The following is a 119,975-nucleotide window of genomic DNA, read 5'->3' on the forward strand; positions in this document are numbered from 1 at the left end:
CCTCTATCATGCTATGTTTCTAATGGTTAAGTATAACTTTGCAAAAAAAGTGGGGGGGGGGGGGGGGGGGGGGGCTAAGCCCCCCCTAGCCCCCCGGTTCCGACGCCTATGCATTATACAAGAACATTCATAAGCTTCATTTATTGGATGGTGTTCAGAATCAAAGCCACACCATTGACACCAAGCACAATTTATAAAAATTTCCTGATATTAAAAAAGGAACATTTTCAATTTTTTTTTCCTTCATATTATGGCAACATCAATGTTAATTTGGAAACCAGCAATTGTTGTAACAAAATTTATTAAAACCTTGAAGTTACAAGCTTAGGATCACAAGTTAAGAGTGATATATTTCAAATATAAGGCCTATAAAAAAATTTGTGTGTTTAGGGTAACACTGATGAAAAAATTAGGTTAGGTAGGTAGGGATATTTTTTTATTTTATCATATTTTTTTATGCATGAATCCTAAGAGTGTTTGTTTGTGTCATATTTAAAAATGGGTTTTTAATAGAAATAATATAAAAATCACAATCTGATAAAACAGACATCTAAAAATGGTAGGATCAGGGCATTTTTGTAGGTAGGGTTACCCTAAACACACAACTTTTTTTTTAGGCCTAATGATTTGAACATGCTGGTCTACTTTACACTCATAAACAAACTTTGTTATCTGTCGATTAGGTTCAACTCCTATATGGAAGAGAAAGTTGTTCTTTTTTCATTGTAAAAAAAGTACACTGACAGGATAACAATTACTATGCACGGTATGGAACAACACTTGTTTTGAAATTGCATAGCATAAAGCAAACAAATGTGATGTGTGAAGCTAGTTTGGTTTCGGAACTATTCATACGTTCAGTTAAAATCCTAAAAGTCTTTGCCTGTCTAATGATTGGCTCAATATGAACTCTTCCACTGGATACCTTTTTATGACGTCCTACAGCTGCACAAGACATTTTATTTGTCTTCCAAAGACAACTGGAGATATTGATTGGATCCGGTTGATCTACCTTAATGTTCTTATGTACAAACACATCCTGAACATCTGAACCTTTTCCTGCGACTATCATGATAGAATCTCCGGGATCACACAAATTCAACAAACTGTCAGTTCTTTCCTCCACGATTTCGCTATCACTGGTTGATCCATTGTAGGCTTGGGATACATAAGAAACAACCCCACTAGGAGTTATCCCAACCAATGTCTTGACAGTGTATTTGTTTTCAGAGGCAGAATATGTGGCTTTTTGAGACTCCTTGAGTTTAGGTTTTCTGATGGGACATTCTACGATATCGACTATCACTCTGGTGTTTGGAAATTTCAACTTGAAATCAGAGGGTGAAAAACATTTCACAATGTCTTTGGATGGCCATATATCAATCTCCCTCCACTGGTAAGACATGAAAAGAATCCACGTGTGGAATACGTTTTCTACTGTTTTTTCCGAGATTTTAAAAAACAATGATAATTCAAAGTTTATGGTGTGTCTTCGTAGCTTCATAAGAACAAGAAATAACTGGTCAGGTACACCGATATCTGTAACATCATCGTATACGTAGTTCAAACAATACGCAGCTGGACCCAGAGTTTGCAACACAAGGAAAACCTGAGAAAATGTTTCAAGTCCAGTGTAAAAGTTAACTCCGGCATCATCATTTTCAAAGTTGTCAATACTCATTATCGGCAATGGAGGAGTCTGAGTAGCAACATCAAAACATATTTTCTGCTCTTTCTCATCAGCCATGACATTTTTAGTTGCTTTGCTATCAAAGTCAATTTGTCCTGTAAATGTTTCTGTCTCGAAATTGGTAACACTTGTTGGATGCAACAAAGGAGTGCAGGGTTCACCATTTGATTCAATAGTCCTTTCTTTTTCATCACATGTTACAGTACCAGATTTACTGTCATCAACAACGATTTCTTCTCCGATGTCGATGTTGTCTTGGAAAATAACTGACTCAAGACTTTGATGATTTTCCGAAGGTGCATCCTCAATATATTTTCTCTTCATCTTTTCCTAATTATGTCAGCCTTTTCAGCAAGATCTTCTGGACTAGCAGGGTCACTCAATGGTACACTTCCTAAAAAAGAAAAGATTTCATTTCTTTGGTTTTGTATCTCTGTATATCTAATGTACATGTGACATCAATAAATAATTAATGATATGAAATGTGCCAAGGCAATTCCCAAAACTTAACAGGGGGTCCTGCCAGATGTAGACAATGCCTAGCTCTGACAAGGATCAATTAAAAACAGGGTGCGTGTTTTAAATGTTATAAGGTAAACGAAATTATGCTGTGTATAAATAACAGCTGTATAAGAGCTGCAAACCCCGAGATGTTCTTTCGTAAGCCTACTGTCGCACACTGTAAGCAATGACAGAGTTACCGCCCTTGATTTGTTTACATTGACCAGAAACACATATCAACTGTGTACATGATGTAAGATGAGTCAATCTGCCCAAACATTACCATGAACACCGAACAGTCTCCTCAAAAATACCTTTTGTTTGAAATATAATCTGCTTGTGTTGAGCATGCTGAGGACTTCCACATTTCCCATGATTTCCTCGCGTCTGATTGCACGGATCTACGAAATTCTTCTGTATGTAACTTCAATGAGAAGGAAAAAACTACAACTTCATTCAATATGCAACAGCAAACAACAAACAAGGCACAAGACAAACAAGGCACAAGACACGGGAGGTTCAAATTCCTCAAATGCGGGAAAAGACGTAACATATAGAATTACCGAAACGCTTGGGATTTTCCAAAATAGGCTACCCGGTGAAAACACCGAAATACCCTTCAAAAACACAAAAATGCCCATTATACGCAAAAAAGAGTGTATGTCTAGTATTGTATCTAGATAGTTATTGTATATAAAGTTAATTTTTTGAATAAATCAGCCGATTTCGTGGTTATTGATTAAAATGCAATTCTTCCAAGAAAGATAACTCTTTCATTAAATTTAGTTTTTAACGTGTTGATAAAAACTCAATGTAATTAAATCTATATAAATCCAGTCATTGACCTTTCTTTTCCTTAATTCAATGCATCCTGTTCTGTCACCATGCTTACTCATGAAAAGATGGGTAACTACCCGATCGGAAGAACGCTCGACCTTTTCCGTTAAATCGAGGATTTTTCTCTCTACTTGACGGAAAAGACCGAGCAATGTATCCCAATGTGGAAAAGACCTAAAAAGCGTTATCCACGGAAGCCGATTTGTGCCATACGAATAAATAAAATCATATTCGTGTGGATAAAAAACCCAATTAGAATCAAACTACTTTCAATGGCTTAGAATTTTCAAATTTTACAATAGTTGACCCAAAAATATGTTCAACTAGACACGATCTCGTTGCGAGCAACGAGGAGGTCTTCCGTCCGATTTTTTAGAAGGAAATATGACATCATCGACTTTGAATTTCGACAACAAAACATGATATGGTAAAAAAGAGTGAAGTACTAATGCTTTTTTGTACCGCTTTTTATAAGTTCTCTTACATTGCTTTATTAAATACTAGCATTTCTTCCAATCAAGATAAAAAAAGATTAAACTTCTTTACCTCTGGTCCCTAAAAACCCTAATTGGGTAACACAAGAGAAAATCGTTATATTGTTAGTATATAATAACGTATTATACCTAATCTATCTTTAATAACCTTTCACAAAATGGCTCTCTTGAAAGGGCTACAGATAAACGATTTTAGAGCCCTTTGATCCGCTAATTTAAGGGACCAGCCCCTTTTTCTTGATATTAAATGAAAGGACATTTAAATCTAAACACATTTTGTCAACAAATGTTCAAAAATTCGTTACCGTTTTGGAGATATATGAGAAAGGAGGTTTTAGGGGCCGATCCCATTTCTCCTTAAAGGAACTCTTTAACGAAATTTTAAAGGTTACATATTGTTAAGAACATCATTCTGAACAACTATTCTTCTGTACTGCATTTCAAAATATTTTTCCTTTCTGAGATATGGGTGTCCAAAATTTTGGAATTTTGGTCCCTAAAAACCCTTAATTACGTAACACATGAAAAAATCATTACATTGCTTGGATATATTATAACTGTGGGATAAACATATTTGCTTCTATAACGTTTCACAAAATATCTCTCAGTAAAAAGTTATCATTAAAAGACTTTAGGCCCCCTCAGCCCCTTATTTAAAGGGCCAGCCTCTTTTTCAAGATTTCAAATAAAAACTCTAATCAATTAAAACATTTTTTGTTCAATAAGTAATTACAAATTTTATACCATTCTTGAGATATCTTGAGAGGGTCGTTTTAGAAGCCGACCCTTAACTCCCTTAAAGGACCACATAACAAAGAAATAATATTTGATTATTGTTAAGCTTAATATTTTGAGCATCTTTTGTTCCACATTGCTTTTCAAAATTTTCCTCCATTTTGAGATATTGAGCATCAAAGTTTTGGACTTCTGGCCCCTTAAAATCCCTAATTACGTAACATAGGAGGGAATGATTACCATGTATATGTGGATAACGTTAGAATGAACATAATTGCCTCTATAACGTATCACAAAATATTTCACAGTAAAATGTTATCATTAAAAGACTTTAGAGCCCCCTCAGCCCCTTATTTGAAGGGCCAGCCCCTTTTTCATGATTTTAAATGAAAGCTCTAATCAATTCAAACACATTTTGTTCAACATGTGTTTACAAATTTTGTACCGTTCTCGAGATATTTTGAGAGGGTCGTTTAAGGGGCCGACCCTGTAACTCCTTTTAGGGACCGCATAACAAAGAAATAATGGTTAATTATTGTTAAGCTTAATATTTTGAGCATCTTTTGTTCAATATTGCTTTTCAAAATTTTCATCCATTTTGAGATATTTAGTATGAAAGTTTTGGACCTTTGGCCCCTTAAAATCCCTAATTACGTAACATAGGAGTAAATAATTGCCATGTGTAGGTGGATAACGTTAGAATGAACATTATTGCTTCTATAACGTATCACAAAATATTTCACGGTAACAAGTTATCATTTAAAGACTTTAGAGCCCCCTCAGCCCCTTATTTGAAGAGTCAGCCCCTTTTTCTTGATGTCACATTAAAGCTCTTGACTTTATAAAGATTTTTTGTTCTACATGTTATAACAAAATACTATCGAGGAAAAAGATATTGAAAGAAAACCACAAAAAATCACGACGCTTTTTTAACTGTAATTTTCGAGCTCGGGCGAGCTTCGGCGCTTTTGGTCACAGGAAAATATATATACCACATGTCAGATCTACAACCTTTTGTCTACAATCCCTGAAATTTTGAACTCAATATCTTAAATCGTTTCGGAGTTTACCCCTGGACAAGCCGACCCTCTGAAAATCGTTAAATTGTTAATAACTCAAAACCGGAAGTGACGTCATCATTAAAAAAAATTTCCAATAAGGTTCAGATCATTATCTATCAGACCTGAAAGTTTCATGTAAATCGGTCGGGTAGATTCAGAGATATCACGTACACAAAATTGGTTGGAAAAAAAAAGAAAAAAAATAATAACTAGACACGATCTCGTTGCGAGCAACGAGGAGGTCTTCCGTCTGATTTTAGAATTTGTTCTATCTTGATTTTGCTATTTAACAGTTAAACATGATTTAGAATAAAAAAAAAACAGGGTCTACATTCTAGGGGGCCAGATACTATTTTGTTACAGGTGTAAGAGCTTTGTTCAACAAGTGTTTAGAATTCGTCACTGTTCTTGAGATATCTTAGAAGAAAAAGTTTTAGGGGCCGGTCCCTTATCTCCTTATTGGAGCCGCTGAACCAAATTTTGAAGATTGCATGTTGTTAAGTACATCATTTTTAGCATCTTTTCTTCTAAACTGCATTTCAAAATATTTTTTCTTTTTGAGATATAGATGGTCATAGTTTTGGACTCTTGACCTCTAAAAAACCCTCATTACATTACACATGACATTACATTGCTTGGATACATAATTGTAAGATAAACATATTTGCTTCTATAGCCTTTCACAAAATATCCCTCAGTAAAGAGCTACAGATGAAAGACTTCAGAGCCCTTTGGTCCCCTAATTTGAGGGGCCAGCCCCTTTTCCTTGATATCAAATAAAAGGTCATTTAAATTTCAACACATTTTGTTTAACAATTGTTAAGAGATTTGTTACCGTTCTTGAGATATATAGGAAATAACGTTTCAGGGGGCGATCCCTTAACTGCATTTAACGAAATTTTGAAAATTGCATAATATTTAGTACATCATTTTGACTATCTTTACTTCTATACTTTATTTCAAAATATATTTCCTTTTTGAGATATGGGTGATCAAAATTCTGGACTTTTGGCCCCTTAAAACCCCTAATCACGTAACACACGATAAAATCATTACATTGCTTGGATAAATAGCTGTAAGATAAACATATTTGCTTCTATAACTGTTCACAAAATATCCCTCAGTAAAGGGCTACAGATAAAAGACTTTGGAGCCCTTTGGTCCCCTAATTTGAGGGGCCAGCCCCTTTTTCTTGATATCAAATAAAAGATCATTTAAATCTCAACACATTTTGTTCAACAAGTGTTTAGAAATTTGTTACCGTTCTTGAGATATATAGGAAAGAACGTTTTAGGGGCCGATCCCATAACTCCTTATAGGGGCCATTTAACGAAATTTTGAAAATTGCATATTATTTAGTACATCATTTTGAGCATCTTTACTTCTATACTTTATTTCAAAATATTTTTCCTTTCTGAGATATGGGTGATCAAAATTCTGGACTTTTGGCCCTTAAAAACCCCTAATTACGTAACACATGATAAAATCATTACATTCATTGGATACATAACTGTAAGATAAACATATTTGCTTCTATAACTGTTCACAAAATATCACTCAGTAAAGGGCTACAGATGAAAGACTTTAGAGCCCTTTGGTCCCTTAATTTGAGGGGCCAGCCCCTTTTTCTTGATATCAAATGAAAGGTCTTGTAAAAATTAATCTTTTTTGCATTACAAGTGTTAACAAAATATTTTTCAGAAAAGAGACAAACTAAGAAAACCAGTAAAAATTACGACGTTTTTTTAGTATCAATTTTCGGGACCAGGCGAGCTTAAACGCCTTTTGAGCATGACAAATATGAACGCCAAATAGCACATCTACAATCTCTTGTCTACAATCCCTGAAAGTTTGAACTCAATATCTTTTACCGTTTAGGAGGAGATCCCTGGACAAGCCGAGCCTCTGAAAATCGTTAAAACGTCATTTTCTCAAGAACGGAAATGACGTCATCAAAATAAAAAAATGTATATTAAGTTCGGATTAATATCTATTAGATCTGAAAGTTTCACGAAAATCGGCTGAGCCATTTTCGAGAAATCGCCTGCACAAATTTTGTAAGAAAAAAAATAATAATAATAGGGAAAAAGAAACCGAACGAAAACAATAAGGTCTTCCGTTGGAAAACGGAAGACCTTAATAATAGGGAAAAAGAAACCGAACGAAAACAATAAGGTCTTCCGTTGGAAACGGAAGACCTTAATTATTATTGGAAAAGGCTCAGTCCAGCAGAGTTCACACTCATGACAGATCTTACCCATTGCGCTACATGATTAGGTAACAATTTTGGAGAAAAATTATTAAATGATAGTGTATGATAACAAACAAGGTTATATGTAGTAGTTACCTACCCAATGGGCGTGGTCATAATGACACGAGGGAGCGTAGCTCCCGAGTGTCGTTATGACCACGTCCATCGGGTATCTGCACATAATCAACAATATTATATGGGGTAAGTTACTTGTACCATAGTTTACGATTATTCATTATATCTTATTATCATAGTAATATCGGGAGATCACTTGCCTCTAAACTATACGGTGCCAATGCGTTGGTCTTTATATATGTACATTGTATTTCATGAGTTTCCAAAATGACTTTCTATCCCCGACAAAGATTAATTATTCTTCATTTTTTTTTAAATTCATAGCCCTTATGAATAGATCGACTTCTCCTTGTTTTATTTTTATTTCATGTTCGTTCATTTTCCGACTTATAGTATCAAGATTTGCTTCAAAGAATTAAACGTATTAACAACATTTTATATTTTATATTGTCGATTTTTCCCTTTTCATTTTTTTTGGTTAAATTTTTCCAGCAATTCCATCTTTTTTCTCATTTGTTGTTCCTAATATACTTGCCATTCAGCAAGGGCAACTATCGTTTTTAATAGTTGAAAGTCAATTTAAGGAAACGGATTAATATAAGTTGTAACAACTTGTTTCCGAATCCTGTTTGCATTATTTATTGTTTATATTGATGTACAATTCAAAATGAAATAACGTTTAAACTAACATTTTATATGTACAAACCCTAAATTGTGCAGTGCTTCAGTTTAAACAATTGAAATTAAATTTAAATTGATGGAGGTAATTAGTTTTTTAAAAATCTTATTTGATACTCTGTATCAATGTATGTTTTTTAAAAGTGGCTGAAAAAAACATGTACATATATATTTTGAACAAAATCAAACAATAAGCAATAAAAAAAATATTATATGAGAAATGCATGTCGCGAAATCGTGAATGGAAAATGTCAAATTCGATTGATTTGAACATATTTTTATTGTACAAAAATACAATTGGGATTGGGCACAAGTTCCATAACTTAGACCGCCCTCTCCCAATACAAAGATATAATACAATATATGTGTACACAACATAAATAAAGGTCAGTGGATAGAATGGCAGTATACATATATGCAATTGACATGTATATAATTAACAACGGTGTACTAGTAGTTATAAGATCAGTTAAATCTTTCAGTATTTTTGATAAAATTATAATCTAATGTAAATAAATGCTTGTTTTCATTGTCACTTATTGCACTGTCACCCTAAAGTAAAACATGAGTATTGACAATGTTAAGATTAACAATTTGAAAAACGTCATTAAATAGAACATTTCTAGCATCTTTATATTTATTACATGTGAAAAAATAATGGTAAGTGTCTTCGAGCTTACCACACGAACAGAGTGGACTGTAGATAATATTACATCGAAATAAATCATTATTTAGTGCACAATTGAGACGAAGTCTAGTATGAATAATATTCAAAAATCTATCCCCATATGTAAAAAAAATTAGGTCTAGTTCAACATGTAAGTACATTTTCATTTTTGACAGAAACATGTATTTTTTCCTTAAAAATGCGAACAGAGTCGCTTCCACGGGCATCCGTTGAAATCGCATTCCATTCATCAACAACAGTAGGAACAAACGAAGATTTATACAATTCCAAACGGCATTTTGGTATAGAGTAATTATGTGCATTTCTGGTAGAATAGTTAGATACATTAGCACGCTTATTTGGAAAAAAATCCATTACATAACTAAGTAAAAGGTTTCGGTCAATTTTATACATTGTTTTTAGCCTGGATATTTTCCTTCTACTATAAAGCGTTTCCCACCTTGTTTCAAAGTAAAGAGATCCCCGAGATGCAAAAATAGGTTAACCTGTAACAATTCTTGCTGCAATCAATTGTATTTTTTCTAATTTGTCAGAATCGTTAATAGAACATCCGCCCCATACATCAGATGCATATTCTAATAGTGACAGTGATTTTCTGTTGAGTTTAAATTTAAGTTTTTTCATTAATCCCAATTTCTTTTGAGCATTTGCTATTATAGAATTTATATAAGATGACCAGGAAAGGTCCTCAGAAAATATAACACCTAAGTGTTTATGGGTGGGTACGAATTCCAAATCGCATCCTTGAAATTTTAACGTAGGGGTTACTGTGTTAGGTTTATTACTAAAATAAACAAATTCGATTGGCTACCGCTATTCACTCTGTTCACAAAACAAGTCTTCTATTCAAACGCTTTCCTATCACGGGACTGACTTTCTATAAAACCTTTAAAGGGGCATGATCACGATTTTGGTCAAAAATCATTTTTTCGATTTGAATGTTTACAATGCTTTAGTAAGGCATTTTTAATAGGCAACAAACATTTGAGTGTCATTTGATGAGTTATAAGCGAGTACAGAGCTTACAATTCTTCGCTATGTAAACAAAGCGTTTGTTTACATTTCGAATGTTGAAGTGAAAATTCCAGTTTTAGACCTAAAATAAATGTGTTAATCGTTAGAAACTATTTATTTATGCTTTAAATGAATAATAAGATAGACAAACCAGCTTTAAAAATATTTTTTACTGGTATATTGAACCTATGTAAACAAAAACAGGGCACGAGCCTTGTTTACATGAGGAAGAATTGTGAGCCCTGTATCTTGCTTAAAACTCAACAACTGGCACCCAAATTTCATTTGATCATTAGAAATGCATTACTAAAGCATGGTAAATAATGAAAACAGAAAAATAAGATTTGACCAAAATCGTGACCATGCCCCTTTAAACAGGATACCCCTACTTTGTTGATGTTGTTTTAACTCCAGATAGTGGGCGGAGTTAAAAAAAAAGTGTGGGGTATGTACAAATAACCCACACTTTTAACAATAGAAAACCCGTCAAGCTATGGTAGAAATATATATATATATATATATATATATATATATATATATATATATATATATATATATATATATATATATATATATATATATATATATATATATATATATATATATATATATATATATATATCATTCGTTCAATTGCTTTCAGTAATGAATACATGTACTTAATATCTTTGTTCGAATTTTAATAAACTTAAAGGGGCATTAATTTTATATTTTGAAATTGAACAAATTGCAAATTAATATTATGATGGTAATGTAAATGCGGCAAATCTAGACCAGTTGCATATTAAGCCTCATTTATGTTACCCATTGTTCATCTTCCCAAGTCGAGGGTGTTTGATCCGCTCCGCTCTACATAAAATTAATGTAGAGCGGATAAGGAACTCTTGAATTGGGAAGATACCCATTGTTACATTATCAATGAATGGTTATTGTTGACTGCTTCTTTAATATGAAACAAGCTCTTTGAACTGTTACTTTAAACCTGCCCTATAGCAAATAATCATGGAGACCAATCTCCGCATCTGATGCTAGCTTTATACTCCGAGGCTGTGGCCAAAGTTTCATCTTCAAATTAATTCGATAAACTGAATATTGTTACTTGTCCACGCAATTTTGGGATAACCCTCGTATTTAGAAGAAGCCACTCCGTTATGAATGCTCTATATAAATTGTAACCTTCACGAAAAATTCGAACATTTCCTGCGGCAATTGCATCTTATTGGGTGTATGGCTCCTATTCAGTATCTAAGCCTGTCAGTTCCATCCGTTCGACAAAATGCATCATCTGGCAAGTCTAGTAAAGTATGAATGAATAAGTTATTTTATTTATTAGAAGTTAATATATGTGGTCATCAAATGGCACAAGTTTGGTGAAAATAAGACCAGTAATAACCCAGATATGACCATCAAAAGAAACGTGCCCAAACATACTTGATGTATCCCACTCGTCAATGTTGTTGTATCAAGAATTTCTTAAGAATTATATCAATTAAATTTGCAGACAACATACTTAAATAATACAAAAATAATGGAGGGTTAGTATTCATCCCCAAGAGTTCTGGCCCATTGAATTTGACCTAAAATGCTATTTCAGCCTGATTAGGATTTGTTGTTGGGTTTTTTCTTTGATTGAGCGAACTTATTTCTTCAAATATTGTTTTTCATTATGCACAATGGTCACACTGAATACGACTGCCTTCTCATATCATATACTGATTATGAAAAAAAAATTGTACGAAGCTGCATAATATTTGTGTGACCTTTTTGCACTTAAAATTTTTTATCTCTATAATATTTATAATTTAATTTTAAATAAACACGTTTTGAATATCAAAAGATTAATCTAGTTTGCATAGATATATACTCATTTCGACATAATAAAACATGGGTGTCAAATTATATCGGGCTTCAAAGGTAATATTCTCGCAAAATTTGGCTTAAAAAATTCAGACAATTTTTATATATTTGCCTGATTTTATGCTAAACGTCTATCACTCACTGGAGATTTAATTTTGTGCCTGTCACAAAGAACCTATAGAATATGTTGCAAAACTATCAAATGTTAAAAATGTGAATAATAAATAAAGTATAATGAAGTATATTAAAATTCATAAAATTGTTTCTGTCATTTTCGTCTAAATAACCTTCGGCCAAAAAAAAAAAATTGTTTCCCAAAACGTTTTTTGTTTCTTAAATTCAAAGAAACATGGATTCAAATGAATTTTCTCTATGAATGTTGTGTAATTAGGAAATAATTATCTTTCTGTGATGATTAAATACATAAAATCAGATTCATTCAAAATATAATGATCATCTGCGGAATGAAATCAAAACGTGAGGAGTGAGTTACCTTAAGACACTTCCTCCAGCATGTGAAAACATGGATCAGGTTCAGCTTTAATTTTTTTTCAAAGTTAAAGGGACTTGGAAACGATTTGAAACGAGTCAAATATCAAGTTATAAGCAAGACACAGAGTTCATAATTCTTTATTTTGTAAACAAAGCTCGAATACTGTTTTTTTTTTTTTACATTTGTTGTATTGGTGTACGTTTCAATCAAATGTATCTTTCTTTTGTTGATAATAGTATTTATGAAGATATTGAATTACAGTGTAGTTTAAATTGCGTTTTACATGTCATTTTGTCTAAGAAATGGAAATTCTCTACATTACATTTTTTGTAAACAACTATAAGACTCGAGCTTTGTTTGCATAACAGTCAATTCTTACCTCTGTATCTCGCTTTTAACTCGACTTTAACATTCAATATTTGGGTCAATCATTTAAAATGCACCAGTAAACCATTTTATACATAAAAAATAGAAATAAAATTTTTTGATCTCAAATCGTGTCCAAGTGCCTTTAAAAGTTTACCCTGATGTACCACCCAAACAGAATTAGTGAAGTAAAGAAACAATAACAAATTATATATACAAGTCATTTATAGTGCCAAACGATTTTTGAAGGTCTAAAATATTTATAGTTTATACGCAAGTTTCTAAGGATGTTGTCAGAAGAAGAAAAAAATGATAGATAATTGTCTAACTTTTTTTGGGGAAAATTATGAAATTCATCTATAGTTGATTTAATTTATTTCTTAGCTAAAATATCCCCGCAATTTTGTAGAAAAAATATAGGGATAGTAACCCACTTTGACAAAGATGCATATATATATATATATATATATATATATATATATATATATATATATATATATATATATATATATATATATATATATATATATATATATATACTTGTAAACAAAATGTATTGCTATTATTAAAAACTAGAGGACAAGGGTTATATTTTTTTTCGCTGACATTTTGAAAATATTTTTATAGTTGTAGTCAAAGGATTAGATATTTCAATTTTAGCAATCTTTTTTTGAAAGTCACAATGTAAGCTAGTTGCTAGCCATAAAGCTTAAAGACCAGAGAAAAACGAAATTTTAAAACTCTTTACGGAGGTTTATTTATCCTTAAGGACGTTTTTCGTTATAACAATGAAAAAGCTTGTAGTCAAAATCAAAGTCGTCCTTAGTCAGCACGACTGCAGATCAACACTCCAAGTTCCCCTCTCAGATCCCATCATTTTAAAAAGGGAAACACACACCCCAATGTCCAATGAAAATCCACAGAAGGCCGTCAATGTATACAACTAGTAATCTATGTTGGAAGGTGAATTGCAAGGTAGATTTGTTACTGTAAATCTAGGAATAACTAATAATTGGTAATAATGATCATTATCATTTAACCATTACAGTTGAAATTGCATGTGAAAATGGTTTTATTTCAATTCTTAATGTAAGCATGTTTTGGAGCTGGTGGTGTGATGGTAGAGTGTTCGAAGACAAATTTAACTGATATTACATATTTTTTCCTACAATGTAAGACAAACGTAAGATGCAGATGGACGACCTGGGTGCTACAATTCCTTACGTGTTTTTTTAAAGTTGCAATTCACGGCGCACAATTAAGAAATTGCGCTAGTTTTTGATTGATTAAGTAAACCTCATTTTCACACAATTTATTTTTTCAAATTATTAGAACATCTATCATTTTTTTGCTGATAATAAAAATACTAGGGCTGTCCTTTACTTGCCCCATACTTTTTCTTAAACACGCTGATCGACATCGGAAAATGAGGTATGAATTTACTTGCAGACCGAGAGTCACCAATCTTACATGTGAACAAACTACACTTCCTCACTTCACAGGACTGGTGATAGTGTTTAAAAATTATCAGTAGTAAGAAAAGTGACCATATGTATCGATAGTAAAATACTTAGTTTCTAAGGACTTTTGGGGAATCGAATATTTGTATAGAATGTATCAATCATTCCTAGTTTTTTTTTTCAGACCGGGAGCTACAGGCCTGCAGCTTATGCAGACCATGAAAACAAAGACTTTAATTTTCAAGGGTAAAAAAACAGAACGTTGATTCTTTTTATGTTTGATTGCAAATTCTCTGAATTTCAAGAAAAAGATTTATCTTTTATGCTTGTTTCTTTTAAATTTGACAAGAAGGTTGATTGTACTCAATGTAAAATTTATGCATGTAAGTAAATCAACTGTTCATTTTATATAAATCACTTTAAATAAAATTGTTTTTAATTTGTAATTTCACAGCTGTTTAATTAGAATATTATAGATAGAAAAAAATCTTTTATTTGCATATGAACAAATGGAAGAATAAAACTGAACCCATTAGAGACATGGACAGAAAAGCAAAAAAAAAATTAAAAGGGGGAAAAATTACGAGTTAGGGGAAAGCATCGCATGAAAATACGGAAGGATCCAAGTGAAATCGGACCATTCAGGTATTCAGATTTTATTTAAAACAGGAATAAAATAATGAACTGATAAAAACACAAATAAACAAAATATATATACCCAGTATCTTCACTAATAATAGTACCAATCTTTCAAATTATGAAAAACTAGTTCAAACACTGAACAAAATATCTTATATTATGCGTTATTAATCGTTTGAGTTAAAATTATTATCATATCCTTCCTCGATTAAGATAAAACAACACAAAACATAGAAACAATATTTATTCAACAGGAAACTCAACAGATAATATATAAAAGGCAAGAGAATTATTAACAGTAATATATGCATAATGTTTTGTAAATCACATTCATGAAACAGGATGCCATACTTGTAATAATTATAATACACAAAGATTATAATTATAATACACAGTTATACACAAATTCTATATAAATATACAATCTCTAACCCGTTTCCATACCAGCCACCAATAATTTACACAACAACGTGCACAATTATTGATGTTATATACAGAAAGACGCTTTGATAAAATATATATGTATTTACGTAACGACACCATTACATATTTACATTTTGATATCAAAATAATCTAATCAAAGATTAATAAATTACGAACCTCAGATCGACCAGTATCCTTTCCCACCACCTAAAACTCGATAATTCAGAATTACATGGAATAAAATTCAAAGAGTTAACATATCAGGCGTTGGTGACACCTGTTACAGCCTATACCAACTTCATGATACATCTATATACATATCACGGTAGTTTATATAATCTTTGTGCATTGAACTGCCAGTACCACTAAGAATACGAATATTTAAAATCTATTTACAAAATGTCAACAAGATATGGATCAAGGAAATTACAAAATTTATCTTTAGTTGACATATCTGAAATTAAGGAACAAAAATATGATTGGTTCATTCCAACGTTAAAGGGAAACAACTGATATCTGTCTGAATTTAGTTTGAAGTACTTGCAAGAGTTATTATTCTTGGGGGTTACAGCTATAGTCACCATGCAACAATGAGCGCGCTGGATTTATCTGGACCACACCAAAATAGGAGGCCTCGGTGTTTGTGTACACCAATTTCGGGTCCCCAATAGGCCTGATTACTATGTAGTCGTCACACAAAAGCTTGAATGTCCCCATCAGATTTATTGTATCAAAAGGATGCTCTCCGTGACCTGCACCATGATACACCTGTCCCCTGGAAAAAGCCAAAATGAATGTGTTTGTGGAATCCCGCCAAAAATCATGCACTTCTATTGATATGAGTTTTGAAATCGTCATAGTCAGCCTGCTGGATTGATATATTATAACATACTAGTAGTTACAGTGTCACATCATTGTACAAACCTATCATCCTGTGTAATGTAACTCTTTGTCAAGGTCTTATTTACAGTACCACGGACCAGAACTGCCTCAAAGCCGACTGATGGTTCGTATCTGGTTCATAATTTAAATAACATTGAGAATCTAGGTTGGTCATAATGAATTAAAACATGACAATGATATTTCTATATTTACTTTCAACCCATGGATACTTGTAAATTTCATGTTTCGATCCACATCCCTTATTTTTGATTTTAGTCTCCGAAGGCCTCTTAACAAAAATATCATTTTTAAATGTATACGGTATTTATATGTACCCTTGCTGTGGTCCATTGACGGCGACTTGTGCATAAACAAAATAGATCCCAGGACTGCGAACTTTGATAGCAACAGGCATGTCATACGCATTGTCTCTTGGGTAATCAAACGTACGTGAATAAGTGGATTCGGGATTACTCCATCGAAGACAGTGTTTGCCACCACGACAGACGTCTTTGAAGAAAAAAAACCTTTCACACATTGGTTACCAAATGACACCATGCAAAAGTTAGATCAGATATGTATTATTGACAAAATAAAGAGAATCATTAGCTCAAACCAATCGAATAAACACTTATTTCAGGTACATCTCAATTTCGTTACATTTTATAAGCAACCAACAACAAATATGATTTATCTGTAAATTAAAATGATATCGTTATTAAATTATGTGCATTTAAGGCATGTGTATCTCGTACCTATATTATTAACCGGAGCATGCAGGATATCCTGTGTCATATCCCGAGACATTCCCAAATGAACCACTTTCTTCATTATTCCAGCTTAAATACAAATATAGATATCATATATTCTTGCAAATTTGGTTCTTAATCGTAAACATGTTGCAGAGAGAAAAAAAAACCAATGCTAGCAAAAAAAGCAAATAAACAAGTACCTTCCAAATTTGGGATAGTGGTGTTAACTATGTTACCTATAATGTAAAAAAAAATTGTATTAGAAATTAGAAAGTGCACGATTAAATTTTTGACGTATATATGCACCTCCAACAAAAACAATAGACTTCTTACTAATATGTTCTTTCATTATCCTGATTTCTTCCCTGACTTCGTTTCTCCATCGACCTTAAAAAAAGAATGCAAATGTTTCAGAAAAAGAAATGTCGGCATGCAGAGAGAATAAAAATGCTGAATTACTGACAAAAATATTACCGTTTCTTTTTTCTCTTTTCTGTTCAAAGTTCATCTGCAAACACAATAACATTTTTAAAGTTACTATTGATGTTAAATAACGTAATTAATACAAATACAAAGTAAAAGTTTGTAACTTTATATTTTACTTACGTAGATGTCGGGTGTGCTTTGCTCCAAAGTTTTAATGAGTTCCTGAATTTGAACATTATGATGTTGACCATTTTGCATCGATGCATCTTGCATTTGCAGCTTGTGCAGCGCATCATTTAGTTGATGAGTTTGAATGAACAAATAGGTGACAGCTAGTGATAAAATTATGACAACAAATAACAGTATTTTGATAAGAGGTCCATGGCTAGAATTATCACCGCAGCATGACCTTTCTTTAATCGGCAGACACATGCACGTGGTTTCCGATTTCGGTAAATAATTGCACTCCATTTAGAACTGGGATTTTCCCGACGATTTCCCCAAATCAAAGTACAAATTTTGCTGCATATAAGATGCTTTGCAAAATTAACTCTATTTGGAATAGTGCGGGTAAATTTTCTTAAGCCCGCCTTTCGGGTCCGCCCTCTTTTAAAATAAGATTGCTATTATGTCGAGTATATCAAGTGGTTTACACATACAATCTATAAAAAGAACAAGATACCTATGAACGGGACATGTTGTTTTATAAATGTGTAGATAAACCTTGTATTCCTTTTATGTAAGTTAAAACGTGTTGAATTTCTTCCATCAATATGTTCATTTGGTATTTCATATCAAATTTAATATCTAATGATATGTTATAATGTAAAACTATATTTCTTTATTGTCAACCATGGACGACGAGCTTATAGTCGCATGTGTGTCTTTTGGCGTCTAGCTCTAACTCTATCCTAGTCTTTCAAAACAGTAATTCACCTCGAGTACACTTGTTATCGATTTAAAGTTTTAGAGAGGTGTACCTGATTAGAAAAGTAATATGGGAAAAAGATACATTTAATGCATTTTGATTAAACTCTTCTTTTAAACTGTTGGTTAATTCAATGACTGGAAATATCTGTGTACAGTATTTACATAACATTTATTAACAAAGACAGATAAAAAAAACAAATTGACATCTCAATTATCAAAAAATTATACAATTACCTCAAATAATCTCTAAAAAGTAATTTCTACAAACAAACAAAAAAACAAAATACAAAATTTGAAATGAGTTATGAAAATGAAAGATCATTGATGGTTTTTTTTTAAAAATATAAACACAATAACTTGAAATCATAACGATTTCCCATGTTTTGCGATGTTGTTTTCTCTATTCAAGCTCGTTAAACAGACGTGTTTTTTTCATTTTATGTGCTAACATTGACGCAAACCACTGTCGATATGTACAATCTTCTCTCACACAGGAGACAGATATGCGAACTCCGGACCGTTGCTGAAGACGATGGATTTACAAGAGATTTTAAACTCATTCAGAAATCTGATTTCTCTTTTTGCATCATGCAGAGTAAAACAAAATAAATAAAATGTAACATTCTAGTAAATTATTCTCATATCCGATGATTTTGCATAGACGTTACATAGTAAACTGAATATACTGGTAATCCTGAAATTATTAAAAACTTTCTTGTTAAGTCATGTAATCAATATACATAGCATTATAATGATGGAAATAAGATATGTTTCAAAAGTAATATATGAATAAATTTTTCAAATATTGCTCGATAAAAAATTATATATCTAAAAACAAATAATCAAACACATGAATAAAAAAATGATAAAACGTTGAATATACAAACAAAACGATAAGAAGGATTTAGAGTTTTAGTTACATGCATGGTATTAAGATGTCACATAATTCATTTTCAACTTAGTTTTTATATATATATATATATATATATATATATATATATATATATATATATATATATATATACAAACAATCAAAGACATACATATAAAAATGGTATAACCTGAATGTTGCATATACAAACAAACAGATAAGAAGGATTCAGAATTTTTGTTGCATGCATTGGCATTTAGTTGTCTCATAATTCATTTTAAAAAATATCTGTACTTAACAAATCCTATATAAACAAAATCATGAACACTATACCAATGTAAAATCCCACACAAAAGTGGTAAACAAATAAAAATGTAATGTTTTGCCATTTTCAGTCTAAAGCTAATATGATAAAAAGAGTTTGATTTTCGCAATCAAACGATGCAACGCTAAAAATAAAAAAAATATAAAGTCAAAATCTAAACAAAAATTGATATATTTAACTGGCCTTTGATATATACATAAAAAGGAAAACACCAACCGTAAAACTACAAATTAACTGAACCAATTTTAATGATGCGTAGGTTATTGGTTCTTTTCAAATACGCATGTAATGAATTTACTCTATATAACATTCTAATGCACCATTCTAAACGCTCTTTTTTTATCTATACATGAACCAAAGATAAATAACCAAATTTATCTTAAGAAAATGTGACTTGAAATCCTATCGACTCTGCCATCTTAAAAAATAAACCAAATGGGCAAGAATCACAAAAAAGTTTCTATAAGCTTCCCAATTATGTCCCAATTATGGGTCACATGCGTGGTTTCCTTCAATAAGAGCACTTGCTGGGTTGCCTTGAATCATTCCAAAATAGGAAGCGTCGCTTCTGTACGATAAATTTGTAGAATCGAGCAGACTAACATATACCATGTCATCGCAGAAGAACTTGAATGTTCCCATAACGAAAACGGTGTCCACTTGTCTGTGTTCTGTGTTATGATATCTCCGACCTCTATCAAAATCAATGTTTGATTAAATGTTATTTATTAACAACATCGAAGCATATAATGTATAGACATCAAAGTAACGTAAATTTACCTCTGATCTTGGGTAGTAAGTCCTTTCGTCAAAGTGAATTTGCCTGGTCCTCTGATGAGAAATATTTCAAAGCCGACGATAGGATCGAACCTTGTGCTAAAAAAGGCATAGAATGGGATGGAATTTTTTTTAATTTTTTTTTTCTAAACCCAATATAATTTCCACTTTGATGCATTTTTCCAATTTAATCACGCAAAGACGACTGCATTTATAAGTCGAATACACTGCATAAACTATATAAATATTTAACGTTGATTTTTTGTAAAAACTAATTTGTGATACTATAATTTAAGAATCCTACATGAATTGATAAAAGCCAACCTTCAATATACCTTGTGTCGGGTCCACTGATTGCAAGCTGTGCATACACGGTGTAGATTCCAGGAGACAGAACTTTAATGGCTACTGGTTTATTGTAACCATCTTTGACGTAATCGAACATATGCGGGAACTCATTAGGAGTGTCCCATCTCAAGCATGGCTTTGGTGAGTTTCCTGGGCAATGCCCTTGAATAAATAAAATACGGGCGTATTCTCTTTTACTATTATAGATATGGCGGATATCTCCACTATATCCTGTCTTTCTCTAACTGTTGTATTAACAATGCATGAATAGATAGGGTAAGGTTTCGGGTCTCCTTTGCATTTTATGGAATTGTCAGAATAAACGAAGAGAAAAACCATTGTACACCCTTTCCAGAATAACCCGGTTCTTATGGAAGGCTCATACGACTACAATAAGTGAATAAGTACGTATGAGATATATTGAGAAGACAAATCCCTCATTCCTGTCGTTGCGGCCTTTATCCCTCCTCCCCATATAAGGATCAAGATTTTCGATCTGGGAAAATTTTTCGCAGAGATGTTTGCTTGTCAAAAGATTAATGGTGTGGGAAACTCTAAATTTTTATAAAGGTGGTGGAGTTAAGGGTGAAAGTGGAGCAGTCCACACCCTAAGAAAACCCCCATGCATTCGCGCCTTTTCTTACCAATGTTATCCACTCTACTGTACAAAACCGTGTCGTTCATTTCTTCGTTCATTCTTAAATGTACAATTTTCTTCATCACAGCAGCTATGTACAAAAATAAATAGTTTTCACATGGCTTATCTTCATAATGTATTATGGTTTATTAAAATTAATAGAAAAAAATCGCAGAATTATGTGAAAATTACCTTCCAGGGACCTTACTTTTACCTCAAGATCCGTCACTCGATTCCGTAATTCTGTGGGTTTTTTTTCAAACAAAAGAAAAGGAAAAATTAATTTTCTTTGTTGTGAAATGGTTTGTATTTAATATAGAAATTACTGAAATTTGGGTTTTTCCTCTATATTGTTTTAGACAAAGTTGTTTTGATAAGAAAATGACTAAATAGCCCATTTAAATGTATGATTGTAGTATCCCTTAATGCACAAATATCTGAAAATAAAAATAAAACTTAAAAAAAAAAATAAACAATTCCGGTTACTGGTGCGGCTGAAAATAAACCAGGCAACAACAAATACTTAAGATGTGAATTATTCAGATTCAGATTCTCAAGTCTTTCAATTAAACAAGTATGCGCACAGTTGTTTAATAAATATCCTGCACTTTGAGGAAATGATTTTAATTTAAGAGATTTACAAGGAAATGGAGACAGAGTAGAGTATAGGATACATTGGGGAAATTATGCTGTTTTGCAAGCGTGTATCATGTATGATTACCAAGGTTATATGATATTTATGTACTACTTACGTCTTCTACTGCGGCGCTTTCTGGATAGATTTTGCATGAACTTATCCTGAAAAAAAAGTTAAACATAACAGGAATATTATCCGGAAATATCAGGAACATCAACCTAATTTAAAATAGATTTCTTGAGTACCAACAACACACAATTTACTAAGAGTTCTTAATTTGAATTATAAAAATATATACCTCTAAATTCTTGGGTTCAGAATTTTTAAATGCATTTTTCTTTGCCTCATTTATACTGATGCATCCATTTACTGAGACGGAATTGGAAGAGATCTTAAGCTGCAAACAAATATTCCAAATGAAAAGTATGCATACTGCAAAGGACAGGAGTACCAGACCATTTCTCAAACCCACATGGCTACATGCTTGATCACAAGAGCTTGTCTTTTTTTGTGAGAACATGCACTCCATATCTGGGTCTAATGGAAAACGCCTGAATTTATTCACATTTCAAGTGTCAAAAATGACTGTTTATTTTGGAGAAAGTTTGCCAATATCGAGATAATGAAGACCGCCCTTTTCTCCGCCCTCTTCTTAAGTATCATTGGTGTCAAATGATTTTCATAAAAATAGCCATCAACATGACATTGCAAAAAAGTCAGATTTATAAACCCATGTGACTATTAAATAACAAACTGCTCTGAATTACAAAAGGCTATTTTGGACCGCTTAGCTTTAGCAAATGTAATATTTATCTATCAAACTTAAATGTTTTCATGGTTTGAAAAAAAGGGTCCTTTACTGATTACAAATTTGATAATTAAAACTCATTAGTTTTCTCATCGAAAACTTTGTTTTAATGGCAAACGAAGCAGATAGAGATACCTGAAATTAGTTGTTTATCCCAAGATGACACATATAAACCACACACACACACACACACACACACACACACACACACACACACACACACACACATATATATATATATATATATATATATATATATATATATATATATATATATATATATATATATATATATATATATATATATATATCATAATTTAAATTATTTTACAAAACGTGACATTTTAACTTTAAAAAACAAATCCATAATAAAAAGATAAAATGTGAATGATTAATGTAAAGAACGCATAATCAAAACAACTTTTGATCATTGTATCCAAGAACACAGAAAGAAAACAAAATAAACATTGAAAGGTGTTATCAAATTGAAAGCGAATGAAATTCTATAGCACTTACACGGTCATTGCTCTGTAAACAAAATGCAAGTGCAAGTATAACTTTTCTCTCCTTAATATATATCATCAGTTTTGAGCATATGCATTTATACAGCATTTAACATTTTTAATGTCTTGAGTACACTAATGATTTTAGTACACACTGGCCTTGAAGTTAGACGGGCAGAGGCACTTAAAAAATAAGTTCAAGGAGAATGGCCTACATTCATGTTTATCATATATTTATTAAAATCCTTTTTATCTCATTTTCATTAACAGGCACTTTTTCATCTTTTTTTAGTTTGGTTTGATAAGCGATTGCACAAAACAAGGGCGTTTTTTCGTTGGTAGGTTAGTAACCATTTTTGAGATAAAGAAACTTCCGTATATATACACATTTTTAATCTAATCCCTAGTTATGCCTATAAGCGGGTTTATCCATCAACTTCTTCGAAAATTTAGATATGACTAGACGACATTGAGATGGTGACCATCTCAAAGGGCCCTGCTTAAATTGTAGACAATAGGATAAAAAGAATTTCAGAGAATTTTGCTTTGACCTTGACCTATAACTTCGAAATTTTCCAGCTGCATAGAACTTTAAATTCAATCTCATTACCCTTTACATTAAAGCATTTTTGCTTAATCTGAACTTATTTACCAAATGGTAAATATTCCATTGTCTAAAAGTGATTATAAAGAGATCTGCTTTGACATTCACATTGACTTTGTTCAAGGTCACTGCACGCAATAAACCAAAAGGCTCTGTTTAAGTAAAGAATTAGCCATAAACGACCAAATGGAGAGTTTATATATGTTCTTAAAACAGGATTCTTGTTTGATCTAATATGATCTTGACACTTGATCTACAAAATAATTAAGGTCACTGCATACGCTTTGATCAAAGGTATCATTTAGGTGATGTATGAGCCAGATTCGAGCAAAGGACGAGAAGATATGCTACGAACAAGAATTTTCTATATAAATCTGCTATTAATTTCACATTTGATCTTGAAAAATTGCTTCAAGTTCACTTTACATCCGTTATTTCTTAAAGCTCTGCTTATGTTAAGTATGAGCCAAATAGGACGAAGTGGAAATGGTCCGATATTACTTTGACCCTTGACTTACAACATCAGTCAAGATCACTGCACACTATCTGACCATTAGATAGAATGTTCTATCGTTAAAATGACAGATGTCCTACGGACCCGGTTTAACGATAGAATTCGTCCCATATACTCGCTTTGTAGCAAATAAAAAAATTATATCGCGCTGTATCTCGCCTAAATTTTCATATGATTGGTCTTAAATACCTACAATGTTGCTCTTTTATAATCCCATATTACCACATTGACTGTTTTTGCAACGAAATCACTGCCACTTTTAACATCACGTTTGAAAATTCGCTGTTTATGGTCGCCATGTTAATAATAATATCCGAGATATTCCGAGTGCGATTTCCGACGAAATGGCAGGCAAATTCAAACGTGTATCTTTATAAAATGTCTTGGTACGTCTCATTAAATAGATATTTTGTGAACTTAACTACATATGCATGTTCAAAAGGGTTTGTAATGTATAAAAATTTGTTTTTCCCCTGCAGATTATTTTTAACAGACTTAAAATCGTCGCGAAGCTGATCCGCTTCGCGGCTGCTACACTGCAGGTATATGGGACGAATTCTTACTGTGACCTAAGCGTAGCCTGGTCACGGTAAGATTATTCTTTCTATCTGACCATAGTGAAATCTGAGCTAGATTGAATCAAGGGGAGAGAATATATGGTACGGACAAGGTTTTTATTTATTATTCTGCTATGACCTTAACCTTGGACTAAGAAACATGGTTCAAGATCGCTGCACACCTCTTACCCAAAGGCTTTCTGTGAATGAAGTATGAGTCAGATTGGGCCAAAGGAACAGAAGATATGCTCCGGACAAGCATTCTCGGACGGACAGATGGACGGCCCGACAGCCAGTCTGATCACTATAGGGCGCCCGCAGAGCGGGGCCCTTATAGACAATGATAATTTTACACTATGTTTAATTGAAACTACTCAAATCAATTTATGACCACGCAATTAAAATCCTTTTGTTTATAATTTTATTCAATTTCGATATCAGCAAACAGAATCTCTTCCTCACGCTCTTTCAAGACCACATCTTTATACTAGTAATAATTAAAGGAAGGAAAAGAGTTCAAATCTCAATCTTTTGTTAGATTTCATCAATAGATTATTTACTTCATAAAACTTGTAACACTTGTGGAGGGTTTCTCGTGATGACCAGCTTTCCAATCAGTTTTTTCTGCTAAAGTCATTGCAACACCCTTTTTAATCCGTTATTTATTTCATATAAAGCAAAAACAATAACAAACATTTGATATATAACACTATTTACAATCTTGATGTGAAATAAAAGATTATGTAATTTATTTACAATTGAATGACTGAGGTAGATTTAAAGTATGAAGCTTTTTCAACATTTTCACAAATGAAAAATGAAATGTTTTAAAATGCAACTTAGTTTATGCCAATATTTGCAGTTGCATTTTATTCGTAAAAAGTATATCTTGCAATCAAAATATAAATGTTCCTTATTTTTCACGTTAAACAGCCAAGACAACACCTCTCTTATTGAACCTTCCTAGCCTCACAAGACCAAAAAAAGAAGCATTGGAAGTAAAAACGGCTCGAACCCCCGATGTAGAAATGTGTTTGACAGAGATGGTGTCCTTTTTGTCGAGTTTAAACATGCCCATTGTAAAACAAGAAGTCTTGTCCTCCTCATGCAGCATCATGTTGTTCGAATAGCATGCTAAGATTGGATCCTTGTCATTCCTCATAACGTGGTATCCCTGTGTCCCATTTCCTTTTAAAGTTATCTAAAATGTAAAGGTTAAAGTGCATTTGTCACAGCACGTTTATGCTTTTCATTGTTTTAGAAAGATACTTTACTAAAATTAAAAGTGAAGAAAAAAGTTCTTCGATATTGATAAAAACAATACAAAAGCAAAACAACGAAGGGTAACACCCCTACCCCCCACAAAACTTAGTGTTTATTTTGCAAATTTTCTTGTTGAAAGATAGTTTGGATTGAAGAGTTCTTTCATATATTTTGACTATTTATTTTGCTGAAATTTCAGTGTCTGTGTCTGGGCAGTGATACTAACCTGAGAATACAAAAGGTACAACCCTGGTTGCATCACCTCTAGTGTACCGTTCCCGAAGTGCAGTTTAAAATGTTTACCATCCGCATTGATTTTAAAAAACCAATCTGCGTACTGCCATTTGTGAAATGTTCCTGAAAGAGTTTCTGTAAATGAAGATTGTTGTTTAAATACAATAATATATCTATCAATGTATATTAACAAACGATTAACAAATAGCATGGTACTTTGAGAAATCATGAAATTGCTTTAAATGGGAAATTTGAATCTATAATTTATATCAAGAGAAACAAAATATACTTAAGGTGGCACCTTGTGAATCGTTTATTGATTTGGTTTTAATAAAAAATGATAAATATGTGACGACTCATCACACAATCAAGTATGATTTCGTGTCACGTGTCATTCTTCCAGACATGACCGTTTGTAAAGCTTAGGAAGTTACATAACTTTCTAATTATCTGATCCAGAAGCATTAACCACAAACTAAAACATTGAATATACAATGCTTGAAATACATTTATGTTTATACTTTGACAAGTTATGACATTGGTTTCCCCACAACCAGGCAAAGCAACAGGGTAGAAAAGTACTAATAAATTTAGTTTTAAAAATGCACAAAATGTCATGCAAAAAAATTTAGGGGACTTAAAGCTAAGAAGGGTTATAGACTGTCAAATATGCTAGAGGCTAATATATAAAACAATATATATATAAAAAGAAACTTGTTACATAAAATGCTGAATTTACCGTTTCCATGGTAACCACCTCTCCCAGACATATGCAAAACGGACAACACAGCAGTCTAGAAAAATAATGGTGACTAACAGTCACTTTATCTCTACTAAATCATTCCTAAATAAAGTTAACACACAAGGCTGCTGCATTCCCAACCAATAGCCATGCATTGCTACAAACGAAAAACTTGTGCAACCACAGGTAACCAAAGATAAGGGTTGAATTACCATTTGGTCTATGTTCCTCTTGAAACCCCACCACCTGCAGCCCAGTTAACTACAAAAGGAAATAGGACTACATTTACCGTAAGCCCAGTGGTTATTTGCTATCGCATCATTGTCTATTTCTCCTTCAATCTGGGTAGCTTCTAGAGTCTACAATAAGAAGGATTTCACTTAAGTTTGCAGCCCTCCTAATAAAGCCCAATCAAGTGGATACCTGTTTAGATACATTTCGTCTTGGTGGCAAGAATTTGGCAGGTTTTATTTCTGTCATACCTTATTTTCATTTATGAAACAACTGCTAGCACATCATTTTTTGTTCGCCCTTTTGATGCAAACATCATGAATTATAACAGTGAATGGGACATTTGGACGTTTTCAATGAACTGCAGCATTTATATGAAATCATGACATAATACCAAATGAATGCTTGAATTATTTTAGCTGAATTTTCAAAATTTAAAACTTTGGAGCGTTAAGTGTGTAAAATCAATTTTACTGTAATAAATTCAAACATTAATTTGTTATCTGTTTAAACATCTGTTTAACATATTTGTTTATTGGCGATACTCGTTTTTGACCTTATTAGAGAAAAGTTTTCTAAAAATAATTATTTGTTTTCATTTCTGTTTTTAACATTGTAATCATTATTGTTGGCTTAAAAATATAGAAAGTTCATATATCATTAATACGTTTTATGTTTACCGGAAATTAATAAAATTATCATCTGCGATATCGCAAAAGGAAGTTTTTCCCGAATTGATATGTATACAACAACACTAATTTTAAGGATTAGAGATTCTAATAAAATTCATTATGTAATATTAATCACTTTTTAATCTTTATTGCCAGTTCCACTGAGTAAAATTAGTTTTTAATCTGAAGATTTAAAAATACTCAAATTGTCTCTTGAAGTCTTGGATTATCAGCCCCTTTTCCCTTTGGAATATATTGTAAATAATACAATGTCAAAAATCAGAAAATGTCCCCACCCGAGCTATCTCCTATGTAGAAATGAAATGGAAATGTAGGCTGTGTATACAAAAAAAAGTGTAAATCACACCATTTTGATATAAATTGTTATCATTTTACACCCGAATCGTTGACCTTATCAAATAAAATCATATGTTTGAGACACTAACTTACTATAAAATGCAAAACAATAAATATCATTCAGCTTATTTCACAAAAAATCAATGGGCATAAGGCATGTATCAAAAGAGCATGGCTTGACAGTCCAAAAATACGTAAACATTTACAGAGATCATGATTGCTCAAAGTATCAGCGTCGTTCTAAACAATAAATTAACATGACAAAGAACACCTCTCATCTCATAACTAATGATATATATTTACCCCTGGGAAATGCGGGATAACTTTCGCCCCCTGTACCTTCAATATGCACCGCATCGATCTTAAAAATAATGAGAATATATAAAACAGATTAAAAAATCCTTGCCTCATATCAATATTTTAAGTTTTATTTTGACAACAAAGTTACAGTGAAAAGGATCACGTGTTCTCTGTATATAGTTCTTAGATTTGTGACGGGTAAGGTCACAACATAAATTTTCTTTAAATTATAAAGACTTTAAAAACCTTTTTGTTGCTGTTGATATTATTTCCAATAAATGGAACTTATAATTGATAGAAAATAAGAAATTGGACGAGTACTTTGCTCTCTGTTAATCCATTTGTTCTAGTTTTATTGCTATCAAGAATCGTCTTATAAAACATATATGCATTTGTAATTAAAATACATTTTTCATAAATCAGTTAAATTTTATTTTGAAGATCTCTATAAAAATAAAATATACATCATTTCATTGCCAAAGGAAGTCAATTTGATTATGTTGTAATTTGAGATCTGGAAACGACATCGGAGCAGAGGACGGTGTTTGCAAAAACAGGAGGGTTAGGCATAATAGAGAAGATGAATTAGGACGAGAATTCCGGCAAATGCTGGCACGCGAAGAAACCGTTTCCTTATGGCAAATTATCCAACAACACAGGGCATCGAATTTCGAAGAGCAATAAAAAAATTGTTCCAAACATCTTATTTTTAAAAAAAATCTTTTTTTATTGAATTACAATGCTTCCTTGCAGACATGGGCGTTTGAATTTAGTAATCGTGTAAATATTATTAAAGAATATTGGAATAATAAACTATTTGAACATTTCTGAGCGAGTTCTTAAAAAAATTATAAATATGCATCTTTTCATTTAGAATTGTATTTTTTAACGTCATTTCATCTTATTTCACATTCATTTATATATATTGTTTCGTCCATAAACTATAAAATTAGAAAAGGAAAAATTCAAATTATCTTGGGCTTAAAATTTAAACGTTTTCCAATATCTTCACACTGGGCTCTTCATGTAAAGGAGTTATACATTGCCTAAGAGATGGCCACGACTACCCATCCCTCTAAAAGGTTCTATCTATTCAATACAATAACCAACAGTTTACTCGTCGCTCGGAGGAATAACATTGCTTATCTTTTATATGAACCAAACTTTGTACACGTATTTTTTAAATCATTTAATGGTACGTTTTACATCAATATATGTTCTGATCAGTTGCACATGTATGCTTTTTCTACTTGTATTGTAGCCAAAATGACAAAGAAGTATAAGCCTGAACTACTTAAATCAATTATCAACCTATTTCAAGATAGATAAAAGTTACTGTCATGAATAACTTTGGACGAGCATCCAGCAACTATTTGGTCTTGATGACAAAGCGTCAAAGCAAACAACAATAAACCCGACCCAAAATGATGACCTAAATTTTTTAACGGTTAATAGGGTAGCTGACCTTGATAGAGTCAGTACGACACGGTGATAGATAAATGAGCATGACCCCAGTGTCCCATACAGCAGTCAGGGGTTAAATTTAAATATTTGCCCCAGCTTATATGGTAGGCTAAACTAAACCAGGAAGTTTATTTCAATTGGTTGAAATTTCCAACCAATTGAATTAAATGTAAATATCAACATAAAAATGTGGAATACATTAGGTTTGATAAAATCCTTTAGATTGATATGTATTGTATGTATTGCAAAAACTAATTTTAAAAGAATATAACATCAACAGATAAAATACAAATAGTGGCCATTCAGTTTTATATGGTTTTACAATTCCTTAATTATTTCAGCTAACAAAATTAATCAATTCTTGTCATTGTTATTTCGATAGTTCCTAGATTATTTCTATTGGTCAAAAATTGAACAGATCACATTTTGTTGTTCAACAGATGAAATGTCGTAAAGCAGTATTTTATTTCTTGTGCACATTTGTGATAAAGTTAAATCGAGAATTGAAATGACATGTATTGCAAAAATGATGCCATGAAGGTAACTTTTAATTAATATTTGTCAAGTTTATTCATTTTGTTATCAATTTAATTTCGAAATGCCTCTCTATTTTTTACAGAATTCATTGTTTAATATGATATACCATTTCGTCGGGATACTGATTTTCTTACATTTAGAAGACGTGATAATTGAGCAATCTTGATCATCTGTAGATCAGTAAGTAATTTTTGTTCATTTTGAAAAAAATATACATGTGTCTTCCCCAAGAAAAGATAATACCTTTGGTTTGTGTCTTCTTTTTCCTTTAGGTCCTTTCTTAAAAACCCTTCGTTTTACTCTTCTCTCTTTCAAAAATTCAGATAAGGGAAAATCATTGCCTTCCTTTGCTGGCAAATCCACTGACTGAAAAGAATAAATGTACTTTATGGTTAAGTGACATGGTGGTGCTCCGTTTGACACAATGCAATTCTAGACATTGATTAAGTAATAAGAATGGTCATTTCTTAAATAATAAAATAAATGACAAAGTACAAAATACAACATAAAGATGCCACAATGTAAACTACAAAAAATCCACAATACTGTTAATCAAAGAAACAATCCTGCATACATAAAACATAGATAAATAACACAGTATTGTGACTAGAATAAACAGAGAACATAAGACAATGAAACATGCTTTTATAAAGAGGAAAATTACTATAGATAAAGAGGGAGATAGAGGCCGAGAATGTTCATTTTTTATTTAAAAAAACTAAAGATGTTTTAGTTTCAAAAGTTTTGTACTTTTAGAAATATCATTGTTAAAAAACCCAGTTAACCAGAAACTTTATTGTGATACATAACACATGTACGTTTGGTATATCAAATTAACGTGATAAGTATCATATTCATTGACATAGAATTGCCATTCCATAATCATGATAAATTTTCTATAGTCTTCAACTAAACACAACTTATCTATTAATAAAGATAACGATAACAAAGTCATCAGAGATGTATCCAGTAAAACCTAGTATATCTTTCTAATATAAATTGCATGTCAATATTTTTATGGGAACCATTTTATTAATAAATAAAAATAAACAATAAGTTGTAGAAAAATAAAATTATCTTCATGCTTCACATATTTTTTGACAATTCATAAGTAGATATTGAGACGGAAGGTAAAAGACGCGCTTTAAATAGTAACTTACATCATCATGCAATTCGGTCGCCACCGACAACCCTCGATTGTTGATAGCTTCAAGGTTCTCGATACGTGCCTGCAAAACATGCAATTGGTTCAAAATGTCCGACTCAGCGTTTGCGTTCTGTTGTCCTAGGATATAAATCAGGGCGACCATATTAATAAATGCAAATACTGCACACATTGCACATAAATAAACACAGTATCTTCTCTGCAGGTGAACACAATTGGGACAGTTTTCCCGAATGCAGTGGTCAGTCACAAATGCTGGTTTTAAACTCTGGGACTCGTGATCCATTTTGCAGAAGAAAAACGAGTGAAACTAAAAAACTACAAATGAACTCCGAACTTGCACTTGCACTGAATAATGAAAATTAGAACTGACAGTCATAAAATTCAGTCGCTATACAGACACGCAAGATTTAGCGCCATTTTGTTAGACAGAGAGCTATATATAAATTTTTCGCCGGCATGTCACTGGAAAATTTCTTTAAATGTGTGCAAGGACGACCGATTTCGATATCGGCCTTGAGGTTATGTTTCAAAATATCTAAATTTGTGATTGCATCGACGCAAATAGATTAAATATAGTGTAATTATAGGTCATGCATTTTCAGAAAAATGCATTTATGCACATGAAGTAGACCTCATGTCTGTCAATACACATGTGAGGTATGTTAAAGGAAAACTAACCATGCCATATAATATTGTGAAAAATTGCGAATACTATTGAACTCTAAGGTAAGGTCAACATTCATTTTTCATCCGGAAAGATTTTTGCACTTTATTTGAAAACATGGACAGTATTGGTAAAACATGCGACCATAAACAATGCCCTTAAATGTTGCCTCCGAAGGGTGGGGGCTGAGAAAATCAATCAAAGCAGATTGACAGATGTCGTTGGACAATTTCCACGAACTAGACGGATTCCGGGAACTCTGTGTTGGTCCTAGTTTTTGATAGTGTCATTAGCAATGGCCTGGGGACCCCGTTGTCTACCTGGGTACTTGAGACACATAAACATATCTACAATACCTTTATTATTAGTTTAGAAATGTTTGCAAAACGGGGTCAAGTATATCACGTAGGTGTAAGGTGATCAGTCTCAACGCACTGGAAATTTGAAAATTAACAGATCTCAGAGAGCTTAGACACATTTGCCAACACAGCTAGAGTTATCCTTCCTTAAAATTGAAACATTTTATCATGGTTATGAATATCTTTAATTTATAAATGTATAAAATGGTCAGGTATAGTGTACAATGATCAACAGCAACAAAATATTTAAAAAAAAAAAGCTGAAACATTTTCCATAATTGAAATGCACAGGAATATTTTTAATAAATATTAATGAAAAATCTTTTAAAACACATGTCTTTTGATTTTACACGTTTCAGATACATACTATTTGGTGGTTACTGAAGAAGGAAGAGCCAGGAATTGTTCTTCATCTACAAAGAAAAGAATATTTTATAGTACAAATTCTTTAAATTTATTCTAACATTGTTAGTAAAATAATCATCATTAATTAATTTCTTTAAATCAATCAATCCAATCATTATTGTAAGTAATAGTTTTAAGATATGATTTCTAATTCTATATAAATAAACCTATTTTATTACTATTTTTTAAAAACTGTCTTTCGTTTTTTTTTTCCAGCATTCTTTATTCAAAATGGCCACTATGCATAGGAAAGGAAAAAATATACATATCATTTTATCTTACAACTCATATTTATTTTTTTGAAATATATAATATCAATACATGTATGAATGTATGAACCTTAACTGAACTTCAAATAATAATAATTTATAGACTAATATACTTCTTAATCATTGTATCAAAACAGAATTTGACAGGTAATTACAAATTGTAATGCACAATTTTATTCTTATATTTTGTTAGTAAAATGCATTTATCAATCTAGTACATTAATTGAGTCTAGTTAAAATCTTATTGAATTGAATAAATCAAAACCAAAAGAGTGCCTGGTACACTTGTGGATAATTCGAAAGTTACAATTCACTTTACCGACTTATATAATTTGGTGTATTTTTTCTTACCAGTTTTGATCCATTTCATTTGGACATTAAATATTATATGGTCTTTGCTTTGCAAAAAACTGAATCCAACAAACTGGAAAGGCAGAGAGATGTTCTGTTGAAGAAAATATTTTCACATGAAAAACACCCTAACCTGTAGCAACCATTTGAAAAATTTCATTGACAGGGTCGAGCTCCGCATACAACCTCGTGTACTACTAACCTAATTACCCAGACACATTGGACTTCACTAATATGTGCATTACTGTACTTTTAAAACTGATTCTTTTCAAAGCAATTGGTGGAAGAAAAAACCAAGGTTTGTAAATGAAACTTTTGACGGATTGTAAACTTGGTATTAAATATTACTTAATACTAATTCCATTCGTTGTTATGTTTTGAAATTATTCTACCATGGATTTTTCTTTAAAAATAATAAGTAATAAAAAACCCACTTAATCAATGCATAAACAACACTTACTGGATGCATGGTTAAAATCCACACAGTCAGAAATCTTCAGATCAAATGAGGAAAACTATCCCTGTCTATGGAATTTATTTGTAGAAAAACTGGACAGCAAAAGGGTAAACCCCAGCTATTTATAGGCATTTGGAAAAATCCAAAGTACTATTTTTATAAACACATCTACCCACATTATTTGGAAATTTTGAATTTTATAAATAACCCAAGTAAACTTCAGCTATATAGGGTCAGTTTTAAACATATATTGCCACATTCTAAGTCATAAGCATTTCGACGAAAACTGGGATTGTGGTTTTCTTCGAAATCCTTTAATGGGCAAAAAAAAATACTTAAAAATGAACAACAAAATTCTTCCTGTGTTAAAAGGAAATAAGGTAAGGAGAATTTACAAGTGTTTTATTTTATTTATGAATTGAAAAAAATGAACTGTAAAACAGTGTCATTGAACTGTGTTTAATTTGTCACAGTGCATAATCAAATCTTTAAATCGGATAACACATTGTTGTGAAGTTATAACAACCATATGAATAAGAAAAATATAGTAAATTTTTTTTTTCGTCATTTTGATTTGAGCTTTAAATCATTTTATATTAATGAAAAAGAATAGCAATTCAATTGTAGTTAACAAGAACTTTTCCGTAACAAGCTGGAATGCTAGGTATTATGTATTTCCAATTTTAATAACTGGGATATTTTCCTGCTTCACGTCGATTTTTTAACGTCATAATTTAATCTACATTACATTTCTTTTTAAAATCTATATAAAATCTACAGTTACAAAACATACGAATAACGAATAGGACATGTTACAATGAATCGATACCACGCCATGGCAGTCTTTAATTATAAAAGTATTGATATTGCAATCAGCTTGGATAATCTAATTTCCATGTCATTACGTAACTGTTTTCTCTCAGGGTAAATATTTCCTCTATCATGACAATTAAAATTTATTTCGCAATATAACTATTTGGAACTTTGTTAGAAGCGCAGAGGAAGCAACTGGTCCTTTTGAGTCAAGATAAAGGCATTCTATGGATCAGTTGTTATGACCAACAGGATTACTCCTTCACACAACATAGATAATGTGCAGCTTTAGAACAATTGAAATGCAACATAAGGTGAAATGCGCAAATGTTTGATGAATCGTTCCAACTACGTACTAAGTTATCGTGTATGATATTTGGAATGTTGTCAAGTTGGCATTAATCCAACATGCACTACTATCAATTATGGGAAATTCCTATTAGTTTATGTATAACTGCGATTTTTTTTAAAAACTTAATAAATTGCGTGTTGAAGGAATATCGCCATTAAACTTTAAGTTTAATCACTTATTTCTTTTATCTGCATTTTTCAGTGCCTTAAGTGTCTTAAAAAAGCACTTATTTTACCATAAAGATATACAAGTGTCATATGAAACTATCCGTCGTAAGGGTAGTTGGTGAAAATGTGTGTGCCTAATTGCGCAATTTCACTTCGTTTGTTTTTGATTCACTCGCTGACCATGCAATTGAGTAACACTTTCTTTTTAATGAAGATTTTTGTATCAATTATTCAATAATCCCCTAAACATCAATTTACGCTGACAAAACAAACAAATCTATTATTTTTCTTTTAATTGAAATACATGTATAACAGTCGTGTATTCATAAGATTTCCATAATAGAAGATTATCAATAAGAAAACAAAAACATGAATATTTCTTTGCAAAGTAAAATATTTCATTCACCAGAACCCGTATCAAACACTTCTAAATTCACTTTTTCTTTTTATCACAGAATACACTCACATGAGATCAAGTAAAGTTAATATTTACACGACTTTGACCCCCAATCGAAAAAGTTTTGAAATAAAAACAGAAAAATACATCCAACGATACGTTATTGATAATGGGTAGTCATCACTGGAAAAACCCTTTCCTTCTCTGTTCCTTCCTACCTGGGATTTAAAACAAATCAAGTCAAGAAAACAAAACTGCGCCAAAGAAAGTTTTATCCTGGCTAATGGTAACAGCCGTGTTCGATGTAATTACTTTCAGTCTAAGTATGTCACCTTTTTCCAAATATTGCAAACCCATCATATTGCACGTCTTTTCCTTCGAATTGAAGAAAACAGAAATGTCACTGTGTTCGTAACTGTCAATGCTATCAGCACAGTGAAACACTCGTTTTTCGTTCGAATCAGTTTTGTCCGTGACAAATAGTCCGAAGAACTCGCGGGGATCCTTTGTGAATTTCTCTATCTGTAATCATCATTTCAAAAAATATGGTTCAATGCACACATAAAATGAACTCAATACACTTATAACAAACTTTGACTTTATTCTCATAATTAGAACGTTAACACGTTTTCATTGGTGTCTCTTTTGAGATGTATATATACAAGATTGTATTACCTGGGCATACATTAGATAAAGTCCCGACTGAAGAATTTCGAAAGAGTTGCCTTTGTCAGATCTTATTTTCAGTATTGAATTGTTTATCTTATTTTTCATCCATCCAGCTTCTTGAAAGTATGGTATAGGTTCGGACTTGTCTACAATTAAACGTTTCGCTTTATAATAATAACAAATTGACAATGATCATCCAAAACAAAAAATTTGGAACTGTTGAATTAAGATTGTCTCCTTAATAATTACTTGTCATATTGCATTTTTTGTAAGATAAATGTATTTAACAAATCGATATAAACATATTTATCTTCAAACTATTATAGGATGTATATTTCATACATTATTACTTTAGTTCATTTGTTTATGAGTGTAATTAAATCTATTTGCATTACCATATTTGAAATACACTGGCATTGAATTATTGTACTCACTTGAACTCCAGAAAGTTCTGTTCCCGGGACAATAAACTTTGAATTCCTCTAAGATACAATCTGCAATAAGTGTTCAAAGTAGGAAACAAACTGACAGTCGCAGCCCAACACACGATAACGGAACAAATGTCTCAATCCTCTGATCGAAATTTTATTATGAAAAAGGAGTACTTACCATTTGCTTTGGGAGGAGTAGTCACAAAATGGGCAGCTCTGGCGGAGCACTAAAATTTGAGGAAACATTGCATTAATAGATTTTAGTAATAATTGAATACTTGTAGTATTAGATATGGAATTCGTTGGTGAATTTAAAAAGCAATATATGTAATAGTACCAAAAAATCAAGAAGACCTGACTTCAGTCAATGACTAAAAAAATGAAGGATACTTATTGTACTTTACTTACAGCTGAACCAGGCAAACCTACAATATAAGAAAACAAAAAAATTTACTAATGCTAATTCATTTATTTACCAGATCATTTCAATACAAGACAACATATTTAATCAAGCAGGATCACTAGGCAGTTGCATGTAAAGTTTAGACTAAAAAATACAAAAATTAAATTGGTGTATATACGAAGCACATATGTTAAAAAGAAAGGTCCAGCACGTATAAAATGAGCTAAATCCTAACATTTACATATATTAAGGCCAGGAAATTGGTTCAACTATGTATGTTCATCCTTTTAAATTTACAACTTCATGCATATTTAAAACATTTTTATTCAGTTATTTGATTTCCTTTCTGGCTACTTTTCATAGCTTAATAAATTGAAAGTTAAACATTTATTCAAACTTCTATTGGCACAATAGACAGACAGACAAACAGAGGAAGACTAACCAGTATCCCCTTTTTCTCCACGAGGACCCTGGGGACCAGCAGGCCCTGGAGGACATTTACATCTTCTTCGCTTTTTTCCTTTCTGTCTCCTTCTCTTTTTCTTTTCTTTGAAGAAAAATTAAGGTCACTTTAATCAGTCACATCTATACAAGAGGTCCCCTTTCATCAGTCAGATTTATACAAAAGGTTCCCGATCCTCGGGTCCTCTTTATCAATTATGCTCGCAGTAATTTTCACTTGCATTTTAGTTATATCCTCCAATTTTGCTTATCGATATTTAAACTGTGTTACACCAATGAAAATGATGATGAATTAGGATTTCAAATATATTTTAAGATGTGCATATTTTTTTTTAATAAGATTTGCATAAGCTTTGATGACCTGCTCCTACTTAAAAAAAAACCTCACGTTTTTCGATGCCTCGTTTCAGTCGAATCCTTCTTAACTCCTCAGTGACCTGAACAGTACGACTCAATGATACAAAGGAACTGGGAGAACGCTGAAGCTGAAATGAATACCTTCATAGTACAAAAGAATAAAAGTAAAAAAATTAGTTTAAAGAAAAAAATTTTTTTTTGGGTACTTTTCATTGTTTGTTTACTTACAGACTTTGAAACTTCCTTGCCTCCAGGAGAAATGGACGCTACAACTTTCGAAAGATCCTTTAATTCGCTTTTTAACGTTGATATTTCGTAAGCAGACCAGACAAAGTACACAAAACAAAAGATAAAAAGCGCGCATTTTGCGATGTTTGATACATAGAAACCAGCGTAAAAAAGTTCAACTTTCTTTTTCGTGTCAGACATTTTCAAAAAATGCACGAACTGCACACTTTAAAACGGCCGAGTAAAAAGCAAGTGTGTCCAGAATTAAGATCCATTGAAATTTATTCTTTTCCACATATTTTATCCTTACAGAAGCTGCATATTTTTCCCGGGAAGCGCTAGAGATAGGGAATACTTCCTGTGCTGTAACGGGAACCAAGTCCTCGATTCGCAGAATTCCGGTCAACCATATGACCCTGCTCAGTGTCGTATAGTCAATTATTAAATAATAAACTTATATCTTTATAAACTAGGTCACAAGTGTATAGTTCTTTCTTTGCAGCTAGTTCAAACTTATTCCTAATTAAACAAATGGCCTTGGGGTAATTGGAGTGTATTTATGATAACAATATTTACATATTTTGATAAACATGCACTACAAACGTACGCATCGTTGTGATCCCGTGAATTTAAATATACCTACGTCAATACACATAAATAGGCAGGAGTTATATACCTGTACAGGTGAAACATTAAGAGAAATGAAATAACAAACGATGTGCATATTTAAGCGCTTAGATACACATGCTTTACACAGTACCGTTTTAAATTTTGTATTATTCGAATAAACCTGTATATTAAGTACACCGTGCTAAAAGTTTATTTAGTATATTTCAGAAAAAAATGTTTTTCAAGTTTTATTTCATAAGCAATTTTATAAGCAACTGACACAACAATAAACAAATTATGTTTTATTTTACAAGCAAAGGTTTTTGTTTCATGTCTTGAGTAATATTGCACCAAAGTTGGTATTTTCAGGTTTCAGAATGACCGCAGTCCGAGATGTAAGGATTCGGATGGAGAGATCACTGCTCCGTTGTAGAAAGAACACCCCTGACACACTGCAAGTTTTGCCTTTGGAGAACATGTACGGGTTGGAAGGGTCCGACCTAACATAATCCAAGCTCTCGCGGCAGTCCAGCTTCCTGGTGCCGTCAATGTAGATGGCAATGTCGTGTGAGGACTTAGTGGCTTGCACCAGAATCTACACGGATACGAGTTGGCGTTAAAATAAGTGAAATATGTGCATTTTTGTTATAGGGAGAGTATGACACGGGTACTTTCGTGCACGAATATAGGGTAGGCACTGAACTGTGTTGAAATGCAATGCTGTAAACAAAACGTGCATAACTGAAATTTGATACCTATTGTTGAATGACAATTAGATATCTTGAGAGCGAAACGTCCCAGAATATTAGAGGACGAATTGGCGTTACATCGTGTTTTAAAGAGTAATAGCTGAATGGCCAGCAATTCAATAGACATGCCTACGTCAGACTGCTGTAGGACACAACTACCAAAAGTCAAAGCTCTTGTAGAAATGGTTCTAAGTGATTTGAAAATCATATACAGGCCCTTCGTTGATTTGACAGAACATCAGTAACGTGTATGACTCTCATGGGGTATGGGGAGGATAACATTATCTTTTTAAATACTGGGAAACAGTGCAAATGTGTATGACTGGTACAGAGAATAGGGTACAGTATAAAAGAAGATGACAGTACCAGTATGCTGTGAAGAAATACAGATACATGACTCTTTTCCCAAACTCTTTGCCAGAAATTCACAAGACAAACGAAATTATATGATGAAGTATGAACCGTGGAGATTTGACGGAACAAGGTTAACGATTTGCCATGATGCAACAAAACACTGACCTTTCAAAAAGATGCATGTTTATTGACCTTGGACAACCAGAGACATATCAATCGCGTTATCGTGACACGTGCAACTTTCTACGAATTTGACAGATAAAAGCGTCAAAATAAACAAAGTGAAATATTTATCACAATACATGTATACAACAATCAAATATTGACTCAATCGTATATAAACATCATGATGTTGATTAAGTTATCATTTACTTTTTGGGGGCAGACATGAACTTTTTGATGCCCTTTCTTAATACATATACTTTTGAAATACTAGTAATTCTAAAAACAAAACAAGTATTGATATATATATATATATATATATATATATATATATATATATATATATATATATATATATATATATATATATATATATATATATATATATATATATTTGTGAAATGACTATGTGTATCGATCTGTTATATATATATATATATATATATAATTTTAAGCAGCTGAATATTTTAGATTCAAGAAATTATCGCGTACTAAGATATTTTTCAAAGTACCTTCCTAATTTGTATCCTATAGAAAATCAAAATAAAGGAAATCGTGGTTTATAAGAATTCACAAAAAAATATCTGATTGCATGCATGCAAGCTAAGCTGCATCAAACATTGGGAGGGTGCATATGAAGACCAGTAGGTAAATCGTTATCTTACGTTCAGATACAGGAGATGGAGACCTGACTTAGTGACAGAGAATGAGCTTGTATCTGTCTGATTCTGCACCAAAGGCTCCACTTCCTCGATGTGCTGTGACGTCATCCATGGCGACGAAGTGAAGAACTGGACCCCGTGTAAAGGATCTACAATGTTCAGAAGCTAGTGACTTAACATGGACAGGCAAAGAGATGGTAGGGAGAGAATCACGAATGGTACTTCCAGAATAGAATCGGATAACTAGATTGACTTACCATTCAGCAAAAACGTTTGGTTTGCACAGAAGGTTCCAGACCAGACATGACAACAGGAACCTTTACAAACAACAAAATAGAACCGTTACAAATACTATAGCGCAATTTCATTCATGGCATCATTTCATAAGAATTTCTGACAGAAACATGGAATCCCTTGTTCGCATATACAGTTCTTTTTAAAATTCCACTTGCATGTAACTGATGCTGCGCTAGATTACCATAAAACTTTAATTCCTCGCTTTCAATCTCAGTCTTTCTTATGTGACAAAGAGAACATACAGTATAGAAAAAGAGAGATCGAGTTCAAAAGGGACATGTCCTAGTTCTAATGTACTGGAGCTTAATACTTAATTATACCATCTACAGAAGTACTATACACAAATTAAATATTAGACATATGATTTTTTTTTTATCACCTGAGCATTTGATGCTGTTATATTGGGATATGTCTTTGTACTCATGTGGAATGTAGTGAACAGCGGTCACCCCAGAATCAAGCTACAAATAGGACAGACGTTCAAACTGACAGTAATATCTTTGGTTCTAATATATATGCTGTGACATTGACCAAACATTTTTGATTTTATTTTTAGAAAAAAATTCACTTTAAGAACGCGATGTTTTATCAACAGATATGAAAGTGATATAATCAATACATATAAAACATATCATTTAGCTTATTTCAATGGTATATTTTTTAAAATTTGATAAATAAAAGAATACTTACGTTTTTACTTAAAAGTTCCATATCTAAAGATGTTAAATAGAGCATGCTTAATCAAATGGTCACCATTGATGACAGTTATTAGTATGCAGTTTTTGTTTCATATATCTAGTCTACAAAACGAAATCGATTTATACATGTAAATTTCTTACTTGAAAATCCTGACAAAAACCTTTTTAAACCTTGTCCCTCTGAATTGAAAATATAAACATAAATTATTAAGCATACACTTTGTAAAAATAATCATAATTTATTGGTTTCATCATTCATTTCTTAAATCATTGGTCTCCATATAGGAAATTAAAAATATTTCTTGAAAAAATGGCGCTTTACACAGGTTATACCTCTGTTTATTTGTGCATGTCTGGAATATTCAATGACCCCATCACCCTTTGTTTCACCCTTTGTTTCATTCAGCATTTTTTCAAAAGAAAGCAAAGCGTCCTGCAACATATACATACAATGAAATACAGTTAGTTAACCACTGGCAAACGACATCAGTCTAAAAATTTCACCACACAAAGCAAAGAATTTGTCATACCGTGTTGTTCCATTGGTACTTTTCAGCATTCTGTAACCGTGTGCTGAGATTGCTGACTTGCTCCATCAAGTTCTGTAGCTGGTATGTCGTTTTAACATATAAAACAAGAATAAAAGCACAGATCCCTAAGAAAATCACACAGAACGCTGTGCTCGCTTTTGGAAGCCTTGACGATTTCGGAGTTTGCTTCTCTTCGTTGCAAGCATCAGTAATTTTGATACTAGAAAAAGACTTACAAATGGCCATTTTTTCCTACTTTTCTAGTATCTTTTTCAGTAAATAAATTTCACTTTTCCATTTATGTAGAGTGTCAATATTATGAGCTGATAATGAGTAGTGTCGATGTAGATAAATATTAGTATATATACGGAGACCAAGGGATGTGCAAATTGAAGCGTTGGCGAGATTAAGGCGAAATCAGGGAACAGTCGCGCGCGGATACGAGGCGAGGTGGGAGAACAGTCAGGTTAGGTAGTAGCGGTCAATCCGTGCAGAGATTGTGAAATGTCCCTTTGTGTCAAAAGGTTTGCCGGAAAGTCCACTTTCTTGGGCATTACATCAGACAGATGCAATATATCAACAGATGCTATAGTATGTTCAGTTTTTATTTAATCTTCGTAAGTTTGTTATTATCGGAGAGGTTGTTTCAACTACAATCTCCATTGATTGTACATGTACTAATGCACGATTCCTCCGTAATCAACTGTCTCTTTATGGTAAAGGTTAGACTTTATACATTTGTTTGGATTCAAAGCAACACGCAAAACAGACAGTGATTGAATATCTTAGGGATCCCTCGTCGCTGATTATGGACCTAAATCCAAGTCCTGTTCCATCAACGCTATCATATATATCAAATAAATCAAAAAGATAAGAAAAACATCTTTAATAATCTGTCTTTATTTCTAGATTGCACTCCATGGTGAACTTGGTCCATTTAATACAGTGTACAAAACAAAATTGCAGAACAAATTACAGACTCCACGAGAGCAATACAATTATATTATAGGAAGCCCATTGTTCATTCATTGTTCAACATTGCATCATATGCATCATAACAAAAAATATCCTACCATAATACTTTTCTTTGGTGAACTGAGGTGATCATTTTAAATGCACATATAACTTTCTTTAAAATCTCACTGCCAATCTGAACTTTACACATCAATATATATTCTTGACATTTACACTGTATTTTCATCATTCTGCAAAACATATACCAAAATATAAAATCTTGTACTTTTGACTCAGCTTGAATTCAATTTTTTTTTTACATTGCATTGAACTTGAAGCTTTCTCCAATCACTTTTTTGAAACCTCAAACTTTAACTACCTTTAGGATAAGTACACATGTTTGAAACAGTATATTATAATGTTCACAGCATCTACATCATGAAAAATACAGTCAGTGGCAGTATTTGAAGATAATAATCCACAGACAAAAACAAAATTGATCCCAAAAACATAAAATGAGATCTTGCAGAGCTACATGTAGCAACTCCATGATCTTTTGTGCCTAGAAAACCCTAAGCGTCAAAAATCATAAACATGTGGTTTTAATAAGCCAGATAAATACTGTATATTTTTTCAAAGAAAAATGAAGCAAAAATTGATGTGTTAAGTTTAAAAAATGAGAGAGAGAGAGAGAGAGAGAGAGAGAGAGAGAGCATGCTTATAAATTAAAATAAAAGAACATAACCTATCCTTCACAGAACAATAAAGGAGCTTTTTTCTAAATTTTGTTTCTGTCAATCTTAAATAATAATATAACCTGAAGCCAAACAAATCAGCATCAACTACAGGTATTATAAACACATTATTATATTAAAAAAAAAAATAAAACACTGTAAACCAACTTTTCTTTGAATACCAGAAAAATTCAAAAGGTTCATGGAAATTCAGAAATATTTCTGAAAAACCTTGCAACTCTTATGTTTACGTGACATTATCTACATAGTGTCCTGAAGAAAATTAGAAGCAAGGAACCAGTTTATCATTGCTTAGTCTTGAAATAAACTTGGCCAAAACAAAAGTTGGTTTAAATAAAGACAATAGCAAAAACAAACTGAATAAATATGTGTAATTTATATAAAATTTTGCCCTTTTAGGAATTAAATTGATTGGCTATTTTGCATTGGTACGGAGTAATAAATTGAGTATAAAAGTCAGATCAACCCTGCATTAAACAGGACCCCCCCCCTACCCCCCCCCCAAAAAAAATCAATATCCTGCTATTTGTAAATGTCATGCTGAATATTGGCCACAACACAGCCAAAAGTGCTCATCACTGTGGGCAGTTCCTGTCCCTCCACCCACGTCTGTCTACCGTTCTCCTCCTTCAGCCAGCAGAGGCCAGCCATCCAACTCTTGTCATCTTCACCTCCCACAATCAAAATCGTATTGCTGTATTTTACTATCCCTGGAAGAAATAATTAATACAATCAAATTTCAATCTTTTCAAAGAACTTCATAATAATCATCAATAATTTGCTTTTTTTTTTCACTCTCAAAATTCATAAAATAAGTCTGAATTCAAAGTGGCTGAATATTTTAAAATTTGTTTGGGACAAGGGAGATAATGCATTAGCAATACATGTACTAAATGAAATTAATTCTTATAACAGATGGAACTCTCGGTTTTTTTCTGACCTGCTCCACAGAGGGCATTGGGGAGCTCTGGACCCTCACTCCAAGTATCGGTGGCTGGATCAAACACCTCCACAGAACTCACACAATGCTCCGGCAGAAACTCCTTCTTCCACTTGTCACTCAATTCCGAATTACCTCCTACATAAAATAATTGCATATACATATGTCATTCAAATCTGCAACAAAATACATATTTTTTTTTGTGTACATTTTTCTGCTAACATTTTTTCTTTCTTGTATACTTCTTATGTCTATCATGATACTTTTTTTGTAGTCTTCCAGACTATTATGAATTTATTTGTTTTTCTCGGACCACAGGTCCCCCTATTGTCATCCGTTTATGAACATAAAACAAGTGCACATGTTTTGAAGGATTTGAGGACTTACCAATGACATAAATTTTGTCCTTGTGAATCACACACCCTGCCAGTACCCTAGATGTAGACATGGGAGGTAACTCCACCCAAGTATCATCAGCTGGATCATACCTAGGAAATGTTCATGAAACATATTACCAGGTTTATCACAATGGGAAAACTGTGAAAATCACATCATTACTGTGTTAGATGTAATAAAACTTGTTTAAATGTTTATTTTTTTCTTCATTGGCATTTATAATGAGCTTTGAGTTTGGGTTTCATTATTTACATAGGAACCCCCATTAATTGAAATATTCTTTTGTATCCAACTTTTCAAAATCCTTCGTTTAAATCATCTATTCATCTTCACTAAAATACAACTAGCACTGTGTACCTGTAAGCTGTTTTGCTGATCTTTTCACATGTTTCACCTCCAAAGACATACAGCTTTCCCCTGTGACTAATGCTGGTCATGAATCGCAGTGGTATTGCTAGGGGAGCCACTAATATCCAAGCATTGGTGTGTGGATCATAACGTTCTACTGTACTGAGGATTTCTGAGCCATCTTGACCTCCGATGGCAAAAGCATAACTGTGGAAATGAATTCAATTGAATTACTTTTTCACAGATCAATACTGGCAAATGAACTGTTTGTTACTTAAAATATCTACCGTAATGTACTTCAGAATACCTAAACATTTGATACCAAGCTTTAAATATTGTACTTAAATAGGCATCAACATTTCAGTGCTGGTATTTTTTTAATGGTACTAATTGAGATGCAAATATTCAATATCAAATTTTTTAACCTAAAATTATAAATTGTAGAATTGTGAAAAGGCAAAAAAAGACAAAATTGACGTAATCAAAATGTTATCAATTTATGAAACACTTTTACATAAAACATAAGCAGTCATTAGAAGATCTATACCAAAATGGTAGAAAATTTACTTTACAGTTCAATCATAATAAAATTGGCTGAAAAACCCCCCACATATTTTATCTCAATGCCTGTAATTCATAACATTCAATAAAATATCATGGACGTACCCATCAACAATGACCAAAGAAAACTGGGACCGGGACATATTCATCTTTGCTTTGGAGGTCCAACTCTTCTCTATCTGGTCAAAGACGTAGAAGCTGTTGGACACACCCTCTGTCGTCACGGACCCGCGGTAATTCAGCTTACGTATGGATCCACCCGCCAAATAAATCTGGTTATCTCCAGTTATAGCACATCCTTGAACATAAATGATGTAAAAACTGTAAAATTTTATAAATATACCTGTAATGTAACTTCTGATAGAGATTCAACATAAAACTGTATATCTTTTTATTTTCATAATGATGTACCATAATTTTTCCTTTTATTGCAATCGCTATCAAATAGCACAGACTACAAAATGCAGAAATTATATCCGTCATTGATTACTTTTTAGACTTTTTAGATCGCAAAAATGACTGATGCGAAATAAAAGAGTCACATATTTCCCCCTTTTTCACAAATTTTGTGACACCTGCAAAATCCCAAATTGATATACAGTAAGATTTACAAGATTTTTCTGAAATTTAATACCAACCAGGGGTGTATAAACTTTGTGGGAGTTTACATATGGTAATGACTTCTCCAGTCTTTGGTAACAGCATCTCCATGCTATTGAACTTTTTCATCTGTTCCTCTGTATAAGGATTTGCAATGATCATCACTCCAGTTTCGTGGGCCATTCCTTTGCGGGGCATGAGATTCAGGTCCATTTCATGTTGTCTGTTGCGTAGCATATGAAAATACCTAACTGTGTCCAGAACTTTTCTCAAGGATTCACAGTCTTTTAGTATTTTATTCCTGTCAATTCTATCACAGAAATAGTAAGAGCTGATATTGGCAAATCGAACACAATTCATTATTTCCATTAAGTGTGCCATTCTGTTTTCTTTGTCTGACATAAGCCAATGCATGCATGCTTCATAAACAGTTTCTTCATTGGTCACATTGATGTCATCATCACTAATGATTTCAACCAACTTATCGGAGGGTAGGGATAAAAACTCCTGATGTTTGCACAAATCAGTAAATCTACTGTTCACAATTTCTTTGGCTTTTGTGGCTAAATCTGTGCATTCGTGAGCTTTAGCAAAAAAGAACACTCCAATACAGTTTGACACAGTGATGTGGTTCATCATGAATTCAGCACATCCACTTCTGAGCGAAAGCAACTGAAATCTGTTGGCAGCGGAAAGTAAATGTTGAACAGTCTCCTCCGAAAGCACAACTTGTCCTGTGTAGATATAGTCCAGCACCAGACCCATAGTTTGTGGATCTAACTCCTTCAAAGTAATCTTATCTTGATGACTCTCTGCCATATTTGTAGAAAACATGGCCATGAAAAAAGGACTTGATATTGCAAGAACATTTTTGTGACATGGAAATTCTGTCTCATCTACACAAAGGGTGACATCCACAAACTCTTTTTCTCTGTAGAGTTTAGAAAATCCCTGCAGGAGATTGACTGCTCTCTGTTTGTCTATAAATTTGTCGTCATTTGGAGACTCTTCATACTGAGTCTGCGAGTCAAGCATTCCCTCAGGATCCTGAGTGCTTTGAGCATCATCCGGACTACTCATCTTTTCCTGAAATATTTGTTGAAAGAGATCAAGTCTAAGCTACACATCACAATGTCTTTACACTTTATAAGATGGATAAATCAGAGAAATTATTTTAAAATATATATGAGAACAAAATCATACCTTAATTTTCAAAATATATCTTCAGTTACAACCTGATGATAAATTAATTAATTTTGAATTTCAATTTAATTAAAATCTAGAGTTTAATTTGGATACACTCACATTACACATCTACTTTTATAAAGACTTAATAGCTCACAAGTAGAAAATATGTGCTCATTAACTGATTCAAAAGAAGGATCTTTTCCAAAATTTATCTACAAGGTTAAGCAACAATTAACTTGCACCTGTACCTCTTCATACAATATTATGTGTACAGTACACAGGAGACATGCAGAATCATAAGCAGCAAAAAATTTCGGGTTCTCCTTCACCTTAAAGTTTAACATGGTTCAAAGTGTGGGAACATTTATTTTTGCAATGTGTCCAATTATGTTGATATGGCAGACAGGAATTCTTTTTAGTTTAATAAAGTATGTGTATTAAACAAAATTTGAATTCATTTAACAGCTTTTTAATACATCTTATTCATTTTCAATGTATAATTACTACTGATGTTTGAACAAACCTTTGTTCCCAGGGCAAATGTGAATAAGGTGCAGAGAATTTAACTGCGGTGTAAAGAATATTTGTGTTGTGCTAAACATTTCACTACTTGGTGCTTAAATGATAGAGTTTTTAGTCGCACTTGTACACAGAAAAAGATGAACCCTTACAATGGTTTAAGGTATTTTTTTTATAACATTGGTAAGTCTTTTAAATGAAAAAACAATCCATGTAAAATTTTCTTGGCATTTCAATTCATTGATAGATTTTTAAAGAAGAAACTGATGTTTTTAATATCATACGATTGAACATGTTAAATGTCAAAAAGTGAATGAAACACATCAATTATTTACATAATAATATACAACGATAAAAACACATGTATTTGAAATAGCATTATTGGCATCTGCAAGAGTTAATCATAATGTGTACAACTTTTGCATACGCATTGAAAAATGTAAACATCTTCATTTCGAATTTCCTCTATGATGTTCCAAACATCATACTTACCATAAGCTTTCTTGGGAAATGAATGTATGTGCCTTATGAAGATTTTAGATGCATTATGCTATTTTACCACAAGTAAAACTCAAAAGACAAAAGATCAATGGAATTCTGAACACCTCATAGTTAGAGTTATTATAGTAGCACAGTCCACTATCTTCGCACCAGCCTAAGCACCATCCCCATAGAGCATGCGCGAAGGAAAGATGGGTCATGCGACATGCGTACTTCCTTCTTTCTGTTTTGAAACATTCAATTTCAAACGAAGAGGTATTTTTTTCTTAATTTGTTTTAATGACAATACCATATTATGGTAACAAAATTTGTTTGAGAATATAACCAAATGCAAAACTCATTTACTTTTCTTTGAAAATAAACCCAATCGGATTTTTCTCAAATATTAAAGGGGAAAAAATTGGCGTCAACCTCGTACGTATTATATTACCCTTTCTATGATCGATTTAGTCCTACCATATAATGGTAAGCACACCACAGAATTTGCCAAAATAAAATTTTAATCACTCTGGACCTGATATGTGTCTGCAGAGGGATAGGTAATGTCAGGGACGTATATACTAACTATTGTGTTATATATGTCTCTGGTAATGTTCACTATTCAATTTCAAGAACTGTCTATTGCAGATTATAATCGGTGTGTCGTAGTATTAGGAAAAGTATGGCCAATGCAAGTAAGTTTGTTGGTTTTATCAATTAACCTATATACAAGCATCATTGTAGCATACAAACAATTTTTTGCATTACCAAAAGCGGCATACATTGCTACATATGATTGGCTGTTCGTTCGCCCTAAAACGCGCTCGCCCTTGACGCCGTTTGCTCTAGTTTCCGCTACATATGGCACATCAAATTCACAAAAATAAGTTAAACATAGTTTTACAGTCGATTAACTAAGCTTAACGATTGTAAACTACATTTTAAGGACAGAATTCTATAGTTAACGATTTAGTTAACTTTATTTAACACCCTTAATCTATATTTCACATATGTTAACTATAGTTAACACATTCATCTATGTTTCAGAAGTGTAAAACTACCATTAACACGGAACACGGAACCATTTGCGATTGCAAAACATAATTTATCTGATAAATATAGTTTCACAATTGTGAAACTATGATTAACAAGTCTGAACTATAGTTAAGGAATGTAAATTATAGTTTACAGAAGTGAATCTATATTTATCAGCAAAATCTATTGTTAATGTTATTTGCAGACAGATAAACTTAGATTATAATCTGTAAACTATAGTTTACAACTGTTAAATGTGGTTTTGCAGATGAAGACTATAGTTAACTGATCGTTAATTATAGTTAACAAATTGTTAACTATAGTTTGTGGTCCGTAAAGTTATCATTCGATAAAGGTAGTTTATTGACTGTGAAACTATGTTTAGCTCATTTTGTGAATTTGGCGTGCCATAGCTACAACCCTTTCCCTAGATGTTTTCCTGTCTTTCTTCAACCAAATTGATATTTATTTCCCAGGAAAACACTAGCACCACACCTATTTGATATCTATAACACTAGCACCACACCTATTTGAAATCTATAACACTAGCGCCACACCTATTTAATATCTATAACACTAGCACCACACCTATTTAATATCTATAACACTAACACCACACTTATTTAATATCTATAACACTAGCACCACACCTATTTAATAACTATAACACTAGCACCACACCTATTTAATATCTATAACACTAGCACCACACCTATTTAATATCTATAACACTAGCACCACACCTATTTGATATCTATAACACTAGCACCACACCTATTTAATATCTATAACACTAGCACCACACCTATTTAATATCTATAACACTAGCACCTACATGTATTTAATATCTATAACACTAGCACCACACCTACATGTATTTAATATCTATAACACTAGCACCACACTTATTTACTATCTATAACACTAGCACCACACCTATTTAATATCTAACACTAGCACCACACCTATTTAATATCTTACACTAGCACCACACATATATACTATCTATAACACTAGCACCACACCTATTTAATATCTAACACTAGCAACAATAGGGCAAAACAATTATTTTATCGCCAAAACATGAGCATTGCACATGTTTAACTTTCATAACACTAGCACCACACATATCCTAACTCAATGACATAATTACCACACATATTTAACCTCTATAACACTAGCACTACACCCTAATGACAAATATATCTTAACTCTACTACATTAGCAACACACATATTTACCTATATAACACTTGAACCTTACATATCCACATATCCAACCATTGTGACACTAGCACCACATATATCTTTACTCTATAACACTAGCACCATACATATTTAACCTCTATAACACAAGCACCATACATATTAAACCTCTATAACACTAACACCATACATATTTAACCTCTATAACACTAGCACCATACATATTTAACCTCTATAACACTAGCACCATACATATTAAACCTCAATAACACTAGCACCATACATATTTAACCTCAATAACACTAGCACCATACATATTTAACCTCTATAACACTAGCACCACATATATCTTAGGTGGCAGGGGACAGTTTTTTTGATACAATTCATTGTAGCCAAGGGATGCATGTCTTCGGAACTCTGTAACTAGAATTTCCTCAGTTCCCATTCAGCACAGATACCTTTAATTCACTCTTTATAAGGCCAGTCAACAATTTCTGAAGAAAATTACTTGTCAAAACCTGTAAAATTCTCTACATACTGGTTTTTATGAGATTTTGACCCTTTCATATTTCGCTAATTTTTCATGATTTTTCAGCTTTTTAGACCTCCCCCAGCTAATTCCCTGCAGAGGGTTGACCTTCCGTACCGCGTGCATGTTGCACTATCACATGTCAGAAACTTACCAGTGTATAGTTTACAATGTCCCATCCACCTTCTTTTCGTGTTATTTTACCTCCCGTCTGTAACTTGCAATTTCACTGTGTAAAGTCAGCACAACAGTCATAGCCGCAGGTTTCGCATTTTACTTCTGATTCTCATGTACCTAACATACGGGGCCTACATATTGCATATCAATTTCAACAAGATACACCCCTCTAACTAATGATAATCATTAAAAATCATTTCATGAATTTTAGCAACACTCATAAGCCTTCAAGTACAGCAACTCTCAATTTTACAAAAATATTGACGGGTACTTTATTCGAAACTGTCCCTTGCTACCTTTAACATACACTAACATTCTCTGAAAAGTCATCTTGTCTTAAAATTAAAAGGCGTATGCTATTCTGAGAAAAAGTACACCACATTTTGACAATTCCATTGAGGTTTAAGAAAAATATGGCCATTTAAGTGAACCCACCATTTCCACTTTCCTCTATTTAACACAGATTCATAGGGTTCTCCATAAATAAAGCATCTTTACCTAATCTTTTAGAGGTCAACTGTTGTTCAACCTCCTTAAATAAGAAACCTTATTCAAAACTACATACATTGGCTTGACATTATTATGATAAAAGCATCACATCACTTAGAAATCCCTCTACATGTATACCCTCCCCCTATCTTTTGATTTTCACAAGAAGGATTAGTTTGAACACTTTAACCTAATATTATGAAACTTTTGGCAGTTTCTTTGAGTCATTTCTTACACATATTTAAAAACAACCAACACTGATATCTAAAATTGATCTTTTTTTGGTAAATGGATGATTTGTAGCATTTTTATTCAGAAAAAATCATGTCGCCCAACATGTGATTTCTTGTTTTCATGAAAAACTAAGCCTAAAATCATATTTAGTGGATATCTTACATATTCTGGTTTCTAGTCTCCTTTTAACTTTGCTAAATTAGTAAGACCTACAAGTGTGATGTGTGTGTTTAATTAAAATGAAATTCAAATACACCCGGGTACCTGGGGACGGATGAGAATTCCATGAAAAATGTTCAAATTTTACATGTTTTTCTACATTTTTGATGAATATATACAATAAAAGGGTAAAAAATATGTTGTTTTTTATTCATTCAAATTAAGCAGTTGCGGTACAAAAATATCATTTTATTTTGTCATAATCCAAATATTTCACTTGTACCCATAAGTACTTCAAGTTACGTGTAGTTTGAAATTATATAAGATGCTTGTTTCTACATTTTTTATTACAATGGACTGACTCAAGTCATCCAGTCGCAATTAATATTATCCTTGTCCGACGAAATAATTGAATAACAATGGACCGTATGGTGCTAGTAATATTTAGACTGTATATGTATGGTGCTAGTGTTAATAAGGCTGTATATGTATGGTGCTAGTGATATTAAGGCTGTATATGTATGGTGCTAGTGATATTAAGGCTGTATATGTATGGTGCTAGTGATATTGAGGCTGTATATGCATGGTGCTAGTAATATTGAGGCTATATATGTGTGGTGCTAGTGATATTGAGGCTGTATATGCATGGTGCTAGTAATATTGAGGCTGTATATGCATGGTGCTAGTAATATTGAGGCTGTATATGCATGGTGCTAGTAATATTGAGGCTGTATATGTGTGGTGCTAGTGTTATTAAGGCAGTATATGTGTGGTGCTAGAGTTTTTAAGGCAGTATATGTGTGGTGCTAGTGGTATTAAGGCTGTATATGTGTGGTGCTAGTGATATTAAGGCAGTGTATGTGTGGTGCTAGTGTTATTAAGGCTGTATATGTGTTGTGCTAGAGTTTGTAAGGCTGTATATGTGTGGTGCTAGTGTTATTAAGGCTGTATATGTGTGGTGCTAGTGATATTAAGGCAGTATCTGTGTGGTGCTAGTGTTATTAAGGCTGTATATGTGTGGTGCTAGTGATATTAAGGCAGTATATGTATGGTGCTAGTGATATTAAGGCTGTATATGTGTGGTGCTAGAGTTTTTAAGGCTGTATATGTGTGGTGCTAGTGTTATTAAGGCTGTGTATGTATGGTGCTAGTGATATTAAGGCTGTATATGTATGGTGCTAGTGATATTAAGGCTGTATATGTATGGTGCTAGTGATATTGAGGCTGTATATGCATGGTGCTAGTAATATTGAGGCTATATATGTGTGGTGCTAGTGATATTGAGGCTGTATATGCATGGTGCTAGTAATATTGAGGCTGTATATGCATGGTGCTAGTAATATTGAGGCTGTATATGTGTGGTGCTAGAGTTTTTAAGGCTGTATATGTGTGGTGCTAGTGTTATTAAGGCTGTATATGTGTGGTGCTAGAGTTTTTAAGGCTGTATATGTGTGGTGCTAGTGTTATTAAGGCAGTATATGTGTGGTGCTAGAGTTTTTAAGGCAGTGTATGTGTGGTGCTAGTGGTATTAAGGCTGTATATGTGTGGTGCTAGTGATATTAAGGCAGTGTATGTGTGGTGCTAGTGTTATTAAGGCTGTATATGTGTTGTGCTAGAGTTTGTAAGGCTGTATATGTGTGGTGCTAGTGTTATTAAGGCTGTATATGTGTGGTGCTAGAGTTTTTAAGGCAGTATATGTGTGGTGCTAGTGATATTAAGGCAGTGTATGTGTGGTGCTAGAGTTTTTAAGGCTGTATATGTGTGGTGCTAGTGTTATTAAGGCAGTATATGTGTGGTGCTAGAGTTTTTAAGGCAGTGTATGTGTGGTGCTAGTGGTATTAAGGCTGTATATGTGTGGTGCTAGTGATATTAAGGCAGTGTATGTGTGGTGCTAGTGTTATTAAGGCTGTATATGTGTTGTGCTAGAGTTTGTAAGGCTGTATATGTGTGGTGCTAGTGTTATTAAGGCTGTATATGTGTGGTGCTAGAGTTTTTAAGGCAGTATATGTGTGGTGCTAGTGATATTAAGGCAGTGTATGTGTGGTGCTAGAGTTTTTAAGGCTGTATATGTGTGGTGCTAGTGTTATTAAGGCAGTATATGTGTGGTGCTAGAGTTTTTAAGGCTGTATATGTGTGGTGCTAGTGTTATTAAGGCTGTATATGTGTGGTGCTAGAGTTTTTAAGGCTGTATATGTGTGGTGCTAGTGTTATTAAGGCTGTGTATGTGTGGTGCTAGAGTTTTTAAGGCTGTATATGTGTGGTGCTAGTGTTATTAAGGCAGTATATGTGTGGTGCTAGAGTTTTTAAGGCTGTATATGTGTGGTGCTAGTGTTATTAAGGCTGTGTATGTATGGTGCTAGTGATATTAAGGCTGTATATGTATGGTGCTAGTGATATTAAGGCTGTATATGTATGGTGCTAGTGATATTGAGGCTGTATATGCATGGTGCTAGTAATATTGAGGCTATATATGTGTGGTGCTAGTGATATTGAGGCTGTATATGCATGGTGCTAGTAATATTGAGGCTGTATATGCATGGTGCTAGTAATATTGAGGCTGTATATGTGTGGTGCTAGAGTTTTTAAGGCTGTATATGTGTGGTGCTAGTGTTATTAAGGCAGTATATGTGTGGTGCTAGAGTTTTTAAGGCAGTATATGTGTGGTGCTAGTGGTATTAAGGCTGTATATGTGTGGTGCTAGTGATATTAAGGCAGTGTATGTGTGGTGCTAGTGTTATTAAGGCTGTATATGTGTTGTGCTAGAGTTTGTAAGGCTGTATATGTGTGGTGCTAGTGTTATTAAGGCTGTATATGTGTGGTGCTAGAGTTTTTAAGGCAGTATATGTGTGGTGCTAGTGATATTAAGGCAGTGTATGTGTGGTGCTAGAGTTTTTAAGGCTGTATATGTGTGGTGCTAGTGTTATTAAGGCAGTATATGTGTGGTGCTAGTGATATCAAGGCAGTATATGTATGGTGCTAGTGGTATTAAGGCAGTATATGTATGGTGCTAGTGATATTAAGGCTGTATATGTGTGGTGCTAGAGTTTTTAAGGCTGTATATGTGTGGTGCTAGTAGTATTAAGGCTGTATATGTGTGGTGCTAGAGTTTTTAAGGCTGTATATGTGTGGTGCTAGTGTTATTAAGGCTGTATATGTGTAGTGCTAGTGATATTAAGGCAGTATCTGTGTGGTGCTAGAGTTTTTAAGGCTGTATATGTGTGGTGCTAGTGTTATTAAGGCTGTATATGTGTGGTGCTAGTGATATTAAGGCAGTATATGTATGGTGCTAGTGATATTAAGGCTGTATATGTGTGGCGCTAGAGTTTTTAAGGCTGTATATGTGTGGTGCTAGTGGTATTAAGGCTGTATATGTGTGGTGCTAGAGTTTTTAAGGCTGTATATGTGTGGTGCTAGTGTTATTAAGGCAGTGTATGTGTGGTGCTAGAGTTTTTAAGGCTGTATATGTGTGGTGCTAGTGTTATTAAGGCAGTATATGTGTGGTGCTAGAGTTTTTAAGGCTGTATATGTGTGGTGCTAGTGTTATTAAGGCTGTATATGTGTGGTGCTAGTGATATTAAGGCAGTATATGTATGGTGCTAGTGGTATTAAGGCTGTATATGTGTGGTGCTAGTGTTATTAAGGCTGTATATGTGTTATGCTAGTGTTATTGAGTCTGTATATGTATGGTGATAGTGGTATTAAGGCAGTATATGATGTATGGTGCTAATGATATTAATGGTGCTAGTGGTATTAAGGCTCGGTATTTATTGATGCGCAGCTCTTGAAAACGCTGGCATCATTTTACTTTGAGTTCAAATTTCATCTTGTCCCAAAACGACATGCGCACTATGCATGATTTTATTTAAAATTCTCGCTGTAACCAAATCATTTTTTGTGTTAATATATAATAAAAAAGTTTATGAAAATCCAAATGCATTTTTATTTGAATTTTTTTTTATATTTGAGAAGTCCTCTTCCTTGGGATTTTTATTTCAATAGTATGTTGATTTTACTTTATCATTTTGACATTTCGCTGTACATGTCGAAATTATGAACAAGTATATTTTCATTTTAGTATTTTAATTTCATACAGAATTTGAAATAAAAAATTGAATTTAATGTAAATTATTTGAATCCTTTGCAATTGTGGCACAAACAACTCCCTGTGTCTTTGATTTACTGAATGCCACTTGTCTACGCTATTTAGGGACAATAACCCTTGTATATCCTCTACATGTATATAAGAATCCATTTGGTGCTAGTGTTTCACAGGTTCACATTAACCTGGTGCATTTAATTTTAAATCTTTATCTCATTTTCAAAAACTGGTTTTGAAATATATGCACAAGAGATTGTGGAAATCAGGATTGCATTTATTGAGTATTATAAGTATTATATAAGTCTTTCTACAGTCTTTCATTCAGTAAAACAAACGTACGTACACGTATAATGTCATCTTTTCAAACTACTTAAAAGTAATTAAACTTATTGATACCACTAGTTGGCATTCAGTCAAGATGGCAAGTAAAGTGGCAGACAAAATTTCAAAGAAATAACAATAATAATAATAATAATAATACATGTAAATGATTGAATGAATAACATAATGGCTACAGCATGCCACATTTTTAGCAAGACATATGTTTACACACTTTTTCATAGTCTCTGTTTCTGTTTTCTCTGCATAAAATATCTACATAAATATGAGTATATATATAAATAAATATAAAAAATTTGTATCATTATAAATACATAGGATGCAACGATCATAGCGATTTTCCCTCAAATTGTAATATAGCAATTCTGTGTGTTCAATTTCCAAACATATATACACTTTTATCTTATTTCTAAAGACGCACTCCTTAAGCTTCATAATATCATAAAAGCACAAAGGCACCTACATAATGATGGAAAACTGGGTAAAGAAATTCCTTAAAATATCTTTAAAAACTTTTTTGTATAAATTTGTGTATTGTGCATTCTTTCGAAAAAAAAAAAAAAGATCCTAAGATGGCAAAATTAAATACACTGTATTTTACAAGATTGCTCAAAAACATGTTTGATGAACACCAATTTAAGTTGGCCACCTTAGTCAAATTTCTTGTTCATTTGTTCATTGCTGTACCACAGGAATAATTTTAATGTATCAATAAAATTTTCAGGTTTCATGTATGAGAGAGAGCTCTTTAATTTTCTGATTTTTGCATTGCTTTGCTCAACAATTTGAGTATTTATACCCCTCAATTTTGGGTAGCTGCGAGCCTCATAGCCTGCTGCACATTCTGAAAAAAAAAGTAAAATCTGTATGTCAAATATATCTTAATTACCACAAGTACTTTTTCATACAAATGAAAGGAAATGTGAACAAGCTGACATACCCTGCACGCTCCCCAATTACTTGACAATGCTACACATAATTAATGACATAGTGTGTAATAAATGCACGAAATAATTTGATGAAGGGCATAAATCGCAAAAAACTTCCTTCAAATTTGCACATACATCTTTTTCTAAACCTACAAAGTTTCAACAATTTCCTTGCACCTGTTAAAGAGAAATTGCGCTTACAAAGTGTTCATAACAACATTCAATATAAGACCAAAATTTTAAGTTTAAAAGGGACAAAATTATCAGTTAAATAGGGAAATTTGAATTCCATGGTAATATGCACATTGTTGCCAAAATACCTAAAAAGTTTCTAAAAATTCTTTGTTAAAGCATTCAAAAAGGAGCAGCAATTACAAACTGTTCAATACTATTTCAATATATGGCCAAAATTTCAAGTTCAAGGGACCAAAATTCCTTGAAAAATTAAGGAATCGAAATTTCCAACACATTGTGTAAACACCTACAAAGTGTCTAAAAAATCCATGCAGCAGTGTAACAGGAGTTTGCTACAAAAAAAAAGTAGGACTGACTGACTTAGGGACCAGTCAAAAACATAATACCACTCACAACTTATGAGAAACATTTTTTCTCTCATAAATACAAGTTATCATAACTGTACTACACTTCATAATCTCCACACTTATTTTTTGTTGTTATTAACCTTTATTATTATGTCAAGCTTAATTACAATGAAATAAATAAATTGCACATACTTTTGTGATTTGGCCAATGCAGACTGTCAATGAGGAATCGTGTTTCCTTGAAATATGCAGGATCCCGATTCAAGGCATATTGAAAAAGGTTGCATGCATTGTCATAAATGACAATTTCAGGAGGTTCTGAAATTAAAAAAATCTACAAACTGATATATGAAACTTCAAATATATTTGAAAAGTTAATGCATAATATATATATATTTATCAATTTGTTTTATTCAGCATACTGTGAATTAAATTACTGCTTGCGGCATGCCATTTAAAGGATAACATGAACCAGTAAAGATTTGGCTAGCTGTCCACAAACATTGACCTTCACCAATTGAAATGATTTTAGAGTACGTAATATTTATTTGATAACCATCCTGAATGTCACTTAAATTTTATCATGTCCTTAAATTCTTAATATATCTTAATATATCTTTGTCTGGTTTCCCTTAGTTGCAATGCATTGATCTGTTGACTTTCATAATTGGAAGATACTTGCGTTCAAATCTTGTCTTCAAGAAGGTAAACGGGACGTTCGGAGACTCAGCTGTCACCATTACTTCAAAACCATAGCATACCCCTAATTCAATAAAATATTTACATTAAATAATCATTTAGAGCTACAGTATACTCACATAACATTCATTCATAATAAAGAGTGCATGAGCATTGCCTGCATGATGCACAAATACAGTCAAACTCTATATTTGTAACAATGATATCTCAAATACATGTACAATGGATATGTTACAATTACTTATAAGTATCATACCCTTTTACTTCACATATTGTAACTTCAAAATTTTGAATCCTTAGATGTTTTAACTTTTTCTTGATATTATTAATTAAGAGTTGTTTAAATCCAAAGCCATAGGTCATACCATGAGGACAAAATACTGTAAAAATCCCTGGCAACAATGAGGGATGTCGTGCCCCAGTTTTTTTACATGATCCAACTGGTTTTCTGCAATCAGCTTCATATCTACCCCTCTTGCAGACAGCAGGCATAGAAGGGTAACAAGCCAAAGGCAAAGACTCTTGATCTGAAACTTGTGATGACTGCACATCTCCAGTAAATGTAGCCTCAACACACTTTTGAGTAATATCCAAAATAGGAAAGAATGACTTTGGGATGTATCCAATTTTGGTGAAAATCTCAAAAAAGATAGGAATGTTTTGCTGTAGCTGATTCAATAAAGATGATGGTAATTCAGAATCTGGACTAAGTTTTAGAATTTCAGCAATTAAATGAAGATTGGAAAAATGGAATGTGGCACACAATGGTGAGTCACAGGACAGTAGGATGAGAAATTCTTTAAACTCTGGGTTGCAGGTGAATCTTTCATCTAAGAAATAATGAAAAATTAACAAATGAATATTAACATCATCACTTTTTCAAATCAAATTCCCTTTCTAGACTTCAAAGATATAACTAAAGAATAAATAGACTATAATATATAGAAAATTTCATGAATTATATTTCATTATATTATAATCTAAAGCCCAACAGGCATAAAATATATTTTGCATTTACATTAATACCAAATAATTTTGGCATCCTAATGTAAAAATGATAAAAGCAATGCATGCATGAAGAAACAAGACAAACTGATGCCTAAAATATGCCTAATATAATATAATTATATTATGCAGGAAACAATTATGTGTTTGGAACATAGTTTGACTAATATGGGATATGAAAAACTTTTTTATTCATAAATGAAGAAAAAAAAATTCAAGATGACTATAAATAACAACACACATGTAGTAGGTACATGTAAGGCAATTATATATTTTTTCCTTAAACAATGTTTAATATATACAAGGGAAAACATTAGTAAATAACTTATTTCAATAAAATAGTATTTAATTTAATAATTTTGTACTTTACCTTCCATTTCATGTATTTCTGCATCAGGAAGAAGAGGAAGGAGACAAGGTGACACATCAATAACCTTTTGCCTCAGAACTACCAGTTCTTCTCTTGATATGCCATATTCACTTTTGGCAAAGGATCTGAGGTAAGACCTTGTTGTCTTGTCTGGGATAAGCATCCGGTCATTGTATCTAGTATAAGAATAAAAACAAATTATTATTAAACAACAAATCATTAATTTCATTCTTTTGTAAAACATATACAAAAATGCCTTAAATTACGAATATGAAAAATAAAGCTTAACTAGCCCTATGATAAGCAATTAATTTACTTTGTGATACTTATCTTTTTATTTTGAAAACTGGCTCATCATTGTCCACATCAGATCCAAAAACAACAGGCAAAGACGCTCTTTGAAAGGCCAAAGATGTTCCATCGAAGAGCAATATCTTTGGCTGCTTCCCACAAGATGGAGCCTTGCACACGAATGCTAAAAGAAATAAATAGTTCATGTATTGTGAATTTGTTCTATAATAGATTTATTAAACTAATCAATCTAGCTTATAATGATCGACAATTAAAGAATTTGTTTTGTAAAAAAAGACAACAAAATTTATTCTATTAATCAATCAATATCAAATCATGATTATACAATCATATATGTTCATGTAGTACAATTATAGTTGTCTTCCAATTGATAGCAAATTAAAAATTCAGATCAACAATTCCTCAATACCGGCATTTCTATGATGTCAGCAAAATTCTTAGAAGTTCAAAAAATTTCTTTAAGTTATAAATTATTAATATGAAAATTACCTCCACTATAATCAATGTCAAGTAATCTCATGAAGCAATACCAACTCCATCGAAAATGGGAGTACATAAATGAAGTGGTAAAATTCTGATTTCCAGCATCTTCGTGATGACAAGACATTGTTTTATAAAATGCTGAGAGAGTAGACCTGCATAATAAATTTTATAAAAAAAAAAATAATCAAATAAAAGTATCAAATAATTTCATATATACCATGCATAGCTTAATTATTTTCTATTCCGAAACAAATTAATCCTGCTCTGTATATGCACACACAGAATTACCCCCAAACACAATCATGCATAATGTAGGCATTCATACAGCTATATGTGTGTTATAAGGGGTATATTTTAATTCAGATACACATGTATTCATTTTTATCCTTTCCCAAATCCCCATAAATTCTTGAAATATACCTTGAATGAAAGAACTGGAACATGTAGTCTCTAAGTACTTCATAATGGACAAGAAATCTTCCCATGTTCAGTAAGCAATCATCAAGTCCATCATAAGGCAAAAGATTTCCACAAAGAGAACAACATTTATGATAGCCTGCAAAGTAAAGCAAAGAAAAAACTATTTATAGTAACATTATTTGTGTATGTAATTAATGAAATAAATTTGCATTCATTTTATCATCAATTGATGCATGTTTAATATATATCACTATTATTGGATAAGACGTAAAGTCCAAAAAACTAACATTGAGCTTCCCTGAATCCATATCTGGTGACAATCCATGACATCTCTTTAAGGGCAACTAAGTTTTCTTCATTAGATGAAACACCACAGTTTTGACAAGAAGAGTTATCTGTTGGAATAATTTTAAGTATTCCATCTTCTTCAATTAAAACATCTGTGATGTTTTTACAAAGATTTTCCTTTTGTATTGCTGTTAGATTAAAAGGAATTGCAGCTGTGGACAGGGTTTTTAGGGAATAGATATTAGATGCCTCTGGTGTTTTTGCCATTGCTGTAAACAGTTCAAACAAATCAGAGTTGTCATAGAAGTCTGGATTTTCTAATAATTTTTCTAAATCCTGCAGGTGTTCGCATCTTCTCTGACAAGAAAGGCATTTAAGTTTTCCATAGGAGAACCCGATGATGGCAAATGGATGGCAATGATTGTCAGTCCTGATGGCATAGGTGTTCTCCATCCCCCAGTTCAACTTCTGACAAAGTGTCTGATAAAAGATAAAATTTTTAGTTCATCTACAAAGAACAGTTCTTCAAAGAATATAATAAGTAATTACTATCAAGAAACCATACCACTACTTTAAACACACATATATTAGCAATTTCCAAATATTACATAATCATAAATAGGCATATTCAAAGGAATTTAAGTTTTATGTATATCTGTATAAAAGGATGCAACTGTAACAGTAAACAAAAATCAGTGTGACTGGTATAGGATATGGTTAAGTTAACTTATATGTGTATATATTTTAGAAGCACATATTTTCATATAATACAACAACTACCAGGTATTGCTACTTTTACATGTGTCATTAATGGCATTAAGGTGAATATATGTATTTTACTTCAAGGTGGATAAATCATATCATATTGACTGGAACCCCCCCCCCCCCCCCCCAAATGATATTTAAATATCAATACATAGCTTATAACATATACCTTTTCTTGTGTACAGGAATTTTCTTCACTGTAACGATGATCCTCTACAATCAGACACATTAAAGAACTTAACACATAAATCTATATTCCACAAAGTTTTTGTATGTAAAGTATATGTAGAAAGCGTAATTGTAGATATAACACAATGACATGGACCAATATGCAGGGTATTCTAATATTAAATGATGAGTTTTATTATTATACAAAGGTTGAACAATGTTATTTTAAGTGCATAGTCAAAAGTGAAAGCTAAAATTCATGCTTGTGCATGGCAATTACCGTGGCTCTTCCATTAATTTGAACTTATCCTTATACAGTATTTTGGGGGCATAATCACATTTGCAGAAAAGGCAAGAAGTTTAAAAAAATACAAAAGAATTGAATCATAATTTTTAACACAAAATTTTAATCAGTTTGTATGATACACAGTATAATTCAGTTATGAGACTATAATCTTTCAAAAGTTTATCATAATTCATTTTCATTGTCTTTGCATGAATATATATATCAGATACCCAATATCAAAAATGAAGTACATTGTAGTCTGTAGATATTAATCAAAATTTCATCTTAAGCAATCTTCTTTGGTGTTAAAAGTTTCCTTACAGGTCTTTCATAGATGCATGTAGCCATGAATGAACCATTACCTGAAACAGTAATCTCCTCAGAATTCTCTTCAACACTGTAAAGATTCTTAAATTTTCTACAAAGCTCTTTAGCAGCTTCAACATGTATACATCCTGCATACAATTCCTCTACATCTGAAATGGAAAAATACATATAATCATCATTGAGATGGTGACCATCTCAAAGGACCTAGCTTGCTTATAAACAAAAGATATTAGAATAAAAAGCATTTAAAAAGACTTGCTTTAATCTTAATAGGCATGCATCTGTGCAAGATTGGGCTAATGAGAAAGAATGTGGTGGCTCAATTTTCGTGGAATAAGTGCATGGGTACCTCTCATCCACGAATCAACATCCTCCAAGAATTAATTAAATTAGGGTAATAAAGTCATATTTCCTTTGTAGATTTTAGAGAATAAATGAAATTATGTCGATCCCACGAACCTATAAAATTTTAGCAATCCACAAAAATTGGCCCCCACGAAATTTAATGATTCCACAGTATATCAGGTATGACCTTCACATTTGACCAAAAGTATTGTTCAAAGTCCATATAAACCCATTACCTATAAATTATGTTCATGTAAAATTAGTGCCAATATGGCTAAGGGGAAAAGTACATGAATATGATCTGAATTTTTTTTTAATTTTACCCAATGTGACCTTGACTCTTGACTTAGAACTCTCTTCAAGGTTAATACACACCCTTTTACCAAGGGCACTCTGTTGGTGAAGAATGATTCATATTGGAGGGGAATTAAATGATATATAATCCAGAAAAGGATTTTTCATATAATTCTGCTATAACCTTATAACTTTAAACCATAAAACTTAATTGGTTATAGATGGGTGTGTGTGAAGTATGAGACAAATTTAGCAAAGGAGAGAAAAAATATGCTTCAAACGAGGACAGACAGAGGGATGGACAGACAGACGGACTGATTACTAAAGGGTGCCTGCTGAGCGTGGGTCCTAATAATTCATGTAGCTGAAATGACATCATGATTTTGAACATTTCTATTCAACTTTGTATTTCAATTAAAAGATGAAATTTACTTTGAAAATTACTTTGACTATAATATACAATATTTAAAACATAAATTTTCATGATTATGATTTTTTGAAAATAAAAACATGTAATTATAATTTTAAAATTATGGAGTTAATTGGACTCATACCTTCAGAGGTGCAAGATCGAACTTTGTTCATGAAATAATGCCGATCTGAGTCACAAGAGCAGGCGTATCCCAACTGTGGCATTTTTTGCACAATTATAGGTTTGACGTTCTAAAATTGAAATTTAAATACTCCTTAACTTAATTGATAAAAAACATATTCAATCTGCATGCAGCAATCAATATAGAGAACAAATTGGTTGTCATTAGTCTGTGTAAATATATATAACGAACAGATTGAATTTAATATTTTCATTGAAAATTTAGGAAATACAAAACTAGATTAATTATATAACAATTAATTAAGTTAAGAAAACAAGAAAAATAAGTGAATGTAATAAAGTCTTTACACTGAGTGTTTTGTCAGTTGAATTCCAATCCATTAAGGCACACACTTCAATATTTTTATCCAAAAAAACACATCCCCTGCCTTGAAATATAGAAAATAATTATAATCTGCAGTCCTCTGAGCTTTCCCCACCGATTTCCAAAAAGACATCACCACTCAGAGGCTGGATATTTTGATGAATTTCAGAATTTGCAGTAGAATTTTCACTTCGGTGATAACTTGATGGCGGCCTGTCAGTAGAAGACGCAGTTTCCTAAAAATGAGAATATAAAATCCCCTTTAAATAACTATATAAGGGAAAAACTCATAATTCTTTTATTCAATCTTTAAATTACAAGTCCATATCGTAAATGCATGTACTGTATAAAGTAAGAAATTTATCTAATGAAATAAAAAGCTAATTACAGCTTTTCTTGATTTAATTTTGGTTGAGGCACTTGAGGGTTTCCAGGGACGTCTCTTGGTTGGAAGTTTGGAAAAGTCCAATCCACATTCTCCCTGTACAATGAATCTTTTCCTCCAGTTTTCCACTGTAGGTTGAACCCTCTGTTTTAAAGAAAATTAAAGTATATGATAAAAATAACATATAAATACAGATAATTTTTAAATACACTGTACCTCCAGGATTAAAAAAAAATACATACCTTTTTTTTAACATCTTTAGGATCCATTTTAGATTTTGGAGATTCTACATACGGGATTGAAGACTTGACAAGTCTGCAAATTCTTTTGTGTAAATTAACAGTACGTAAATTTGTGATTTATTGATCTAAGTGATATATATTATATTATCATGGATAAAATGTAAAATTCATATATTTGTAGATGCCTAATTAAAGGCAAGGGGTTCACATCTAAGTAAAATCACGAGAAGCATATATCTTGCAGATTTAAAATTATAAATCTCTTTAATATTAACATGCAGTATGTAAATTACACATGTGTGATCTACTATTATAGCTGATATAAATAATATAAATCATGGATAAAAATTTAAAAATTACATATTCTAGAATCTGCAAAAAAAAATGACATGGCATTATTTACATCGCATCCAATATATTATTTTCATTCCAAAATGATAATTTAATGCTTAAAATATACACCCTTAATCACTGAATATTGAGATTATATCTATTGCATGCCAAATTAACAAAACCAAGCTAAACATAGTTTCACATTTGATAAATTTGGTTTATTGACTGGTAACTATAGTGTTATGAGCAGCAAACTAATAGTTAACAATTTGATAACTATAGTATTCATCTGTAAATCTATATTTAACGATTACAATAGATTTTGCTGATAAATATAGATTCATGCACGTCTGTAAACTATAATTTACATTTGTTAACTATAGTTAAGAGTTGTTAGTCATAGTTTCACAATTGTGAAACTATATATTTATCAGATAAATTATGTTTTGCAATAGCAAATGGTTGTTTTCAGTCTTAATTATAGTTTTACACTTCTGAAACATAGATACCGGTAATAGCGTTAACTATGGTTAACAGATGTGAATTAATATAGATTAACTGCGTTAAATAAAGTTTCAAAGATGATAAACTAGATTTATTGACTGTTAAGTTTAGTTTAAGGATGCTAACTATCGTTAACAATATTTGACTGTTAACTATAGTTTACGAACCGTTAATTATAGTTAACAATTCATTAACTATTATATAGTTAATGATTCATTAACTATAGTTAACGATTCGCTTACTGTAGTTTTCATCTGCAAAACCATATTTAACGGTTGTAAACTTAGCTAGTTTCGAATGATAATCTAAGTATATCTGTCTGCAAATAACGTTAACGATATATATTTTGCTGATAAATATAGAGATTCACATCTGTAAACTATAATTTGCATTTGTTAAGAGTTGTTAATCATAGTTTTACACTTATCAGATAAACCATGTTTTGCAATCACAAATGGCTGTTTCCAGTGTTATACTGTAAGTTTATATAATATATATATAACCCCTCTGAAACATAGATGATCCCATTATAACTATATGGTTTACAGATGTGAATTACAAATTTTCGTCATTAATAATAGTTTTCTGTCCATAAACTATAATAAATTCATAACCGTTAAACCTAGTTTATCGACTGTGAAACTATGATTAGCTTATTTTTATTAATTTGGCGTGCCATATACCCCCCTCCCCCCGAGACGTCAAGATCGAGGGCTGGTATGATGATTTAATGATATACAGCAACCTCGGGCTAATATAGGATGCGATATAAAATTTGCCATGTAGTAGGCCTAATCTAAAAATATTTCATTCATAGTATACGAAATATTTTACCTGTATACCTTAGTTACAAATCATTTTTGTTCTGCTTGCAACATTTCCAGGTGAAACCGACATGTCAAACTGAGATTCACAGATACACCAATACCTTCCTTTTCAATAAAAAAAAAGTATACGCTTAATTATAAGTATATATATCAGCGGTGAATTTATGGCATTAATACACAGGATGTCTAGTAAGGTTAACGTAAAATGAAAGCGGAAAGTAAACAGAATTTGGCGCATGCGCAATGAAGATGGTGCTAAGGCTGGTGCTAAGATAGTAGATTACACTACTATAATACCTCCATAGTTATGATATCGGTGACCATTGCAATATTATTTTCAACGGAAGCGAGAAATGGAGTTACCTCCTCCTAGAAATAGTACGCGGAGTAGTCTGTCTCATAAATGTTAAATATCTCTATATTTACAAAAACTAATTTTTTTCTGAGAAATATATTCTTTAAAAATTAAATTTGATCATAAAACGTGCTTCTGTTGTGTTAATTTATTTATTTAGATGCAATTATTTTTTAATTTATTTCTGCGGAAGGGCATTGCTAGGTCGTGTTCCTTGGTAACCACGTAAACGCTACACTGTGTTGGTTTCAGTCAATGTTGAGGTGGTAGTGTACAACCGGGGAAAGACATACAAAATAACAATGGCATTGCCGTTTCTCCCGGGAAACTCATTTAACAACAGTGTAAGTATTTCATTTTACCTTATATTTCTTCAGATAATTGAGAATTATGTGGATAAATGTTATTAAATAAGCAACATTTTAGCAAATGCACTGACTATCATGTCTATGTCAGTATGGTATGTGCTCTGCAATATGAGCTTAAATATGATGATCGTTTGAAGCTAAATAATATCAGAAAATGGAAATACTGATGCTATCAATCAGATTGATCAAACAACACACTTAAAAGAAGTTCAATGTATTAAATTAATGTAATTTTGAAAAATTGAAACCTGATGCTACCAAACATAATTGTGTTGAATTTCTATTAAATTTATCAATAAAAGAATTAAACTTATTGTATGTATTTAGATGATTTATTTGCTTTTCAGCTTGGTAAAACAAAATACCATAAATCACACCACTTTGACTACAAAAATGAAGTATCTATGCTGGTCGGCAATGATAAGCCAGGTATAGGTGGTGAATTGCTCAGAGGACAGAAAGTTAGACCACAAAACACAGTCTTTCCTAAGGGAGAGGGAAGTAACTTACCTGCCTGGGTGGCTTTTGACAGACAGGTTTTGTGTTTTGATGCATACTTTCAAGAAGCTGTGCACGAGAAGCGCGAGGAGCAATACAGGGTCCGCAACGTAAAAGTCTATTTCTATTTGGAAGATGACTCTATTCAGGTCATTGAACCAAGGGAAAAGAACAGTGGAGTACCTCAAGGTAAGTACTTAAACAAGAGTCATTTATATGTCTTGAAGAGGGCTGGATAGCTGTAGCTAAGCTTAAACATATGATATTTTTGTAACTAAATCATTAGTTTAGGCTGAAAATTTCATATCAAAACTCTTAGATCTGATGGGTATTTTGTTGACCATCCAGCCTCTTTAATGAAATTGAAGCTTAGAAAATGTTATGTCTATATAATGAAGTGCAATAAATCTTTAAACAATGATGATGTATGTTTGAATACAACAGGTACACTGATCAGGAGACACAGAATCCCTAAACCTGCTCCTAATGATGATGAATACTACACAGCAGAGGACTTCAATATTGGCTGTGAAATTAACCTCTACTCCAAAGTTTTCAAGCTCACCAATGCTGATGACTTCACAAAGAACTTCCTTAGAAAAATGGGAGTCCGAGTCAATGATATTGAGAATAAACCAGAGAATCCATACACCAAATACAGAAAAGCTGTAAGTTAAATCTGGGCTTGAATACATTGTATAAATGATTCTTTATGGCTGGTATCTTAAATAAGTGTAGATTAAGGAAAATGTAAGCTGAATCAAAGAAAGTTAAAATCAAAGCAGAATTGTTTTCCATCAATTCTTAGCTTATGAGGTTTTATTCATTTCTCATAGTATTTAATTATATACATACTTTTTAGATGGATGAGAGCATGCAACCACTCAGACCATATGAAAAACATGACACCCTGAAGCAGTTCTTGGATCATGATCGCCATGTCCTACGATTCTTCTGCTACTGGGATGACACGGACAATATGTTTGGAGATCCTCGTGAAATGGTGCTTCATTACTTCTTGGCTGATGACACAATTGAGATCCGAGAAGTCATTCCTGCCAATTCCGGCAGAGATGCTGCACCAATGTTCCTGAGACGAGGCAAGCTTCCAAAGAACATTGAATCCCTCAGGCAGCCGGGAGAGATCACAGATAGAACTGTACTTAATGTATTTGGTCCAACAGGACATGGAGGCCGATACATCTTGGATAGCTTAAAGGTAAGTTACATATGTAATACATGTATATGTACATTCATTTCTATACTATTCTCCCAAAGTAATGCTGCATGCATAGCTAGTGACAGAAGCACATATACATGGTTATGATAAAATTTCAAATCTTGAGTTCATTTGAAAAAAAATGCAAATTTCTTTTTAGACTGGGGCTGTGAACACAGATTTCTACAGGGACAGTGATCTCACACTGGGAGCTGTAATCAATGTCTGGGGAAGGAAACTTCTTATCTGTGATGCTGATGAATTCACAAAGGAATATTATCATACAAAGTATGGAATTGGTAAGTAAAATCTCCCAAATTCTTATAACTGTTTTTATCATCAAATTGTATGTTGAAAAGAGAAAGAGAGAGAGAGAGAGAGAGAGAGAGAGCAAATTTAATTTAGGCATGAATATTTAAAATGTTAAATTAAACTTTTTAGAGAATTTCTCATCTGTCCAATACAAAAAGAACCAAGCTGGAAACCCACCCCGCCAGTTCCCACCATACAATGGATGGGGCAGTGAAGAAGATTCACTCTGCTCCTGCATGGGTCTCCTCCCAAAACCACCGAAGAGGGACTTCATCAAGTTTATGGAGAAGGACAGACGTGGGCTGGACAGCAATGTTCTGCGTTTCTTGGCTCGCATGAACACCACCAAACCTATCGACCAGGAGCGCCGCTTCATCATTTCTTACTATCTGTCTGATGACACCATCTCAGTTTTCGAGCCTCCTGTCAGAAACTCAGGTATATACAATTCTATCCGATATATTATTTTCTCTTCCAAAACAACAATTTACAAAAATTTGATTTGGTTTTTTTTATTGCACAGAAAATTTCAGTTAAATTCCAGTACTAGTACTTTATTGAAAAACTTTTAACTCATTAGAATCAAAAATTGACTTCTGTTTATTTGGATGCTAAAGAGTTATTTCCCTTTTTTTAGGAATCATTGGTGGCAAATTCTTGGAGAGGTCAAGAATCAAGAAGCCAAACCAGCAACCTTACAGCACAGACATGTCCCAGTACTATCTGTCAAATGACCTCTTTGTGGGTGCTTGTGTCAACTTTAACAGCCACATTTTTGTCCTCATTGATGCTGATGAATATGCCTTTAGATATATGGAACAGAATCCTGGCGTAAGTCTAGAATATTTTTTATTTTTATAAAAATTTGCTTTTAAAAAGTAGCATTTTTCAGTAAAATTAAGTGCAGCAATTCTGAAAACTGACAAGTTCAATATTTATTTATAGTTTTTTAACTGAAATCACTCAATATATACATCATTACCCTCTGACACTCTTGAATATACTATCTGACTATCAGTATTGTGTAAGTCAATGCATAAACAATTATTATTTCTGTTTGCAGTATTCCAAAGCCAATATCAATGCCATTTTGCAAAAGTTAGTCAGTGCAGTTGGCAGCAATCAAGACGAGATCCGCTCCTTCTTTATGAAGAACGATCCTAATGGTCTTGGTTGCCTAGGCTACGACCAGCTGGTGTCCCTCCTCCGTCAAGTTGACCCCAACATCAGCGATCAAGAGATCATGACCGTGGCCCGCCACTACAGTCAGAGGACACAGGAGGATGCCATTGACTCCCAGAAACTGGTTGCCATTGTACAGGAGCAACTTAGAAAGAGAAACTACGAGGGATTCGGCAAGTTGTTGGAGGACTGCATGCAGAATGATAAAGACAAGTAGGTTATTCAAATCATTAGAGGACTCTTACTGATCTCCAAACTTTTGTAATATGATACTGCAAATAATCTTTTATTTGCAACAATTATTTCTTTTATAAATATTAATGAAAAACTATAACAAATTTAGTGATCCAGTCATGATAACATAGACTCATAAGAAGAAAAAATCTCAGAGATGAGGTTTGCAATAACTTACAATTTTTTTTTGCATAGAATCTATATATTTATGATATGTTTTAAGTATGCTAGTATAAATAAATATCAATGAAAAACAGATTGTTTACATAAAAAATTGACAAGTAGAGTTGTATACGTAATTTATAATTTACCTCTTTGTTACAGACAAGGCCTTTTGGACGGGGAAATTGTCAGGACTATTTTCCGTGCTCACAATGTGCCCCTCCCTGATGACCTCCTGAGAGCTGCATTGTCAATGTAAGTCCTACTTATGGATGTATAAATACTTCTGGCTTGATGTACTTAATTAAACTAAAAAGTAATGTCTCTGGGTCTACATTATTTACCAGTGCGTTAATTTTGTTAACACTAATTGCAGACATAGAAAATTTTCATCTTCACATGCATGATGTTAACTCATATAAAAGTTGATTGGCATAAATTTATATGCATGGTTAAAAGTGCATGTAAATGGTAAAAAGTAGTAATTAAAAAAAAAAAATACAAAAAAGTCAGATGTTTAACAGTTGTTTGTAATAGATAGACCCAGTGGCATTGCTTTTATCTGTTATCTTGTAACTTTATGCTTGTATATTCATATATAGTGTTTGCAAATGCCACTCAATTTCTTTATAGGATTTCATATATGGTTATCCATTATTCCCAAACATTGATCTCTTTTGAAATGGAGTTTGAGTATAACTATGGGTATTACATCTGTATTTAGTTTAACCAGTTCTCTTTTATAGAAGATATATGTACACAAGTCATACCAGTACATGTATCTAGCTGTAGTGAAAAAAGATCCTTCTTTCTGACTTTGATCATAAAATCATGCAATTCTCTTTCTAAAAAATGTAAAAATTGGATTTTACCAAGAAAAACTCCTTCCACTTTTAATATTATCATGATTTGCATGTGTTTAGAACTCAACAGGAGAACTGTAGATGAATTAATTAAGCTATTCTTTACCCCATGTACACAGATTTCTATCTTTTTATATGTATTATATGACAATCATGCATTGCAGATTTATCATTAAAAATCTGTACAAAAATTCTTATAATACATGAACAAATACCTGTGATTATATAAGGTTAAAAAAATATCTGAAACTTAGTCATCTAATTGCTACAATTTAACAGAAATTTGAATTTAAAAAAAAAAAGGGGGGCAGGGTCTGAAAAACAATTGACCTTTTTGAGCCACAAGGAATGGATAAAAGCAAAAAGCCAGCATTAAAGTTTGCAATTTTGATTCTATTTCCAACAAAACTGCAGGCTATACTAAAACTTAATAACCTTTATCCAAAAAATCATAATACAACTTACACCTATATAATACCAATATAGTGAACATATAATGACCAAATATTGTAGCAAGAGTTGCTTATTCATAGCTGAGCTATCTGATTCACTAAACTATTTGATGCTTTCTTCAGGTCTGTTGCCACAGAGAAAGGTGAGGTAGCCTACAAGAACCTGATCAGTCAGATGAACTGGAGGGACTGCCCTGTGCCCCCCATGCAATATGAACCCTCCTCTGATCCCAACTGGGTCGGTACACAACAAGGAAAAGGAAGTGTGTCCATGATTAACTATCAGAATCTCCTAGATGATTGCTTTGGAAAGGGAAAGTCTTCATCATAGAGACAAAGTGCTAGGAGTTTATTCAATTTAACTGTGATACAAGACTTGTTAAATGATAAATAATTATCAATGTGCCCTGAATACAGGGAGTTTTTTTTTTTATAAACATAACAGAAAACAAAATTTTCTGGATATATTTATTGTGTTGAGAAAAGGATGAAAAATCCGTCCAAAGAAACGTTTTAACAGTATAACATTGAAAACAGCACAGAACTGTGTTTATGAAGTTTTTGTATATAATGAATACATTTTAAAAGTGAATAAAAAGAGTAATCATGTAGTACGTATTTTAACTTGTCATTCAACTAGGTCCTCCAATACTATTGATGACTGCATCGATACAAATTAATGACTAACCATTGAAGGGCGGAAAAAATATGTACAAATGAATCACAACAGTCACTTTGCACGTCCAATATAGTATTGAACTCGATTCTCTGGAAATAGGATAAAATTTATGCTTTCAAACTTGTCAACTTCTGACTGATTTGTTGTAGTGATTCTTTTTTCCTTTTCAAGAGATCTTTAGCATCAGTATTTTCATCCTTAAACAAAGCCCTGAAAAAAATATTATCAAATTCAAGAACAAATCCTCTATCAAAGGTTAAAATACAGCTAACTAGTTTTGGGGTTTTCCTCTTATGTGTAATTAATAGTACTGACAAGTATATATAAGGAAGAGTAATGATGCATACCAAATTTCTTTTCGTAGTTCCAATGGAATATCTGGTAGGTCTGTAATTCTGTCGTTAATTGACAAGGTCTGAAGTCGTTGCTGGAGGTCCAAATGTTCTTGTTGACAGTTTTCCACTGAATGAATTTTAAAAAAACACAGAAAAGTCATTATGTCTTTTGTAAAAATGATTATTATAAATATTAACCCCCCCCCCCCCCCAAAAAAAAAAAATAAACAAGTTACCCCTTAATCAAAATAAGTTAAGATTTTTGAAACATTTTATAGAGTCAAGCTACAATGAGCAACTTAAAGATTTATTAAACATAGAGTCTAAATGGGTACCTTTGTTCTGTAATTCAGATTTGTAAAATTCTGTCTCACTAATTCCTTTGTTCAAAGAGGAGTCATCCTGCAATGGGATTAATTATGAACCGTCAGATTCATAAAGTGTTCTTATACAGAGAAACCGGTGCCATAATTGTCAGATGTAAATATTTCTTTCATAAACTATATTCACTGTCTCTCTCCAGTTTAAATGACAAAATTCAGAACTTAGTTTATGTTTTCACAATTATAAATATTAATTATCCAACAGCCTTCCCAAACATGCTAATTTGTTTTATAGACAATTATGTTTCAAAAACTCATGTACAGTACAAACAACAACATCTGACATCTACAGTCACGTGAGGTGTATATAGTCACAATCTTAAGTTTAGACAATATATCAAACAATTCAAACGCGCACAGCTGTATTGGACTGCAGCATAAAAAAGAATACTACTTGTAAGTTACTTCTTAAAAATACATAAATGAAATAAACTCTTTTTGAGTTAAAAATAAACACAAAAGAAATTTAATAGTTCAAAAGTGGGTTTTTTTTGTTATGTTGAAAATTCAATATTCTTTTTCGATTAAAAACTCACATAAAATGTTCTAGCATTCATGAGCTGATTGGCAATGTCGGCTAACTCCTTCTCGAAGTTTTCTCTGTAATATAAGATTTACGTTTTTATCAAAAGAGCATAACCTTTTTAAACAAGAGGCAGTGCTAGTGTAGATTTTTTTCTTCCATACAAAATTAACGAAAAATCCTGCATTAATCAGATGGATGGAACTTGAAACTTATAACTCTACATGTAAATTGCAATTACTGTAATGATCAATAATGCTGTTTTTCACAGAGATTTATTTTCTGCTAAGAAAAATAACTGTTTACTCCTGCTTTCCAGAAAAAAATGAAAGAAAAAATTGTAAAAGTTCGCACACCCCACGCCACCTAGTATTACATGTATATGTATTAACTACAAAGTTATTCAGTTGTTTCGTTGACAAACTGTCTATGTTGTACACATATTCTACTATTCCAAAAGCAAAATTCACGTGAAAATAACGGAATTTGAATTTCCCGTATAAATGCTTACTAGCACATAGTTGTCTCAAGAAATTATATTCAGTGGTTTTATAAGAGTTTACGTTGCGCTGACAAACTATGAAAAGAATCACAGAAATGTAATGGAATCGGATCATCTGTAATATACAAATTACACACTCGGTCCTTATAAACAACAAAGTTCCGGGAAATTCTGTTGCAAAGAAAAATTCAATAATAGCCAAACTTGGAAGTCCACATTCATGAGAAAATTCCCAAGAAAAATAAAATATTCTTTTTCCTATAGATATAAGCACATCTACTCATTTTGTCCTTTTAAGTTTTTAATGAAATTTGGTGGAGAGGATTAAACGGAGTTGCGCTGACAAAACAAAAACCTAACACAAAACAAAACGGGTTGACGGTTAAAAACAAATATCCCCTCCCCATCTTTTAGCTTTGGATATATTAATTAAATCTCATTTCCTCACACATTCTGCAGCTGTTTCTCTTTTTCTGCTGACAATTTTCTGTTCAATTCATCAATGTTCTTTCTCTTTTGTTGATTGGATTCTTCTAGTCTGAAATTCAAAACATCGATCACCAAGATGCTTACTTAACAAAACTGCCTTCTCAACGGTCCAGATTTGTTATTTGCATTGTGTGTGATTTACATAAACTCACTTGTACATTAAATTAAGCTATACACATACACATTTTGTGATGTGTATGATTTTCGTCTGTTTGTTACCTATTTGCCATTGACTGTGTCTGTGTCTCTTTTAACTGAGCAACCTTCATTGTTTCTAAATATAATAATGAGATTTTTAAGCTTTTTGTTCCTCAGTTTCCCTAAACATATCACAAAATACTACTTGCACTGGTTTGTCATAAAATATAACGTACCTTGTAATTTTTCATGACCTTCCTTCATCTGAGTGAATTTATTGTTCTCTGAAAAAAGATTCAGCAAATCAAGTTATTAGATGATTTTTGATATCTTAAATCTTTATATTGACATTTTCCAGTGTCTTTGAGTGTGATAAAACTACGAATCAAATTTGTAACATATAGTTAATTTATGCATTATATCAATGACGCAATTGACGAGCTGTTATGCCACAAACGGGGCTTTGCATAATTATTCAAAATGAAAAACATCAAAAGTCTATAATTTTGTTAAACAAAAACTATATAAATGTAATAAGGAATTATTCTTTGAATTTTATGAAGTGACCAAAAACGGTTGGGTGTGATTAAATCTATCATAAAGCCCTTAAAGCGTTATTGGATTTGATCACGCCCGACCGTATTTAATGACCTCATAATACCCAAAGAATTATACACAATTCACTACATGTATACTAAAGGTTATCACGATTTAGGGATTTTAATGATAAATTATTTAAACTAAAGATCGAATCAAAATAGTATTAAATTTGTGCGTTTAATTGTTTATTTTTTTTCCCTTCAAATTCACAGCTTAAACGGATTCAGATTTATGAACTTATATATATGAAAATTTAGCGCAACAACCTGTGTAGTTAATACTAAATTGCCTATTAGTACATGTAAAACTCAATAAGTACTCGCAAAAGTCTTTCGTACGTAAAATTTAAAGATTGTTCGTCCCAACATATCAAATGTACAAATGTATCTCTGTAGATCTACGATACTTGTACTATGTTCATCTTACCTATGTCTAGTAGATTTTCCAATTCTCTCCTCCGACTTCTTCTCTCGGCCAGCTTATGTTCCAGGCAGTTTTTTTCTAAACAGAAAGTCTATAATTTGATTTATTCTCATTTGAAAAATAAATAAGTTTGTCTAAGATAAAATTTAGATATATATGCCAGTATTTTATACAGTTATTGTATATAAGCAGTTAACAGGGTCATATGACCCGGGGGGGGGGGGGGGTCCTTGGCGAGCCTATGGACTTTTTACAAATAATAAATTCTACGACTAAAAAACTCTCAGACAATTTAAGAGGCATCTAATTTCAACTAAATGATGATATACTTACAATGTTGTAAAGAAATGGAATACTCCCCCCCCCCCCTATTTTTGAAAATCAACCAATTAAGGTAAATTATACCCCCATTTGCCCAGCCCCCAATCAACGAAATCAATGTTTGGCGAAGTAATTTATATATTTTAAAAAATCAATTTAGTCAAGATTTAGGAATCATTGTAACTGATAACTTTGAAATGTATCCTTGTACAGATAACGTTAATGTTTTCAATTCAACATTAGATACTGTTGGTATATTTTACATGCTTTACGTTATTTTCGCGTAATTTTGTCCAATCTTTTTCTCGCCCAAAATAAAGATCTCACTAAAAGAACTCTCACAGCCAACCTATAATAGAAAACAATGCACAAACCTCCCGGTTACAATTTCGCGAATGTATCATACATGTATTCCGCAAATAATTAAAGTTACGTTACGTTAGTCTTTTTCAAGGCAAAACATTTCTTGAATAATAAAAGTGATCTACAGTAGACAACTTGAGGATTGGGAATTATAAATTGGTAAACAAATGTACATATATGGTATATCGTATATTCAAGACAAACAAACAACGAATCCAATGGCAACTAAGCTATGTAACCAAAGGGCAAATATGATAAAAAAAATCAAATTAACAATTTATGATAAGAAATCATTTTCAAAACCTTGCTGTATTTCTTTCAGACTATGTAACAGCAAATCTACACGGAAAGTCGAACTATTTCCAGCCATTGGTCTTTGTAAATAAACAGACGATACAGTATGTAAATAAAGGAAATCACGATTCCGATTAATATTTGAATGGTTGTCGATCTCGATGGAATTTCACCAACATCACCAACCCTGTCGAAGGTGTTTCTGTAAAAAATGAGTTCATAGTCTTTTTAGGTAACCATCTCAAATGTAGATCTAATTGCTCGCTAGCAGTATGCAATTATTTCTCAGACGAACATTACGATAATTTTCATTGAAATATTTATTCGTCTTCATTTTTTTGTGATTCTTACCACGTGTTGTATCAAATCAATTTAATTGAATAAAAACCCCTAATTTTTGGTGTTCTATGTAAAAATTTGTCCCATTCACGCACCAAATTACCAGAATATTTCACTACCTTTGGAAAACAAGTCGCTTTTCCATTAACATTTTCGAAAAATAAAAATAAAAGATTGCTTTCATATACTTGGTACATGTATATGTATGGAATCCATATACGACAGCCAATTGCTGACTGCTTATAATTATTGCCAACTGCTAGCAAGGAAATATAAATCAATTTTAAGAAAAATAAATATTCACCAGACTGAGTGGATAAATGAAATATTAAATAATTGTTCGTATATTTCAGATTAACAGGTGTAAGCAAACAAGAGAAAAACGTTTTTAAGGATTTTATTTGGTAAATTTAATGTCCAGATCGTATAGAGGATCGTAGTGTGGCTCTTACAAAGAGTGCTGTGGGACGTCTTTTATATTGTAGCAAGTAAAAAAATACAGAATAAACAAATTAAATTCAAGTAAACAAGTTCTATAATAAATTGCGCTAAAAATTCGATAATAAATTGTGACAAAATCCTGAAAATGCACAACATAATTTGTAATATAACATAACATAGATTTTTAGAGTCTTTAAACCAACGTCCTAGTCTTATTCAAAATTTGATTTAATGTTAGTATAAATTTTAGCAACGTTCATTAACTGTTCCTGTATCGACTTCCCTAGATAGATGAATATCCTGGTTGTTTACACTGTCCTTAATCCGATTATCCCGCAGGTTTGTTTTCTACTTCGGAAAAGTTTTATACTTTCATAATTATCCTGATCAGAATTTAGGTTAATGTACTCTATCGTAAGTACATTGTAAACGGATTAATATGTTTATTCTTCTGATTAAACAATTTTATCAAACCCTATACATGTATGTCTACATTCAGCTTTTTTACTCCCGTCTTCAAGCGGACTTCATGGACAACAAATTTGCATGCCCCCATTTTGAGACCCCTGCAATTATTTTTTTCTCTAAGATTTCCTACTTATTTGTTAAAATGAAATTATTAACACCAATTACACAAATGGTTTTAATTTTCCTCTAAATGTGAATTGTCTGTTGTGCTAGTTACAGATGTATTTCCATCGGAGATTATGTCTCTGGTTTCCATGTTGCGCATCAAATGACTAAATATTCGACGCCAGAGCTTATATAATATTTACAGGCACCGCATAAAAAAAAGAAGAAAAAAAGGGCAAATTCCCATGAAAATTACAATCCGCTATTCTATTTTGAGAAGTGGACAGGCATAGCCTACATCATACAGCAAAGGCTATTTGCCTGTCCAATTCTCAAAAGAGAATACCTAATCCGCCTGGGGTTAAGCGTAGTACACCTAAGACGCTTCAATTTCACTTTTAATATTTTCAGTATTTTACTTCATTTGTTCACATGGTCCCCAAAAAGTTACCACCCTACCCCGATGCAATATACGTGCCTGATTTTAGCACATGCACAAAAGCATTTCGGCAGTAAATTTGAGCACATGATACCCTTCATCTTAGTGGCATTCATTATGAGAAAAATATATGACGTCAGGTGCTTGTGTTATTTGCTCAAATATTTTTTTTCTGTATACATGGGTCCCCTTTCTCGTTTTTTAGGTACAAATAGTTAAAGTAATTATTTTTCAATAATCTTAGTGATAATCTAAATTGATATATTGATAAAATATGTCCTAAAAATAAAGGTCTTGGAGAAAAAAAAGGGGCCGGATTTAAAATGTTACAATCGGGTTCGACATTTATATTTCATTATGGTAAGAGTTTAGGTGATCAAGATCAAAGCATGTAGTGGATGTCAACACAAAGTCATGATTCAAACATCGAAATGTTTGCGTAACGCAATTCATAAATGGAAATGCGTGATTAGTAAACGAAAAATGATTCTTTAGAAAGTTTTCGTCAAAACTAAACCTTTAAAAACAATTTAAACCATCGTTGAAAACAAAACCGGCTTTTTGCGTACTGTCAGCTGTTGATGCAGTGATGGAGACAGGATCGTTACATCATGTCGAAATAGGAACAACAAACGGACCTGCTATTGTAGCTTTATTCAAAAGAATATATGGATTCAAATGTATTGCGCAGCGATCGCGAGCTTATTGTGAGCAATGGGTTGTAAAGGCCGGGAAAGCCGCGATTCTGGTAACAGAACCAAAATGTCACCTTGAAAGGAATGAAGAGAATAAGGATACCCACAACGATCCGCTGTTTAACAAATGGTGGAGTTCTAGTAGCAACAAACCCCTTGATGGTGACTCTGTGTTTAACATCGCTCTTAAGGTGACAGATTTGCAGAAAGTTATTAACAATGTGATAGAAGGGGGAGGGGGGGTAGTTACATCACCCGTCAGTATTAAAGATGAGCATGGACAGGTAGATATAGCTGTCGTTAAATCTTGTATTGGAAATGTATATCATACACTGCTTTGTTACGATAGTTATGCTGGTAATTTTCTGCCTGGATTTACAACTGCTGAGAACAATTTTATTGAAACCAACATAAACTGTGGTGTAGTGACCCATATAGATCATATTGCCTTTGTCTGTGATCAAGGATCCACCCCTCAAGTATTGAAGTGGTATGAAAAATGCTTCCACATGAAGAGGTTTTTTATCAACAGGCAAGAAAGTTTTTCAATCTCGACAATCAACAATAAATCTACTGTACTTTAAAGTTTGCAATGTATATATTTGTATGGTAATTTCTAGAAAACTTAATTCCTAGTACGGTAAGCAGCGCAGATAGAAATATTCCAAAAGACAAGAAAATTGATTTGTGCATGATAGAATCTGTTTTGAGTCTGCTATTTCTTAAAAGGGAAAAATCATCTCAGATGAATCTTAATTAATTCTGCTCTTTATTTCCAGCAATGAGGATGAAGATGATGGATTTTTGATAAGTGATACAGGTATAGGAATGAGAATGAAAGCCATGGAGTACTGGAAGTGTTCCGAGACAGGACTTACATCAGGGAATAGTCAGGAATCCATTAGATTTGTCCTTGTTGAGTCTCTAAAAGGTCAAGGTAATGTCACCATGCATGCATTAAAACCATTTATCTACTAATGTCTGATTGTCATTGAAACATTTATTCTTATGAACGCTTTCCAAGTAAGATTAGTACTAGTGTGTAGTTTACTCTGGGGAAATGGCATACTTGAATACTTCTTTGATTTGAATAAAAGGAATTATTATTGTGGCATTTCTTGAGAATCTTATTTATTGTTGGCATATTTACTTGAATAAAATTTAAATTTGACATAAAAGTTCATGTCATTATGTGACATAAATATATGCTTTCAAATAATAATGTCATTCAAAGAATTTGCACACAGAGTAAATTTTTATTTTAGGTGCCAACCAAGTGGACATATTCCTGGAGGACCATGGTGGCCCGGGGGTGCAGCATATGGGACTCTATACTCCAGATATTATGTCAACTGTTGCCACCTTCAAACAAAGTGGTGCCCAATTTGTCCAAACACCACAAGCATATTATGAAGATGTAAGCATATATATATATATATGTATTGCTCTAAACATATTACAATCATTATGTACATTTGCCTGGTACACTATTTTAGTGGGTTTTTTGGCAGAAAGTAAAGTCTACTCCTGAATCAAGTACATTATTAAATAGCATGCATATAAGTTTTTAAATACCAGTAGGTACATTCAGAAATATGCTAAATCAAATATACTCTAACATTCAAAATCAGTATTGGAAATTATAAGACTTGTAGATTAAAGCTATAGCATTTTTACTGTACAACCACATCCTATTTTTAAAGGAACAGAAACTCTCAGAGATGAAGAAGGTTGGATTTAATGTGGAAGATCTTATGTCCTGTGGCGTATTACTGGACACTGAAGCAGATGTTGATGAGGACTCCAAAAACCAGTGTGAAAACCATAGGTAAAGATCCTCAGTTTATATTTAAGTGATAATACAAGAGTAGAAAATACATCGGAGGGAAGTAATACTATATATACATGGAGTATTATAAATTATACCTCATTAAAAAAAGAGAATTTTTATATGTTTTACATAGAATTGATATAAATCTCAGTTCATTTTAATATTTCCACTTACCTGCCTCCTTAACTATTTGCAGATTTGATATCCTCCATTTGGTGTACAACTTCATGTGTACATGTACTATCTTCATAGAATGTAACACATCTTTAATGTACATCACTATTAGAATGAAACACCTTGAGAAAAGAATCTCATATAGTTCCCGATAAAGAGTATCTCATGAATAAATAACCTTTCAAGTCCTATATAGAGCAATAATTATTAGGAGAATAAAAAATTAAAAGCTTTTTAGAACAATTTAACCATGTCGTTTTAAATTGACCTTGACCTCCCCAGTTACCTAGACTTTATCATCACATTTTAGCATTTACCTAAGTCTAAAATATGTTGTTATTACAGCATTGAATCATGATTTTTTGAAGTATACAGTCTCATAACTGCAGCGGTGTGTGCATACAAATTGAGTAACACGCGATATTAAAATTTGTATGCAAGCATCGCTGCAGTTATGAGACTGTATACTTCTAAAAATTTAATGCTTATATTTACATTATTTTAACTTCATGCCTTGTCTGAAAATGTGATTTATACCTTAAAATTCCTATCTTATTCTAAGGGTAAGTTCATATTAATGGAAGAGCCACAGTAACAGCCGCAAGCATGAACTTTGATTTTCGCTTGTGACGTTGCAGTTAACAGCGTTCAACGTTTTTGACATCATAATAAAACTCGTCATTTTAACCTTTGAGTACCCTGTGTGCATTACAGTGTTATAACTGCTGTAGCTTTCAACACACTTTACAAGCAAAACATATGTGGAATGTAAATATATATTAAGAAGGCCTCACTCTACAGGCACTTTATAGTGATCAGTCTCTCTGTCCATCTGTTCATCCATCTTTTTTCTTACCATCTGTCTGTCCAACCAAGATCGTTTGTCTGGAGCATATTTTTTCTCTTTTGGTTCAATCTGGCTCATACTTCACTCACAGAGTGCTTATGGTCAAATGATGTGCAGTGATCTTGAATGAAGTTTGTAGGGTCAAGGTCATATCTCAGACTGCACAAAAATCCTTTTTTCAGAGTATATATTCCACTTAACCTTATTTGGCTCATACTTCACATAACCAGAGCTCTTAAGTAAAAGGTGTGTAGTAACCTTGAACCAATTTTCAAGGTCAGAAGTGAAGGTCATAGCAGAATGAAATGAAAAATCGTTGTTCAAAGCATATTTCTCTCCCTTTGCTTAAGTCTGGCTCATAATTCCCCCACATGTTGTCTTTGATCGAAGGGTATGCAGTGATTTTCAATGATGTTTGTAGGGCAAGTATCAAGGTCATATCGGATCACACAATAATCTTTTTTAAAGAGCAAATATATACTCATCACTTAGCCTTATTTGGTTAATACTTCACTTAAACACAGCTTTTTGGTTAATGGCGTGCAGTGACCTTGAACCAAATCCATGTGAAGGTCATAGCGGATCTCTAAAAAGTCTTTATAATCACTTTGAGACCATAGGTTTTATCTCATTTACTTAATCTTGCTTCGATTGAACAAAAATCTCTGTATGCAAATTGAAATGTGGTTGAATTAGAAGTTCAATGCCAGCTGGAAAATTTCTAAGCTATAAGTCAAGGTCAAAACAAATTTCTCCTAAATTCCTTTCATCCTTTGTTCATTATGTGGGCAAGGCCCTTTGAGATGGTCACTTTCTCGATGTTGTCTAGTTTGTACTTAACAAAGACCTATGTAAATGTACTCAATTCGTCATGTATCATTTTACTTGTATTTTATTTTTTTATGCAATACAAATGTCAAATCAGTCTGTGTCCTTTGTACATATTTCTAGTTTCAGACTGTAGGGATATCATCAATATATTTTATGTACTAATATTTTAATATTGTTTCATTTGCAGATACTTACTCCAAAAATTTACCAAGCCAATCTTCAGTAAAAGAACATTTTTTTTGGAACTGATTCAGAGAGTTGGTGCCCAGGGCTTTGGTGCTGGGAATATCACGGCCCTGTGGAGGGCAGTCCAGGCGTATCTTACCCAGAACACAAAACCCAGCTCTTGATGTTACCCAGACATAAACAACCATTTATTTATGTGATGTAAAATATGGAGTAAAAATAAATGTTTCTGCTGTCTCAGCCTTATGTTACCAATACGTTATGTCTTCATTTTTTTTTTATTATTAGATCATGACCTACTGTACTGTGTTTTCATCAATATTCATTGAATACTTGTACCATTTTTGTGGGATTATTTTTTGGTAATTTGATCCACACAATCAAATTTTCATTGAAGTGGAATATTTAATATACGTATTGTTATATTCAGTAGCATATTCTCACTACAATATATAACTTTCTTTAGACGAATAGTAATATTCTAATTTAAATTTTATCTTGTTTAAAAAATACTCACTGGTCAATATTTTTCTAATATTGACTGGCTAGAAATAATTTATCGAGAAGATATTCCCACGATTTATTAAAAAAAATCACTCCTGATTCACTGAGCCAGTAATGGATTTGGGTATATATTGAGGAGTAAAAACTAGTAGAACATATGTAGCATAATTCCTAAGGGAGGGGAATATTACCAGAGACCTTTTGATGTGATTTTTAAGAAATGGACTTAATGTAAAATTTACTTGCGTAGCTGAAAAAAATTGCAGCAATATGTTACAATACCAAAATGTTTGTCCCAAGGGGGCCATTTTAATCAATGTTGCCCTCAACCTCAGTGAATATTTGTATAATAAAGTTCTTTGAAACTAATTTTCATTAAATCAACAAAATTGACACAAATATTAATGAAACAAGCTAGAGTATATTTTTCAAAGATGGAGGAATGGTTCATAACAAGGCACATGGGTCAATCGCACACCAATTAATAAATAGTAATTACTATTAATTGGCTCCGAGTTACTTTGATTTTGAACAATTAAGAGCTAAAGGTGGTATAGGACACCTGTCGATATAAATGTGACTAAAATTACATTATAATTAAAATATTTTTACCGTTTTAGAATTTTCAAAATACAATATTTGACCAAAAAAATGTTTGAAATTTCTTTAAAAAGGTAAAAATTATAATACAGCCCCTTGCCTCAGCAGGCTTGAACCTGTGACAGATTCGTTGTTATTGCTCTAATTTTTACCCATTGAGCTACATATTACCGATAGTTAAGAATTTTGAAAAAGAATAAATTATAAAAATATAGGTACATGTACTTGATTTTACTGTTTATTTTGATAAGATATATATAACAACAAAGAGGTGTCCCATATACCACTATAAATAAAGGTTGATAAATAAAATACGAGACCATTTCATTTGGACACATATTTAACATATATCAAGTAAAAACACCTTTTGCAGAAGTATTAGGTAGATAGGATTAAAATGTAATATAATTAAAACAAGTACATAATGATAATATTGTAAAGTTTTAATTAAAACATGTTAACAATTATATATGACATATACTTATATATGGTTCGTTTGAAAACATTTAAGATTTCTGAGTAGAAACATAAAGGAAATGTTGAAAAAGTTTTAGATAATTTGCAAAATTTGTCCAAGCGAGCTCTTAAGTTATTTTTTCATTTTCATAGTAGATTTGTTATCTTTTCTGTTTTTTTTAATCTGGTAGCGAATGATTAGGATAATCAACATCCATATATAATTTTGATTAAGTCATTCTGGAATTAGTATGATAGCAATACTCTAGAATATTACAAATTTTTGCTTCTCAGAAAACCAAGAAAATACAATATGTAACAATATGGATGATGCAAAATATACATGTATAAATGTATAAACCAACAATATAACCAATATGGAATTAACTATAAAAATTGGAAAATAGTAGCAATGATTCAAAGACTTAATAGTAATTCAACTAGAAGTATTTGCGTAGAGATGATTTTTATCAATGAATATAGTACACTCTTTGCATACATTTATGATTGTGTGTAAATAGAACAGTATGTGCTTAACAATCAATTCAATATGCAAATCTAAACATTTAAAAGAACCAATCCAAATACAGTTTACTACACAGCCTAATACCTGAACATCAAGTATAGAAGATGCCTCTTTTAATAAAATACATCAAACTTTTTTTTTTTTCATACAAGCAGAGCATGACTGCACAAATATTGAATTGTTTCACCCGTGAAAACTATAGGTCATCCTATGATCTACATCAATCTATATGTTCTAGGTCTACCGTGCTGTGTCAGACAAGTTTACATCACTGTGTCTCTAAAACCTTCCTTTATTGTTATGTCACTATTTAAAAGGACTCCTTCTCTGTGCCAGTAAGGTTATTCACAGTGACTATAGCAATATTTTAGTGTATCTGCCTCCTCACACTAGGCCTACATCAAGAAAAAAAGTTTACCTCATTACATCCTTCCTTAATTGTAGTTTCACTAAAGGTCTTATTTTCTGAACCAGTAAGGTCTATTTCAGTCACTGTCACTAAAAGTTTATTTCACTATATATGTTTGTCTGATCTCTGTTAGTCTAGCTCACTGTGTCAGTAAAGTCTACCTGTACCTCACTGTGTTCCTATAGGTTAACCTCTTTGAGTCAGCAAGGTCTACCTCACTGTTTCTAAACGTCAACCAATTCTAGTCTGTACAGTCTACTTTTAATACTAAGTTACTATGGATCAACCAATTCTAGTTAGTAAAGTCTACCTCACTGTTACTAAAGGTAAACCAATTCTAGTTAGTAAAGTCTACCTGTACCTCACTGTGTTCCTATAGGTTAACCTCTTTGAGTCAGCAAGGTCTACCTCACTGTTTCTAAACGTCAACCAATTCTAGTCTGTACAGTCTACTTTTAATACTAAGTTACTATGGATCAACCAATTCTAGTTAGTAAAGTCTACCTCACTGTTACTAAAGGTAAACCAATTCTAGTCAGTAAAGTCTACCTCACTGTTACTAAAGGTAAACCAATTCTAGTCAGTAAAGTCTACCTCACTGTTACTAAAGGTAAACCAATTCTAGTCAGTAAAGTCTACCTCACTGTTACTAAAGGTAAACCAATTCTAGTCAGTAAAGTCTACCTCACTGTTACTAAAGGTAAACCAATTCTAGTCAGTAAAGTCTTCCTAACTGTGTTACTATATGGATCAACCACTTCTATAGTCAGTGAACTCTACTCACTGTTACTAAATTGTCAACCTCTCTATGTCATAAAGGTCTATATCACTGTGTTGCACTATAGGTCTACTTTACTATGCAACTTTGGTCTACCACATCGTGTCTCTGTAGATATACCGATATATGTACATGTGTACTTTTTTGTGTTGACAAAGCACCGAAATCCATTAATAAATATACCATCAACCGTTTGGAAAAAAAAATAGCAGAAAAAAATTCTTTTAAAAATTAGCCATACAATATACCATCAAATGGTTGTTTGACCAACATCTATAAGAAAACCAAGTTTACATTTGATTATGAAAATTTTAACCTAGGAAACAAAATGGCAGGCAAACAAACACAAAATTTTATACAACTGTTTTGGAATATATCACTACTGAAGGAATATTAGGGACATCAAACTTTGAAGAAAATATATAAAAATGAATACTTTAACTGTACAAATTAGAGCTTGTTTTAGTAAATGTGTCCATCTTTGAATGCTATATAGCTTACTAACAGAATAAAGGTATTGTTTGTATGCATGGTAACCTGAGAATAACTGTAATAAAACAGCCAAATCACAACATATGCATCACAGGTATATGTTTTCTGAGATCAAAATTTGTTTTATATGCCTTCCTTTTCAACAGTTGACCTACATACTTGGTAAACAACTAAACTTCACGAAGATTAAATTCTCTCCCCCTCTGCTACATCTTTAGAGTCCCTAATATTACGAAGCACATCGAGTGCTTCCATGATCTTTTGTTTAGCTTTGATTCTTCCTTCAGCAGAAGTGGGATGTACACATTCATTCAGCTGGTGTTCCAGATCATGGTCATCCCGTGCATAATTGGGCATATCATGGAGAAGACCGTCTGGCATACCAAGATCCCCTTCGTTGGCGTATTTGGAGAGGAGATTGCGACAGGCTGCGAAGTAGTTGTGATCAGACTCTATGTGAGTACACAGATCTTCAGTGGAGAAGACCAAGCAGTTTTTCCCTCCACAGTCATCAAAATTTGACTCCAACAAAGTATTGTAACCTTTTGGTTTCACTGAAATTAAAATTTATAGGTGTTGAATATATCTAGTGTTTTCAAGATACTGGTATCAAAGCATGACTGAAACAGTGAAACTTCGTTGATTTTATAAAAAGGTTTCATTATATATGCTGATTGATGTGATACTGTAGATTCCTTATATTACGCGAGTACCTAGTTCAGCGATCCTGTCGTTTTGTAACAAATTGTGAGAATATGAAATTGCAAACGTGGAATTTATATCCTAATTTCTTACAGTTCTCATATGTCATAAAGCAAGCTTTTGAAATCTGCGAGTGGTGCTTCTCACGATTTTACATGGATATTAATTCCTCACATTTAATTAGGAATCTACAGTAAACAATCACTTTTATTTCCAACTAACCTTTTCGAATAGCTGTTCTATCTACCACTACCACATTTTCTACATCCACCACTGTCACTCTTCCTGCATCATCTACCACCAAGTTCTCATAACTAAGATCTGTCCAATACAGACCATAAGGTTTGCCATGGTTTGTCAGTCTTTCTGCAATCTTCATTATCTGGTATGCTAAATCAGCCTAAAAAAATAAATCAAGCTTAAGGTACATGTAAATCAATTTCAAAGCAAAGCAGACAATTTTTTTTCTTTTCTGGATGCCGAAAATTAATTAACACAAAAATTATTATGAATTCCCTCGAAAACAGATCATGTATAGAAGTATCTTACCCGTTTATGCCAAGGAGAATTGTAGAAGTTGTTCAGAGGTTCCCCTTCATTACTCACTACAATAAACCTGCCACAAGCTCCAAAATACTCTGGAAATGGCCAACCTTCATTTTTGGGGAATGTCTGTATACCAAGAAAAAGTTTTGTTATGACTTATTTTGTTAGTACATCAGTCAATATACCTGTAAGTAAAACATTAGATCAGATTTAACCAGATAAATCATCTTTTCAAGTGTTTTAGAAGTTTAGGGAATTAATTAGTAGGTCAATTGAGTGTGTTCAGAGATAATCAAATATTTCAAAACAATGACTATTTACCAATATGAATTTTTTGGGTGACATACATTTTCTGTTTAATGATAGGTCTTTACAAAGTGCTTGTATAGGTGCTATGATACTTTATGTTAGTACTCTGTGTAACTTAAATACCTGAAGTATGAGTGGCTCTGGATTAACCATAGCAGTGGCATATATCTGTAGCTTATCTCTAAACATCACATCACGACGTTCAGGGTAAACTTTCTCCTTATAATATCTGTATATTCTGTCAATCAGGTTAAAGGTAGGACAGGAAAACATGTAGTTTAAATCTTTGAGGTGTTTGGGTTGTAATCCTTCTCTCTGAATTGAATTAGTAGTTTTCATCTTATCAAGAACCCTTGCCACATCACAACCAAGAGGTCTGTTAGCATCTGTGCAAATTTTGTTGTCAATGTTCTGCCATTCAGCATTATGGGCAAGCTTTTTTAAAATAACAGGTTTGTCTAATCCCTCATGATGACCAAGATGCACATTCTTTAAATTCACAAAATCAAGAAATTTCAATCTTGACCATCCCTTCATTTTCACTAGGCCATCTTTCAGGTCCGTGCATATACTGTGTCCAAAACATGCTGGACACTTGTCTGTTTGTAAATATGATTCCTCTGTTAAGTGGTTCTTGGTAAGAGATAAAAATATACTTCCATACAAGTAAAATGACAGTATTGCAGCAAAAATTAGAAAACACTTGGCCCTCACAGGAAGCCTTTTCAGTCTATAGGTGGCGTCCGAGACAATAGAGTGCACACGGGTCATGGAGGGCTTTGTTGTTCCTGCTCGACGATTTCTGATTTCTGCAGACAGCATGCTGTAGAATTGGCACTACATGGCAGGTATATCAATTCCTATGAACGTACAAACTGAAAGTGTGCTCTGAAAACATACATGAATAGTTTCCTTTACTATGTGCATGCTCATTTTACTCGGTACTTTTTGTCAAATTATGTGCTTTAAATTTATCAAAACAATGATGCCATTAAAGTCAGATGATTATCAGGTTAGTTTTAAAATTATTACTAATCAATAGTAATTATCAACGATCTTCATCAAGTGAAGTGTACACTCTTTGACATTCTGCATAAGCAAATTTACTTTTAACAAAGTTTGGAGAGAAAGTGTAAAATTCAAACTCTGTATAATCAATTGTCATATATTGTCCACCTGCATATATATGTATATTTGACTTTAAAACGCTTACTAGCTTTCACTGCTTTGGCAACTACCAGGAAACACCAACGATTCATGCGACACAAGTTTTTACTACACTTTACAGCACTGTTAGAATATATGTTCCACTAAACGCTTTAAAGACAGGGACTTTAAAAAAAGTAATGTACAAATTGAAAACGGTATGCATTCCGATAAAAAAAGAAATGATGACTTTGTTGAACATATATTTTTTTACTCAAGTTTATCTAACTAAAGTTATACATTTTTATTTGCCATGAGTATTCTTAAATCATGGATAACATTTTCCGTTTGTACCAAAATTTTTAAGTGTGTATTTTTTTTTACCGTTTATATTAATAAGACGGGTATGTTCAGTGTTCGTATTTTAAAGGAAGTGAACATGAAAAAAATAATTGTTGCTTAATAAATTTTAAAAACCTTTTGAAACTTAAAAATGAGATCTGTTACCTTTTTGTTTATTTCTATCAAGAGATTTTATCAATTTAACACTCTCAGTGAAAGGTTTATGGAGGTAATCCATTATTCCCCAGCATGCATCTGTTCTCTGACGTAGATAAGCCACATTGCTGCTGGTGACTGGGTCAATGTTGGAACTAGTTGATAAAAGTTAAGAAGAAAAAATATGCCTTGATGTGAAGAAAAATTTTGTGCACTGTCATGAGAAGACAAGGATTTAGTACATTTCTATAAATAAACCTCAGATAACTATTTATGATTTGTACAAAAAATGAAAATAGATGAATTAATTTGTAAAATATAAGATCATCACATTCCAGATGTTTGTACGGAGATGCATCACTGTCGTGTATCCGCGCCGGTAGTGACATGTTTGGATAACGTGAAAATGGCGTATCCATTGCAAAAACAATGATTGTTGTGTCCTTTTTTTCTCTCGACAACGAGGTAAATATTAATTAAAATATCGTAATAATCATTCATATTTTTCTGAAGGTTTTGCAGTTGACAAAAGTGTGCCTTATTTTTGTTCATCGTTAATAAAAACGACTTATTTATAGGAAAATCAATCGTTAACGTGTCATTTAAACGCTAAAGCTAAGAACTATTTCTAGATTACGTAGATAATATAACACATACTAAAAATCTGAAGCAGCCAAAATTAATTTTAAACATTACATTAACCAAATAAAATCAAACCAATGTCTTTTTAATACATTATTATGTATAAAAATAGCAATAACTTCATGCATCTGCTAAAGAAGTAGTACGGTTTGGATAAATAAATTATTCCGGTTTGGATGCTAAAATATAAATTGTGCAAATGGTACAGTTTGAATAATTTAAATTTATAGCATTTTTTACATATTTTAGACATAGAGCAGTTTGCTTTTCATCGGTGTGCAACCGAAGATACATCTTTTAAAAAAAATAGTGGATCATTCAATTACACAGCATGCAAAAGATGTATTTAAAGCCAGGTAAAAAGAACTTAACATACAGACGGTGAATTTTTCTTTCCTGTCCGACATTTTTATAAACGTGATGAAACCAAACGAAGGGGACTATAACTGGATGACTAAGTTCATTTCTTTAGACAAGCATGTTTTCTTCCTCTGATAAAATGGTATATTAAGTATATAATTGATCAGAAATTGATTATTTAACTAATAAGGAATAATTCTTTGACCGAGTATCATGAGTTGATCATTTTGGTCGGGGCGTGGTCAAATCCAATAAAGCTCGAAACAAAATTATCACCTCATCTAAATAATAGACCCGAATTTTTTGGCTTTAATACCGAGAAATCGGAAGAGTACTGCCATTTGTTTTATATATTTTAAACTTTATTAGCACTCGAAGATTACCAATTTGTTTTTACTTTTTCTCAATCAAGCTTCTCTAATTAATAATCAACGAAAATTCCTTTAAAAAACCCGGAAATCATATGGAATTTTCGGATTTTACAACCTTGCGCATGCGCATTACATTCACGCTAAATCACGGGAGGCTCTTTAGTTTTTGTTTCCACAATATTACATTTGCATGGATAAACTCAGAAACGATATTACAAAAAAGTGTAAATTTTCATTGAAAATTTGTCATATATATTCTGTTCATCACGAGAGATAGCTCGAACTCAGTGCATTTAATATGAAAAATTACGATACATGTAGTTCCGAATGTCAACTCGAATCGGGTGAAAAACGTTGCTGGAGAAAGTGTTAAATTCTTCATTAATTAAGAAATAAAGTACGAGTTTTCGTGAATGTTGCAGAATAACCTCCGAGGTCGAGAAATGTTGTTTTGAAATATAAAAGCCGAGGCGTTAGCCGAGGCTTTTATATTTCAAACAACATTTCGAGACCGAGGAGGTTATCCTGCAACATTCACGATAACAAGAACTTTATTTCTATTCTACTAACAGCCCAGTATTTCTACAGATCGTTTCTTCTATAGAGAGACGATCTAGGTCATTTTGACGGCTGTTCCGTGTAACCCCAACGGTTTTGTTAGTAATGTTTACATGTGTATCGATCAAAGGAATCACATGCAGACGACAGAGGTTTTCTTTGGATTTTTAATACTCTTCACTTATTTATAAAATATCTTTGAATCATGTTCCTAATATTTTAAGGGCAATTTAATACGATTATTACTACTAAACGTGATATATTTAATGTAAAAACATGCAGTGAAAATGTGTTAGGGAGGTCCTAGGAACAGCCGCATTGATCTCTTATAAATAAACATTTGAGGCAATGCACATCCTTTTGACTGGAACTAACACGTGCAATTGACATGGTTTTAAAAAAAATTACGGTTTGAATTTGTACTTTCATGATCAGGGCGAGACAAATATGTATTTCTGATCTGATAATTTACTGATGACGTTCGTGGTATATTGGAGAATAATGTCCGCGGCATCTCTTTGATCTCGGCAATAACTGTAGTAGAATATGAATTAAATTTTTAGATGATAGGTATTTACAGCCTCAAAATTGTTTATTATGGATAATTTGACTGTTATTTTCAATTCAGCTACGTTAATATCTCCAAAATCGTTTCGGAGCGATTCTGCAATTTTTTGCTACATTACGGGTATATGAGAGGCATTTTAACTGTGGTGTAGGCCTGTCCCGAGACATAGTTGGATTATTCTAACTAAGCAGAGTGTAGTGAAATGTAGGCATAAAGCTTTATTATGTAGGCTAAATGCCAACAATACGGTGTGTCGATGTATCTATTTCGTAAATGTCCAATATCATATACAATCTCAACCCATGCACGCACGGGTCAAAGTCTAGTAATATCAAAAGAATGATTCCTTATTACTTATATTCATTTAATTCACAGCAATTGTACGCTTAAATATTTAAATATTAATAAGCAAACGTCATTTGAATTTATTTGACTGACTATGAACAAATTGATATGTAGTGTTATCACATGAAAAAACACTGAACAATGTAAATATAGTTATATCAAGTTTTTTTTTTTTACTAACATCTCAAAAGAATACTTTCTTTAATTTTAATTTATAAAGAAATTATGAGTTATAGCTCGAGGAACACAATGAAATGTTTTAAGAAAAAGTTTTTCACCTTTAACCTGAAAAGCAATACATCATATTAACACCTAACAGACAACTATCTACTACTTTTATGGCAATCGACAATATGACGTGGGTTTTTTTTAGTTACTTCACGATATCGTGAAGTAAGTTGAACGGAGAAAGTGCTTGATAATAATACTATTAACATGAGCCTCGTTTATATTCAATACAAAGCCAGTACATCGCTAAACGAAGAAAATTATACGATTATTTCGCCCCCAGTGATACAATACAAAAAGCCATAGTTGTCTGCCAAGTCGTATATTTACTCTGTTGTTAGAAATAGTTAGTCCAGAAAATTCAAGTGATGACGATACCTAAATAAACATCGCCATTTTATATGTACATTTATTCAATCATAATTCTCACCAGACAATCAAAACGATAAATATGTATCTATGTTTATCAAGAAGTTTTGGTGACTCATGCGGGAAATGAAGGTGGCGTTACTGCAGAAAAAGTACAAAACCCGCGTTAGTATATAATGATAAAAATTTCATAGTTAAAAATTTGCTAAAGCGCAGTTGTTAGGCTGTTGTAAAACTAAAAAGTTGTTTGGGAACGTTTCAATTTATAATTTAAAAAAATAGACAAGTATGATGTTTGATAAGTTAAATACTCTGTATCAAAAGTGAATTTTTTTTCATTTTCATGAAACCCATATAACGGGAGACCAATAATTAAGAATATCCACGTTATCACGGTTTGTTCTGTGTAGTGTACCTATATATGATATCGTTTCAATTTTAAAAGAGAAAAAAAAACACATTTGTATCATTAGACGATTTTACAGACTATAAACTTTTTAAAGCTGGTATAATTCTGTATTTGACTGATCTCTTTTATTCTTTCACGTTTAAAGCCGATAACGTTATAGAATCATAACTTAATTGAAACTGTCGTAAACACTTGTTTTTTTGTGACGGTAAAGATTTTTGTAAGGCTGAATCTTTCGAAATTAATATCGATAGAATGATTATACAACAGAATTAACATATCTGTAAAGCACTCTGTATGCAATTTTTATAAGCCAATTGCAAGTTATTTGGAGCTTGTTTAAAATTGAAATTCAAATTACGGTATATTAAGTTTTTTTTTACTTAAATGCATAATTTAAAAGTCTTTAACGTGTATCTTTATGTTTTTAAACAATGTGACTTCGTATGTCTATCACATGACGATATCCATGTTTATTGAAAGCATTCTTTGCAGTGAGGACATGTATATCGCACAGTAGCGATGCTATATTCTCTTCGTGAGGGGATAATTCAAAGAACTGTTTACACTCTTATATTAACCACATTCAAACCGTATCAGATGCGTATCCAAACCGTTCCTATTTTGAAAAACAAGGTCATCCAAACCTGTTCCGTTGTTCACAATTAATCGACATAAACTGCTTGTTTACATAATTTTAACACAAACTTCATAGAACTTTAAAGATTTAATATGCTTTTAAATAGATCTGACGATCTTTTTAATGTAAAAATAGACAATGTAAGCCTTAAATAACACGAAAACTTATCAAGAAGCAAACGGAGCCTCCATTTTCACTTTATCCAAACACGTCACTACCGGCGCGGATACACGACAGTGTGCATGTGGCAGTCAGTGTTTACATAAATAAAATGGTGTTTTTAGATTTCAATTTAAATTAATATAAAATTGTAATTCCATTTTCTTTGTGGGGTTTCTTACCGTTACTTTTTATTTAAATGCCCTGGAAATTTTTCTGATTTGTTTTTTTTTATACATAAGATCTTGATGATATGTACCTTTTGTTTATCCTGTCATGCAGAAGAATAACAGGACTAAGACACTTTTTAAAAGTCAGGATGCTGTGCAATGCACCTTGTATGCTCATTTATGTAGCACACATAATGTTCAAACTCATAAACAAGGAATTCCCGAGTGCAAGAAAAAATAGGTCACAATAACACTGATCCACGGACATTCCATTCTAGTTACATGTCACATTAACTGCTGGTGGGAATGCATCATTCTGAGATCCAAAATCTTCCTCCATAAACACTGTTTAAAATGACAACTCTTTACACTCCTTTCAAGTTTTCATTCACATTTTGATGATGGCATTTTATCTCTGTTACTAAACGTGTGTAAAAATGCAGTGTCTCACTGACGGCAGCATCAGTGCTGCCCTCTCTTAGATGCTTAGAGATAACCCAGCAGGGAGGTAATGATTTTAACAATATGGCAGCGCTCATGGATTGCAAGAATTAGTTATTCTAAGTGGTATATCTTTTTACTGAGGAAAGCTCTGTCTAAACAGTTTTCAGATATCATTATACACATCAAACAGACAAATTTGAGCCCTTGATAATTTTTTCATGTTCACTTCCTTTAATGATAATTTGTTTTATCAAAATTGGTAACTTTGATCTGTGTATTGCAATGAAATCACAAAAATTCTGAAATATTATTTTGTACATGATTGTATGAAAACATGTAACATAGGCACAGCTTAATTAATGATAAAATCAGGAACGTAGCCCCTGCCCCTTTTTTTGCAGCATATATTTCCTTAAATTTACTTATAAAAAAGTGAATTAAAAGCCCCCCCCCCTTTTTTGGGAGCATGTTAAAATTTTAATTAAAAGGAAAAAAATTAATTAAATAACAGTGACATTATAGTAAATAATCTAAATTGAAGTTATAAAAGGTTTTTTTTTTTTTTTTTGCTTGCTTCGTGCCTGAAAAATTATCTTCTGTACTATAAATAATTATAGTACAGGGGATAATTTTATTATAAAAAAAAAAATATAACGTCAGGCGCCCGTAAACATAGGGTATCTTACTAACAACGCTTAAACTGTGGATCTGCACATTCGTTGGACGTATTTCATCCATCATTTGTTAAAAATGTAAAAAATTAAGTGGAAGGAAGGAAATTATAAATTTGTTTTTTTTTTTAACTATTCATTTCCAAAAACAAATATTCATATTGGCCATATAAAATGTGTTTCTATGTGCAATAAAAACATTCACTAAATAATCTTTATAATAATATTCTGTTATTTCATTCACCTATCAATTATTATTAATTATTGTTTTTAATAAATATGGCCTCCGAGGGGGCTTGGTTGGTGAATTTAGACTACACTTTTCGACAACTAACATGCATATGAAATAAAATTTACACTACATACTTTATACTGCGCATGTTTGACAGAAACAAATGTCCGTGCAATTGATCAGAGCCCTGAGAGTTTAAAACCGTTTTAACAAAAGCTTGGACTTTCCGTGGGATGTTTCTATCTAGATTACTCATTGAAACAAGCTGTCAAATATTGACCTGCTTTTTTCTAATTCGCGAAGAAAGGCTCATTAATATTCATAGACTGTCAAATCCGGAAAGTTGTTTGCCAAGACCTGCTCTGCCGTGTAAAATTGACGCCGTTTCAGCGAAATATACATCTCTGGATGAAGTCGGACGAGTGTCATTGCGTTCAATGTATGCATACCTATTAGCCAATGACTGGACAGTAAACCATGAGTAGACCCCGCCTTCGTCAAATCGGATTTTGTCACGTACCGCCCAAAGTCCAAGCTCTTGTTTAAACGGTTCTATTGACTACTCTTAAACACTGACCCAGAGGCTGAAAACACGAGATTTAAAAAAAGAAAGAAAAAAAGGTGTTTATTTCTTGTTTATGAGATATGGAGCCAACTGTCTACTGACAGGTATATTTCTTTTTTCAATTCGAAATGGTAAATTGCTTAAATTTAAGTCAGTTTCAAGTTTATTAAAAATTCCAATTTTATTTTTCCCGCAAACACATTTAAGTCTTGCATTAAATGGTTCGACAGCAACGTTTCTATTTTTAGGATACAATGTATCTCTGACACTGTATATTTTCTAATTTCAAAGCAAACGAATTTTGGATGTTTCCCTGGCGAAAATTCTACCCTTTAAGGGATGTATTCGTTTCCTACCTCCAGAAATGGCCCAGAATATCTCCAGCGTCTACTTGCTATTTGAAAAGTAGACAGTATAGAGATAAACTAGAGATCTCCGAATTGCAAACACGCAAAGAAGGATTACTCTTGCAGCGCTCCATCCGACTAAACGAATATACACCAAGTTGTTTTCTGGAGGATGGGGTGCTTTTACACAATGAAAACGGTTAGTTCGTATTTAATTGCAGTAAGTATTCAATTTGCACGATCCGTTACAGGATTTTATTTCTTGAAACTATTATTATTTTAATATTTTTACATAATTATGTAGCTTTACGAACTGTAATATGTAATATCTTTTTCATCCTTTTTTGGGTAATTCTATGTAGTCTGCCCCAAGATATTTATGCCGCAATTTTTCTTGAATTGATCTATATTCATAAAAACCTCTGGGTTCAAACGAAAATCACAAGATTTCTCTTTTAAAACGCGACCTCTAGGTTGTAAGAATCCAACTTGATGCACGCGGATAAAAATATAAGTTTACGGGGATTTTGAATTGCAAAAGAGATGAATGTACCCGGATGATAACGTTGAAAAATTGCATTTTCAAGGTATTCCGAAAGACTTACGAATAGAGATAAAATGTAAACATTTCAATAATGTGTCTATAAAGAAATCTTGGAAAATTTCCCTTTCATCGAATTCATTGTGTCAATAAAGAATTCTTGGAAAATTTCCCTTTCATCGAATTCAATTGCACTTCTTTCTCTGGTGTGTGTATTTTTATTAAAAATCGTCCAAATGTGCAGCACAAATATTTTGGAACAGACATTAATATTTATTCTTAATGACCAAAAAGGTAACCGACAACTTAAAGACAAATGGTTTTGTTATTTCAATAAAAATAACACAAACATAGAAAACACACATTCGTTAATTCTTTATATTCACTTTCTCTAGTTAAGAGTCATTTGTTTTACTAATGAGAGTAAATTATGATGACCTGCTGGTTGCGTTTCTCATTCGCCGAATATGTGTTTTGTATTTTCAAATTGATTACACGTAATGCTCGAACAAGTCGGAACTGATATAGCATAACAAACCGTGATGAACGAATAGACACGACCCTCTACATCATTTCAGGCTAGGGTCACAGGCGCTCACCATCTTAATCAGAGTATAAAAATATTCATATACGTGTACACCAACCCCCCCCCCCCCCAAAAAAAAAAACACCATTCTTTATTGATTTAATAGTTATGGATGAACATTTTTTTGACATATCGATTTAGATGGGGAGCGCCAATGGCACAGGTTGTACAATGAGAGGTGGTCAGCAATTTTCTCAGAGAGTGTTTGATAATAACAGGCTTTTATTAATACAACTACGCTCAGTTGTGATTCAAATTCTGTGCGTTTCCAATTAAAGATTTTCTCGTTTTTAAGACTGTCTTTTATTTAATCATTTGTCGTTTTGCACCTGGTGTTATACGTGTCAATAATTATATGATTTTAAATCTAATATAAAATATAAAATAACGATTTATTCATTGATACCAATTTATATACATGTATAATTTTTTGTGTGAAATAAAGTTATAAAATTATATTATAGAAACAGATCAAATGTTGTTCATCGTGTTTCCAATTGAAAATCAAAACAACTTCAAAATCAAGAAACCGTGCATGTAAAGGATCGATTCTCGTGTCACATGAAAAAAAATTGCGACTGTTATGATCTTAGTTTGAAAGAATGGTTTATGTGCGAATCATCAATCTTTTGGAGAAATTAATTTTCGCCTGAATTTGACTTATCATTATCCTGGCAGTGACATATTTTCCCAATGTCAAGTGGTTTTCATATTACGATCTGTTCAACTAATTTTCAACAAATATCATGTCACAATAAAGGGAGACAGTATTTGTCATACGAAGGCTTTATTTCGTTGACACATGTTAATAAACAGAATAGCATTTACGCCGTATTTAAACAAAAGCAACTTCAACTTGCCACACAAATCGGATTTTGCCACACAAAAAATTATGTCGTGCTAACCTAAGTGATTGATTATTTTTTTTTATTAAAACACTGATTTTCAATGTTACGTCACGTTACTCAAATTACTTGTAAATCAAAATACGTAACAACAAATTTTAAATGAAAAAACTTTCTCTCTCTCATTTATTGACGAAAACAATGTACATATATCAACAGTAACATTAAATATGCACTTTATTAACACTCAATGGACTCACGATTAATATGTAAAACAGTTGCTACCAGACAAGTCACGTGATGGGATGTACTGCCAGCAGATCTTGTTAGGTCAAAGGTCATGGTCCCTTGTCTTGGTCCATATTATCACAAAACACAAGGGTCCATCGAATATATGATGACGTATATACATATGTAAAAACTATGACGTTAGTTGGGTGATAACCACGAAATACACACCCGCCAATCAAGTGACGAACAGTTTCTCCCATATTGTCAGCAAAGTAAATATCACAGCTAGAAACTTTGATTTCTGTATGGAGGCTGAAAAAAACGTTTTGAAAAAGAATCGTGATGAATATTTCATGACACGAACAAACAAACTGAGAACCACAACAGGAAACAAACGTAAGGATAATGTAGCGTAACAGCTAACATCATTGTGCATTAAATAAAAACCAAATACTGAAACAAATGTTTATGTAATATAAAGTACTTGTATATTTGGTTAAACACTTCTTTATACAAGAGAAATAAATAACAATAAATAAATGTTAATCATGTCTCTTTTTATACCATCTACCTTTGAAGACGGTATGTGAATCTCATCGGTGATTGACCAATCAAATGAGTTCCACGTACACGTATACACCTACAAATTCTTTTTTCCTTGATTTTTCTTAAGTCATTTCTATAAAGTTCGAACCCCTGACAAGTTTTAAGTCTTAAGTGCGACAGTTGTAAAATTATTTGTTGGCAATTGTCGTCTACTTACAGTTAATACCCATCCCCAAGGAAATGATGCAGTCTTTCTCGTCCGTGCCATCGTGACAATTCAACTTAATGTCACACCTCATAGACTTAGGCACACAGTGCTCCCCGCTCTCACATACAAACATGGAGGCGTTAAAACAGCTCATCATTTCGAATCCAGGTGGGATTTCTAGAGAACAAAATAATTGCATCGTAGGCAATACTGATTTCCCGTGGATCCTTAGAACGTGTCGTCAAAAAGAAAGAAAAAAAATATATCTTTTTTTTTTTTTTTTTTTTAACAAAAAAAATGATTGATTTATTACCAGGACATGTACTATTGCCGCAGATCATTGAATCCGTGGAGGACCCGTTACAAAACCTGCCGCCATTACTAGGTACAGGAGCGTTACATAGCCTCGTTCTGGTTACGTTCGCGCCGCCGCACATCACCGGGCACCTGGTCCATCCGGTCCACATTCCCCAGCCTCCATGCGCTGATTTTTAACAAGTAAAAAATGGACAAATTAGACAGAAACAATTTTCGAAGAAAACCAGATTTCGTCTGAGCCTGTATACATGTACAAATGCTCAAGGCTTTAACAAAAATTGGCACCCCCCCCCCCCCTCCGCAACGAAACCGACGAAAATTGAAAAGAGTACAAATGAAATATAAATCGACCAACGCGAAAAGTATCGGCCCTGCTAATTCTACACGTCCCCCAAGGCTTGAGCGCGTGTAAATTGATAGCATAACACACTGTTTACAATATTCTCATCCACTGGAGAAAAATTAAAAAAACATTCTAGACGCTCTTTTGATGAGAATCCTCAACGTAATGAATTCGAACTTACTAGAGTTAATTAAATAATGCCACACCGCTTCTATGTTGCGAAGATTTTTTTTCAAAGTCTTCCGCTGGTGTTTTGTTATTTTTCAATTATTCTCTTTCGGCACTTCATTTTGAAAAGATTTTTCAGGGAATGACATTTAAAGACTTAATTCCAGTAATGCTCTCATTTACAAATGGTTTTAGACGCAGTTTCTGGTCAGCTACTCAATTCTTCTGAAGTCTCAGAATTACGAACAAGATGAAAGCTTTTTGAGTTCTGCCCAATCCCATTGTTTTGAAAAATACAATAAAATAATTTCAAACTGTGTTTGATCATTGATATGATTTATTTAAACACCAATTCTATTAAATCTAAGTTAGTTCTTGGTTTAATATTTCTATGTGATCTTATATGATGCCATAAAATACTATTTCATTAATTTTTCAATCATTTCCCATATACAATACTCTAATAATTTTATCCCGATTCCACACGAAGATAGTTTAGCTTAATTCAAGATGGTTGATTTAGGTCGCTTTTGATTTTCACAACTTCGTGAAACACACAACCTCTAGCATCACTACTGGTATTGTATTTCATTACAAATTGACCAATTATATCTTAACTCCTCGCCTTTGTTTTATATTGTAGAAAGTGTATAACATTTTCTGAGTTTCAAATCTTCCAAACTTAATATCAATTTTTAAATTGTAGCTAGGGAATTTTTTTTTATCTGAACGTAAAGTAAGTATATATCTGATTTTTTTTTTAAATGACACCATGCAGTTTATGTAGGTCATTCAAAGGGTATTTATCTTTAAACAAAAAAGAAAAAAAGAAAAAAAAAACTAGTTGTAGTTGATATAATTAAGTAATATTAACAATATTTAATTTAAATTATTTCAAACCCGTTTTCAAAGAATGCGCATTTACAGTAAATCTTCATTTTTGTTTAAATAATAATTATTAGCTTGTTAGCCGCCAACAATTGCTTCATATAAATGTATGTATTTCTTTACGCTAAATATAGTTATAAACGATTTTATTGGCCTTTTGTATGTGTTAGTACTCGTATTACACGTAGCTCTACATTCCTTACGGCCACCAGTTGCGTTCATTACTCCATAAACGCAATTGCTCCCATTAAAATTTAAAAAGTTTTATAAAAAATGAAAACAATTATATCACATAATCACACAAAATGAAATATGCCAGCCAAGACTTCGTTTATTGCTTATAAATTTTCTTATGCAGTTGAAAGATTTTGCCACCATTTTTACAACTAATGCCATTTGATAAAGGTCCGTCTCTACAACTAATGCCCATTTGATGAGGGTCTATTTCTACAACTAAATTATTTTTCATTTGTCGTTTGCTGCAGGTCTGTCCGTGTAATGACATGGGTAGCTTACTAGGACAGGTCGTGTTGATAAAACACTCCACTATTTTGGTCAGGGTGTAGTTCGCTGTCCTACCATCCGGGTACTCCCACTGCTTGTTCCGCTTGATTGACCCGAATCCACAGGTCACCGAGCAGCTGCTCCAGGGTCCCCACTGACCCCAGCCACCCAGGGAATCCGACGCTGTGACGTCAACTGAGAAAGTGGACAATCAGCATTACAAAAGTAATATTTATTATAATGATGATGATAAATCATATCTATTTACCGTGGGAGAATGATTATATTGCCATTCAACTTAGTTATTTGTTAATATCGAAATAAATGTAATACATGTACGTACATGTAAATACATGCAAATTAATAATACGGTTGATGTTGAAACGATATTCTTTTTCCTGTAAGCATTATAATAACCGCTGACTAACCATTCTCAAACTATTTTTTTATGAAAACATCAGAATTAAAATTAATACGTTCTGTCGATGCCGATGTAAATTTTGGAGTTTTAATCTCCGTTCTTGCTTGGCATCTCTATACCTTCTTTCTGGTTAATCCTTCCACCAGACAGTACGTTTAAAGTGGGTTAACGACACACGGAAAAAAGATTAAAAACCTTGTTTTTATATTAATTTTACACATATATTCATTTCAATACACCCACTCCTAAACTCCTAAACTCTCATTTCCTCAAAACTTTAAGCTTGGACTAATAAGGATTCATGTTTTGTTGGATAAAACATTTTTAAAAAAATAACAATAAAAGCCCTTAGCTGTTTAACATGAAAATGAACCCGAGATAAACAGATAAATCCCGATATTACTTGATGGGATAACTGTTAAATTTATCCTATTTATTCAACATCAATTTGGAATGTACGATGTAAAAAGAAGTATTTGACGTCAATTTCGTATGATTCTAAGCTGATACATGTATCAGAAATGTTCAATTTAATACAGCGGAATTTTTTTATGAATGAAAGTTGATACCATGTTATTCTGATGATTAACAATTAATCCTATTGTTTTAGCCATAATACATATAAATAAATATTCAGGTGTCTAACATTTCAAATTGAAATGTCAAAAATTGATATGTTTTCGAATAATTCGTTAATATAGAGTATCAGATATACTTCTTACGCAAGATATACATGTATAATTGAAAAACTTTACAGATATGTCCACTGATATTCATTATTTGAGGAGTATCGTACAATGCCAGTTACCATATAGATTTGCTATTATCCTTGGGAGATCGTTTTCAAATTGCTAATGCTAGCATTCCATGTATTTCCTTTTTAATTAAGCTACATGCAGTACTTGAATAAAAAAAAAATCGAGCACAAAATAATACACACCTTGCTTGCTCAGAAAAGAACTGATTACTAGTATTCGAGAAAGAATTCAATTTTCCGAATTCAAATTCCGAATTTACTTGCATCACGTGACCAAATGTTTAAGGTTGTACTCACCTATGAGAAGAACAATCACGCTGTAATATTCGAGCCATCCAATCATCACTCGTCATGTGCCTGTCAACAAACAAACAAACAAATAAACAAACAAACAACCGGCCTAGGCTCCACCAAAGACAAACGTCTGTGAGTTAGCTAGCACGCGTTGTCTTAAATACGCAATCTTTCTTCGGCTCATTCTTTTTGTAAACATCGATTCGTGTCTCATTGACGACAAATTGATTTTTTATACCCCATCTTGCAGAGGATGTGTGGTTAAGTCAGATTTTAAATAGCCCCAATGAAATCAGATACAAGCCGACTCCCCGGTAGTATTTTCGATTTTCCATTCATCCTTTGCTTTTAGTTCAAAGATAAAGCTAAATATTGAATACTAGACCCCCATTAGTCGAGGTAAACTATAGGAAAAGTGGCTGTATATCAAACAGCGTATAAGGCCGAAGAAAAATATATGTTTGTTTCAGGTCGATCGCTTTAGATTCGATAGCTACTTGGTCATTCCAGTTTTCTTTTATAACCTTGTTCAAGTACCAAATTGAACAAGAAGTACAAGCTTATGTAACTGACTTTAGATAAGTAAGATATTCGAACAAAACTTATTCAATTAGTATCAAATAAATCATACTTTGCAAATTCTAATGTAAACTCCATTCAATAAGAATATTTCGGTGAAAAGATGATTTAGGGTAGGTCGGATGGCCATATATACATTTAGCTTTATGTTGGCCTGATTGTAATCGCGATTTCGGCAACTTTCATCAATTCTTCGTTAGGTTTTGCCCAAATAGTTTACCAAAATTATTTCATTTTATCCGCATTTCCAACATATAATTAAAACATGATATCTGAAAGTATATCGTGTTTGAATCTGAAGGAGAAACGTATCATGAAATGAATCTTATAACACCAAATAAAACGTTTCTGACAGGTTGAAAAAATTGCTACGACATTCATCGCCATACGACAGTTCGCGTTGCACAATGAATTTGTTTTTTTTTCTCAGGTTCACATATCCTTAAAATGTCATGGCATGTAAATACATCTTATATATCACTTTATTATCGGAAAATCGTTATAAATCAAGTCAATTCAAATACAAGCACAGATTCAAAATAATTGCAAATAATTCTTACAGAATGTACATTAATATATTAGTATTACATGGCAATACTTGCTTTATATGCGCTATGGTAAAGCATGAATGTCTGGAACAAATGATTCAATTATAAAGGTATGTATCGGAGATGGATTTTGGTTTTTTTACAAGAATGGCATCCATGTTAAGGATACGGACCGGTCAATTCAACAGTCGAAAATGGTGTCCAATTTCCTACAAATGGATGTCAAAGTTTATAGACTTTCTAGAATCCCTTTAATTATTCCCTTTGAGGGATACAAAACCATGGCGTGTGTTTAGTATACAACTCCTCGCCAGAGAGGAATTGATTGCGCGAACCATATAACACTAGCCGGATTTGTTTGAAGAACTTTCTCATTAATTTGACATGAAATCGCGCCGAGAAAGATAAAACCTCTTTTATTTGAACAATCACGGAAAGCTGTTGGCCAAAGGACTTATGGAAGAGAAAGATGGAGAGGTTTCAGGGGTCTGCTTTTTAGGGTTTTTCTAGTCTTTCATCACAGCTTCAAGCCTTCTCAAGTGTTCCATCGAGACTCATTAATTTATCACTAATATGACTAGATCCTAGTGTATCCGTTAACGATGGACATTGAGATGACTTCAGATGGATTAATCCAGACCTTATTTGCCATGACCTCAAGCAGTTTTCAATACAGGTTTTTTCAGTTGAGTGGAATAATATTTTATTACGTTTATTTAAAAAAAAAAAATATTTACAGCAGAGCAAGATATAATTATAAATGAATTTTACTTTCAACTTATTGAAAAGAGAATTAGCAATTGAAATAAAATTAATTAAATGCTTTTCTGCTGTTTAAATTTTCAAAAACAAATAACTCCTAAACAATTTAGAAAAATTCAACACCCAAACAATCCCCCCCCCCTCTAAAGGAACACATTTTCTTTTAAGAAAGGCAGGAATTTGTTCCATTTCTGCAATATCATTGATTCCAAACAAGTATTAGTTTATATCCAAATATAAAAAGAACTCGCAAATGTCGAGCTTGATAACTTTCGTTTATTTTCCTTCGAACATATGGCCAGGTCTTTAATATCTATATACAACTAACAAAACTATCTCGTTTTGCCGATACCACCAGTTGACCCTTTTTTGAAAAACTAGTTCGTTGTGTTGGCAAAGAGGAATTCTTTGTGATTGTGAGATAAGAGTGCTCAGGGGAAGTGAGAGTGTTCAGTTGCGAAAAAATGTACTTTCAAATTAAAAGAAAGTACGGGTATCATGTAGTTTTAAAAAAAAAAAACTTGTTCGGGAGAAGCGAATTCCTGTAGAATTTGAGTAACTTTATCCATAAGGATTTTTCCAATATAACTCCAGTTGTTTACAGCAATTTCTCAAATCCATTTTTTTTTCGATCGTAAAGCACGGAAGGAGATAAGTCTTCCAAGCTGATGAGTCTTCTCCAAATTGCGATTATCTTTTAGCGTTTTCATGCAATTCAGGAACGACGAAAATTGAGCTTTTTCAATACAGGAGGGGCTTTAATGGGATCTAGCCTAAGTATAATGTAACTTAAAGGATGGCAGTTGTTATGGTGAAATTTCAGTGTTCTTTTTGTTTTCTTCTCTAATCTTATATATCGATTCGAAATGGGCTGTTACTGCACAGATTATTTTAGATCGTTGCAAATGACTCTCAATTTTCATGTCGCAATTTTGCAATTCTGCGTCGAACTCGATCTGTGTTACACAAGCTATATAGTTTTTGGGCTTTTTTTTAATTTCCATACACAATTTTCATTGTTTTTGAAGGGTTGCACTTTTATGTTCCTGTTAACGGAAATGCGTTATCTTATTTTCTATTAACCATTCTGGTTGCACATACTTCACTTAATACACAGTCAGAACAAAAATGAATGCGAAACCCTGACCATTGATTTTGTGTTTCTTTTCAATTTTTAAAACATGTAAAAAGAATATTCGTAAACTCCAAAACCCCGTTTGAATTGAAAATTTAATAATATATAAAATTTATAGAAAACATCTTATATGTATATATATATATATAGATATAGATATAGATATAGATATAGATATATATATATATATATATATATATATATATACTTTCAGTATATAATTTGTCAAACAGTCAAAAGAAGGTTCCTCAAAACGTACGCACAATACATTACATACATTAACTAATATCTGAATACACTTCTACAAGACAACTGAAGATAAATTTCATGTATGTATCCCAGAGATTAAATTTGCAATTGTTTGTTGCAAAACTGTAGAAGGAAGTAAAAAGAATTTTAAAATAACCGCTGGCGGCTGTTCTAACGATTTTATTTATATGTACATTCAATGTTTTTAACTTTCTGGAAAAAAGTACTGGCATAAAAATACTTTTCGTCATTGCAGTGTATATTAAAAAGAGTCCTGTTTACGAACACATTTGTATACATGTATACGATATCTACAAGGCCCTTAACTCTTTTGTTATGAAAAGTATTTAAACATATATAGCCTTACATCCATTGGATCTAATGTCTTGTCCATATATTTAAATTATTGTATATACGATATCTATGGAGTCGTTACCCTCGGTTCTAAGAGTCTTGTCCGAGAACACGGTCTACAGTCTTTACAGTCTGCCACCCTTAGAATCCGAAGAATTTCGTGACTCTTGTCCAAGAAAACAATGGAATGAGCAATATCTACAGTCTTTGACCCCTTGGTTCCGTTCGGCCGACGGTCGATGTTTGGCAAGGTTAACCAGGAAGCGGTCGCCCCAGGATGCAACGGGTGTTGGTATAGTTAATACGATAACGCGAGAATCAAACATGCCAGATCAGCTTCAGCAATGAAAGAAGGCGGAAATCGATACAAATGACCCATTTATAGGGTACATGACAAACGAACAGGTTTGCTATATGATGTATAATTTCATTGCACCGAGTTCTAGAATAATTCAGGATCGGCCTTTTATTATGCAAACACGGGTTCCGAAGACATCATTTGTACGTTAATAAATCCTTTTCAGGGTTTCGAACGATGAGCGAATTATTTAGTTATGCTATCAGTTTAAATTTCTTAATTAGAGATGCGATTTTTCTTTATGGGATAATCGAATTCTTGAATTTGAAAAAAAACAAACTTGAATAAAATAATTATACTTTGTCTAGCAAACTATTTTGGTTATGTGGCGCGTATAATATTGATTTTCATACATTTTATATTCAGGAAAATATAGTGGTTGGGTATAGTCGAAAATGAATTCTCTACTAAATCATGTTATCCTCATTTTTTCCATGCAAAAAAAATGAATTAAGATGTATGGAGAAAAAAAGTTCCAAAGATAAAGCCAAGGGACAAAACAAATTATGGCTATATATTGGTAATGACAGCAACTCACAGACAGACGTTCAATGTTCGATGTCAATACTTAGAATAGGACATTCCATCTGGAACAATTCTAAAACCACTGACCATTAAGTATCATGTCTAGCCAAATAAAAAGTCTGACAGTTAATAATCGAGTCTTTGAAAACCTAGAGTAGATTTATACAGGCGATAACGCCAAACAAATGGCTAGGTTAACCGTTATTAATGTATATTCAAGTAGAGAAATACGATGCTAGCTTTACACAAAATATTGGCACAAATGAAGAAGGGTGTATGTCCTAAAATATATACCTTTTTATACATGTATAATGGGTATTTTTTTTATTATTCTGTGATCCGTAATATCAAAAATGACAAGTTTGCAACATTAATGAATATTTTATATGAATTGAAAATAAGTAATTGATATCGGAACGTATGAAAGTGCAGTCTGCCAACATGCAAAATTATTTAATTCTGGGATTATTTGATATCATGACATTGCTTAACTTAAAAAAATGAACTGGTTAGACGATGAATGAACAACTTATTTCAGAATTCCAAATAGCGTTTTCAATAGAAATCGTAACTTTTCATGAATAACTTACCTATTCTGGCAAATTCACCGTCGTTGAAGCCTTGCCAGAGTGATATGAATGCAACTTGCTTTTAAGATTTAAATTGAGCCTGTGAACATCATTATATAGAGTCAAGGCCCATCGACACATGATAACAATTGCGTCATTAAATCAAAGGGTGTTGATTTGTCAATATCAAAGTAATTAAAGTAATCCACGATCTTTTATAATAAACAACCAGTCACACCTCTTTAACAGGTTGTTTTTTAAATGTTGAACTGTCTTTGAATCAGAGGTTCCGAATACTGGCGCGCTTTAGCCCGACACCCAGGAGTGACCGATGCCGAGTGGAGATTAATCTGTAATGAATTCGTTAATAGCCGATCATGGCGGTCGATCAAGGAGATATTAAAAAGATAATGCAATAAGATCGATACTCATACAGATCAAGCGCTCCCCATTCTTATAGATACTGCTTTTTCGCACGCAAAGGAATTGCCAAGTTTTTTTTTTCTCCGCACATTTAGAGTACCTGTTTTGTTTATTTACCCGTTTCTTAGTGAAATGATAATTTGGATGATTAGTACGGGAAAATGTCATTGCGATGGTATAAACAATGCAAATTTTTATCCAGAGCAGCAAAAAAATATTTTTCATTGATATAGTCAATTCACAATGGTATTTGAATTCATTATGATCTCTAGAGGGACCCTAATCAGAGGAAATCGATTTTTAGTGGTGTTTGGATCAAATAAAGCACCGTAAAACTGGAAGGCATATTTTTAATGTCAGCGGAATGATGGAACAACTATGACGCGGTTACAAAACCATGGGACCAAGGTATAATGTAAAAAGAATCAATATAAACAGAAATCAAGGTATTCCAGACCACGAGATCAATACACCTTCCTCACATTACAAAATATTACTGACCGTCTATGGAAAGGTGACGGACATGCGTGTCACTAGGTTATCCGGTCTGACCTAGATTACAACCTATAATTAGATTAAATCATATTTAATATACGCTGCATATATTGCTCCAGCAAGACCAAAATGATATAAAAAGGCGTTTCTGTTGCTTAAAACCTTTTTACAGCGTATACTAATGCAAGGAATTCCCGATTCATTCAGTGTATAATGGAAATGGCAGATGTGAAGCGAATTCGAAACAATATGCCTGTTGCAGTCAGCATTGTTGGCAAATTTAATACGATTGTGATGGTATTGACTAGCAGACGAGCCCAGAGTTTGTGCTAATTCTCAGAGGTTAATCCAACCATTTGATTAGACAAATGTTATTTCTTCTGCATCTAAATATATATGTTCTTTTCCTTTGTTAAAGTTCACGTGTTATGACAGATGGTGCATATGTTACGCATAAAATGAAGTCTATATATGTTTAATTTAGCATAAAAGTACACGCTATTTTGAATATCAACATACAAGCATATAATGCTACGAGCAAGAACTGCTGATAAGATGGTTATAACAATTCCAGACTTTAATTACAATATAGAATTTAATTCTCTCAGTACAAGAGATATACATGCATGGTAAATTCAAGGGTCTAAGAGAATTGAAATGCTGAGTATAAAATGATTTACCTTCTATAGAGATAGCTCTAGTTTTCTTAGATGAGACTTTCCGACATCCGGTTTCTTTCGTAAACTATAATACCTGTAATGGTTATGATAAACGCTTGAGTAAAACACATACAGACGAACTAAAAACGCGCGTTAATAATGTACATCACTTGATGCCAATTTCCTGGCAAATTTACATAACGCATCTTTTGATTATGAGAGTAGTCTTGGAATCCCATGTATTGCCGCCACTACAGTTCACTTCAAGAGCTTACTGAACTCGTTGAAGAAAGCAAAAATTGAACATGTGAAATCCATTGAAATGTTCCGTTTTCCGCAGAATTTTACTTTGCCGTTAAACAGCAAAATATGGCAGTTATTTTTAGCTACATGTACACAATAAAAGCATTATTGATGTAAAAAAACAACTCCTCCATATCATGCTTTGCATATTTCTAGCTTGAAAAGCTATAAAAACATATCAAATCAAATATAATTTGTCTAAATTACGCGATGCGAGAGTTTCGGATTCCTGTCCCAGATGGCTAGAGTGATCTATCAATAAACTTTATAAATATTGTAATTTGATATTACTAATTTTTTTTTCAACATTTCCATTTTCGGATATTACATGCATCCCCATTTGATTCAGTGTAGGAGTGAATCTCCCAATCTATTACAATTCACTTTAGTAAGTGTTTTCAGTACTTGGACAGTATGGTGTATACCTTGACACACACTGCATAATCCAGCAAAAAGTTGTCATATTTGTTATTCCAACCTAAGGTAGGATACTATGTATCTGGGCCCAAGAAGTGTATCGTAGGAAAAATTCACGAGAATTTTTTTTTATGTTTTTGAAAACATGTACATGTATATCAAAATATGCCGATGAGTCAAACTTTCGTACTCTATCAAAATGTTTAAACAATAACAATCTCTACTAAAACTTCGTTCCTTGAAAACGTGAGAGCGGCTCATAAATTATCGCCGATATACGATAGTATTGCAGAATTTCTTAATTCCATATCAAATGGCCGGAAAAATCCATTTGGACACCCCTTCCACCCACTGCATATTTTCTAGCATAGGGAGGGTAAGATTTAAAAAAAAAGTAATTTTGTGCAATGAATATATAGAATAGTTTATAAATATATCATAAAAGGATAATTTAATTTTTAACAAAAGGAGTGAATTATCGGGGGTCTAGATACTTAAGGTGGGGTTATGGAGAGGGGGGGGGTTCGGTCCTGTCCTCAAGCACATGTGAGTATATCTACCAAAAAATCTTAAAACTGCTATAGCAGTTTTGTGTCAGCTGCGCAATCAGTTAACTAGATGGCAGTAATGCTTCCATTCATAAAACATGTCAAACGGTTGTTAGTGAAGTTTTTGATTCTATAAATAAAGAACACATACCTTTACATCTATATATGTCGTCATTGTACACATTTTTGATTAAAGTGCTTAAGATATATATAGACACAAAAAAGTTAAATAAATAATCAGCGTATCATAATAAGTAAAAGGTAAATACATTAGACCACTACCAAGTCAATATTCCACTGAATATGGTTTGAACTAAGCCCTCATTTCCAATAATGTCAGGATAATGACTGTTATTTCCATGAATACTTCATAAGTTCTATGCAACGTCTTTGTATGTACATGTATGAGGATAATGAAGATTATCAGCATCAATGTGCGTTATTTGAAATCTTTACAAAGAAAGGGGTATTGAAAATATGACTTTCGATTTGTTGCATTGCTGCCCCCCTCTCTCTCTCCCCCCCCCCTCTCTCTCTCTCTCTCCCTCTCTCTCTCTCTCTCTCTCTCTCTCTCTCTCTCTCTCATATCATTTAATCATTATCTTATCAGAGACAAAGTGTGGAGACACTGCTTGTAGTCCGTAATGGGAAAGTATTGTACAGTTTGCAACGAAGATGTATGGCAAGCAAGCTTCTTCCAAGACAGAGAATGCGCTTGAGATCATCGAAGATTTAACAATTTGCCTAAAGACTCACTCAAATCTGACAATTTTGATTGTGTAATTTTCAAATGTTCTCACAGAATACAATCATTCATGTTTTCTCAAACATTTTTCTCTCTCACACGTTATCTAAGCAATGAAGTAAAATTTGCATTCTCTCCTTTTTCTGCGGTTCATTGTGTAGATTGCAGCGTTTCAAAAATAAAAAAAGGGGCGCTAATTTTCACATTACAACGTGAGTATTTTCCATAATCTCCACAGACAGCACCTCGAAGTCTTTCTTATTCCAAAACCAACCCTGGAGTTGAATGGAATCCAAAAAATTCAACAACGAATTGGTGCAATGTGCATTGTGTGTAGTCAAAAACAGCGGTATTTCGGGCTACACCGGTATTTAGGTTGTCAGGAGAGATTCCACGACCAATGTCGAATACAGTAAGAGATTTACTTTTAGACAAATCAAATAGTTCTCAGTAATCCATTCAGTTAAAACGCAGAGAAGACCTAATAAAAAGTTTACGAAGTACACCACGATGAGTCATATATGAAATGATATTTCATAATTTCCACAAGGCTCAGAATCGCATTAAAACGAAAAGAAATGTATTACCCCTGCTTAGTTAGCTATTTATCGCTTAAACCTCCGTTATGTGCCATGATGCTAGGTGAATGGCTGAATGGCAGCTGTTTACATGCCATTGAAAATAGTGTACAACTTACAATATCTATATTTTCCATAGATTTATGATCTTGGAAACGAATGAATTAAACCATCTTCACAATGCTCAATACTTCTGTGTTCATAGGCGTTGAGTGCCAGTGCATGTATTTCGTCGATGCAAGATGCTAGAAACCATTGAAAAGAACAATATTTATCATCGTCTGAAGAGCATGTTGAACATCTGTCGCCCATCCATTATATCTTACCTCTAGTTGAGCTTAATCCGTTTGTTCTCTACAGTAATGTTGCAGGTCTTCTTAACAAGCCAAGTGCATGAACAGACGTGTGTTTGGACAACAAAGGTGTTCGAGTGTTAACAACGAAAACCACACACAGTTGTTTACAACATAAGATAGTTCATTAATGTATACACAACTCGACGGCTTCAAAATTCAACACGCGCCAATCAATAGCTTGTGAGACTGTAACTTACTTTTCAACCACACGGCTGATGAAAACGGCATCGACGTCGCTTAATATCCGGCTTTGATCTGCCCTGCTTTCATTGCTGGCTCCACTGGAAGAAATCGGCTTATAATCGTCCACCGATTCCGCGGGAAAAACTTGCGGTCACTCGGATAACTGATCAATTAATTACAGTGTTGTTAGACAAAGAAAGTTCTTCCCATCATGTCGAAGAAGAAAATGGAATCATCTCCCAGACGTGCGTCGTCCGACTATCTCGTTTCCCCGCATCCTATTCCGTCACCAGAATTGTTGTCTTATGGCCTTGTATCGATTGAATGCGATTATTCACATATTGGACGTAATTTCCAATTACTGAGTTAGCTATAATAGACAGAGATAAACAAGCCCTCGGATCCTCTGTGCTGCAGAGACGCCGATTCGAGCCCCTCCTCTCAGTATGTCCAGATGCTCCCGTTTTTTATTTCTTTTTCCTTCAGTTCCCATTTAACATGACTTAAAACACATCAATTATTTATGATTTTTGTTGCTTCTTTTCAAGTCAAGAGGTACGACTTTGAAGTACGAACGTTAAACTTTGTTCTAAATTAAATAAAAGGTTTTTCAATTCCGCAGTGGAATTTCTTTCTTTCTTCATCACTTCTCATTTAATATGACCTAAAACATATACATAAATTTATTTATTTCTTGTTTTTGTTGAAAACTTGAAAGTTTTTTGACTTTTTTGAGAAATTAAAGGAATTCCTATTCCGCAGCAAAAGAAAGATTTTCAGTACATATACTGAAGATTTTCCGCGTAAATTCGCGAGAAGCACCCTCGCGGAATTTAAGATATCCCCACTTTTTTTTAAAGAGTTCAGAACTATAAAAAATAAGGATAAATGTTTCACACTTGCGATTTCCTATTCCTGCGATTTGATACAAAACAGTGAGATTGCTAAATTAAGTACTCGCGTAATATAAGGAGTTGACAGTAGTTAGAAACACAACTTGCAAATGATATGAATTACTTCTGCTCTACAGTACTCTTTTTTTCTGGGATTTATTATCATCTTGTGCCTACCTGAACGATGTGAGTGCACAAAGTTTCTAGATGAATACTAGATCATTTATTGGAAAACCTATTATTTGATGGTTGTGAAACGTAACATGAATGAAAAAAAAGTGTCAAACTTAAAAGCACGTTGCATGAAATGGTTTCAAGAAAATCTTTCTTTTTTATTTTGCTTTCAGATTTTTCTATTAGCTGTTATGCAAGAAATCTAAAAAAAATATTTTGATGAATTTGAGTGCTTGAATATCAAAAGAATATCGAAGTTACATGTTATTATAGGGTAACTGTCTCTTTTTATTCAAGCCTTTTCAGAAAATAAATTATAATAGTATCGGACTCATTAGTGTCATTGACATTCGTTTCCTTAATTGTCTTTTTTGTCTGTTGGTCTATCATGTACAGTTTTATTATCTAACATAAAGCATCTTCAAACAATACGGTTGGGAGTTGCCCCTGACATGCTCTTAACTGTTTTCATTTCATAAGATTAGTTCTGGGGGGCCAATGACTAGGCTATATGATTATACATGTAATATAATCATTATATAGTATTTCTTTCACACCATTAATGCCCTTTATGTTTTCTCATGCTGTACAATCTCACCGCAGCTCTGTTTTGCTGTCTGATAAATGAACTTAACACTTGTGAATGATAAAATATGTCATTTATTAAAAATGACGAAAATAAAAATATAAACAACATAGTAGGGGTTCAGATCCAAAAACTGCTCACACAAAATGTTAAATAATTGATCAATATGCTGATCCCCTTAAATTACAGAAAAAAAATATTTTGTTCAAAATTGTATACAATATACACATGTATACAAAATTAGCAAAACGATGGCACCTGAGAAATAAAATATGCGTTGATTTTTACGGAATATGTCTTGTTCCTTACTATGAATGTCATTGTCTCATTTGCCACACATGATATCTTCTTCGTTATTTTTATCGCTTTGACAAAATCATGCAAACAACGGATAGTAGTACATGTATGTTAAAAGACAACAGTATCCTGGAAATTCAGGAAGTCCTAAAGATATCTAATCTATCTGAATACTAGTATAGTTGCTTGTCTACGAGCAGTTCAGAACTAGAATTGTTTTCATAAGTTTTTGCTTAGAATCTAGCAATTTGATATCAATTTCACAATGGACCATTTGTAAATGTTTTTTGAGTTGAACTGCCTTCATGATCAATGATATCAAGGTAGAACCATTTTAACTAGAGCTTGGACTGTATTGACGTCTAGAAAAAAGCAAAAATAAAATATGAGCAGAATTTGCATCTTCTAGCCACAGCTACAAGAGAGACAACTTGTAAGTATATTCTGGTGGCCTTTACCAGTATATCCCAACAAAGTTATTCAACCTCTGTCTAAAAATGCCATGGTCACGATTTTGGTCAAAAAATATTTTTCCAATTTTAACGTAAACAACGCTTCAGTAACTAAAGGCATTTTAAAATAGGCAACCAAAATTTGAGTATCATTTGTTAAGTTTTAAGCGAGTTATAGAGTTTATAATTCTTTACTATATAAACGAAGCTTTTGTTTACATAAATAATTTTGTATTGAAAATTCCATTTTCAGACCTAAAAATGATCTTTGTGTTAAGCGTTAGGATCTGTTTATCCATGCTTAAAATGAACAAGAAGATAGACAAATCAGTTTGGAAAAGATTTTTTACTAGTATATAATTGAACCTATGTACACAAAAACGGGGCACGAGCCTTGTTTACACGACAAAGAGTTGTGAGCCTTGTATCTTGCTCATAACTCTACGACTGATAGTCAAATTTCACATGATCGTTAGAAATAAATTCCTAGAGCATTGAAAAAAGAAAAGAAAGTAAAACTGAATTTGACAGAAATCGTGACCTTGCCCCTTTAAAAGTTTCTAAAGACGTCATTTTCGATATACGAATGATTAAAACGTTTTGAGTAGCAAGTTGGCTATAAGAGGTAGATTATATTTGAGTAGTTTTCCTTTCTCTGATTTATTTCGAAATAAGAAAATCTATTTCAGAATTAAAAAAAACCCTGTATTACAACATTTCTGTAAACATATGTTAACGTCCAGCAGGCATGTTCATGAAACTTTCCTAAGATATGACCTAAGTGTGTTCCTAAGATATGACTTAGGAAAAAAGTTAGGAACATCCTAAGATCAACTTAGGACACGTCTTAAGATGTAGCTCGACGGTTACTTAGGAACATCTTAAGTTAGGATATCCTAACCTTCTACATCCATTCTTATTTTTCACAATTATTCATTCAGATCGAATTTGAGAGACTTATGTAGGGATGAATCATTAAACATTTTGCCAGAGAAAATTTTACGTCTCGGTAGTTAACAGAAAAGGCCTAAACCCAGTAATTTTAATGTATGCATTTTAATTTTACATTTAACTAAATATATATCAGTTACCACTAACAATCTAGTTTGTTTTTCTTTAAATGAACCCCCCCCCCCCCCGCAAAAAAAATATTGAAATAAAAAATATTACAAGCCCCAAAAAATTCAAATAACTGTTCTTTTAAAAAAAAAGAAAAGAAAATATGTATCAGGACAGAATTGGCTTACAAGCAGATAATTATGTAAACAACACGTGTGTATTGTCATTTCATAATTAACATTTTAGAATCTTGTCATTCAAGTATATGTGATACATAAACACGCGATTTTCATAGAATTTGAAACGTTACATGAGGAAACACATGTACTCGTACAAACACAACCAATTTCCCTTTAATCTGCGATGTATAGAATACACGAACATATTAAATAAGAAATAAGTTCTCATATATCTCGAAAATATATAAATACAGTTCATTCAACATTACAAATCTTTTAAAGATTATTTTTTTCTAGAATAAAGTGATAAACATTAGGAATGATTACGCATGGTATATATAACCCGATGTAAATTTACTTTTTATAGCAAAGGACATTTAAATAATTGTTATCAAAAATTATTATAATCAAAACAATGAATGTAACTCATTAAGTGTACAATGTAGATAAAAAAAAAATAAGTGAATAACTTTCATTCGTCAAACAGAGATAGTATTTGCGAAAAAAAATCTTAATTTGTCAGCTCCAAGGCAGGCATGTAGCAACGGGGAAGTGGTGAGAGTTCGGGGTCCCCCTCCACATCATTTTGTTGAAATGAATAAACACGATAGAATAATTGACTATGCCCCCCCCCCCGCCCCCCTCCCGGATTAGGAATTTGATGTTTGTCGAAAATGCTGGAACTGTGGAAAATGTTGCTTTATTCTACCG

The 119,975-nt window shown here is 32.6% G+C and overlaps 12 protein-coding genes and 1 long non-coding RNA gene across 22 annotated transcripts; 3 read left to right on the top strand and 10 right to left on the bottom strand.

The window, feature by feature from the left end:
• Positions 1-418: 418 nt before the first annotated feature.
• LOC105343078 (uncharacterized) lies at positions 419-3,140 on the bottom strand. 2 transcript variants are annotated; one of them, XM_034472369.2, is made up of 3 exons: positions 3,037-3,140; positions 2,506-2,615; positions 419-2,084 (listed from the first exon to the last, which is right to left on the bottom strand). In XM_034472369.2, the coding sequence occupies exon 3, from the start codon at positions 2,012-2,014 to the stop codon at positions 758-760; it is 1,257 nt and encodes a 418-aa protein (XP_034328260.2). In that variant the 5' UTR covers positions 2,015-2,084; positions 2,506-2,615; positions 3,037-3,140; the 3' UTR covers positions 419-757. The 2 variants fall into 2 exon arrangements, with proteins under 2 accessions (XP_034328260.2, XP_011448555.3); XM_011450253.4 differs by lacking the exon at positions 3,037-3,140 and having other exon boundaries at positions 2,506-2,681.
• An 11,928-nt stretch (positions 3,141-15,068) lies between these two features.
• Positions 15,069-17,929, bottom strand: LOC109617080 (uncharacterized). The gene is made up of 8 exons (XM_034472366.2): positions 17,503-17,929; positions 17,371-17,404; positions 17,230-17,283; positions 17,097-17,132; positions 16,900-16,983; positions 16,480-16,654; positions 16,187-16,276; positions 15,069-16,037 (listed from the first exon to the last, which is right to left on the bottom strand). The coding sequence occupies exons 1-8, from the start codon at positions 17,791-17,793 to the stop codon at positions 15,815-15,817; spliced, it is 987 nt and encodes a 328-aa protein (XP_034328257.2). The 5' UTR covers positions 17,794-17,929; the 3' UTR covers positions 15,069-15,814.
• A 473-nt stretch (positions 17,930-18,402) lies between these two features.
• On the bottom strand, positions 18,403-24,488 carry LOC105343084 (uncharacterized). Of its 3 annotated transcripts, XM_066069494.1 has the most exons (8): positions 24,470-24,488; positions 22,146-22,244; positions 21,963-22,008; positions 21,403-21,453; positions 21,218-21,301; positions 20,561-20,735; positions 20,229-20,324; positions 18,403-20,142 (listed from the first exon to the last, which is right to left on the bottom strand). In XM_066069494.1, exons 3-8 carry the CDS (start codon positions 21,997-21,999, stop codon positions 19,935-19,937), a joined length of 651 nt encoding a protein of 216 aa, XP_065925566.1. In that variant the 5' UTR covers positions 22,000-22,008; positions 22,146-22,244; positions 24,470-24,488; the 3' UTR covers positions 18,403-19,934. The 3 variants fall into 3 exon arrangements, with proteins under 3 accessions (XP_065925566.1, XP_011448567.3, XP_065925565.1); XM_011450265.4 differs by lacking the exon at positions 24,470-24,488 and having other exon boundaries at positions 22,146-22,688; XM_066069493.1 differs by lacking the exons at positions 21,218-21,301; positions 24,470-24,488 and having other exon boundaries at positions 22,146-22,706.
• Positions 24,489-36,069: 11,581 nt separating this feature from the next.
• Positions 36,070-38,785, bottom strand: LOC105343080 (ectodysplasin-A). The gene is made up of 8 exons (XM_066069492.1): positions 38,585-38,785; positions 38,388-38,484; positions 37,980-38,084; positions 37,543-37,559; positions 37,313-37,361; positions 37,138-37,197; positions 36,710-36,849; positions 36,070-36,556 (listed from the first exon to the last, which is right to left on the bottom strand). Exons 1-8 carry the CDS (start codon positions 38,783-38,785, stop codon positions 36,275-36,277), a joined length of 951 nt encoding a protein of 316 aa, XP_065925564.1. The 3' UTR covers positions 36,070-36,274.
• Positions 38,786-39,516: 731 nt separating this feature from the next.
• On the bottom strand, positions 39,517-42,498 carry LOC105343079 (uncharacterized). The gene is made up of 7 exons (XM_066069495.1): positions 42,449-42,498; positions 42,257-42,295; positions 42,108-42,130; positions 41,797-41,878; positions 41,378-41,437; positions 41,124-41,269; positions 39,517-39,788 (listed from the first exon to the last, which is right to left on the bottom strand). The coding sequence occupies exons 3-7, from the start codon at positions 42,126-42,128 to the stop codon at positions 39,522-39,524; spliced, it is 576 nt and encodes a 191-aa protein (XP_065925567.1). The 5' UTR covers positions 42,129-42,130; positions 42,257-42,295; positions 42,449-42,498; the 3' UTR covers positions 39,517-39,521.
• Positions 42,499-43,515: 1,017 nt separating this feature from the next.
• Positions 43,516-49,521, bottom strand: LOC105343085 (kelch-like protein 3). 2 transcript variants are annotated; one of them, XM_011450270.4, is made up of 7 exons: positions 49,399-49,521; positions 47,238-48,285; positions 46,705-46,897; positions 46,048-46,245; positions 45,682-45,782; positions 45,295-45,432; positions 43,516-45,064 (listed from the first exon to the last, which is right to left on the bottom strand). In XM_011450270.4, exons 1-7 carry the CDS (start codon positions 49,399-49,401, stop codon positions 44,877-44,879), a joined length of 1,869 nt encoding a protein of 622 aa, XP_011448572.3. In that variant the 5' UTR covers positions 49,402-49,521; the 3' UTR covers positions 43,516-44,876. The 2 variants fall into 2 exon arrangements, with proteins under 2 accessions (XP_011448572.3, XP_065925562.1); XM_066069490.1 differs by lacking the exon at positions 49,399-49,521 and adding an exon at positions 48,403-48,470.
• LOC117686718 (uncharacterized) lies at positions 49,515-62,005 on the top strand. The gene is made up of 4 exons (XR_010708659.1): positions 49,515-49,662; positions 50,035-50,081; positions 61,225-61,327; positions 61,568-62,005. It is a non-coding gene; the product is annotated as an uncharacterized lncRNA (long non-coding RNA).
• On the bottom strand, positions 57,567-66,540 carry LOC105323960 (uncharacterized). Its single transcript, XM_034462326.2, has 15 exons — positions 66,430-66,540; positions 66,191-66,331; positions 65,787-66,038; positions 65,440-65,548; positions 64,282-64,395; positions 63,635-63,678; positions 62,700-63,180; positions 62,413-62,548; positions 61,999-62,144; positions 61,528-61,672; positions 61,198-61,376; positions 60,188-60,652; positions 59,806-59,886; positions 59,316-59,441; positions 57,567-58,496 (listed from the first exon to the last, which is right to left on the bottom strand). The coding sequence occupies exons 3-15, from the start codon at positions 65,817-65,819 to the stop codon at positions 58,303-58,305; spliced, it is 2,253 nt and encodes a 750-aa protein (XP_034318217.2). The 5' UTR covers positions 65,820-66,038; positions 66,191-66,331; positions 66,430-66,540; the 3' UTR covers positions 57,567-58,302.
• Positions 66,541-68,635: 2,095 nt separating this feature from the next.
• Positions 68,636-74,349, top strand: LOC105343087 (EF-hand domain-containing family member C2). The gene is made up of 10 exons (XM_011450273.4): positions 68,636-68,792; positions 69,164-69,503; positions 69,759-69,982; positions 70,177-70,533; positions 70,694-70,832; positions 70,975-71,283; positions 71,483-71,676; positions 71,909-72,240; positions 72,586-72,678; positions 73,862-74,349. The coding sequence occupies exons 1-10, from the start codon at positions 68,751-68,753 to the stop codon at positions 74,067-74,069; spliced, it is 2,238 nt and encodes a 745-aa protein (XP_011448575.2). The 5' UTR covers positions 68,636-68,750; the 3' UTR covers positions 74,070-74,349.
• LOC109620560 (synaptonemal complex central element protein 1) lies at positions 74,106-78,939 on the bottom strand. The gene is made up of 9 exons (XM_034472367.2): positions 78,798-78,939; positions 77,814-77,888; positions 77,024-77,071; positions 76,869-76,923; positions 76,609-76,698; positions 75,672-75,735; positions 75,088-75,154; positions 74,765-74,879; positions 74,106-74,627 (listed from the first exon to the last, which is right to left on the bottom strand). Exons 1-9 carry the CDS (start codon positions 78,862-78,864, stop codon positions 74,525-74,527), a joined length of 684 nt encoding a protein of 227 aa, XP_034328258.2. The 5' UTR covers positions 78,865-78,939; the 3' UTR covers positions 74,106-74,524.
• A 2,004-nt stretch (positions 78,940-80,943) lies between these two features.
• Positions 80,944-85,401, top strand: LOC105343088 (4-hydroxyphenylpyruvate dioxygenase-like protein). The gene is made up of 5 exons (XM_011450274.4): positions 80,944-81,807; positions 82,055-82,212; positions 82,541-82,692; positions 82,979-83,103; positions 85,146-85,401. The coding sequence occupies exons 1-5, from the start codon at positions 81,170-81,172 to the stop codon at positions 85,306-85,308; spliced, it is 1,236 nt and encodes a 411-aa protein (XP_011448576.3). The 5' UTR covers positions 80,944-81,169; the 3' UTR covers positions 85,309-85,401.
• A 1,275-nt stretch (positions 85,402-86,676) lies between these two features.
• LOC105343089 (divergent protein kinase domain 2A) lies at positions 86,677-91,814 on the bottom strand. 2 transcript variants are annotated; one of them, XR_010708303.1, is made up of 6 exons: positions 91,680-91,814; positions 90,590-91,354; positions 90,161-90,283; positions 89,834-90,011; positions 88,144-89,463; positions 86,677-87,994 (listed from the first exon to the last, which is right to left on the bottom strand). XR_010708303.1 is itself a non-coding variant. In XM_034472364.2 (5 exons), the coding sequence occupies exons 2-5, from the start codon at positions 91,286-91,288 to the stop codon at positions 89,096-89,098; spliced, it is 1,368 nt and encodes a 455-aa protein (XP_034328255.2). In that variant the 5' UTR covers positions 91,289-91,354; positions 91,680-91,814; the 3' UTR covers positions 86,677-89,095. The 2 variants fall into 2 exon arrangements, 1 of the variants encoding a protein (XP_034328255.2); XM_034472364.2 differs by having other exon boundaries at positions 86,677-89,463.
• A 9,502-nt stretch (positions 91,815-101,316) lies between these two features.
• On the bottom strand, positions 101,317-115,978 carry LOC105343091 (thrombospondin-1). Of its 5 annotated transcripts, XM_011450279.4 has the most exons (8): positions 115,412-115,977; positions 112,516-112,588; positions 111,842-111,904; positions 105,842-105,901; positions 104,379-104,561; positions 102,459-102,629; positions 102,155-102,322; positions 101,317-101,703 (listed from the first exon to the last, which is right to left on the bottom strand). In XM_011450279.4, exons 4-8 carry the CDS (start codon positions 105,885-105,887, stop codon positions 101,627-101,629), a joined length of 645 nt encoding a protein of 214 aa, XP_011448581.3. In that variant the 5' UTR covers positions 105,888-105,901; positions 111,842-111,904; positions 112,516-112,588; positions 115,412-115,977; the 3' UTR covers positions 101,317-101,626. The 5 variants fall into 5 exon arrangements, with proteins under 5 accessions (XP_011448581.3, XP_065925016.1, XP_011448580.3 ...); XM_066068944.1 differs by lacking the exon at positions 111,842-111,904 and having other exon boundaries at positions 115,639-115,975; XM_011450278.4 differs by lacking the exon at positions 111,842-111,904 and having other exon boundaries at positions 115,412-115,975.
• Positions 115,979-119,975: the final 3,997 nt, after the last annotated feature.

The sequence above is a fragment of the Magallana gigas genome, chromosome 8, assembly GCF_963853765.1.
Source record: "Magallana gigas chromosome 8, xbMagGiga1.1, whole genome shotgun sequence".
Taxonomy (NCBI): domain Eukaryota; kingdom Metazoa; phylum Mollusca; class Bivalvia; order Ostreida; family Ostreidae; genus Magallana; species Magallana gigas.

What these genes read in the sequence shown, in the direction of transcription:
- LOC105343080 (XM_066069492.1), bottom strand. Translation starts at nt 38,785, where the DNA reads ATGTCTGACACGAAAAAGAAAGTTGAACTTTTTTACGCTGGTTTCTAT. An exon ending in TACTCCTCCCAAAGCAAATG is followed by an intron (nt 37,198 to 37,312) that starts GTAAGTACTCCT and finishes CACTTATTGCAG; the next exon opens with ATTGTATCTTAGAGGAATTC. An exon ending in TTTATCTAATGTATGCCCAG is followed by an intron (nt 36,557 to 36,709) that starts GTAATACAATCT and finishes TGATGATTACAG; the next exon opens with ATAGAGAAATTCACAAAGGA.
- LOC105343087 (XM_011450273.4), top strand. Translation starts at nt 68,751, where the DNA reads ATGGCATTGCCGTTTCTCCCGGGAAACTCATTTAACAACAGT. An exon ending in ACATCTTGGATAGCTTAAAG is followed by an intron (nt 70,534 to 70,693) that starts GTAAGTTACATA and finishes ATTTCTTTTTAG; the next exon opens with ACTGGGGCTGTGAACACAGA. An exon ending in ATATGGAACAGAATCCTGGC is followed by an intron (nt 71,677 to 71,908) that starts GTAAGTCTAGAA and finishes TTCTGTTTGCAG; the next exon opens with TATTCCAAAGCCAATATCAA.
- LOC105343079 (XM_066069495.1), bottom strand. Translation starts at nt 42,128, where the DNA reads ATGGAACTTTTAAGTAAAAAC. An exon ending in TGGAACTTTTAAGTAAAAAC is followed by an intron (nt 41,879 to 42,107) that starts GTAAGTATTCTT and finishes TCCTATTTGTAG; the next exon opens with CTTGATTCTGGGGTGACCGC. An exon ending in CCAAACGTTTTTGCTGAATG is followed by an intron (nt 41,270 to 41,377) that starts GTAAGTCAATCT and finishes TGAACATTGTAG; the next exon opens with ATCCTTTACACGGGGTCCAG.
- LOC105343078 (XM_034472369.2), bottom strand. Translation starts at nt 2,014, where the DNA reads ATGAAGAGAAAATATATTGAGGATGCACCTTCGGAAAATCATCAAAGT.
- LOC105343088 (XM_011450274.4), top strand. Translation starts at nt 81,170, where the DNA reads ATGGAGACAGGATCGTTACATCATGTCGAAATAGGAACAACAAACGGA. An exon ending in AAGAGGTTTTTTATCAACAG is followed by an intron (nt 81,808 to 82,054) that starts GCAAGAAAGTTT and finishes CTTTATTTCCAG; the next exon opens with CAATGAGGATGAAGATGATG. An exon ending in TGAGTCTCTAAAAGGTCAAG is followed by an intron (nt 82,213 to 82,540) that starts GTAATGTCACCA and finishes TTTTTATTTTAG; the next exon opens with GTGCCAACCAAGTGGACATA.
- LOC105343089 (XM_034472364.2), bottom strand. Translation starts at nt 91,288, where the DNA reads ATGCTGTCTGCAGAAATCAGAAATCGTCGAGCAGGAACAACAAAGCCC. An exon ending in CAGAGCCACTCATACTTCAG is followed by an intron (nt 90,284 to 90,589) that starts GTATTTAAGTTA and finishes CTTGGTATACAG; the next exon opens with ACATTCCCCAAAAATGAAGG. An exon ending in ATTCTCCTTGGCATAAACGG is followed by an intron (nt 90,012 to 90,160) that starts GTAAGATACTTC and finishes TTATTTTTTTAG; the next exon opens with GCTGATTTAGCATACCAGAT.
- LOC105323960 (XM_034462326.2), bottom strand. Translation starts at nt 65,819, where the DNA reads ATGGATTGGAATTCAACTGACAAAACACTCAGT. An exon ending in TTCCAGTTCTTTCATTCAAG is followed by an intron (nt 62,145 to 62,412) that starts GTATATTTCAAG and finishes TTTATTATGCAG; the next exon opens with GTCTACTCTCTCAGCATTTT. An exon ending in CTTGAAGACAAGATTTGAAC is followed by an intron (nt 59,442 to 59,805) that starts GCAAGTATCTTC and finishes TTTTAATTTCAG; the next exon opens with AACCTCCTGAAATTGTCATT.
- LOC109620560 (XM_034472367.2), bottom strand. Translation starts at nt 78,864, where the DNA reads ATGGCTGGAAATAGTTCGACTTTCCGTGTAGATTTGCTGTTACATAGT. An exon ending in TCTGAAAGAAATACAGCAAG is followed by an intron (nt 77,889 to 78,797) that starts GTTTTGAAAATG and finishes CTTTCTGTTTAG; the next exon opens with AAAAAAACTGCCTGGAACAT. An exon ending in GGAAAATCTACTAGACATAG is followed by an intron (nt 77,072 to 77,813) that starts GTAAGATGAACA and finishes ATCTTTTTTCAG; the next exon opens with AGAACAATAAATTCACTCAG.
- LOC105343091 (XM_066068945.1), bottom strand. Translation starts at nt 105,887, where the DNA reads ATGATTGGATGGCTCGAATATTACAGCGTGATTGTTCTTCTCATAG. An exon ending in TATCAACACGACCTGTCCTA is followed by an intron (nt 102,630 to 104,378) that starts GTAAGCTACCCA and finishes GTTAAAAATCAG; the next exon opens with CGCATGGAGGCTGGGGAATG. An exon ending in CGGCAATAGTACATGTCCTG is followed by an intron (nt 102,323 to 102,458) that starts GTAATAAATCAA and finishes TTTGTTCTCTAG; the next exon opens with AAATCCCACCTGGATTCGAA.
- LOC105343085 (XM_011450270.4), bottom strand. An exon ending in ACAAAGTTTATACACCCCTG is followed by an intron (nt 46,898 to 47,237) that starts GTTGGTATTAAA and finishes TTTATGTTCAAG; the next exon opens with GATGTGCTATAACTGGAGAT. An exon ending in TCTTTGGTCATTGTTGATGG is followed by an intron (nt 46,246 to 46,704) that starts GTACGTCCATGA and finishes TCATTTCCACAG; the next exon opens with TTATGCTTTTGCCATCGGAG.
- LOC109617080 (XM_034472366.2), bottom strand. Translation starts at nt 17,793, where the DNA reads ATGGAGTGCAATTATTTACCGAAATCGGAAACCACGTGCATGTGTCTG. An exon ending in AAAGCACACCCGACATCTAC is followed by an intron (nt 17,405 to 17,502) that starts GTAAGTAAAATA and finishes TTGTGTTTGCAG; the next exon opens with ATGAACTTTGAACAGAAAAG. An exon ending in CACTATCCCAAATTTGGAAG is followed by an intron (nt 16,984 to 17,096) that starts GTACTTGTTTAT and finishes TTTGTATTTAAG; the next exon opens with CTGGAATAATGAAGAAAGTG.
- LOC105343084 (XM_011450265.4), bottom strand. Translation starts at nt 22,376, where the DNA reads ATGGAGTGCATGTTCTCACAAAAAAAGACAAGCTCTTGTGATCAAGCA. An exon ending in AAAGCGCCGCAGTAGAAGAC is followed by an intron (nt 21,454 to 21,962) that starts GTAAGTAGTACA and finishes AAAAACCCACAG; the next exon opens with AATTACGGAATCGAGTGACG. An exon ending in CTTACTACCCAAGATCAGAG is followed by an intron (nt 20,143 to 20,228) that starts GTAAATTTACGT and finishes TGATTTTGATAG; the next exon opens with AGGTCGGAGATATCATAACA.